The sequence below is a fragment of the Haliotis cracherodii genome, unplaced genomic scaffold, assembly GCF_022045235.1.
Source record: "Haliotis cracherodii isolate W230 unplaced genomic scaffold, xgHalCrac1.p SCAF_4, whole genome shotgun sequence".
In the NCBI taxonomy this organism is placed as follows: Eukaryota; Metazoa; Mollusca; class Gastropoda; order Lepetellida; family Haliotidae; genus Haliotis; species Haliotis cracherodii.
Window position 1 is genome coordinate 64,895,778 of NW_027266297.1, and position 144,179 is coordinate 65,039,956.

Genomic DNA, 144,179 nt, shown 5'->3' on the forward strand with positions numbered 1-144,179 from the left:
CGGAGTTGGCAAGAGCGGCAAATTTCCGATTCCTCGTCTGGAACGAAATACCGTGACCCGCGACCTTTGACATGCCACGTCACAGAGGTGACAGGTGCCCGAGTAAAACAAAACAAAGTTCGATGTTGTTATCACCAACAGTGTTAAATATGACATCCAATGTAAATAATTATACATTATATGCTTTAATCTTTATCATCGTGCTTTGTTTATCGAATCAGCGCGATGAACACAAATGAAATATGAAAAACGTTCGCTTCCCGCCGATAGCATGAATATTCATAGGGATAAAAATAGTCCCATGTGACAGACGTCAACATTGGAATCATGTCAACGGTGGGTCTAGAAGACGACGATGATATGGGGGAGTCGGACTTCGAGTTGGACATATCAGTCGATTCTCTCGATTCCGACTCCGAGTCCGACTCCCAGAAAGAGATAAGCGGCAAGTAACATTAATTCCTTTTCAGTAAATTGAGTATGTGTACAGTCAGTGACAAAGCAATGGCGGGAATATGAATTTGTTATGTTTTTGCAATTTTCGTAATTGTAGGCTAGATCTAGATCTACTCGTGACAGTTGTGATGTTTCAAATGTTAAAAATATCTACCATACCATGATAGTCATAGTAGAAACAGCCAACTTCCTTGTTTAGTATTTCATGAAATATGAAACTTAGAAATGATTTGAAAAAAAGGCTCTCAGGGTAGTGAAGTTTTAGCATGTCTACATGTGGCCTACACATGTTTTTGGTAAAGTGCAGTAAAATTAATGGAAAAATGTCTTTGTTAAAAAATAAAATTATCTTGAAGGCCACACTAGTTCACACTTTGGACCTGAAGCCATATTTTTAAATGAGTATAATGAGTCAGTCCTCATAAATCTAAAATGTCTAACTTATTTTGAAAAGTTAAAAATAAATGAATATGTTTCATAATTTTTAATGTTAAATGTTATTGATATATCATTAAGGATGCAGATTAACATTTATTATAACTTACTAAGGGGAAAGGGGAGTGGCATTGCACCAAGTGACTGTTGTCCTTGCGCCAAATGGGTTGGGGGGTCTGCGCACTGAACAAATGTTCCCTCACCGGGCAGGTAGCCCAAAGCCGCGAAAGCTATGGCCAATTTTTTTATGAAAATTTACCATCATTGTAAAGCTTTTGATTTTAGTTCTCACCCTGGAAATGTTTGCGTTATGATTACACAATTGCTTCCCTGTGACTACTCAAGGAAGCCCTTCAGTTTTCATTAATAAATTCAGGTGGAGCACATATATCCTAATCTTATCTTTATATAGTAGTAATGAATAATAAGTCTTTCAACATGTTCAATCTGTACCCAACTAAAAAGGTCACAGGTTATACATATTGATTACAAGCAAAATGTTAGTCTTGATGAAAATAAATTTGCCACATGAATATTGATACTGTGTTGTAAAATATTCACCAGATCTACAGGGTCTGAAATAGTTTCTTCAATAAACTAAATATATGTCTATAGGTCTATATGTATATATGTATATATATATGATATATTTATATTTTTATTTAAATTTAAGATTGATAACAAACATAACATACATTGGAGAAATGACAAACTTCCATGAAGCAATTTGCAAAAAGTGTGTATTAGGACATAAACAAATCACATTACAATTTTGATTATTCTTGGAACATTTCATGACAAAAATCACATATAAAATCAACTGACTCTAATAAATGTTAGCTAATACAGTTCCTTTCGGTTTGCGATCAGTGGTTCCATGTCTTTAATACTGCTTGATGGTCACTCAGTGGCTAATGATGTAAGCAGGGACGGAAATGGAAATCGGGAAAATATGACCAGAACGCAACGTTAGGACCTTTGATAAAACAATGCGTTTATCATCTACAAATTACGACAGATTTCAGGCCATCTCTAGAACACTAAGCTATGCTTACAGAATGATGTTCAAATATACTTACTATCTCGGTTGCTGTCAAAGATGTTATAGTAAATCCAAAATCCCAAACACCGCTGAACACGGTCGACGACATTTTGAAATATTCAAAACTAAAGCTGTCGACAACACAAAAGGCATTTTCGTATTGTTTCTGCTTCACGTGAATTTTTTATTGTTCTGTGTTTGTATAATCGTTATTAGTTAAAAATGAAAATAAAAAAACGTTATTTAGGATTCATAAAGATACGAGACTAACTCGTTCATTCGTCTGTATGCAAATTTCGGCGACGTGCGAATGGACATGTCCGCCATCGCCCGGTAGGAGTATTTTCAGTGAACTGATTTACATTAGCCGTGAGGAATACCTTTCGGTGCCAGATAAGTAAAAATATGCCATGCATAAGGGCATGTTCTTTGCAAATTACCTAGTATGATTTTCTTAGTAAAAAAATGAATAATGACTGAAAAGAATAATGATCTATTCCAATGAAGGAAAACACAACACCGCGTATAACTTTTACACTGAAATGCGGTTTCGTTCTCTTCTTTTTTAAAGTACGTAATTTTAAATTTCATAGTTAAAGATACACATAACAATTTATATGAGCATGTAGGTAATAAACCACAGTTTTTATGGATCAGATTTCATTCCTTTAATATGAGCATGTAGGTAATAAACCACAGGTTTTTTGGATCAGATTTCATTCCTTACTTATAAATAGTTTTTTCATTTATATGCATTTTCCGATATGATATGCAAACGATAACGTTACAATTTCACTAATTTACGGACAAAATGGCGTCACACATATTTCGTAATCGACGATTTCGCGGACGATTTTCCATGGAAATGTTTCATTTTCAACACGGTAATCGGGAAACTAACAGGCTTTCACATAATGTTTTTGGTTTTTACATTAGTGGATATTTACAACCTGACAAGACACACAAAGTATCCAGTGTGCAATGTCAACAAAACAGCCGCCATGGACATTTTGTAAAAAATCGCATATTCAATACGTTTGCCGAGCTATAAACTACTGGTAATCACGTTAATGCTTTACAATATTTACATAGACAGTTAGGGAAATGGTTGTACTGTTATAGTGTGAAATTTGAAAATTGTGGGTTTTACCGTTTTTACGTTACGTCGTTTTTAGACAAAGATGTGCAGTTTCCAGAACGTCACTCGCAAATAAACTCGGCACGGCGATAGTACACAGGCTATTTTAGGTGGCAGCCAGAGGGTTAAATGTACATCCATCCAGTTATTAACAGTGACCATGTTTTTTTCTATATTTAGTACTGTCTTTTCTAACATGATGACTTATGCTGAATATGACCACAGATGTTTTCAAGTTGGTGACATTTGGTGCGGAACTGGGGGTGGTGTACTCGGTAAAGGAACTGGCTAATATAGTCATATGCATTTTTTTGTTTTTATTGCTGCTCTAATAGCTGTGCACATACAGGTAATAGCAGTTGAATGGTTAACTATTTTAAAACAAAATATAACGTTACTATAGAAGTCTATGGGAAAACATTTGGTTGTGTATAGCCAAGATGGTTGCAGGGACAACAATATCGAGACACGCCTACCTTGGGGACTGGATGATGATAATGTAGTGAGGCTGGTAGAAACGTTTCTGTTCTTCTCAACACAACTTCAACACCGACACTGAAGCAGGTCAGGCCGACTCGGGCTATATATGGATAATGACTCTGCACAGGCACTGAAGCGGGAACACCTCACTGTGCCCTCACCTATCACTGGATTATAGGGGATTGACAGACACAGATCACTGAATCGCATGGTAAGGTCTGTGTGATTAAAGTGAACCCTCTTCTGAGGGTTAACTCTGTTCACTGTAACAACATTTGGGGTGAGGGCACAGTGATGTTAAACCACTGAATCTGTGCGATTGTGTACATGTTTTACTGACATGACGGTTCGGAAGGCAGGGTAACATGTTGTGACAAAAGTACAGTTGATTAAGTTTTGTGTACTCACTCATGCTTATCTTTATTTTCAAACATGAACGTTTTAGACTTTAACCCTTTGTACTCTGATGCTCATTGTCCCATACAATGTAACTTTAAATCTTCCACAATGAATCACACTGCAAACACGAAAACGTCGTTTTATTCCGTATATGGACATTGGACGGAAAAACGACTAAAAATTCATTAAAATTGATTAATTGGTGAGCGTCTAGAAAGTGTCCGGAAAAGGGTCGAGTTTTTCAAGCGTAAAAACGACGGGAAAACGATGCTTTTTGTTCCGCCTTGCACAACTGTTAACGGCCAATCGGATGGCGCTGGTCCCCCGACGCACGTGATGCCTAAGGCTTCCTTTCGGAAGCATTAGGTATCGTATTTCTGGCATGCCTTGCTCTGGTATCTGTCGCGCGCAGTGCAGCGAGATTTGCTGATAAGCCAGTTTAAGGATATGTAACATGTTAATGGAATTCAGACAAGCGCCAAGAAGTCAAACCAAACCATGTTACCAAGTTTATTGTGATAGCATATCCTTCCGTTATGCACAGTTACCTCTATCGGATAATGGGTTGTGTTTCTTTTGCTTATAACAGTAACTAATTTTGTTAATGTGAAGTTTACAAGATATGCGGCTTTTCCATTGGACGAGAGATCGGTCACATGACGTTTTTCACGTGACTGTATTATTCAAATGACGTTAACACAGACTACTTCCACATTCCTGGGGGGAAACCCTGCGAATTCCCTGGTACGAATTCATACAGAAGCGTTGTTTCTCATCATTTAGACCCTTTAATTTTGAACTTAGCGTCTTAGCTTACGCTGGGATAAGTCAGAGAGTTTGGTTGCATGCCCGTTCAAGGATATCCTCGCTGCAATCCATCCTAGAGAAAGAAACAACCCGAAATCCAAACCGTCGTAGTGACAATCGACAGCAATCTATGAATTTACCTTAGTATCTATTTGACACATCTTTACAATCACTTTTCAATGATCGGCCAACTGATCAGTGATGACAAAGGCTTGAAATAGCCACAGGTTAATTAACAACTTCGGAAATATCTCCCGTCACGTTTATCGTGTCGGCCATTTTTACGTATAATTGTACTTGATGTAAATGTATTACGACGCTCTGTTATTGTGATTGACTTACTGAGGTAATTCTTTAACTGATCTTCTCATCTAATGAGGATATTGTTTGGAATACATTTCTTGTAAACAAACTAAAACAGATGTTACTCGCTTTTGGGGAAACTATTTTATCCTGGGATGGCCTATTAAAGCTAGGAGTAAGTCAAAGCACCATGCGTGTATATGATCTGTTGTATGTGTTAAAATTACGGTTTTGGGCGTTAATAAAATACACTGACGCAAGTATATTCTAATCCAATCAATTGGATAATTGAATATGCTTTCTTTTACATATTACATAACATCACCACACAAAATTTGGACAGTTACAGTAACACACTTCGGTGATCGCATTAAACACCACTTTGAACAGTATTTCAGTTATATCACGGTGTATCAGACTGATGTGGGATAAAATCCGAAGTAGTTCAGGCCATACAACGGGAAAAGGTGAGCGTATCCTGCTACACAAGTGGCACCCGTCACAAACACATGCAAGGACAAGTCAATTGTTCACCTGAACAAAGCACGGAAACACACGATGATGCCGTCCTCACTTTTACCGAGCGTGTAAATTATATTGTCCGTCAAAAACATGGACGAGTATAAACAATATGTTCTTGCAGTTAATACATGTCATACATTTGACAAAATGTATTGACTCAGAGCATTATTGTTAATCGCAGCGTATAGACTCGGCATGCAGTTGAACTCATCACCCATCCCATTATTGATAATCCTTCTTGAAGATCTATGAAATCAGAAGCTGCAATAGCGCATTTTTACACTTTATCTTTTAACTGGCATGTTAGACTTCATAGAGTTTAGAGTTTCATAACTCAGTTTCATTTTCACGGATCACTGTGGAAGGGACATTGTCGCGTTGGCGTACAAAAACAAGAAAAAACGTGTCAAAATTAACAAAAGCGCAACAATTCGACAACACGACATTATGGCCATTTGTCGCATTGCCGCGTGATCGCATTGTCGCTCTTTGGATAATCTTTTTTCTTTATTTTACAAAAGGGCGACGATGCCGTAACGTGACGTTTTCAAGGTCAAAATATGTCTCGTTGTCGCAATGTCGCCCCATTACAAATGTGTATAAAAGGCATAAAGTTCAGTTAATGTTACAGTTAGGAAGCTGTAACCAAGTCATACCTGTCTTAGAAGTTCAACCTGATACATGTACGTCTTGAAATAATGAAAACACAAGTCCGTCCGCGAGTCCATGACGTTTTATTGTGAGCCCTTCTCTACAAGTGCTTAGTGTTCTACTCCCAGTTCCAAACACGTAGTACCTCATCAACAATCCACCTCTAGCGCAGTGACCGTATCAGACAACTGACGAGTGCACGCCTGACCTGTGACCTCGTTACAACCCCCAAGAGGTGTTCGCGGAAGGGAGAGGGGTAGGAAATGTGTGCTCCAGCCAAGCGCGGAGCTCGCGAAACACTGTATACTGCATGTTGTATACAGTATATTGCAGTTAATAAACTGTATACTGCATGTGATACTTATTTTAGGGAAAGTTACAACTTTTAAGATTCAAGATTCAATTTGCATTTATTTCTTATACAACAGACCGTCGTCATATATCACTGGAACACTGCTGAGAGCGACGTTAAAACAATTTGTTTTCATAATGGAGCGCTGTAATTTAAAATAGAACCGTATACATATGTAGTACCAACTCACTCACTCTGTTTCGAATATTCAGCAGAAAATATATTATTAACCAGGTCTTTGGGGAGAGATATCAGATTTTTATAAGCAGTCAAATAGGAATGATAAAGGACCCCTCGCTGATAAGGTTCTTGTTTACTTAAGAGCAGAGTTGAATTGAATAAACTGAAATATGATAGTAAAAACAAATTATTTTAATCTGTTCGTGTGAGTAGGTAACGAGAGATCTAGGCAACGTAACCATTTGTGAAAAATCAAATATTCAAAGTTTAGGGGTTTTAACATGTACATGGAATGACACACATGAAAACAACGCAATGATTAAATTATGAACAAATAATGTCAAATATATAGAAAATATAAGTTTACTTTCTCATTGTGTTTAATTATAGTTTTTATTTGATTGTTTGTTGTTAAACGCCGCACTCAGCAATATACTAGCTATATGACGGTGGTTCGTTAATAATCCAGTCTGGACCAGACAATCCAGTTATCATCATCAAGAGCACCGATCTACGCAATTGAGCCTGACCACCCGATTATGTTAGTCGCCTTCGTACAAGCATGGGTTGTTGAAGTCATATTCTAACCCGGATATTCACGGATATTTTCTTTAGTAATAAGGTACAATGGAATTCTGTATATGTCCAGAATAAGGGTGTATAAGTAGATGGATAATATGCCCATACACACCAATTGAATGTGTTAGACTGCACATGGTTCAATGATGAGTTCTTTTACAAGTCCATATTTCAAGACATGTATTTGATATTCCTAATAACTCCACAAAAGCTACACAATGGCTACAAAACGGTACCAGCATCATAGATACCAATAATACATTTTTGAGCATAAGTTACATATAATTACTTTAAAGTTAAAACATGTATCTAAATAGAAAATTAGAAGGATTAGAAATATACACTTCCGACATTTTTTGTATTTTTTTTCGTTTGGAGAGAGAAGCAGTGACTCGTATCTGATGGGTGCAAACAGGTTTTCCCTTGCGCCCAGGCCTTACTGCAATGCAATAGCCCCAAATAAAACAAGCCTAGATGTTCAACAGGTTCAGGCTGAAATTTCCATCCCACTGGAGTTCCTTTTAAATTGTAATATAGTTTCTCGTTTTAATCAAAATAATATATTTTCAGAGACTAAGCGTTAGTCTAACAGTGAAGTACAACTATCTAAAATATTCCATGCATGTGTATATTTCTTCAGACAGACTCTCCATGTTCCTATCAATACATATCAAAAGACAAATTATTTAAATATTACAGCACTTATGAATAGGTCATATGCACATGTCAGCGTCGATCCTACAATATCCTTTTGCGCAAAATGCAAATATATTGATGAATTAACGTAGTATTACTACGTAAATATATGTCCAGATGTATACATCAGTTTCATCTCGTTATCTTTATTTGTACCTTTAGCTCTATTTCTACAGGAGATTATGGGGTGTTACATCACACCGGAAGGCCAGGTCCAAATTCAAGTCATAATTTCATGGTCCGTCTTGTATGTTGGAAATATATATATATATATACACAACACATCATATCAACACATTTAAAAACAAAGCTAGATTGAGTCTTTGAAGGGCATTAAGAAGTGATACACATATGAGGCAGAGAACGTATATATGTACCTGTAAGAACAACAAAACTAAAAGATAGCAAAGAAAAAAACGAAACAAGGGAAGGCAACAGATAAAAGGCGCTGATTACCCCGCCCATTACTAATCATTCATAAGTTAAGTTTTGGCTTTAATTTGTTCATCCATGTCAACCATCAACGTCTATTATCTCTACCCTAAAAACTACGAGAATATGTAGTTTACTGAGAAAGTCTTATCCAAATATAATATGCGTTACAGTTGACCACTTTCTTTCGGCCATGGGACCCGCGCCATTTTTTACTTGTCAGAGGGGTACACAAAATACATGAGCTGTACTAACAGTTGTCGGACTATTATTTTTGGTTTGGTGGCTGGGTTAGATCGCTGACTTTGTGTGCTGGCGATTGGGTGCCTCAGTCACAGTGTAGGTTCAAACACCGGACGGGACTCAACCAAAAAACGTACAAGAATCTGTACTTTACTAAGAAAGTGTTATCTCAATTATAACATTTGTTGTCAAGAAAGCACAATCAATTCAGGAAATGGTAAATCAAAATGTGTGTGTGTGTAAATGTTGGCCTGTTGGATATTACATAAACATTCATCTTGGGCGGGATGGTAGTTCGAGTTGGATAAGCATGTCAACTATGATCTTCTTAAGGCACAGAATGCCGCGCATGAATGTATTAATGGGATTCCCAGGTACATGGGGCCTTTTCGTCACCAGGAATACCCACAGTGGAGACTTAAATGGGGACAGGGTGTACACAATGTGCTACCTGGTAGATTGTGTGTCATCAAACCGGACAACGCTGGTCTTTGACTTATTGTGGCGTAAAACACACTTATTCATTTATTTGTATCGGAAATTGAATGTCCATCTTAAGTGTTATTGGTGAATGATATATTTTTAAAGAAATAAAACAGTGACATAATAACTACAACTTTATGTGAGCACAAGTAGCTCTATTGGAATGAGATGAATAAGTGTTGAGATGCATTGAGTTTATTGGGTTATCAAAAAAGAGATAGCGACCCAAAATAGCCAAATGTCATACGATTTCACTTGTCCACCATCTTGGAAGCAAGGCTAAAACATTTCAGCGCGTCTGAAGCCACTGAGAATGTCCCCTGCAGAGTTGGACGAACATTCTGCGGTAGCGCGGCTGAGTTGACCAGAGGCTATCAGGAGTATTTCCTGTCCAGGTTATTTAGGTCCGTTGTGTGTATGTGTATATATGTGTGTGCGTGCGTGCGTGCGTGCGTGCGTGCGTGCGTGCGTGTGTGTTAATGTTGGCCTGTTGGAAATTACATAAAACATTCATCTTCAGCGGGATGGTAGTTCGAGTTGGATAAGCATGTTAACTATGATCTTCTTAAGGTGGAAAATGTAGCGCATGAATGTATTAATGAGATTCCCAGATACATGGGGCCTTTTCGTCACCAGGAATACCCACAGTGGAGACTTAAATGGGGACAGGGTGTACACAATGTGCTACCTGGTAGATTGTGCGTCATCAATCCGGACAACGCTGGTCTTTGGCTTTGATGCAAGGCGAAAACATTTCAGCGCGTCTGAAGCCACTGAGAATGTCCCCTGCAGAGTTGGACGAACATTCTGCGGTAGCGCGGCTGAGTTGACCAGAGGCTATCAGGAGTATTTCCTGTCCAGGTTAGTTAGGGCCGTTGTGTATGCGTGCGTGCGTGCTTGCGTACGTGCGTGAAAGTCAGTACAAGACTGACAAGTGCCCCATAATTATGTATGACAGGCTTGTCGGGTATTGCGACATGTATATGTGAAAACAAAGTTATTAAAATAAAGAGCAAAACTGATGAAAGTTACCAATAAACGTGTATACTTGTTATATAGTTACTCCAAAAATAATGAGTGTTTGTCTTTGCACGTTATATATATCTGTATTAGCGATATTGTCAACGTTCCACCGGTGAGTAAGTGTTAGCCTTACTATCTCGTAGTATAAATATTGAAAGAAATTGTAATTCTGATGATGTCTCGATACAGTTTTTACGATGCATCACGTCTGCACTAGCGTTTGATAACAGCCTGTGTTTGGGTGTTTCAGTAGTTTAAATCGCTGCTCTTGATATTGTTGATTAAACTTTGATACTATGAACAATATAATGTTATATGACTTTAGAACGGTAACATGCGTTAATGTATATCAATGAGTAGTACGTCCAGATTAAATTCAACAACTCCCCTTTTAAGTCTTTTTTGCTGACTTAAAGTAAATGCAAGAACACAATCGGCCGGAATACAATGTATAATTCTGGTCCACTTCCATATGACTATATAGCATACAATAAGCTTTATTTCGGGTCCCGTTTGGATCGGTTTGGGTGGCAGCCTAGATAGCCATAGAATAGGTTCATCTCGGAATCTCCCTTATCACTGGGGACCCTTAGGGATTTAAATGGAGTTACTTGTTTCTTTCAAAACTATAAGTTTTAGAGACTAAGCATTAGTCTGAACAGACATCACCAGTTTGGAATTGTACGATTCCGAACTTATCACGAGACTGTGTTTATGAATCATTGTCAAATAGTGGTGACATTAAATTTAGGAAACAATACGCGAAATCGCGCATGCACAGAACGGAAAATTTGGACAAGGCATTAAGTAATCCGCATGCGCGGAACGATTGATTTCAGTACTTCTGCTAAGCGCTTCGAGTGCAGCGTCAAACTCGGGACTGTAATCCACCACGCGAGAACTGACCAATGAAATCTGAGAAGTAGAAATACCGGTATACGCTGTTGCTTGATTGACAATGTCAATCAAGAAAGGGAGGAGCTTGATGATATCGTTCTCTCCCAGTAAATTCCGATGTCAAATAACGACGTTATTTGGACGGAAAAACGATGTTTTGAAAACGTCCAAATAACATTGTTTTTCCGTCCAATGACCATATACGGGAAAAAACGTTTTCGTGTTTGCAGTGTCACGAAACCCCAGTTAACGATAATCAACATTCGGATCAACTTACAAATGCCCCAAAACGTTATGATATTGACAAGAAAGATGATTTCATTCATAAAATGATATGCCCGAAATTGATAAAATAACAAAAAGGACTGAGTCAGCGCCAAAAGGTAACGGTGGCCCGGATAAGAATATTATCGACACTCTTGTCAAAGACACTGCGCATGTGCTTTGTGAGGCCGCACGCAATACTTTCGGTGTGAAATCTACCCGGCGTGTTAAGACAACTGGCTCTAAACGTAATAATAGACAACATAAACCGTGGTTTGGTTACGAATGCCGAGAAGTGCGCAAACAGTATCAGAAGTCAAGGAAACTATTTTTAAAGAAAAGAAACACCCAAACTGAATTTAGCTTAAGACAACATGCCAAATCATATAAGTAAATAATCAACAAATTCAGAAATAAATAGAAACATACATCAAGTCAGTTGTTACGTGATCGTTCTAAAGAGTTTGTTAAACCCAAAATCTAACGATGATACTGAATCACAACCTAATGCAGACATATTTTATGAATACTTTTTTAAAATTGAATACTGATGTAGATGATACACAAAATGACTTTGAAAATGAAAATAATGATCATTTTAAGAAGTATGATACAAATTATGTTGAATAATGAAATAACATTGCAAGAAATTAAATATTGCATTAAAAACCTAAAAAGGAATATAGCTACAGCTCTTGATTTCGGTGAAAACAACTATCTGATTGATACCATAGATTCTTTGAGTACTCTTTACGTTTTGATCTTTAACAATGTTCTCAATACAGGCCACATACCAGAGGCGTGGTCGACCGGCATATAAAACCTATATATAAGAAAACATTCTAAGTGAAGCACAAGTCGAATTTCGCAAGGACCACTCAACCATGGATAATGTATTCTTTTCACACATGCTGATCAATATACTTAAACAATCAAACAAAAAGGTGTTCTGCGCATTTATCGACTTCTCAAAAGCGTTTGCCAAAGTCTCGAGAGTCGGCCTATGTTTATTAAATGTGAGAATAGGGACATGTTTTACTAATGTGAGAATAGGGACAGTCATGTTTGGTGTATCTGAGAATATTTACACGTTTTACCTATGTGAGGACACGGACATGTTTCACTCTATGTTACAATATGAATATGTTTTACTGTCTATACGACAGTACCATAGAGCATTATCATAATTATGTAACAACCAAAACTACCAGTGATATGCTCCCTTTGACAAGAGTGCAATTACCAGGTAATAGCGTTCTGGTGCACACATGAGCGTTCTGGTTAATGTTTGATGGTAATAGCGTTCTTGTGCAAACATTAGTGTTCTGGGTAATGTTTGATGGTAATAGCGTTCTAGTGCATGCTTTATTGTGCTGGTTAATGTTTAATGGTAAGGGCTTTCTGGTAAATACATTAGTGTTCATGGTTAATGTTTGATGGTAATAACCTTTCTTGCGCATGCATTATTGTTGTCGTTAATGTTTGATGGTAATAGCGTTCTGGTGCATGCATTATTGTTCTGGTTAATGTTTGATGGTAATAGCGTTCTGGTGCATGCATTATTGTTCTGGTTAATGTTTGATGGTAATAGCGTTCTGGTGCATGCATTATTGTTCTGGTTAATGTTTGATGGTAAGGGCTTTCTGGTGCATGCATTATTGTTCTCGTTAATGTTTGATGGTAATAGCGTTCTGGTGCATGCATTAATGTTTGATGGTAAGGGCTTTCTTGCGCATACATTATTGTTCTGGTTAATGTTTGATGGTAATAGCGTTCTGGTGCATGCATTATTGTTCTCGTTGATGTTTGATGGTAATAGCGTTCTGATGCATACATTATTGTTCTGGTTAATGTTTGATGGTAATAGCGTTCTGGTGCATACATTAGTGTTCTGTTTAATGTTTGATGGTAATAGCGTTCTGGTGCATGCATTATTGTTCTCGTTAATGTTTGATGGTAATAGCGTTCTGGTGCATAAATTAGTCTTCATGGTTAATGTTTGATGGTAATAGTGTTCTGGTGCATACATAAGTCTTCATGGTTAATGTTTGATAGTAATAGCGTTCTTGTGCATACATGAGTGTTCTGGTTAATGTTTGATGGTAATAGCGTTCTTGTGCATACATGAGCGTTCTGGTTAATGTTTGATGGTAATGGCGTTCTGGTGCATGCATTATTGTTCTGGTTAATGTTTGATGGCAATAGCGTTCTGGTGCATGCATTATTGTTCTCGTTAATGTTTGATGGTAATAGTGTTCTTGTGCATGCATTATTGTTCTCGTTAATGTTTGATGGTAATAGCGTTCAGGTGCATACATTAGTGTTCTGTTTAATGTTTGATGGTAAGGGCTTTCTTGCGCATACATTATTGTTCTGGTTAATGTTTGATGCAAAAAGCGTTCTGGTGCATACTAGTACATGAGTGTTCTGGTTAATGTTTGATGGTAATAGCGTTCTAGTGCATACATAAGTCTTCATGGTTAATGTTTGATGGTAATGGCGTTCTTGTGCATACATGAGCGTTCTGGTTAATGTTTGATGGTAATGGCGTTCTGGTGCATACATGACTGTCCTGGTTAATGTTTGATGGTAATAGCGTTCTTGTGCATACATGAGCGTTCTGGTTAATGTTTGATTGTAAAAGCGTCCATGTGCATACATGAGTGTTTTTAGCAGTATTCCAGCAATATCACGGCGGCGGACACCAGAAATTCTGGTTAATGTTTGATGGTAAAAGCGTTCTTGTGCATACATTAGTGTTCTGGGTTATGTTTGGTGGTAATAGCGTTCTAGTGCATGCATTATTGTTCTGGTTAATGTTTGATGGTAAGGGATTTCTGGTACATACATTTGTGTTCTGGTTAATGTTTGATCTCTCATCTCTCGTCGTTTATCTAGGTGAACACTGTATTGTGTTAGTACTTACAATGATAGTGAAATACTGTTTGCACATTTATACCTAGACCTGTCGTTCAGTTCTGCGTTCCCTATTCGCATGTAATGATGTTGATAAATTCTTTCATTTGTATGAATGTGGACTATTAATCAAATAAACAATAATTATAAGAAATAATAGGATTGACGAGTCTCAGAATATTTAGATAATACGTTTCGAAATTAATTGTTGAAAGCAAAAATAGAAAAAAATGATTTATATAAACAGCACATCTCGGGGTTAATGATGATAAACATTGACCAGACCGCCAGATTGCACCATAACATGGGTTTGTTTTGTGTCCACAGACATAGTGTACATTCACATAATACACTATGGTATTAAGCGATGACGTGTCATACACCCCGAACACATCATTATCAACAAATGACTTAACAACTAATATCATGGGTATCTGTGTGAATAGCCCACCTTGCCACAGTGCTACACCAGTTGATAGAATCGAATAAATACCCCCCTTACCCCTGACACTTAAATCTAAACCCAACCAAAACAACTTTGCAAACAAACAAGACCAAGCTTTTTAAGGGAGCCTTTATTGTACATGAGTTCCTTTATGTACGTATATCGTACCGGGCCTTATTTTCAGAACAACCGTAGTTTGTTAGATTATTCTGTTGGTCTCAGATAACGTCCTCAACAATCCACCAATATATAATATAAAACGTCAAAGCCAGACAATAACCAGTCGCGACTATGACCCGAAACAGATTCCATTGGGAGTGAAAAGCAAAACAGCGCTGAAAATACCCCTACCACCCCTCAATGAAATAGGTCCATCCCAAATGAGGAGGCGTTCCAAGCAGATGTCTTCCTGCTTCAAGTACAGATGCTGGTGGTAGTATATGGAGAAGAAGTGGACGTATTGAACCAGACGATTCGGAAACTATTAACAATAATATAAAAGTAGTAATATCCACTGTAATACTTGATCTTTAAGCACATGAAGTAATACGGACATGACGTTCATGAGAAGGGCGTGGAGGGTAACATACGTTATAAAGAATGATGGAATTTGCGACCTTATATTAGTGGGAAATCCATGTCCTGCACAATGCAACATGTCGTGAGGAAACGAATGATGGAATGATAGTGGCAGAGGGAGTTGTGGTTAACGACTCTTTTCAACGGTACTTTATACATACCACGGTGTGTCGTTTTGAGAGGGTGGGAAGAAAGCCAGATGTGATGAAGGTCAGTGATTTGGTGACACACACACTCATGAGTCGGATACTGTAAATGCCAGAATTATTATCAGAGTTCGAACCAACGATCCCAGGTTATGGCACGCCTGAGGCTCGCAGATATGTACAGTAAATTACGGCGTCTCAGACGACTGGTCCATCCAATTCACGTGTGTATTGTACGAGGGCTGGTCAAAAAGACCAACCTTCAACTATAGGCCATAACAAAGTGAACTAGTCAATGTAGTACATTGTTTGAGTAGTTCATTGCAAGTGTATTTGGTCTGTTGAGGCCGTTTGTATATGTTATGTACCGAACAGTCATCAAGTTTTTTACTTAAGAGAAAAGTACTCTCTGAAACAATTCATGACCGCATATCACAAGTGTATGTGGATATGTGCCCTGACTATTCCACGGTTAAACGTTTGGCAGCTATGTTTTAGGCTGGGAGAACAAGCCTTGATGATGACCCTAGGTCTGGACGTCCCTCAACTTCCATCAATGAAGATTCAGTCAAAGAGATAGAAACAGTGAACTTGAGGTAGACACAGGTCTCAGCCAAGGATCCTTAAGTTTGAAACTATCATTCATTAACATTTACAGAAGAATAAGATAGCTGCTAGTTGTTTGCAAAAGTTTCCAAATTCTGATCCTCAGTTGAAAATAACTGACATTGTCAGAGAAAATTTAGAGCTAATTGAGGAGGAATTTGTCAAATTCAAAAAAGGGATTTGCAACGGGTGATGAAACATGGGTCTTCCTCTTTGATCCGGAGTCAAAACGTCAATCCATGGTATTGTACCATTCCACTTCTCTGGCATCAGAGAAATTTATGCCTTTAAGATCACTGAAGAAAGTTATGGCCAATGTATTCTGGGATGCAAATGGTGTGATCTTTGTTAATTACTTAGAAAATCAAAAGACGATTATCGGTGCCTACTATGCTGATTTCCTTTATCGCCTGAGAGATTCTATAAAAGAAAAGCGGCGAGGAAGGTTGACTGCTGGAGTTGTCTTTTTCATGCCAATGCCTCTTCTCACACCTCTCGACTTGAAGACCGTCTCCATGATCTAGTGGTAGAGCGTCATACCAAAAGACGTTAAAAGATGGTTCTTGTTGTTACCCTGCCTGACGCTCGGCATTAAGGGGCTAAAAGAAGGACTCGGTCGCTTCAGGGTCGGTGTGCTGTGTGTGAGTGGGGTATTCATGTTAAACTGCGACATGGTATCTCAGTGGGCTAGCACTAACAAATCGTCATTTGTCCGGACTAGTACAAGGTCACACACACACACACACACACACACGCTCACGCGCTCTCTCTCTCTCTCACACACACACACACACACACACACGTCGCTACATAAGTGCAATAATCATGGACGCGATGTTAAACCCCATTTCACCTCACCTCGCCCTTCGACTTGCAAAGGCTGCTGTGCGATAATGTTGGTTCGAAGAGCTTCCTCACCCTCCATACTCGCCAGACCTGTTTCCTAAACTGAAAGAACACCCACGTGGAAAGTGCTATGATGACAACGATGACCTTAAAGGTGCAGTGAATGGGTTTTTCAGGGTGGCTTCAGAAACATCTTCCTGGCTGGAATTAAAAAGCTTTACTATCGATATGATACGCTTTTAAATAAAAGTCACGTGACATAACATAAGTTAACAGCTCAGTCGATCAGCTGTTTTCTGTCAATTTTGAATTTGTTTTAGTACATTCACAAAAGCAGTAGGAACATGTTGGTAAGATAAATTCGTCGTTGCAGTTTCACTCGGGGTACTTGGGGTTCGGGGTACATGGGCCTCCGGTTCTTGGTATAAAACCTAACTTTGGACGCATAAACCCCATGAACCCCCGTGATCCTGCAACAACTTATAATATACATACATACACGTTATAAAACGAGCGATTTAATTATCGTCTAATTATGGCTTACTCCCTTGGACCTCGTACTAAGGACTGGTACTATTGTTGTGCTGTCTGACAGGCACATGTGTCAAGTTGGTCGAGTTCTATTTGTTATCACTGTTAATTGTTTTGAAGCAACAAATGTGATATTTCATGTAATAATTTCCAATAGTGTAATCTGCTTAGTTCGGTTAAAAGACACTGCTGTGTTTACACGATCAAAGAGAAATAAATTCCTTGAAATAATACAGACGTGTCATAATTTAAAAATAACATCTAATGGACAGAATAAATCGTTTGTGCATTCACAAGAAATAAACGTGACCGAACCATTTCCACAATCACACAAAATCTCATGAAAAGAATTACAGGAGGACAATGCACTGCCTCACGTTGTGTGTGTGGTCATATACTTCATTGGGCAACAGCACATCTCAACACACCCTTGGCCTGATGCTTGTGTGGGATGAAATGAAATGTTGTATACGCCGACTTTCAAAGCAACTAGTGCGACAGGCCTTGGTCAAGACCTGGAAACACGGCTTTGTCTCTTTAAATGGCGTCATATGTAATACTGACATGTGAATTGACAATTGACCCCACGCCACTACAGCCTGAGATAGTCACTTGTGTTGACACTGTCACGATCAATTCATGTTTCATAGACAAGAGTCAATATTATTTAGATGCAAAATCGTTCATTGTTTGCGTATATATATATATATATATATATATATATATATATATATATATATATATATATATATATATATGTATTAATAAACCTCTGGAATAGAACTTTATCACTGACAAGATCAAATGCTTTTGCAAAATCGATAGAAACTAAATAAAATCTTTTTCAGATAAATATTTTTGGATCATGGCCTGCAAATCTGGTCAACATTTTGTCCGAAACACGGGCTCGCATTTCAGATAACATGTTCTTTCTATCACACCACAACTCCCGTCTTTTCTTGAATACAACACAGAGTATTTTACAAAATGAGTCAATAAGGGATATTCCTCTATTATTATTAGGCTCTTTGACATTTCCTGCCTTGTGCAGTGGACAAATAATACTGTTTCCCCACTGGGGAGGGAATGTACCACGGTTAACCAGTTTATTGAGCAGTTTTCTTCGAGTTGGTGTACAGTTCTTTGTTACTTGGTCGAGGAGTCCTTTTTTATTTGAACACTTTTAAACAAGAATATATTTCTTCCTCTGTAAATGGTCTGTTAAGATAATTTACGTTTCTAAAATGTTCTGTCAGTTGGAGATACAAATTAATGTAAATTATAGTTGAATAATCAAAATACAGTGTCCCTGACATACAGAATAATATAAAAATGGTTACACCGCTGTTCAACTGATATATGGTGAATTTACGAATGCTTCTCCCTCTTTTAAGGATTCCAAATGCTGAGAAAAATAAAGTGAATGCGGATCCCGTGTCCTGTATGTGTAAATAATATGAAAACTAATTCCAATAATCATAAAACTCTGTTCGTGATGAACGATTCTGTTTGCTCCTCATCGTTTGAGCCACTTGATCCTTCCACCGGGGCATCTGATGTGTCAGCAAACCTTCTTGAAGTCTGCAACAAAAACAGAGAAGCACATGTTGAAGTCGAGGTTCATAGCTACGAGCCAACATAAAGTCCTTGGCATTAGGACAGGATGCAATGGTCACATGCTAGTCATTTATTTGTTTGTTATTGCTGCAGTGAGCAATATTGAAAAAAGCACTCGACATAATCGAATAAGAACCAGACGAACCAGTTACTGAAAGAATGTACAACGTCCCACGTCCCACGATGACACGTAGCAGAGCCTGAGTAAAGTATCCAATCCGTTACATTTCGTGGTTGACTGATGTCTGCCATAGACTTTAAATGGAATGACTTACCCAGGCCCCAGATGGTGAAGCCTTAATTGAGAAGTTTAGTCATGAAATACATGTTAAATGATTTAAAGTACCTAAACAGTTGAGAAATGAAGACGTCATAAGTTGGAACTAATGGTATATTTCATAGCATGACGACGAAATTCAAGATTAGAAAATCAAAATCATCTTGTTATCTAGCTTGGTACCATGAATTTCTTTGCACAGATCTGGATAATATGCTTAATACGGTTTCACAGTTGTTTCCTTGATTTTCATCTCTGAAGGATCAGATTAGGTGAATTGTACATTTATGTTTGAGTAGTTGGTACCCATTTCACAGTTATAATTCTGCAAGTAGCTACGACCTCCTTGGGTTCTGGTCCATGATACTGACCATCACATGTTCTTCTTCCGGTTCACTCCTCCAGCAGAAGAATTTTCTGACGTAGAGAGGGTTAACTCCATCCTTGTTTCCACCTGCAGTATTCAGTCAAAAAGTGTGTTTCATAGCGATGTTTTGATTCGTTTTCCACTCGAATATATATGGTGTTCAATTGAATATTTTCTACGAACGTACATAAAATGAAGCCTGAAAGGGTGAAGATAGTATATTAGTTGGTCATATTGGCATTTACCTGTGGCCAGACTGAGAACAACGCCCACCACCTGCACGATGAGGAATCCAAACACATGGTACATAATGTAGGAGAGGCTGTAAAAGGCGTCAAGACCAGACCTGGCAGGAAATCATACTTAGTTACCACACTGACAGAAAGAAAACATTGAGTAAGTCATGATTGGGGGCGAATTTCATGAGGTGTTGCCTCTCAGGGTGGAGACGTATTTGACTTCATCCTTCTTATTACCATAACAAACGTAATTTCTCTTTTCAAAACAAATATCAACAATTCAAGATACTCTTTAATGTAAGCCATAAGCAGCTGACGTATACAGTTTGAAGGATATTAACCATCATATACATTGTTTGTTTCTTTAACACAGCAAAGCGTCGCGAGTGTTACCCAGTATATTGGCATAGATCATCACTGGTTGAGAAAAATCCGTAAAGGTAGTAAAATCGTAAATATGTCACAGTGTTGCCGACATCCATACAAAATTATTACCAAAATGAATTGGTCATTTCTGCATGGACTGAGATTGATTTGTTTGGAAAGAATGAGATACTGCAGGAATGAGGTAAAACGATGGACAAATCGCAAAACCCAAACCAAATGACAGCCTGGCGCCGAAACACACCAACCTGATATGCAGGTTCAATATCACTTGTTGGGCAATAAAAATGTTGGGTTTTCATTTGCATGCTATCACAATTTTACAGTAAGTGAACAGCGAAAACATGCCACGACTGACGGAAGCCCAACACAACAACGTCATCGGCCGACTGCAAACAGGAGAATCATATTCAGCTGTGAGATTCTTTGGCCACACGTCCTTCCGAGCGAACGTCATTTGCGGGTCATGCCCTGCCATGACCCCCACGTCTCCAGCTTTAAACCCAATCGAACATTTATGTGATGAACTGGATCAACGACTGCGAGCACGCCAGAAAACAATTACAGAAACTCCAACAGTTGGCACAAGCATTGCCCGCAGTGTGGGTGAACATTCCTCAGGCCACAAGTCGGGATCTGATTGCTCCCATGGGACGACGATGCTAGTCAGTTTTGGACTCGAATGGTGTCCTTAAAAGATATTGAGAACAGATGACCTTCACCATGAAAATCTACAGTTCCATGTGTGCCATGTGGAACCTGGGTCGATGACAATGATGTGTGACATTTTTGCAGAGTATACATTGTTTGTTTCTTTGTTGAACATAGCAAAATGCGTTACCCCGTATATTGGTGTAGATCATCACTGGTTGAGTTCAGTGTCGTCATGGGGTATGGCAGAGTGAGGTTGACAATCGGGCAGTGATCAGTCGGGGCAGGTGGTAGAGGGGGCGTCTTCCTCACCCCTGGGGAAATATTAGCACCTACCACCAGCCACGTCAGGAAGCTGATCCCAACCAGCAGTGCAACAATAGCGCTCTAGGGAGAGAGAATGGATACTATATTAGTTATACAAGCTCGCCGATTTAATGGTGGAATATATTTTATGTTCAGTTTACTTTCAGTCTTCAGTGCAGCAATGACATTTGAAGAGACACATACTGTAAGATATTTAAGTCGAATTTACCCACTCAATTAGTCATTAGAAACAGAGGAACACATTAATATTTTAGTTACGTTCTAATTTTCTTCCACATATGCGATGCATGGACAGTATATATCTCATCTACAACAGGAACACAGAATACACCATAATGTGCCATGCTTATATATTTGTTGTATTCAGTTTCATAAAAGGGTACAGAAACAAGTATGGACAAGTTTGGACATGAGCTACAGACCTCGGAGACCACATTTAAGGTAAACAACTTTGAACCTTCTGTGATTGTGTGACCACACAGAGATGAATCGTATATGGGAGTAAATATGATAGTCCAGCAAGGAAGCGTGCCCTACTCGTGGCTGCCATACAAGGGTTATCAGAATACCAGACAGTAGAGGACGACAAAGGACTAATTAGGAGAAAGTCACGGTGCCACGTTCATGGGATATTTGGAGATGGATGTAGTATTAATTGATGACACAGTCTGGGTTACTTGCAATAATATGTAAAGAAGCGAAGTAGATGAGAAATAGTATGTCATAAGATATATAGAAACTAGGTTCTGCAAACACAGAACCAGTATTTCACCACCATATCCTAAAACATGCAAAGTCATAAAATTCCCTTCCAGTTCAAAATCAGTGTGTCCAGACCTTGACCTTAATCAAGGCAACTCCTTAAGATCCAACAATTGTCAATTATCAGGATTTCAAAGTATAAGTGAAACAGTAGCTGGCAATGAATGATACACCCGTCTTTCACAACAGTCTCAAGGGTGACAATGACCTTTGATAAGCATTGCACCAACATGATATATCTTAGGATTTGCAAATATACATGCAAACATAAAGTGTTATCTTTGTAGATGACACCCGTAAAGACCCGGGTTCAAATTGATCTCCAGAAACCCATACTTGTCGTAAGAGGAGACAAACGGGATCGTGTGGACAGGCTCGCTGACTTCGTTGAAGCATGTCATCGTATCTCAATTGCGTAGAATTGTCAATCACTGGAATTTTCTGGCCCAGACTCGATTATTTACAGACAAGAGTCATATAGCTGCAATATTGCGTTAAACAACAAGCAAAAAAGTATGTAGATGTAATCATGCATCAGAAACTAACAATGTTATAATTATGTTTTACAAGAACCTGAACACTGACCATTCATTACCTATGACTAATCTTGACTAAAGCTGTTTCAAAGCAGGGCTTCGTTATAATAAAGGTATATACCAAGTACAATTTTAAATCCATTCATGCTTTTTGAGAGAAAAAAGTGTAACAAGACAATTTTAGGTGGACATTTTCTACCTCGTGACCTTGAACTTTGACATTTTCATAACATATGTCAAGGGCATGACCAAGGGTTTGGGACATCACTATTCTATATATAGTAGCCATTAGAAAAATTCTGAGGCGGCCAACGAAACCTTAAAGCAGTCCCGTTTCATGGAAGTGTTTATGATCAAAACGATCATGACAATTGGATGAACGTCACCCTGCGATATTGCCGTGATAAAGCAAGCACATAGGTCTTTCAACTTAATTTGTTGACATTTTCTGGGGCGAAATGACGCCACAGTGTATTGCATGATATTTGCTTAGACGAGGTTGAAGCAATTTCATTAGGTTTGTTAATAATACGACTGTAGATACTTCGATTGGAAAAGAAGACGATGTATTATACTAATCTGTTGGTTGTTTTATGAAATTTGAAAATGATACATATAATTTACAAGCTTTCATGTTTATATGATACAAGGCAACTTTGTCTCTTCAATCGATATTTCTCAACAGTGGCGTTGCAAAATATAACTTTCCTGATAATTCCCATATGGGGACACCCGGGATGAATCATATATCTACAATTCCGGGGCAATTTAGCAATGTATACTTACTCTTGTATTGACAAACGGGAACATGGCACCGAGGTAGAATAGGCTGAACATTGGCCCAGCAATGATTGAGTTGGCGCTGTAATAGATCTGAAACAAAGTTCCTCCTAGAAAATATGTAAATGATTGAATCAAATATAATTCAACACGCTCAGACAGATAATTGTCCTGAAACCTTTTCACCTAGAGTAGGAAGATGAAAAAAGTGACGGACTAATTATCAATACACCATTTGACGATACCACTTCAATATCTCCAGAGACAAATAATGCGCTTTATCCTGTTATCACCTGAAGGAGGGGGATGGATTTCAAGGATGACACGCATATCGCCACGCAACAAATAGCAACACCCCACGCCACCACTGAAAAGAGAAGCAGACATAAGAGCGATCATAACATTTAGGCACATCAAAATATGCTACCGACAGAAATAAGGGTAATAATGACTTGACTGAAGCAACCGTTGAGGCGTACATTTACGATTGTGGTACGAGCTGGCGTTATGGGCTAATTCTGGTCCCGTCGTATGCGTCGCTCCATCTCATTTTAGACATGTTCTATGGGGGAGTGGTCATCCGGCAGTACAGTATTGATGTGCTGCCTCAAAAAAGTATGTTAATAGACCCGCAACGTGAGGGCGGGCATTATCGTGCTGCAACGTGACGCGACGTCCCTTCACTTGCACAAAAGTTAATAGATATAGACAACATAATCTCTAACGATGCCGCCCCGGAGGCGTACGCCATTCAAACTGCCATTAGTGATGAGGAGTTGTGTTCTCCTGTGAGTTGTGATGAACCACATGCCATTTAACTTCCACCCCAAACTCACGACGTTAAGTACTTGAATGTACTTGAATGTAAAATATAATTCAGAATCAATGACTCGTATTACTCTGTTATACCTGATACTTTGGCCACAGCCATTTGTTTGAACTCCGACATTGCAGAAACATGGGGTTTTACGAAATCCTCCCATGTTATATTCGCGAGGGCCGATAGTCCTGACGATAATGAGCTGAAAAATTAACAAGATGTCAAGTTAACGTGTTTGTGGTTGTACAGTTAACGTATACACTTTCCGACACTAATAGAAACCGCTGATAGATCGATAGATGCATGTTACATGGATATTGTTATTTATTTACAGATTAAGGGGAGGGGGGGGGGGGGGGATTGTTAGCACTATACCTGTGGTCGTGGGTTTCACTGAAGTGGTAAACGTCTGAGACCTGCATCACTTCGGGCTTTCCTTACACATTAAGCTCACAGGCCGTGATATAACTGGAATACTGTTAAAAGTGGCGTTAAACCCAACTCACTCACACTCACTCACAGGTTACAGGATACGCTCACCTTTCTGCGAACATCGGGTGGCATCACAATTTCATGAACAAAGCCCCTGATGTAATCGGAATCGTACAATGGACAATGAATAAGCAGATCGTTTTGTCACTTATATTTATTATTATCTTACTTGATATGCAATTCTTGAATTTTTATTTAACTGGAAATAACATACCTGGGCATTTTGGCTTCTCAATGTTCATTTAATTTCAAATTGTGAAAAGTGATAAGCATGGTGGTAAAATATATTCGTTGAAAGATTATCCATCTGTGAATATGACTTGATATACCCTCTGTGCGGCCGTGTAGCACGTCCCTTTGGTCCAAAAATTCATATGACCAAAACTGACCTGAGAGACGCACTGTAGAGTGCTGCAAGAAACAATCCTGGCATTCCTGGCAGGTTTCGGAAAATGTCGATTGTCATGAAAGGTAATACCTAGGGAAAAGAGAGAGGTTAGTGGAATGTGTTTTACTCAGCACTTTCTTTCCCAGTTCCAGATATTCGTTAACAGTTTCGGTTGAAAATATGTAAACAACATTGCCTGTATAAACATTGGCAACAACTTCCGAGTCTTAACAGGAACATAGATTTTTAAATATTTGCGAAAAGAACTACGTAGATGCATTCTTAAAGCTGTTCTTTTTTATTCAGCACACACACACACACACACACACACACACACACACACACACACACACACACACGCACACACACACACAGTATGCATATGCATAATGTAAAAGGTGGCATTACAAATATGCACAATGTTCATCTTATTAAGACTGGATGATGGAAAAAGACTCTGATAGTCTTCACTGATAAAATATCCATCCATGTAGAAGCATACATATGCCATCTGAATACTAATTTTATTAACACATGTTTTTATCTATAAAACTGAATTCTGAACGAGGGAATTATTTCAGTATTTTGTAATATTTTGCCTACAAACATGCGCAGCGATCACCCAAGTAAACAACACAGAAAATAGCAGTGATAGATAAGAAAGTAAATCACTTCTACTTCTACTTTACTATTACTGTTTATATATTATATATAAACAGAATTTCAGTATTTACAGCGCATGTATGATTGAATAAAAAACTTAAAAGTGCCGACCCACTGAACTGAAGCGATTAGAACTGTACTCTTTCATGTTAAACCTAAGGTGCTTAACTTTTGCTTTGACCAATACCTGATCACCTTTGTCGATCTGATTGGATGCTACAGGATCGCATCTCTTGAAGTCATAGTAACCATATGCCACAAGACCACCGATGACGCAAAGGGTTCCGAATAAGGGACTGCAGAGAAGGCCAACCATAATCGCCCTTTAACATAAACATACAGTACTGTTGTTATTGCACGTTCATCAACGTGAAGGAGCACAATGACTGTTTTTTTCATGGCAATTAATATTGCAAAAACATTAAAGAAACTGTAAGCTATGAATTAGTATGTTTTAAGGCGCTTTTATCATTACGCAGGATGTGTAAAGAACCCCTGTCTGAAGGCTGTAACCAACAGTCCACTCCAGTTATGATGCTATTACTTTACAATTATTAAATTATGAAAGCAAAAGAAATTGGAAACATGTGTTCATACCTTCTTGCGTCAGTGAGTGACTTCGTGGCGGCAATACGCTGAAGATAGGCAGGTCGGAATAGACCACCAAATGCATAAAATATACTGGCAAATCCTACCGTCCACACAGTGTGGCGGATAGTCGGGTCAAAGTCATATCTGAAAACACAAACAAAATGTGTGGGCATTACATGATGGACATGAACAGGGTATCTTTCACCAGTAAGTGGTATAGCTATGGATCACAATCCCACCTGATATGTAGGCTAACTCATTATTTCATGTGTGAGTAGGTTCAAACAATGGTATGAGCGGTACTAGTAACTGGGCGGTAACACCACAACACAGGATGGATGGTGTGTATGTATAATAACCATGATCATAATTCTGAGTAAATTAACCAGACAAATCAGCCGATATATATTTGTTGAGATTAGTTACATGGTGACATGACTCAAACCTTTAAAACACTATACCCTTCTGCAGACCTTCCTTGGATGTTTTTCAGGTTAACAATTGACTTACCTTTACCCTGTGTTTGTGATGGGTGCCACTTGAGGGGCAGGATACTCTCACCTTTTTTACGAACACCTGATATCATCACTATTTACACACACTCATGATATTGTCGGAATCGTACAATCGTTTGAATATGGAAAGAGTTTTGTCGCTTTTATTTATTATCCTCTAACGACTGAGGTCATATGAAGGATAATCTTCCACTGCCCATAACCCTGCTGCAGATCCACCCCAAACCTCTAGCCCTATATAAAGTGTTACGGGTGATTTCAACATTGAAACCCACAGGTTAACCCATAATTCAGTTCACACATAACAAAATTGTAAAAATCAGTAGATGACCATACAAGATCAATGATGAATCGTAGGATACATTCAAACACACCACTGTAAGTTTACAATCAAAACAGGCAAGACAACGAGTCAATAAGTCTCAGCAGCAATTAATAACAGGCCCTAGAAACAATGAAAATACACCCATGAATGTTCAGACTATGTAGGTTTGTCTCCATTCTTGAATGTAGGATAATGTTGGAAGCTGGCAGGAAAACGTTGTGTTCAGATAGATATCGAATGATCACTTGGCTTCGAAATAAGACGAAAATCATCTCATACCGATAACTCTCAAATGATCCTACCTGTCATGTTCATAAACAACCAGGGGAGGTTACTCTCAAGTCCACTCGCCACCAATGACAGTTATTAAAATCTGGTCACGACAGAAGTCGGCATTTTACCAGCACTTCAATTACTTGCTGCGACTTGAATACATGAACTGCAGTCCCTCTTGTAGAAGGCTTATCTCCCTCCAACAACCCTGCAACAGATTCACTTCAACCCTCCTTCTCTTTTCGCTTATGACAACACCAGTACTTACATGAAAGTAAGTCTTCCTCCAGACTCTACCCTGCTCCATATCTCCTGCACTCCCCCGACGTCAATAGTGCCCTGTTACATTTCATTTAACATCTGAATACTAAATACTGTCCAATCAATAAAGAAAATATTCCGGTAAAGCAATATTATGACTTGGGTTGGGATCAGGTGTAATGCAATGACCAGGAACCTACCCACCACCATAAACAACATCACAGTAGAATTTTAGGTATTTTAGGAACTAATTTGTCATAAATCTAACAATGACAATTGTGGACGATTACGTCCGTATTTCGTGACGTGATGTGACGTTATCCGTTATACGATGCTAGAAATATTTGATGTTATTATATGCCACTTATATATGAAGCAATACTTCTCACCTTTATTGTAACTGCTAGTATCCCAGTATACATTAGGGTGTACTGAAGAACATCTGTCCATATCACCGCTTTCAGGCCACCCTGGGAACATTATAAATATATTATTATAGATAACAATGTACGTGAAATGTAAAAATATCAGTTTTGATACTAAGCCTGCTATGTTTCACTCCATACATTTTGAGAACTATACGGTTATCATGTGAAAACGTTTCAGCAGATATTGAATCCATCTTGTACATTTATCGAAATGAGATTAATGTCATGTTCAGGTATTTGCAAAGATGCATCAAATTCGTAATACATAAAACTAGCGAATATGTGACGCTTAGAAACTCCACCAATGCCACGTCACTGCCATTATTATTTAGATTCAGAAAAGAAACGAGGAAGAGGTGCTAATAAAGTGTGACTTGATGGAATATGTTGCTCTTGAAAGTTATCCCGCATATGAAAGCCTAGGCCTGACTTGATTGTTTAGACTTTTTTAAAAATGAAAATAGTACATTTCGAAGTTACATTTCATTAACTAAACCAAACTATATTTATCAATTATGCAGGATTGCACAAGTAATAAACTATGAATGATACAGTCAAACCAATCGGGAAACGACCCTTTATAATATTCTGGGGGTGGAAGACCAAATTCATTTTTCAGACAGAGCTCCAAGACATACAATGGTTACCTCAGAAAGAAGATGCATAATATGAGTTCATTTTCGGAAACAATATTTATTGTCACAAAATAATCACAGATCCCCAAATACACTTTATGATTTGTGACTATGGCCAAAGAATAACTCACAATAGAAGTGTAGAGAACAGCCGCCGCTGACGTCACTAAGATTGAACCCAGCGTCGAGAACCCTGTCACTGAAAAATATACACAAGAAGTAAATTGTCTTGAGTCGCCACATTGTGGGAACCGGGATAAGAATATAGGCCCACATCAACCTATGCCTGTCGTAAAAGGTGACTAAATTACTTGGTGATGGTCAGACGTGGTGACTTGGTTCATTGGAACCTAGTGATGTCAATCCCTGGACATGCTTCAACAGTTTCGTGCTTCAACTTTAGTATAAAGTTCCAAGGATCGAGGAGTATCGCAGCCTCGACGTAACTCTATAAAAAGTGACTCCTCCCTGGATAAACATTTTCGGAAGTTTTGTTGAAACCCCAAGGTTCGACCAACATCCCAGGATCGGAATTCCACAGTGCATTTACAGAAATCCTTTGTGGCCAATAGTTACTCTAGAAGGGTAGCCAAAACTATTTCTGAGACTCATCTTCAACAAAGTCACTTTTCGATCATAAGTGGAAGGCTTTTGAAGCCTTCTGTCATGTGCGTGATATTATTTACACTTGCTATTGCATATCCACAAGACACAGCTGAATACCTTCACCTTCTTCGGTCACCACTTAAGCTTTGTCAACTTTGTACACCCATATCCAACATGACAAACTTAAGGAAAAACTTCACTCCTTGATCGGGGGCACAGGTGGCCCAGTCGTCTAAGGCGCCGCGATTCGCTGTGCAGAGTTGCGTCCCTTGGGCACGCCAGAAACCTATGATTGTGGATTCGAATCCCGGTTCGCCCCGATTATGTTTCTAGGTTTGTCAGCACCATACCCGTGCTCGTGGGTTTCACCGAAGTGGTAAACGTCTGAGACCTGCATCACTTCGGGCTTTCCTCCCACATTAAGCATACACGCCGTGATATAACTGGAATACTGTTAAAAGCGGCGTTAAACCCAACTCACTCACTCACTCACTCCTTGATCCTTGGGGCTTTTGTCACAAACCGTGGTGAAGAAAGATACAGTTACGTATCTATATTCTATATAATTTGTAAAAAATGAAAGCAAATGCTATCTGAAGTTTACAGAGAAAACACAATATGTGAAGTGGACTTCCTCATTGATGGACTTCCTCATTGATAGCATCGACGTAAAATGTAGGGGTTAGACATTAAGGTAAGAAGTTGGCATCCCATGGGCACCAAATGTGCTCCCTTTCTGGCGAATCTGTTACCTTATGCATATGAATCGGAAATTCACTTTGGATTGGCAAAGTCAAAACAAGGTAATTTGGTAACTTAAGCTCCAGGTGTATCGTAATCTGATATCGTTTAGTAACAATCTTATAACCAATTCCCTTCCACTGATTTACCCATCTGAACTTGAAATAAAGGAGACTAGTGAGTCGCCTCATCTGTTTCATATTGAGATCTTTCCATAAAGATTCAGAGTAACAAAACACTCTCCAAAAGAATGTATGACAAGAGGGATGACTTCAAATTTCCAACTGTCAACTTTCCATTCATGTCAAGTAATGCTCCAGAGCTCCAGCCTTTGGTGTTTACATTTCACAACTTGTAAGATACAAAATGTGACGGGTGCCACCAGGGGTCAGGATACGCTCACCTTTTCATGAACACCTGGGGGTATCATTACTAATTGATAGTGATTCATAAACACATGCTAGTGATATAGTTGGAATCGTACAATCGACTCTGTTTTATGCAGATATTTCTATTGGATAAGGAAAGGGTTTTGTTGCTTTCTTTACTTAAAGGTTCTACCTTAGGTACGTACTTGGCTGCGATCAACTACGTAGCTGCTACTACAACAGTCACAAATATCTCTACGATTGTGGCTAGCATTAATTTGTCTTACAAGTTGGCAGACAAGTCATCTCGGTTGCAACCACCGACCTGGGATCTTGGCATCACACTTCTTCATCTAACTTGGCTGATTACCTCTTGCAATGAAGGGTGTGTGAATGCATCACACTGATGACGATTTTTCTCGTAACTCTCGTAACTCTCGCAAGGGCTGCTTGAGTGAGATTTATCATCCAAAACTGGTTCCCACAGGAGATATTGCTTGGATGAGATCAAGCGATATCTACACTGTAGATATCGCTGCAATGAAATTACATCACAATGCTTTGCAGACCATTGTGACGTCACTGGTTACCATGACGTCACAATCAAATGACATCACTAATGGCTCTGCTACTGAAGCTGTTTGCAGTACTTTTTACACTGAAGACACTGCTAATTACTGTCTACAAATTGAAAAAGTTGGAAGAATGATGTTGGATGATAACAAGGCAAGCCTCGGAATTTTTCCACTTTTATCAACTTGTGTTGATATATATGATATCAAAAGACACTCTGGTGAGATTCTCTATGTGTACCCAAGTTTCCTTGTATTACGTTTTCTCTCTAGATATAATAAACCTTGGCATGATTGTCTGAGTATATCATAATTTGTTTCAGGTTTTCCCAGACTGAGTATCTGATTGGTGGATGCATTCGCCCGTCTGAAGAGACTTCGGTCTTCATCTGGAAGTCGCCGTCAGTGTCTTGATCCCATTCAATTCACCTCTGCTTTAGGCATCAGGCATGTGTTGTAGGGTAGTGGATCGACGATCCTTTTGTGAATATTGTTGAGGGTTTCAATAAAGCGTAAAAAGAGATGCCAAGCTGGTTGGTGCTATCGTCATGTGATCTTAAAGAATCATTTGGCTTGGTACATTCCGGATCGATAATAGGTCTACATTGTTTTGTTTAGCTATACAATTACCTTCAATCACGTTTGAACATGTTACACATATTTTCCTTAATTTGTTTTTCTCTGTTCACGTGTCAGGGGGTTGTCTTATGAAACTAGACGATATTACAGAATATGGCTTTGTTTCACTGATTAGCTCCAGTTTCCTCGTGTATATCCTTCGGTTGTTGTTTTCATAGACTAGGGAATTGTGCCCCACCTTCCAATCGTGGAATAAATGCATAAATTAGATAGGATAAGTTTACAGATATGTAAATACGCATCTCACACGCTATATGTCCAAACGTCCACCCCCACATGACAATTCCTCTAGCCTTTTAAGCTCAAGAAAGAGAATGAGTTGCCTGGGGAAACCACATGCTCAGCCCGTGTGGGAAGAACGGCAAGAAAATCATGCTCGACCCATACTGCTGGGAGGTGACCATCCTGAAGCTGGCTATGTTCGGGTGAATGTTTTTTTGAAGAAGCCAGAAACCTTTGTTTAGGCACGATTCCACTAATGATTGAAATAAGAAAGAGAAATGCATAGAGTTAAAGAGGATAATTATTATTAATATACAACTTAGTGTAACATTTACTATTACACTCACATGTGTGTCATACTGATTTCACGAACTCGTGTAAGAATTCATGTATCACCCTTGTGCTCTATTTAAATGCTGTTAGAGATACCTGCCTAAATTCATACAAACTGGACCAACTCACGACACCACTGAATATATACTTTCCATACTTTCTTTGGTAAATATACAACAAAGGATGTCTTAATCAATACCGTCTTTTTGTCTTACCGGCCTGCAGTGCCATTCCCTGTCCAAACAAGATTATGCTCATGTAGAACATCTGAAAAATAAACAATAAGGAGTAAGATTAAATATGTAAGGATATAAGGATATAACAAGACTCAGTTTAGGAAACCCACAAGTAGGAGGGATTGTATAAGTAAAACTCAGAATGAGGAGTGATTCTCCAACCTGTACACCTAACAATTTAATACTACAGAATATATTATTCCTGTTTAATAGCGCTAAACCTGTGTGTTTCACTGGATGGCGCCACGCAGTATTACACGTGCCTGTATACACGTAGTCACAGGCGTTGTCGACCGTTATCTGTGTGACCTTTTGGGAGTAAAATCGAATGTTATGAAACAATGCGATGATGATAAAAAAAAGTTTGCCTTTCTGAAAAGTAAAACATAAAAAACAATATGAAATGGTATTTTTTAACTGTCCACATAAATAAACCAATATAATTTCTTCAATTTGATACATGTGTGATGTAAACATGTTGCGTAGCCTGAACTGCCCTTTATTTGGTGGTCATGAGTTTTGCCAGTTATGAACGTTGAAGATTTGTTGGTTGGTTGGTTGGTTTAACGCCACCCTCAGCAATATTCCAGCTATATGACGGCGGTCTGTAAATAATCGGATCGATGCTCATCATATTAATCACTGGATTGTCTGGTCCAGACTCGATTATTTACAGACCGCCGTCATATAGCTGGAATATTGCTGAGTGCGGCGTTAAATAACAAACCAACCAACTGTAAATAATCGAGTCCCGACCAGACAATCCAGTGATCAATATCATGAGCATTGATCCGCGCAATTGGGATCGATGACATCCATCAACCAAATCCCCGAGCCTGACCACCCGATCCCGTTAGTCGCCTTTTACGACAAGCATAGTCACCTTTTACGTCAAGCATGGGTTGCTGAAGACCTATTCTACCCCAGAATCTTCACGGGTCCGAGCGTTGAAGAACCACACATGAATGTCACTCATATTGACAGTCTTCTGAACAAGGAATATTCATAACAAAAAGTGTTTGCTGGAGGTACAAAACACCATAAATTAAAACCGAAAGAAAGTAAGATCGTCCTGTGGGGGCAAATACGTTATTGCTACTCACACAAACTAAATGACACAAAATCGGAGGATGTACAATATTCACTGAGATGAAACCTGTTATCATTAGGGTAACATTAGTATCACTATTTGGCAAATAAGAAAGCAAAACTTCATCCAATAGAACTCATTGATTAACTGTACACAAACATGTCATGTTGAACAATTAAACTGCAGACGAATACATCTTTCAGAAAATCTTCAACTTATTTTTCTCATAGAAACATTGAGTATCACTTATGCTGCAGATTGTAAAGGATAAACATTCATGTGCTGTCATCGATTTACGTGACAAACCTTTCATCCAGTTGGTATGATTTAGATTTTCGATAAACTACAAAGTTCCTGTCAATCACATAACCTAAAACTTAATTCCTTATCCATCTCTGTAATGGCTCTCAAATGGTCAGCATCAGTATGCAAACTGTAAAGCAATTCATTGCCAAGTAAATTGTTTGAACAAAGTGAACCCAGGTAAGATGTTGGATGTGGGAAGTAACACACATGAACAGCACATGAGGGTTATAAAATAAACAAAACGCTTTCCATGTCCATGAGAAAAGTGTATTATGATCATGTGTTATGAATCACTATCAAATAGTTACGACACCAGGCTATGATATATCGCAAGCGAGACATCAGTAGACATGTGTCCAATATGAAGACATTGCTTTGAAAATGAAGACGATCAAGGTTATGGGAATTAGGGTCAACTACTGCCTGGCAACTCCTGCCCATGGACAAAAAGAGAGTACGGACAACACGTTGGGGGATGTTAGCCAAGCCGCCCTGTTGTGCATGTGCAAGCTGTTGCAATGTTTGTGGTTGAGGATTTCTATGTCGGACGCGGCGATCTAATCCTAAGGTGTTCAAATTTGTTTTTTTGAGGCCCATATAACTACGTGATCAGCGAGGTCCCATAGAAATTCAGTTGTTACATGTACTGTATGCCTTAGCATTGTTCTGTCGAAAGACGACGTGAGCATGGTTCGTAATGGGAACTACTTCGACTGTATGATTTCAATAGTGAGGGGCCCTTAATTAAGCTGCCTTGCAGTGGCACAAGGTGAGATTTCCGCCAAACGCCCAAGCTGTCGACCCTATACGTCGGTACACCCTGGCACGCCCATCAGCTTGATGCAGCATAATTCCTTATTAGTCGCTGAACCAAATAGTTTTCCATCGACGGTGGGGCCATAATCTGCATAATTGCAAAAGAATGACGTAGATGTCCATGTCTTTGCACCAAAACATTACCTCTGACTTGCGTCTTTGACCTGATTTACGAACGTGGTCTGCAATGCTCTGGGCAACCAATGTCAGTCTGACTTGGATCAGTCATATGATGTATCGTGCTGTTGCTAACGATAAAAAACTGTAAAGATAGTGCTCTGGTACAAATTGAATATACTAGCTGCTGTCGGCTGTGATTCAGCTACTTACAATCGTCTGACGACTTTGTTCTGTTGTACTTGATTTAGTCAAAACAGGGCAACCGAGGTATATATATATATATATATATATATATATATATATATATATATATATATAAATATATATATATATATATATATATATATATATATATATATATATGCACAATGTTCATCTTATAAAGACTGGATGATGGAAAAGGACTCGGATAGTCTTCACTGATACGATATCCTTCCATGTAGAAGCAAACATATACCATCTGAATACTAATTTCATTAAAACATGTTTTTATCCATAAAACTTTCAGCGATTTTGAACGAGGGAATTCTTTCAGTATTTTGTAATATTTTGCCTACAAACATGCGCAGCGATCACCCAAACACACAACACAGAAAATAGTAGCGATAGAAAGTAAATCACTTCTACTCATTTACTTTACTATTACTGTTTATAGTAAGCAGCAAGTTCAATACTGTACAACTTTGTGTTAGAGATAACATTGACGACCTTCCATCTAACCAGACCTACTTTCTGCACAAGGAAGTCAAGTGATACAAACATCCAAAGGGGGTGTATCTATAGAGATTACTACACGAGTGCTTGTGAGATACCATTTATCTTACGAGTTGTTTCAAAACGTATCTAACGAGCGATCTAATAAGGCTTTGTTGTCAAGCTTGTGTCTCTTTTAATGGTGTCATACGTAATACTGAGTTGTAAACTGACAATTGACCCCACGTCATTTCAGCTTGTGTTGACATCTCTCATAGACATGAGTCTATTGTTAAGATGCAAAATCGTTCATTGTTTGCGTCTATATTTGATTTCACATGCTCCTCATTGATGGCCAGGAAATTGTGCGTTTTGCATACGCGCAAGGCTGATTAACACGTATGACTCTACTAGAGGACCATCAATCTAGTGGAGGGTGGACTTATTTCATAACTATTTGAGTGTTTGGGAACAATATATAGACTATTGGAGGATTCCATAATGAATGTAAATAATTAACATTCATGAGACTTTGTTTTCGTGTGTTAAATAACAGGCTTCTTAACAAAAAATATATATCACTTGAATTTGTACTACAAATAAAACATGTTTGAATTCCAGGTTTCAATTTGAAGAATGTAAAATCATTTTCATCTGGCTCTCTAGTTATTCCTTATAAAGCAGTTATAAGCATGGTTTCCAGTCTTTGTAAAGAAAGTTGGTAATACGATTTATGATGATCATTAAACACCATACAACCAAACTGTCCTTAAATACATATGATACTAAGTCTAGACATAAAACGTATAAATTATTGTCACTGGCTTCACGAAATATATTTTACTCAGAGGTCGAACTGTTGATGTCAACAGGGGGCTTACATTCTTTAAACAAGACGCCACCGTCACCATGAGGGTGAGAAGTCTTGACTTGAAGCGACCCTCGATATACTGGAAAAGAGAAGAACAATGGAAATCTGTTTTCAAAATATATTTTGACGCATGTTTTTACTCATTGTTTACTCGATCTAAGACAATTAAATTCATTGAAATAATACAGGCGTGTCATTATTATGAAATAATATCTAATGGACAGAATATATCGTTTGTGCATTCACAAAAAAAAAAAGTTACGAAACCATTTAAACAATCCCAAAAAAATCTCTGCTAAAAGAATTATTATTTGTGCGGACAATATAAAGGAGTATGGTAGACCTCCAAATCTGAGGCAACGGTCACAAAAAATGATGTCTGATTATTTTCTTGTAATGTACGTTCCTGTGTTTGTTCAGGTGAACACTTGACTTTGTATATGTTTGTGACGGGTGGCACCAGTAGGGGAGGATACGCTTACCTTTTTGCGAGTACCTGGTATCATCACTGTGTTGTAGTTGTCCATACACATATGTTCATGATGTGGTAGGAATCGTGACATGGACTCTTGTTTTAGCAGAGATTTCTTATGATTATGGAAATGGTTTTCTTGATTTTATTTATAAATTACTATCCATCAGTCATGACAGGCTTTCGCGAAAACATAACCGTATCCTGCCTTTCCAGTGGCATCCGTCACAAGCACATGCCAAGTCAAGTAAAGTGTTCACCTGAACAAACACCAGGACGTATAGTTCAAGACAAAATAATCAATAACACTGAACATCATTTGTGTCACATTACACAGAACAAGTAATCTTGAACAAATAACGGTCAAATGCCCGTTCAAATTGAAATGATGAATAACAAATTATAAGTTCCGCCAAACTTTGAGAGGGGCAACTAACAACCATAATTGTGCTCTTACAGTAACAATATGTTGGGGATATGAAATGCGAATGCACTACACACTAAGCTACTCCCTGTCCACTGACTGTTCATGGTAATCGAGAATATGATACCAACACTACCTGAAATGGGCTTGATAAGTTCAGTCTCTTCAGAAGGGTCAGCAGGAGGCACATGTCTATAACGTTTCCCACAGAGTACGCTACTTCATTGAGAACCCACATGATGCCATTACTATACGCCTCTCCTGATACTCCAAGCATGGTAACGATCGACGTGAACGAGGCCTGCATCGACAATGCGATGGGGAAGAATGGCATTGCGCGTCCAGCCAGGAAGTACTCCTCCAGTTTACTATGTCTGCCGACTATGGCGTGGTATATACCAATACTAACCGAGACGGCCACCATGACACCAAACACTGTGTAATCCCATTTTCCAAACGCATGAGACTCCATTGGCGCTGTGAACAAAGTATTCATACAAAAATGCTACATTCGGATTTAAACTGTATGGTTTTCCAACAAATCAATACTTGAGCCCATATCAAGTATAGGTTCAATTTTTACCCTGTCATATCAAATATTGGTTTTATTTTACATAGCTTATACACATGTTTGTCAATATATGTATTCACGTCTCAAGCTTAAAAACGTGTAGAGAACATGTATGTAAAATTGTGGACAAGAAGTAGGCATCCTCGTGGGAACCAATTTTCCGCCCCTTCTTGGTGAGATTTTTCTTTATTCATATGAATCGAAATTGTTGCACGGATTCTGCTTTCTGATCAAAAGCAAGGCAATTTGGGCAAGAGGTTCAACTTAAGTTTCAGATATATCGATGATCTGATATTGTTCAATAATAGTCAAACAGCCAATTCCAAGATACTGATTTACCCACCTGAACTAGAAATAAGGAGACCAGTAAGACCGTTTCATATTAGATCTATGCATAGAACACCCTCCGCAAGACTGTATGACGAGAGGGATGACTTATACTTTCCATTAGTCAACTTCCCCTTTATATTGAGCATAATTCCTTATGTTCCAGCCCTCGGTGTCTACATTTAACAGGTTTTGAGGTACAATCGAGCATGATGTTTATACAAATTTTTCTCAGAAGATGATTGATCAAAGTTACCTGTACAACATGGAGGGTCTCAGTAAAACTTTCAAAAAGTTTTTATGGCACACATATGGAGGACATTCACAAATTTGACGCATCAGTGTCAAATATGATGTCCGATGCGATTCCCTATGTTGACTTGTACCATATCGCCCCCTTTATACATGTTTATATTACTGTTCTTGGCCCATTGAAAATATACTACTCAGTTTGCCAATAACCACGTGCACCCGTTCAACAAATTGTGTGCATCTGTTGAAATAGCCAAAGACAGTATTGCATGACGTTTAATGAGCAAACGTCAGCTGCCATGTGCCACTAAATGCCAACAGACAACATGTAACCAATAATCAGTAAAAGATCACCCGTCAAAATGAGAGAATCAGACCAAAACTAAAACGTCCAAAGATGCGCAGTAGCGCGTATGATACGCTTGATGCGACCACAATCTGGAAACGTGGCTTCATGCTTCCAATTATCGTCAGGAAGGTTGCCAAAGGACGATTCACCCACTCTTCAGTAAGAGCATTGCCGAGTTCCTGTAGTGTTGCCGTGGGAGGGAGATCTGCAGCTCGTTCCACATGCTTTCCCAAGGTTGAGGTCTGGTAACTGGGCTGGCCACTCCATGTGGGCAATGGTCTTCTGCTGTAAGTAGGCATCAACGCATTCCGCAGGTCATTTCTGGATGTGATGGCAGTTATAAAGTAAGGTCGTCTTGCTGCAGTCGGGAGAATGCTGTCGACCACCTGCATACCGCTGGGTAGCTGATCTCAATGTCTGGTATTCATTCCATGTCCTGCCCATGACAGCATGCCCCTGCCCGTTCATCATGAAATTGAGGTCCGATAGGAGTTACCCAATCATTGTGTACCGGGATATTTCAATCTTTATTTGTTTGATGTTTATTATATCATCAATACTTGATCCTTTCAAACTTTGCGCAGAGCACTTTATGCTGTACACTAGAGCATACTTTTTTCTGACAAATAGCAAATTTATTCAGATACAACCAAGACTTTGAAACACTGCTGTCCGAATGGCAAAACGCCCAGCTATCATTAGGCACTCATGGCCCAAAATATACCACGTGCGGTCACCCATGATGATTGGCAAAATTGAGGGCAGTGTCACCCATGTTAAAAGAAATGGTTTTTGACTTTTGAAGTGTACCCGTATGAAAATGTACAATAAAACTTAAATATACAAATACATTTATTTCTTTACACTACTCGCCTTGCATTTGTTTCTAGAGTAAAATCGCAAAAAAACATGTTATCTACATGTACCTTGTCTATCGTTATCATTCTATCGATCCTAATCAATGAAACCTTCCAATTATTTATTGCTATTAAATAACATCGACCGATAGCGGTAGACTCCATATGGGCACAAATGGCCGACATTAGACCCGTACAGAACGGGGGCGTGCCGGAAAGAAGCTCTCCTATTAGTCAATATATACATTACCTTCGTAATATTTTTTAATAATAATTTTGTTTTGTCGTTTTGTTGTTTTTACTTTAATTTGTACTCGATTAAAACTCTAAATAATGGGATGATTGTTCACAACGACAGGAATTACCCCTTGGAACCCCTATATGAAGAAACTGCAGTTTTATGTCAGTATTATGATATATGGTCTAAATGGTTGTCCAAATAGTTTCTGGGCAAAACTGACAGTTATGTATCTCCTCTTACTGTTGATGATGTTCATGGTATTTTATGTAGTTTCTAACTCTTTTGGGCCTTGAACTCGTCTATTACAGGTTGTGAGATGTAAGTGACAAGGCTCAAACTGACCAAATAATCACAGACATTTGTGAAACAAGTCTCCATATTATGATCTCTCAGCGTGATATTGATCGCTCGCATCTTATCGACAAGATCATTGATGGCCGAGCACAGGACCTTGTTAAGTTTGCTCACAATACCAAAACCAAGGTCCACATGGCAAAAAAGGAAACTAAAGGGTCACCCCTCCAGAATATTTGTAACGGTGGACCTAACAAAGTATCGCCATGACTTGGTGAGAAAACTTCTAAATCTAAACTAGGCCACTTCATTGTATTCATTTTGGATTTAATGAGAGAATCTTTGCTTGCAAATAAATATGTGGAAAACGATTCATGATAAAAAACACAACTGACATTGAAAAAATGTTAAATAATTAAAACTCAAATCGAGAACAAAACAAACTCTGAGATCTCACATCCATATACAATTAATTTTGCTTATGAAACTCGAAAGTTGCAATAGTATGTTTAACTATATATGAGATCAAGTTCTGTGCACTAATTATTAAATACAAGCTCTAAATCTTTCTTTCAAATTACTCATGTCATTTTTTCTAGCACATTCATATGTGTTGACCACAACACAAACTGCCAGTATCCATACAACATGGCTTGGTAGCACAGTGTACTGCACTCCACTACATCTGCTTGTATCTCGCACATCATTGCATTTAAACGCACGTTTAGTCCTAATGCTTACTATACTGAACAGCATTGAAAACGCACCAGCAATAAATCTTGAAATATTACGAAACCAACTTGCGCAATGACCGATTTTAATTAGAACAGACATAGACGGATTATTAAGAAAGACGACAAAGGAAACAGGAATACCACACAGTAATTACATTTACGTCATCAGTCTAAGGAAGACACATAGGGTTAAAATGAAAAGTCAATATCTGGTATGTCAGCCATTGGCAGCAACACAGGCCATGCAACGTCTTCTCATTGATCGAATAAGTCTGTGAAGAGTGTTCTGAGGCATTCCACTCTTGACGTAGTGTATCTTCAAGTTCTCTCAGGTTCTGTACTTGCGGACGACGTGAGAGGCGTTGACCCAGGTAATCCCATAGATGTTCAATTGGCGATAGATCGGGTGACAGGGCTGGCCATGGAAGCAGAGGCACATTATTGTTCGCTAGGTACTGTGTTGAAACACGTGCTTTGTGCGCTCTCGCATTATCTTGCTGGAAGGTGTGCATATCCTGGTGCTGATGAAAGAATGGGATGACATGATTTGCCAATATGTTATTCCTGTAGTAAAGGGCATTAACTCTTCCACGACAAACATGGAGCTCTGTTCGATGGTTATGACTGATGCCGCCCCACACCATGACACGTTTTCCGTAATGTGCACGCAATTTGTTGCGTTTTGGCGATGTCGCTCACAAAAAATTTTGGAATGTGTTTTGACGAGCTGTTCTTCTTCATGCTTCGTCCAGAACGTCGTATATTACTCATTCACTTGTATATTTTCATATGACTTAAGCCCGGATAAAAATACATCCATTTTCATGGTGATGCTTTTTTAATGCTGTTCAGTATATATGTATATGTTTATCACTGCACTTTATTTCATTTAGTTGCTAGTGTGCTACTGTATATTTCATCACACTCACCCTTGTACTGTATGCACACACAAGTAGTTCATTGCATGTAAATACCCTTCATTTACTCATGTGTTTAGTGGTACAATGGTGTTCTACTTTTACAAGTTTTAATTATAGAACTTTGAGATACTGTATCTGATGTAAGATTCATACTTGGAATAGAAAAATTAACTTCAATTCACATAACATAAACAATAGCCAAACCTATCGGTGCCCTTGCCTGGATAATACTATTTCCTGTTTTAGCCAATGACTGATTTGAGTGCGTACAGAACATCGATATGTTTGCATTACAACAAATGTTATTCAACTCGCCTAAAAAAGGGAAAATTCCGCATTATCAATCAATCATCCACTGCCTACTTTAGTTCTTTGTTCCATGGATGTTTTGAACACTTTTACTTATTCATAAGCTGTTGTCCGGGACAGTCTTTCACTAACTCCAATATTATACCAATCCTCATCTTACTTCTCATTATTGCTGGAGATGTCGAGCAAAATCCTGGCCCTGTTTCAGTAAATTCGGACAATAAGGAAATATCCATATTTCACTTAAATGTAAGAAGTCTCCGATAGAAACTACCTCGTATTTCTGAGCAAATCTCTGAATATGACATTGTTTGTTTTACAGAGACACACATTGATGATTCTGTAAACACAAATGACCTGAAAATAGACCTTTATCATTCTCCCTATAGGAGGGATAGGAATTGTTTTGGTGGTGGTATTATTGTATATTTCTCGGCATTGTTGTACGTTAAACGTGGGGCAGAGTTAGAATCATACAATTATGAAAATATGTGTTTCGAGGTTTTCTTGCCTCAGAATAGAATATTATAATGTGCGTGGTACAGACCACCTAACACCCCTGTGTTGTATTGGGATCAACTAAAACACTCTCTTGAAACTGCTCTAGCCTATACGCCTTTCGGTGTTCTACTCGGTGATTTTAACGAAGATTTACTCAACAGCAACCTTCACCATCTGCACGATATTTTAGTTGGGAAGAGTTTACGTAATGTAATTAGAGAGCCGACACGCGTCACTCAGCATTCACAAACTCTGCTTGACCCTGTTGTTATCAGTGACGATTGCAATTGTATGGAGTCGGGTGTTGTCGACTTCAGCACGGATATAAGTGACCACAAGGGAGTTGTTGTTTCGCTAACGAACTGCATTGACATGTAAAAATCCTATGTAAGAGAGGTTCTAATTTATAAAGATTGTGACTGTGCGAAGTTAACTGAATTGACTGAATCAGCTGATTGGATGTGCATGTTTAATAGCTGCGTGTCTATTGATGAAATATGTGATATTTTTCTGTCCACATTTAAAAACTATATAAGCTTATGCATACCAAGCCGTGCTGTTAAAATAAGGCCAAAGAATAAACCATGGTTTGATAGTGAACTACGTAGAGAAATAAGAATAAGAGATCGACTGTGAAAAAAAGCTAGACGAACATGCAATGAACACGATTGATCTATATATAGAAAACAAAGAAATAAAGTAAACAATTTGTAGAAAGCTGCCAAGGAAAACTTTTATCTTAACTTAGATGAATTATTATCTACACAAACTAGGAAAACAGTTCTTATTATTGGAAACATCTGCGTCACTTGATCAAAGAGTCTGGAGCCAGCACCGTGATCCCACCTCTGGTCAATAACAACACTGTACCTGAAGCATTTTCTGATCTTGATAAAGCTGAAGCTCTCAACGATTATTTTACGTCAGTTTCCAATGTTGGTGATGAAGGTGCCTCACTACCACAATTTGTTAAACTATGTGATCATAAATTGGATTATACCGTTATTGAAAGTCAAGAAATAACAGATCTCATAAAGTGGCTACCGGTAAATAAAGGAAGTGGTCCCGACAACCTGAATCACAGAGTACTAAAATATATATCACTATCCATAGCCAATCCTTTACGCTTGTTATTTAATTTGTCTCTTGAACAAAGCACATTCCCATCACTGTGGAATCTAGCTAATGTAATGCCTTTGTACAAAAAGGGAGATAAATCCAACCCTTCCAACTGCAGGCCTATTTCACTGTTATCTTGTCTTGGGAAATTATTTGAAAGACTTATTTTTAAAAGAATGTATAATTACTATCTTGAGAATAAACTACTTTCCAAATATCAATCGGGATTCGTGCCAAACAATTGTACTAAATATCAATTAATTGAAATTTACCATCACATTTGTAATTTGCTTGATGATCATAAATATTTTTGTATGATATTCTGTGATATTTATAAGGCATTCGACATGGTATGGCACAAAGGTATATTGCATAAACTTCAACAATATGGTATAACAGGTAAATCATTAGCTTGGTGTCGTGGTTATCTGTCAGCCCGTTGCCAAAGAGTATTTATTAATGGTAGTTTATCAAGTAAAAATTTCACTAAAGCAGGGGTCCAACAGGGTTCTGTACTGGGGTCGTTCCTATTTCTAGTTTACATAAATGATATTACTGATCAGCTTCAAAACATTACTAGGTTATTCGCCGACAATACATGTATTGGAACTTCATCTACTGATATGGTCGTAATTGAAGACTGACTAAATCAAGACCTTCTCTCTCTCCACCAGTGGGCAAGCACATGGCTTGTAAACGTTAATCCAACCAAGACAAAAGACATGCTTTTTAGTCACAAACAGGTACAGGATTATCCAAATATTTTCTATGCTAACAGTGCCATTGAACATGTAGAAACCCACAAGCATCTTGGGGTCACGTTATCTATAAGATACGAAATGGACTGCCCATGTTTCAACTATTGCTAAGTCAACAGCAAAAATGGTTTCAGCTATGCGTAAACTTAGATATAAATTAAATAGACATAATCTGTCAAAAATCTATCTTACATTTATAAGACCTATTCTGAAATACTCATCGGTAGTATGGGACAACTATTCTGCTTATAACGAAAATAAACTTGAATTAATACAACTTGACGCTGCCAGAATTGTGACAGGCTTGACTAAATTTGCCTCGAGAGAAAGTTTATATTTCGAAACCGGCTGGCTACAACTAAAAGAGAGACGAAAAATTAAAAAACTTACGACAGTGCACAAAAAAGTAATAAATGAATGTCCCTCTTATCTAAATGATTTGTTACCCAACAATAGATCAGGTGCTTCAAATTATAACCTACGTAACAAACAGAACATGACTGTACCTTTTGCCAGAACAAGTACATTTCAGAAATCATTTATTATAGACTCTTTAAAACAATGGAATTCACAAAATGAAAATATAAAAAATAATATCTCAAAGCGTCAAATGAATATCATCCACACAAGACTTAGACATAGATGAAGCAATCTAAATGATGATTTATTTAGGGTTAATTTGTCAGACATTCCCCGTGCGAAAATGCTTTTCACTATTTTCTTGAATGTAAAAAAATATTCTTTAATAAGACAATCTTTGTTTATCAACATTAGGAATATAGGGACTCAGCCAAATTTAGAAACAATTCTTAGAAGTAACAAAAATCTACCCGAAGAACAAAATAACTGAATTTTTAAATATGTGTTTGTGTGTAATCCTGTATATATATGAATATGTGTGTTATTATATTTCCTCATTACTTGTAATTCCTATGCACTGTACATTTATTCTGCATTATCATTTTTCACATACCACAATGTAATGAAATGTATATAGGAGAAGGCCTCCTAAGTGTGTCACTTGTGCCTAATCCATTTGATTTTCCGCAATAAAATATGTTTAAATCAAATGAGATGTAATATACTTAGTACTTCTCAGGTTGTAAATTAAGATGGAGGTTTGGGATACCAAAAATATTCTTCAGTCCATTTGTTTGAGAGGCGGGACTCAAGTACCATAAATCCTTGATGTATATCTGACCTGTGGTACTAACATGGGCATTAACTATGAACATAAATTTTAAAATAGTACTATATACTTAAAACTATAAAAAGCTGTTAGAAAACCTTTAATAGCAGTTATTCACAAAATATATATTAATACATAAAGTATTGAAATAAAATTTAATTACAACGTTCTAAATCACCTTAACATTAAACCTTAAATACTTTTCACATTAACCTAAACATTGAATAATTATTTCTTTTGAAACTATGTTTAATCTAAAGGCCATATAAGCCATGACTTATTTTGGGGTGTCTAAGTATCAATGATAACAAATCTTAATCCCCATAATCCCCTGTATTTGGAAGACTATGGAACAGGTACCAACATACTCAAAATGTTGAGGATCGACACCGTTCAGAGCGTCCAAAGTCAACGGCAAGAGTACAGGGTCGATTGATCCCAAACCAAGCTCAACCAAATAGAGCTCAAACGGCGAATCAAATTGCTGCAAACTTCCACCAGGCTACTGGAGTATGAGTTATGAGCCAGCCAGACGATTAGAAATTGTTTACATGCAGCTCATGTCCATGCCCGACTGACACGCGTTGTGCCGCCCTTCACAAATCGTCATATTGCCAACAAACGTCAATCATACACACGACGTCTGAATTTGGGTAATCGTCGCTTGTCACATTTCATGTTTTCACATTGTCCCGAGTCACTTTGCACTTCCTTGATAGGCGCTGTCGTTCCTGCCGACGTCGAAATGAACGGCAAGTCAATGACTACCTTTGACCTCATGACCAATTTGTCGGTGGATTGGTTGTATTATTTGGTGGAATTTTTATGACTGAGCGGAACACACAAAAAGGGTCACTGGACAGTTCTATCGGGACAACAGACTGTCCCCCTTTGCTGTCCGGTTTGGGTTGACGTTGAGGTATCAACTTATTGTTTTCGTTTGTAGCTTTCAAGCAATGTGAGTGTAAAATAGTACTTGCTGGCAATCCCATTCCCTCATCTGTCTGTCACTCACTGCCAAATTAATTAATTTACTACAGAGTTTAATGTCTCAACACAATTTCAGATTCTTTTCTAGAAAAAGCGATTGGTGATATTTCTGATATTTCTGAATCAAATAATACAGATAAATGAATATATGTGATCAGCATTAAATTCTGCCGAAATTGTTTTAAATGTATTTTCTCAGTCCATTTGTAGTAAATGAAATACTATTTTGGACATAAATCAGATCAATTAATCTAATCTAATAAATCTAATTCCCAAGGTTTTCCAAAGATATGAAGTTCGATTGATAGCTCGATCCCTTCTGTGTGATCTAGTTGGGACTTTCTGGCCATTCTTAAGTTGTCACGCCCTGCCTTAATCGAATTTCATCTTCGATCTGATGATGAGAAATATAGCATACGAGGCAATATTTGTCGTAATTTCATGTTCACAGCGTACATAGAAGCATTAGATCATCCAAGGTTCACATATGTTGCAGCTTTTGGAATGAGAAAGTATATTAATATATCATCGTGGTTAAGTATAAACTATAATACAAAACATTTATATGATGTGCAAAATCTACATTATGAATGAAACTGTAAATAAGAAGTTGGAATGATTGTATGCACTTATATTCGCCTGACCTTCACCTAAATGAAAATACCACATATGTACAGCAATGTTTAGGTATGACTTTACTTCCGGTGACCATCTTGGACAAAATGGCATGTTCACCGACAGTTCTAAGCGGGATGTTCAGAGATAGATTTTCGTTCATGCCGGGATCGTGTATAAATAATTAAAAAAACAATACGCATTAGTCATAATATTTGACATCGTTCTTGATGATTGTTGGATTGTGACCTTTGAAGCCCGGTGAAACCTTATAATTATTGTTATAATATTGAAGTCAAACAAAATGGCAAGCGTTTCTGACTCTTATTCAACGATTCAAACAGCTTCTGATGCATTAATTTGATCTATCGTTTCACTTTCAAAAGGGGACGGTTTTGTTCGGCAGGTGCTGGTGCTGGTGTGAAGTAAGACATCCAATTACTTATCCATAAAATATGGCAGTTATTTTGAATTCGGATCGGAAAAATTCAACGAGAACTTCTTCTGATCAGGCAATATATCGGATGCCATGTTGTATCACCATAAACTGGTACTTGATATCTTTTGCGTTGTGACAAGGGGGACAGTTAAATTGGCACCAATTACATCATAATCTAAGGGGGAGACTGCAGGCCTCATAACGGCATGACATTTTCACACTTATTGTGAGCTTCGTACTTTCACTGTCAGAAAAATGAGTGTATATTTTCAAACAATGATACTAACTAATTCCAAAATTGTTTTTTCGTTTAAAATAAGAAAGAAAGTGATTTTTGCGTGTAAACTTCCCCTTTAAGGGTTCGAAGATCATCTTTACGTCCAGCACAAAGGAACACATCTTTACGTCCAGCACAAAGGAACTCATCTTTACGTCCAGCACAAAGGAACACATCTTTACGTCCAGCACAAAGGAACTCATCTTTACGTCCAGCACAAAGGAACACATCTTTACGTCCAGCACAAAGGAACACATCTTTACGTCCAGCACAAAGGAACTCATCTTTACGTCAAGCACAAAGGAACACATCTTTACGTCAAGCACAAAGGAACACATCTTTACGTCAAGCACAAAGGAACACATCTTTACGTCAAGCACAAAGGAACACATCTTTACGTCAAGCACAAAGGAACACATCTTTACGTCAAGCACATTGAACATGTTATTATTTTTATAAGGGCTACCGTGTTGCAGTAATGAAATATTTCCTGTTTATACACATCTACGTAAATACGATGTTTATCTGATGACATATCGTGACACAATGCCGTGCATGTACCACAGAAAACAAAGCCTGAACATCACATAAACAACACCCCTTGACTGCATGACATCGCAAAAAAGTCGATCATCATACATTCTTTCACAAATCATACTTCTCCCCGATCCCGAGTGTAGCATAAGGAACATGGTTACACATCACCAACATGTGCACACGTCACCCTAACCCGATGTCTTCCTGAACATGGCTGCTGAAGACACTAATAGCGGTGAGTGTTTCAGGTTCTACTACACTAGAACCAGTTGGGACAGTGCGGTTTTCGTAGCCTTCAGTGCAGATCGAGAGATATCTGCAGGCTGTGATTGGATGATATTGTGTAAGATTGTGACTGGATGCCATTTGGACATATATGTCCCTACAGTTGCTGTGCCAGAGGGACATATATGTCCTTCTGAAACATCATGTTAAAAGAATTGAAATAAAATCAAATTCTGCAAAAACAGAAAAGGTACCGCAACTTCTTCACCGAAACTTTAAACAAAATGGCGACCGAAGTTGAAGGTCGCTTAGCGGTACTTTTCATGAGAGAAAAAAGTCGAAAGCATGTCTCCTAGAAGAAACGAAAACGCACATGATGAACTTCGACACACCCTTTTGGATTTGTGTTGTTCATATTTTGTGACTGATTATAATTAAGTCACGCTTTCGTATGTTTAATGAGGCGTTCCAATTTATTAAAAGACGTTGAAAAGTAGGTTGGTAACAACGGCATGCAGATTTTATGCAGTGCCGACTATATTTATAATTTATTGGTTATATGAATAAATAAACAAGATGAATTATGAACGTGTAAATGTCAGGGATATTTTCTTGAAAACCGGTTCCCGATTGAGCTATTTATTACCTCGGTCTAAACGCGTTCGCATGTCTAAATATAAATGGCTAGGTCTTTGACAGTAGAGTTCAAAACTAAATTATTAAATTGATAATCTATCGTTTAATTACAGTATGTAAATTTGGTATTCATGCGGTTTGTTATTGTTAAATACCTTATTGTTATTGCAAGAATACAAATGAAGCTGTTACGGTTATCGACATTATGGTTTCAATCATCCACCATTTCGGAGTTGGCAAGAGCGGCAAATTTCCGATTGTTCGTCTGGAACGAAAAACCGTGACCTTTGACATGCCACGTCACAGAGGTGACAGGTGCCCGAATAAAACAAAACAAAGTTCGATGTTGTAATCACCAACAGTGTTAAATATGACATCCAATGTAAATAATTATACATTATATGCTATTATCTTTATATTCGTGCTTTGTTTATCGAATCAGCGCGATGAACACAAATGAAATATGAAAAACGTTCGCTTCCCGGCGAGAGCATGAATATTCATAGGGATAAAAATAGCCCCATGTGACAGACGTCAACATTGCGATCGAAGCTGTCCATCAGGAATCATGTCAGCGGTGGGTCTAGGAGACGACGATGATATGGGGGAGTCGGACTTCGAGTCGGACATATCAGTCGATTCTCTCGATTCCGACTCCGAGTCCGACCCCCAGAAAGAGATAAGCGGCAAGTAACATTAATTCATTTTCAGTAAATTGAGTATGTGTACAGTCAGTGACAAAGCAATGGCGGGAATATGAATTTGTTATGTATTTGCAATTTTCGTAATTGTAGGCTAGATCTAGATCTACTCGTGACAGTTGTGATGTTTCAAATGTTAAAAATATCTACCATACCGTGATAGTCATAGTAGAAACAGCCAACTTCCTGGTTTAGTATTTCATGAAATATGAAACTTGAAATGATTTGAAAGAAAGGCTCGCATGGTAGTGAAGTTTTAACATGTCTATATGTGGCCTACACATGTTTTTGGTAAAGTGCAGTAATATTAAAATCATTTGAAAAGTTTTTAAATTTCTGGATATTTGAATTTTGATAATACAGTTATACTTTGTCTAGGATATGGTCTGTGAAGTGGAATGATTCATACATGCTTTTTCCATGCTCCTGTGTTATTTGAATGCAGGGACACACTACACATATCTATCTTTTAACAAGGAATCTTTTCCCTTAGCATTCTTATGTGTGATTGAAAGGACATTATTAATAAGAAGCATTATTTCAAATTTCAGATCACAATGAAAAAAACACTGATGAGAGCGAAGAAGAGGCAGGGCTTTTCAACCCACCAGGTAACAAGAATTGATAAATACAAATATCATTAAGTGCATGAATTCATAATCAACATAGACAATGCCTGTCATCCAAAACAAAGTAAGGAATTGTTTCATATTTGGTGTCTCGAACAAGGTTAATTACATGTTTAGGAATAAATGTGGATATATGTCAGCATGATTTATAATAATTCATGTGGTCATAAATTATGATATATGTTTCAGATTACCATGCCCCTCCTATATGCTATTTCGATCAGCAACTCAGAGGAGGGGATGGAGGTGTTGATTTGTTCGATCTGCTGGTCAGGGAGACAAATAGGTATGCTGAGTAGTACCTGCAGGGCCGCACTCTATCACCAAAGAGCAAGGCTCGGTCATGGAGACCTGTAGACCGGGAAGAAATGCGGGGATTTCTTGGACTCTTGTTGGCCATGGGTGTCGTCAAGAAGCCAACCATCGCTTCCTATTGGAATGAGGGGGACAAGAACTGGCTGGCGTCAACACCTTCCTTTGGGGGGATCATGCCGAGGAATCGCTTCCAAGTCATCATGCGGTTCCTCCACTATTTATTGTAAATGTAATTATTGTGTGTATGTGAGGATATGTTTGTGAGTAGGAATTCCAACTGCATCTGCAATATTCCAGCAACATCGCAATGAATCTTTGTAAATAGATAATAAACATATTGTATATATGTACTTATTGTACATTTTTCATATTTGTGTATATATATTAAAGGATGTTTTTGTGAGAGAGTATGACGTAACACCGTATTTGCAATATAACAGCAACATCATGGCGATTCATTGTAAATAGATCATTGTCTATTGTATATAATTATGTACTTATTGTAAATGAAGTGAGTTTGTTTTGTGCCTCTTTTAGCAATATTCCCGCAAAAATATGGCAGTTTAATGTACAAATGTTCATATTATGGTGTATATTTTATTGTACATGTAATGTATGTAAGGATCTGTTTGTGAGTAGGACTTATATATATATTGTATATATGTACTTACTGTAAATACTCATTGTGTGTGTGTGTGTGTGTGTGTGTGTGTGTGTGTGTGTGTGTGTATATAAAAGGATATATCTGTGAGAGAGTATGACTCAATACTGTATTTGCAATATAACAGCAACATCACAGCGATTCATTGTAAATAGAAAATGGATTTGTGTAAATGTTAAAGGACATGTTGGTGCGTGAGTATGATTCAACGCCACATTTGCAATATTCCAGTTGATTCGTGGCGATTCATTGTGTATGGATTATTGATCTTCTCTTCACAATTATGTACTTCATGTAAATAGAGAGAGTATGATTAACGCCGCTTTCAGCAGTATTCCAGCAAACATGCGGCACTTTTATTAACAAAATATTCAAACATGTTCACAGGTTATTCATGTATGCATTTGTTAGCATACCTTTTAATTATTAATTGATGTATAGAAATCGATTCTCCAATGTTATCATAACCAATGACGTGCATACATCTACACAACTATAGAAACTAAATGTTTTTTCTTCTAGTCCTTTTAATCATAAACCCTTAATTTCAAATTCTACTTGTGCGTATTATGCTTTAACTATTGGTCAGTTTGGCAAGGACTATTGGACAAGTGCCAATTTCAACAGCTGCAACACATGCAAGGCTTTGTCGTAACGTATTCTGATCAAGTTCGCTCAATTGACATAATGTAATCCATAAAATTTAGCGGTAAATGCCACGAGCAAGCGCGGACGTGAGAGAAGACAGCAAGCCGGGAACGTATTTGTTACGGATTGCGCAAATCTGAATTGTCCGTTTTTATCGGGCGGGTAACCCGTGCCTTCTTTTTTTCAAATACGTCAAAGATTACCCTTTTTTGTTCAAATTCGTCAAACATTACCAGTTATACATAGTTTTATTTGTATTACATGTCCGTGGAAATATACTTCGGATAATGGTATTCATGACAGCTAGTCTACCACATCGCCATTGAAATCATTGGTCAAAAAGTTCCCGACAGAAAGATTAATTATGGAGATCAATTTTGATTACACTTTGAACATTTCATGACAAAAATCACATATAAATGCAACTGACTCTAATAAATGTTAGCTAATACAGTTCTTTTGGGTTTGCGATCAGTGGTTCAATTTCTTTAAAACTGCTTGATGGTCACTCAGTGGCTAATGATGTAAGCAGGGACGGAAATGGAAATCGGGAAAATATGACCAGAACACAACGTTAGAATCTTTGATGAATCAATGCGTTTATCATCTACATATTACGACAGATTTCAGGCCATCACTAGAACACTAAGCTATGCTTACAGCATGATGTTCAAATGTACTTTACTATCGAGGTTGCTGTCAAAGATGTTATAGTAAATCCAAAATCCCAAACACCGCTGAACACAGTCGACGACATTTTGAAATATTCAAAACTAAAGCTGTTGACTACACAAAAGGCATTTACGTATTGTTTCTGCTTCATGTGAATTTTTGATTGTTCTGTGTTTGTATAATCGTTATTAGCTAAAAATGAAAATAAAACAACGTTATTTAGGATTCATAAAGATACGAGACTAACTCGTTCATTCGTCTGTATGCAAATTTCGTCGACGTGCAAATGGACATGTCCGCCATCGCCCGGTAGGAGTTTTTTCAGTGAACTGATTTACATGAGCCGTGAGGAATACCTTTCGGTGCCAGATAAGTACAAATATGCCATACATAAGGGCATGTTCTTTGCAGATTACCTAGTGTGATTTTGTTACTAAAAAATGAATAATAGCCGAAAAGAATAATGATTTATTCAAATGAAGAAAAACACAACACCGCGTATAACTTTTACACTGAAATGCGGTTTCGTTCTCTTCTTTCTAAAAGTACGTAATTTTAAATTTCATAGTTAAAGTTACACATAACAATTTATATGAGCATGTAGGTAATAAACCAAAGGTTTTATGGATCAGATTTCATTACTTACTTATAAATAGTTTTTTCATTAATATGCAAACGATAACGTTACAATTTCACTAATTTACCGACAAAATGGCGTCACACATATTTGAACAAATTCGTAATCGACGATTTCGCGGACGATTTTCCACGGAGATGTTTCATTTTCAACACGGTAATCGGGCTTTCGCATAATGTTTTTGGTTTTAACATTAGTGGAGATTTACAACCTGACAAGACGCACAAAGTACCCAATGCGCAATGTCAACAAAACAGCCGCCATGGACATTTTGTAAAAAATCGCATATTCAAAACGTTTGCCGAGCTATAAACTACTGGTAATCACGCTAACGCTTTACAATATTTACATAGACAGTTAGGGAAATGGTTGTACTGTTATAGTGTGAAATTTGAAAATTGTGGGTTTTACCGTTGTTACGTTACGTCGTTTTTAGACAAAGATGTGCAGTTTCCAGAACGTCACTCGCAAATAAACTCGTCACGGCGATAGTACATAGGCTATTTTAGGTGGCAGCCAGAGGGTTAAATGTACATCCATCCAGTTATTAACAGTGACCATGTTTTTTCTATATTTAGTACTGTCTTTTCTAACATGATGACTTATGCTGAATATGACCACAGATGTTTTCAAGTTGGTGACATTTGGTGAGGAACTGGGGGTGGTGTACTCGGAAAAGGAACTGGCTAAGATAGTCATATGTATTTTGTTTTGTTTTTATTGCTGCCCTAAGGCCAAACTGTACACACATACATGTAATAGCCGTTGAATGGTGAATTATTTTAAAACAAAATATAACGTTACTATAGAAGTCTATGGGAAAACATTTGGTTGTGTGTAACCAAGATGGCTGCAGGGACAACAATGTCGAGACACGCCTACCTTGGGGACTGGACATGATGATAATGTAGTGAGGCTGGTGGAAACGCTTCTGTTCTTCACAACACAACTTCAACACTGACACTGAAGCAGGTCAGGCCGACTCGGGCTATATATGGATAGTGACGCTGTACAGGCACTGAAGCGGGAACACCTCACCGTGCCTTCACCTATCGCTGTATTATAGGGGTTTGACAGACACAGATCACTGAATCGCTTGGTATAGTCTGTGTCATCAAAGTGAACCCTCTTCTGAGGGTGAACTCTGTTCACTGTAACGACATTTGGGGTGAGGGCACAGTGAGGTTAAACTACTGAAGCTTCTCCCGCCGCGCTCTCACGAGTTATGCATTACGCATTCGACCTTTATAATATGTGCATTGAGCGTGTAAATCGCTGATGTTGAATTTTGCGCTATAGAAAAGGCATTAATATTATTTTTAGTTAGTTTAATTAAAAACTTCCAAACAACTGAAAAATTGTAAAACGCAGTACATTTGTTGGTATCAGATAGGCGTGGTACGCACGTTCACTTCTGTGTGTACGGATGTGTAACTATCTATTCAAATGTGTAGATATATAGCTTTATTTACTGTATGTGAGGAAATGGCAATGTTTTGTTGTGTATGAACAATAAATATATAACATACTGAATGTGCAAGTATCTACCTATTTGACTATGCTAAAAACTAAACCAGTTTACTGAATGTGAAATAATTTGTAATATTTCAGTGTGCATACAATTATGGAAATGGTTTTGTCGCTATATTTATTAGACTACACAATGTGTTTCACAGTAGTATGGATACGTATTTGCCTTACAATAGGTGCGATTATGTTAGAGTTTTACTGAATGTGAGAATGTGCACTTTTACTGCATGTGCGATTGTGTACATGTTTTACTGACATGACGGTTCGGAAGGCAGGGTAACATGTTGTGACAAAAGTACAGTTGATTATGTTTTGTGTAGTCACTCATGCCTATCTTTATTTTCAAACATTTACGTTTTAGACTTTAACCCTTTGTACTCTGATGCTCATTGTCCCATACAATGTAACCTTAAATCTTCCACAATGAATCACGAAACCCCACTTAACGATAATCAACATTCGGATCAACTTACAAATGCCCCAAAACGTTATGATATTGACAAGAAAGATGATTTCATTCATAAAATTGATTTGACCGAAATTGATTAAATAACAAGAAGGACTGAGTCAGCGCCAAAAGGTAACGGTGGCCCGGATATGAATATTATCGACAGTCTTGTCAAAGACACTGCGCATGTGCTTTGCGAGGCCGCACGCAATACTTTCGGTGTTAAGACAACTGGCTCTAAATCGAGTAATGGACAACATAAACCGTGGTTTGCTTACGAATGCCGAGAAGCGCGCAAACAGTATCAGAAGTCAAGGAAACTATTTTTAAAGAAAAGAAACACCCAAACTGAATTTAGCTTAAGACAACATGCCAAATCATATAAGTAAATAATCAACAAATTCAGAAATAAACAGACACATACATCAAGTCAGTTGTTACGTGATCGTTCTAAAGAGTTTGTTAAACCCAAAATCTAACGATGATACTGAAACACAACCTAATGCAGGCGTATTTTATGAATATTTTTTTTAATTGAATACTGATGTAGGTGATACACAAAATGACTTTGAAAATGAAAATAATGAGGCATGATAGAAATTATGTTGAATAATGAAATAACATTGCAAGAAATTAAATATTGCATTACAAACCTAAAAAGTAATATAGCTACAGCTCTTGATTTCGTTGAAAACAACAATCTGATTGATACCATAGATTCTTTGGGTACTCTTTACGTTTTGATCTTTAACAATGTTCTCAATACAGGCCACATACCAGAGGCATGGTCGACCGGCATATGTAACCTATATGTAAGAACAAAAATGGATAATGTATTCTTTTCACACATGCTAATCAATATACTTAAACTGTGTTCATGGTTAATGTTTGATGGTAACAGCTTTCTCGTGTACACATTATTGTTCATGGTTAACGTTTAATGGTAAAGCGTTCTGCTGCATACATTAGTATTCTGGTTAATGTTTGATGGTAATAGCGTTCTGGTGCATGCATACGTGTACAGATTAATGATTGAAAACATCGTTCTTGTGCATACATCAGTGTGCACAGATTGTTGTTGATGTTTATAGCGTTCTGGTACATACAAGTGTGTTCGTATATATATTGTGTTTGGTGTTAAAAGTGTTTTGTTGATAGTTATTCATAAAGCGATGCTAATGATATAGTCGGAATAGTACATTTGACTCTCATGATTAGTGAAAGTTTTTTTCGCTTTGTTCTTTGGGTTGTGTGGTAATAGTAGGCTCGTGCATAGAGGTGATTTCAATGTGTATACGTATGAATGACAACTTGTTTATATGTATCAGTACTGTGGGCTGAGTTGTGTGCGTCAAACATAGTGAAAAAGTGGCTGACTAATTCCCGGGTCAGGGCGTGCGTCTCCTGTGAAAACATGCTAGATATTAGAACTTATAACGGAACATTGTGATGAATACAACTTGAGGCCAGATGTTTCATCTGCTAAACTGATCTCTAATGAGAGCTAATGAAACTTACTCCCTTGGACCTCGTACTAAGGACTGGTGCTATTGTTGTTCTGTCTGACAGGCACATGTGTCAAGTTGGTCGAGTTCTATTTGTTATCACTGTTAATTGTTTTGAAGCAACAAATGTGATATTTCAAATAATAATTTCCAATAGTGTAATCTGCTTAGTTCGCTTAAAAGACACTGCTGTGTTTACACGATCAAAGAGAAATAAATTCCTTGAAATAATACAGACGTGTCATCATTTAAAAAATAACATCCAATGGACAGAATAAATCGTTTGTGCATTCACAAGATATAAACGTTACCAAACCATTTCCACAATCACACAAAATCTCATGAAAAGAATTACAGGAGGACAATGCTCTGCCTCACGTTGTGTGTGTGGTCATATACTTCATATGTAATACTGACTAAGATGCAGAAACGTTCATAGTATATATATATATATATATATATATATATATATATATATATATATATATATATATACAGAAATATATACTTTGAAAGAAAACAGAGGTTTCTTTATTTTCAAATAACATCTAATGGACAGAATATACTTGAAGACCATCAGGTCCAGGAGTCCTTTTTTATTTCAACACTTTTAAACAGTGTCCCTGACATACAGAAAAATATAAAAATGGTTACACATCTGTTCAACTGTGACCGCCTCCGTGGTCTAGTGGTAGAGCGTCCGCCCGGAGAGCGGAAGGTCCGGGGTTCGATCCCCGACCGCGGCATACCAATAGACCTTAAAAGATGGTATTTGTTGTTACCCTGTCTGGCGCTCGGCATTAAGGGGTTAAAACAAGGACTGGTCGGCTCAGAGTCAGTATACTGTGTCTGAGTGGGGTATTCATGTTAAACTGCGGCATGGCATCTCAGTGAGCTAGCACTATAAATCGGCATCAGTCCGGACTAGTACAAGCAGCCACACAAACACGCACACGTACATGCACGTCGCTATATAAGTGCAATAATCTTGGACGCGACATTAAACCCCATTTCACCTCACCTCACCTCTGTTCAACTGATATATTCATGGTGAATTTACGAGTGCTTCTTCCCCCTCCTTCCCCTCCCCCAAACACACCAGGGATCCTTTCTTGAATTTATTAAACAGTTCTTAGTTGCTTAAAATAAACTTCATTTTCCTGAAAAATAGCTTCTTAAAATCATTTCGAAGCCTTCTGTAAGTATCAAAGCTAGTACCGATAGCTAATGATCTCAAACAGGATATCGCCGAGGTCTAACAAACAGGTTAAGGTATTGTGTTCAACAACATAATGACGTCATCAGAGGTTTTTCAGTGTGTTTATAGATGTTATACACCTACAGTCACTAATTTAGGCATAGGGGTTAAAATTGATACATTTACACATTTGCCTATTATGTAGCTTTATTTCTAGAGGCTCATCTAAATTTGTATCCACTTTGAGTGTTTTGTACACCGGTGTAACGATAGCATGCGATCTGTCAGTTTTTAAGGTCTGTCAATCTCCCAGACCAAGTATCATTTGATTTACTGTTAAAAAAGATTGCATTTCTACGTTTGTTTAACATGACACCTGCGTTGGCACTAAAACTTTGGATTTTTCCCGATTTTCTCCAGGCCTCAGGGGCTCTGCTCTGTCAAGCCATGACTTGACAAAATACGTATGGAAGCCGAAAATAAAAATTGTGATAACGTCTTGAAACTCGACAGGCGGGTCGGCCTGGACCCTCCCACCACGCTGGCACTAAAACTTTTGATTTTTCCCGATTTTCTCCAGGCCTCAGGGGCTCTGTTCTGTCAAGCCATGACTTGACAAAATACGCATGGAAGCTGAAAATCAAAAATTGTGATAACGTCTTGAAACTCGACAGGCTGGTCGGCCTGAACCCTCCTACCACGTTGGCACTAATACTTTGGATTTTTCCCGATTTATTCCAGGCCTCAGGGTCTCCGTTCTGTCAAGCCAATGTCGTCGGTGTCTTAGGTTTGGTACCCCAATCTGTTGACTGACATTGGGAGAATACCAGGGTTTGCTACAATGAATACATCCCTTCTGACAATCTGGGTAACGCAGAAGGCTGCAGAGTTGGGGAGTCTTCACATTCTACGAAAAGTTGTGGGTTGGTTTGATTAGGCCGCGCTTCCTGGGAGAAGTCCCATTCGCTGTTCGGGCTGCGTGTAGAGGGAGAAAGGGCCATGAACTGATGATGAGCCTAACCAGCCTGTCTGTGCCAGGATCAACCAAACCCTCTTTGCTGCATTTATTTTTATTTCAATCTGTACATACTACTACAACTAATAATATACGCTAAATATACGCAAAAGAAACCTTCTGTGAATACAGGTGAATTAAACATAATTGTGTTTGGAAAAGGATGTTAGAAAAGTAGAGTAACGACTACTATTGCCTTAATTACTTGAATGTGATGTACAAACGCCGAGAAAAGTAAAGTGAATGCGGATCCCGTGTCCTTAATGTGTAAATAATATGAAAATTAGTTCCAATAATCAAAAAACTCGGTTCGTGATGAACGATTCTGTTTGTCCCTCATCGTTTGAGCCACTTGGTCCTTCCACCGGGGCATCTGATGTGTCAGCAAACCTTCCTGAAGTCTGAAAGAAAAACAGAGAAGCACATGTTGAAGCCTAGGTTCATAGCTACGAGCCAACATAAAGTCCCTCGTATTGGGATAGGATGCACGGGTCACGTGCTTGTCATTTATTTGTTTGTTGTTGCTGCAGTGAGCAATATTAAAGTAAAGCCCTGGTAATATTCGAATAACCAGACGAACCAGTTACTGACAGAATGTACTACGCCCCAAGCCTCGGATACGATGAAACGTAGAAGAACCTGAGTAAAGTATCCAATCCGTTACGTTTAGTGTTTGATTGATGTCTACCATAGACATTATATGGAATGACTTAACCAGGCCCCAGATGATGAAGCTTTAATTAGAAAGTTTAGTCATAAGCGAAATGTGTCTTTCCATGAAATTTGAATACATGTTACATGATTTAAAGTACCTAAACAGTGAAATGAAGACGTCATAAGTTGGAACTAACGGTACATTTCATAACATGACGATGCAATTCACAATTAGAAATTTAAAATCATCCCGTTATCCAGCTTGGTATGTTGAGGTTCTTTGCACAGGTCTACATAAGAAGCTGAAAACGATTTCACAGAACTTTGTTTCCCTAATTGTCATCTCTGAAAGATCAGATTAGGTGTAATTGTACATAAAAGGTAGAGTAGTTGGTACCCATTTCACAAGGTTATCATTCTGCGACCTACGGTTCTGGCCCATGATACTGACCATCACATGTTCTTCTTCCGGCTCACTCCTCCAGAAGAAGAATTTTCTGACGTAGAGAGGGTTAACTCCATCCTTGTTTCCACCTGCAGTATTCAGTCAAAAAGTGTGTTATATAGCGATGTTTTGATTCGTTTTCCCTTCGAATATATATGGTGTTCAATTGAATATGTTCTACGAACATATGTAAAATGAAACATATCAGTATAGGACTAGAATGATATTCAGTCTGGAAGGGTGAAGATAGTATATTAGTTGGTCATATTGGCATTTACCTGTGGCCAGACTGAGAACAACGCCCACCACCTGCACGATGAGGAATCCAAACACATGGTACAGAATATAAGAGATGCTGTAGAAGGCGTCAAGACCTGACCTGGTAGGAAATCATACATTACTTAATAACCAGACTGGCAGAAAGAAAACATTGAATATGTAATCATTAGGGTTGAATTTCATGAGGTGATACCTCTCAGGGTGGAGACGTATTTGACATCATCCTCCTTATTATCGTAACAAACGTAATTCCTCTTTTCAAAACAAATATCACAAATTCAACATACTTTTTTATGTATTGACAATGGTGTGTGACATTTTTGCAGAGTATACATTCTTTGTTTCTTTGTTTAACATAGCAAAATATGTTACCCCGTATATTGGCGTAGATCATCTCTGGTTGAGTTCAGTGTCACCATGTTGTATGGCAGAGTGAGGTTGACATTCGGGCAGTGATCAGTCGGGGCAGGTGGTAGAGGGGGCGTCTTCCTCACCCCTGGGGAAATACTAGCACCTACCACCAGCCACGTCAGGAAGCTGATCCCAACCAGCAGTGCAACAAAAGCGCTCTAGGGAGAGAGGATGGATACTATATATATTAATACAAGCTAAGCTAGCCAATTAAATCTGCCAGTTGTTACAATTGAAGATAGTAAACTGAACATAACGAACATAAACTATCAGCCTTCTGCCAAGCCATCAGTGCAGCAATTACAGTCGAAGAGAGGATAGACACATGCTGTAACACAAACTCAGTAGTTCAAATAGTCTCTGATCGTCACGACATCAAGTCCCACAGGGTTTACTTGGAGGGTATACTTTGGATTGAAGGTTGTGTTTTGCTGAGATCGAAAATTCCGAAGCGAGGCAGTTGAGACATGAGGTTGATTTTTTTAAGAAGTCTGACCTCTGATTGGCCGAAGAACCGATGCTTCCTTCATTTTGTTTGGGTGGTCAAAGTTTGCTCACTGTTCACTTAACGCGACCTTCTGTGAATGTGTGACTACACAGAGAGGAATCGGAGTAATTATGATAGTCCAGCAAGGAAGCGTGTCCTACTCGCGGCTGTCAATACAAGGGTTATCGGAATACCAGACTGCCAAAAAGTTCCATATCCCGAGATGGATGAAGTGTTAATTGATGATACAGTCTAGTTTACTTTCATAATATGTAAAGAAGCGAAGTAGATGAGAAATAGTGTGTCATAAGATATATAGAAACTAGGTCTTGCAAACACAGAACCAGCATTTCACCACCATATCCTAAAACATGCAAAGTCATAAAATACTACAATTACGTTCAAAATCATTTTGTCCAGACCTTGACCTGAATCAAGGCAATTCCTTAAGATTCAACAACTGCCAATTCTCAGGATTGTAAAGTAAAAGTGAAACAATAGCTGGCAATGAATGATACACCCGTCTTTCACAATAGTCTCAAAGGTCAAAATGACCTTTGATAAACATGGCATCAACATTATATATGTTAGGATTTGTAAATATATATGCAAACATAAATTGTTATCTCGTAGGTGTAGATGAAACCCGTGAAGATCCGGGTTAAAATTGGTCTTCAGAGTCATATAGGTAGAATATTGCGTTAAACAACAAACAAGAAACTGTGTAGATCGTAAACTAATCAGAAACTAACAATGTTATAATCATGTTTTACTAGAACCTGTACGCTGACCACATATTTACAGTTTCGGTGCATTGATGTGGGTAAATCAGCAATGTATACATACTCTTGTATTGACAAACGGGAACATGGCACCGAGGTAGAATAGGCTGAACATTGGCCCAGCAATGATTGAGTTGGCGCTGTAATAGATCTGAAACAAAGTTCCTCCTTGTCTTTATTTAAAGCAAAACCTTAAAAAATGATAATATGTAAATGATTAAATCACATATAATTCAACCCTCTCAGACAGATAATTGTCCTGAAACCTTTTCACCTAGAGTAGGAAGATGAAAAAAGTGACGGACTAATTATCAATACACTATTTAACAATATTACTTCAATATGTTGAGAGACAAATAATGCGCTTTATCCTGTTATCACCTGAAGTAGGGGGATGGATTTCATGGATGACACGCATATCGCCACGCAACAAATAGCAATTCCCCACGCCACCACTGAAAAGAGAAGCAGACATAAGAGCGATCATAACATTTAGGCATATCAAAATATGCTACCGACAGAAATAAGGGAAATAATGACTTGACTGAAGCAACCGTTGAGGTGTACATTTACAATTGTGGTACGATAGAGGTGGGAAACGTCTATATCCCAAGTTGCCCGAACGTAAGGAACATGTGTTTGTTTTCAGGTGAACATTTGACTTGTCTTTACTAGTGTTTGCAACGGGTGCCAGGATACTCTCACCTTTTAGTTAATGGAAGTGATTCATAAATATATGCTAATGATATGTACTGATGGAAAAAGTAACCGTGCTTGATAAAAAAGAAGGAAAAGCTTTGTTATTGAAAAAAACAACATAATATTTGGTTATTCGTCTGATCAATGTTTCCTCATAACAAATTCATTGACAAACCCATACCAGGTAACAGGCGACAGAGCGACACGCCCTAAAAGATGGGCACTGTAACCACTCTATTAACAATGTCAACATGGAGTGTGACCACTATTTGCGTTCATATAGGCGAGGCAGTGGCGGCGCACTAAACACACAAGATGATTGAAAACAGCCTGGGGATGTTAATCCAAATATCAACCAAAGATCTGCACAAATGAGCTGGCGTTATGAGCTAGTTCTGGTCCCGCTGTAAGCGTCGTTCCATCTCATTTTAGACATGTTCTATGGGGGAGTGGTCATCCGGCAGTATAGCAGTGATATGCTGCCTCAAAAAGTATGTTAATACACCCGCAACGTGAGGGCGGGCATTATCGTGCTGCAACGTGACGCTACGTCCCTTTATTTGCACAATCTAACGATGCCGTCCTGGAGGCATACGTCATTCAAATTGCCATTAACGATGATGAGCTGTGTTCTCCTGTGAGTTGTGATGAACCCCATACCATTTAACTTCCACCCCCAAAATCACGACGTTGAGTAATGCAAGCTACGCAAAAAACGTTATCCTGGACACCGATAGATCCTTGCACAACCACCATTGCTGTCCAAATCAAACATAGACTCGTCTGTGAACAGTATACTGTCCCAGTCTTGTATTCTGTACCTCCGATGCTGTCTACAACAAGCTAAGTGTGCCTGACGGTGACATTGAAACATTGGGCGTGTCGCAGGTCATAGAGGCCGGATGTTGAGCTCCCTCAATCAACTGAGTCCTACCACTGATTGGTCTCAACCAAGAAATTGTCCGATAATGTGGAGGTTTGGTATCAATTCCTGGGATGCACCATCCGAATATGGTTGTCTTGTTGAAATGATGACACCTGTGGGCGACCGGCCGTGACAAGTCATAAATGATACCCTGCTGTACATAACGTCTCAAAAGAGACAATATGTGTTTCAATGAACATTTACATGTCCGGCAACATGTATCTCCTACAGCAGATCATAACATCCAACTCGGACTGTGTGTCCTTGAATGCAAAATATAATTCAGAAGCAATAACTGGTTTTACTGTTATACCTGAGATTTTGGCAACAGCCATTTGTTTGAAATCTGACATCGCAGAAACACGGGGTTTTACGAAATCCTCCCATGTAATATTCGCAAGGGCCGACAGTCCTGATGATAACGAGCTGAAAAATAACAGTATTTAAGTTTATTAATTCCAGGTCAAGTAAACGTGTAGGTGGTTGTATAGTTAAGGTATGCACATTCCGACAGCCATAGATATGGCTGATAGACAGATGCAGGTTACATGGATGTGGTTACTTATTTATAGGTTACAGGATACGCACACCTTTCTGCGAACATCGGGTATCATGACTATTTCCTAAACACATACCTATGCTTTTATTTATTACTATCTTACTTTATATGCAATACTTGAATTTTAAATAAAGGAAATAACATACCAAGGCATTTAGGCATCTCAATATCCATTTGTTTTCAAATTATGAAAAGTGATAAGCAAAGTGGTAAAATAAATTCGTTGTAAGCTTATCCATCTGTGAATACGACGTCATACACCCTCTGTGTGGCCGTGTAGCAGGTCCCTATGATCCTATAACCCTTGTGACCAGAACTGACCTGAGAGACGCACTGTAGAGTGCTGCAAGAAACAGTCCTGGCATTCCTGGCATGTTTCGGAAAATGTCGATCGTCATGAAAGGTAATACCTGGGGAAGAGCGAGAGAGAGAGTGAATGGAAGAGAAAAAGGGCAAGTCAAATGTGTTTCACTCAGCACTTTCCTTCTCAGTTTTAAATATATCGTCACAGTTTCGGTGAACATTGGCAACAATTTTCATACGTCGAGAACCCTTTCCAACAAGTACTCGTCTGAAACAGATGTAAACCACCCTCTTGCAACTCGACCTCAGTACATGGATGGCAATGCCAGGCCTCATCGTTCGCATGCAGTCGTATATTACATGAGGGCCAATGCAATAACGACTCTACCTTGGCCAGCAGTGAGCCCTGATTTGAACCCCCTTGAACATGTTTGGGGTTATTCTGGGGCGGTGCATACAGGCACGAGATCTTCCTGTACAAGATTTCCGCCAATTGGAAGCAGCATTGCATTAGAAGTGGTTATTGTTGACCCATCATCAGATCCAAATCTGACTGGAGGCATGAGACGTAGGGTGAAATGCGTCATCCGGGCACGTGGCGGTTATACTCGCTACAGATCTCTTTGCGTGTCATGTCAAGAAGAATCTTTAAGGAACATTTTAACATGAAACATCTAACGTAACTCCTTTACTTAATCCTTCAGCTCCATACATTTTTAAGATATTGTCTGAGGTCAAAAACAGTACCTGTGTTACCATGATGGTTTTGTCAGTAAATTTCAATCACAACTCACCAATATCTTTTTTATTTGTTGTCAAATGTTCGTTCTATCCGAAGACATTAGTATCGCCCAGCTTCTGTGATCAGTCATCCCATGACATGATTTTTGCCATTTGTCATGGTTCAGAAATAGGGGTGTTCTTAAATTTTTTCGTTATGTATATATAAAAGGGTTTTCAGTATTTTCAGTGCATGTATGACTGAATAAAAATTCGATAGTGCCGACCCACTGAACTGACGCTGTTGTGCCTGTACTCGTTCATGTTAAACTCTAAGATGCTTAACCTTTGCTTTTACCAATACCTGATCACTTTTGTCGATCTGATTGGATGCTACAGGGTCACATCTCTTGTAGTCATAGTAACCATATGCCACAAGGCCACTGATGACGCAAAGGATTCCGAATAAGGGACTGCAGAGAAGGCCAATCATCATCGCCCTTTAACATAAACATTCGGTACTGTTGTTATGGCACGTTCATCAACGTGAAGGAAGGTAGACAAATCAACCTGATCATAACATGAGGCTGTCTTCGTACATGTCCATCAGTCAAAATAATATACATTCCGGATATAACTGGATACTAGCATGATATAAGTGTATAAGTGTATGGATGTATGTATAAATGGTATAATACCCCTGCATGAATGAATGAATTAAAATGTAACGTCGCACCACCACTGTTGTTTTAATGGCACTTAATATTGCAAAAACATTAAGAAACTGTAAGCTATGAGTTGGTATGTTTTAACGCGCCTGTAACCAGACGTCCACTCCAGTTATGATGCTGTTAGTATACAATTATCAAATAATGAAAGCAAAAGAAATTGGAAACATGTGTTCATACCTTCTTGCGTCGGTGAGTGATTTCGTGGCGGCAATACGCTGAAGATAGGCAGGTCGGAAAAGAATACCAAGTGGATTAAATATTCTGGCAATTCCTACGGTCCACACAGTGTGGCGGATAGTCGGGTCAAAGTCATATCTGAAAACACAAACAAAATGTGTGGGCATTACATGATGGACATCAACCAGACATCTTTCACCAGTAAGTGGTATAGCTATGGATCACAATCCCACCTGATATGTAGGCTAAAAAATGGTATCAGCGGTACTAGTAACTGGGCGGTAACACCACAACACAGGATGGATGGTGTGTATGTATAATAACCATGATCATAATGCTGAGTAAATTAACCAGACAAATCAGCCGATATATATTTGTTGAGATTAGTTACATGGTGACATGACAAAAACTTTTAAAACACTATACCCTCCTGCAGACCTTCCTTGGATGTTTTTCAGGTTAACAATTGACTTACCTTTACCCTGGGTTTGTGACGGGTGCCACTGGAGGGGCAGGATACTCTCACCTTTTCGTGTACACCTGATATCATCACTATTCACACACACTCATGATATTGTCGGAATCGTACAATCGTATGAATATGGAATGGGTTTTGTTGCTTTTATTTATTATCCTCTAGCCACTGAGGTCATATGAAGGATAATCTCCCTCTGTCCATAACCCTGCTGCAGATCCACCCCAAACCTCAAGCCCTGTACTCATGTGAAGTGTTACTAGGTGATTTCAACATTGAAACCCTCAGGTTAACCCACAATTAAGTTTGCACAGAACAATATTGTAAAATCAGTAGATGACCATACAAGATCAAAGATGAATCATTGGATATATTCAAACACGCCACTGTAAGTTTACAATCAAAACAGGCAAGACAACAGGTCAAATAAGTGTCAGCAGCAATTAATAACAGGCCCTAGAAACAATGAAAGTACACCCATGAATGTTCAGACTATGTGGGTTTGACTCCATTCTTGAATGTAGGATAATGTTGGAAGCTGGCAGGAAAACGGCGTGTTCAGATATATATCGAATGATCACTTGGCTACGAGATAGGTCGCAAATCATGTGGGAAAAGGCCTCAAACCACCGCTCTAACATTGGTAAAGACAGCCTTCAAGAAACTGTACCATCCCGAAACTTCTCAATCGATTAAACCTGTCCTGTTCATAAACAACCTAGTCACGATCCTACCTGTCATGTTCATTACCAACCAGGGGAGGTTACTCTTAAGTCCACTCGCCACCAATGACAGTTATTAAAATCTGGTCCCGACAGTAGTCGACATTTTACTTGCACTTCAATTACTTGCTGCTACTGAATACATGAACTGAACAGTCCCTGTAATAGAAGGCTTATCTCCTTCCAACAACCCTGCAACAGATTCACTCCAACCCTCCTCCTCTTTTTGCTTATGACAACACCAGTACTCACATGAAAGTAAGTCTTCCTCCAGACTTTACCCTGCTCCATATCTCCTGCACTCCTCCGACGTCAATGGTGCCCTGTTTCATTTCATTTAAGATTTGAATACAATTCAAATCAATAAAGGAAATATTCCAGTAAAGCAATATTATGACTTGGGTTGGGTTTGGGGGGCACCCGAGCCTTTAGTGTCACTCGCCAATGCAATAACCACGAACCTATCCCACCACCCTAAACAACATCACAGTAGAATTTTGGATATTGTAGGGACTTATTTGTTATACATCTAACAATGACAGACTTTATGGATGTCTACGTCCGTATTTCGTGACGTGATGTGACGTTATCCCTTATATGATTCTAGAAATATTTGATGTTATCATTTGCTATTTGTGAAATTTCTACTTATATGTGAATACTTCTCACCTTTATTGTGACTGCTAGTATCCCAGTAAACATTAGGGTGTACTGGAGAACATCTGTCCATATCACCGCTTTCAGGCCACCCTGGGAACGTAATTATTATATTATTATAGATAACAATGTAAGTGAAATGTGTTCGCGATACATGAAACCAGTGAATATGCGATGTTTAAAAACTCCACCAATTCCACGTCACTGCCATTATCTGACAAGAAATGAGGAAACGGTGCTAATAAAATGTGACCTGTTGGAATGGATCGTTGCTCTTGAAAGTTATCCAGTAAATGAATGCCTAGGCCTGACTTATTCATTTATACTGACGTGACATTGCTTGAAATTGAGTGTTAGATTGAGAGCTCTTTTATAAATGAAAATAGTGCATTTCCAAGTCACATTTCACTAAATCAAAATATATTTATCAATTAAGCAGCATTGCTCAAGTAATAAACAATGAATGACACAGTCAAACCAATCGGGAAACAACAAATTTGATATTCTGGGGCTGGGGGGACTGAATTGATTGTCAGTCAGAGCTCGAAGACTTACTAGGTTTCCTCGGAAAGAGGATTCAAAATATATATTCATTTCAGAAACAATAGTTTTAAAATAATCACAAATACACTTTATGATCAGTGACCATGGCCAAAGAATAACTCACAATAGAAGTGTAGAGAACAGCTGCCGCTGACGTCACTAAGATTGATGCCACTGTGGACAACCCTGTCACTGGAAGATGTACATAAGGTGTAAATTGTCTTGAGTCGTCACAGTTGTGGGAAGAATATAGCCCCACATACCCTATGCAGGTCGTAAACGGTGACTAAATGACTTGGTGATGGTCAGACTTCGTGATGGTCAGACTGGAACATAACCTAGACTCGATTATGTGCAGACTGCTGTCATATATATGGAATGTTGCTAAGAGAACAGTTAAACAACTGACAAACAACTTGAGTCTTCAACCGTAACTTTGCGGTTGTTGCAATGTTGGGTGTGAATTGGGGGTTGGTGTTGCAAAAATAATTTGCATAGTAGATAAAAAATTTCGCCGACCCACAAAATATAATTTCTGTTAGAAGGACAAAAGACTGCTTTATTACCCATTTGGTAGAAAATAACCACCACAAGGGCAAATATCACTTGTGTATTGTTTATTTCATCCGAGCTTCAATGTTGACGTCGTTCGAATTTTGCTGATTCATAAATTTTGGATGATGTCACACAAGAAACAACGTAATAGCTGAAGATTGTTGACGTCATTAAACAATTGAGGTTTTCTACGACAGCGGTCATGATCAGTGCATTTTCTAAAGTGGAGTTAAAAAGGATTAAGAAATAATTTATGGACATTAAAAAAATAATCTTTAAACTTATCCTATCTCACACTATGTATTTCTCTTTCTTCTTTCGATACTATGTGGAAACAAGTGTTTCCAGCTACTTAAAAAAACAAATTAGCTCGAACACTGATCACTATGGTCATGCTTTTCTTGCCGTTGACCCACACGCGCTGGAGACGTGGTTTCCCGAGCCAACTCATTCTCTTTCTAACCGCCATCTTGTGGTTATGTGTTTATACACCAAGAGGATTCATTTGATTTTTACTTTTTTTTTCATTTTCCCTCTTTGACTGGACCTCATTGTTCCAATTTTATGGATCGAAGACAATGGCAACTCTGATAACTTTTTTGACATGTGGAGGACACATCCAGTGTTTTTTTCTAGTGGACAAATGACTTGCCTTTGCATTGCTTGCGATGGGTGCCACCAGGGGTAGTATTACCAATTGATAGTGATTCATAAACACATGCTCATGGTAAAGTCAGAATCGTACAATCGGCTCTGCTTTCTGCAGAGATTTCTATATGATATGGAAAGGGTTTTGTCGCTTTCTTTACTTAAGGTTCTACTTAAGCTACATCCTTGGCTGCAATCAACTATGTAGTCGCTACTACAACGGTCACAAAGATCCAGTCGCATCTAACCTAAACACAGTACTCTGGCTGCACTTATAGAAGGACGTTTCGGAAAATTTGAAATTTCGCATACCAATACCACCGAGACATCTCTGTGACTGACGTCCAAGGTCTGCATCATTTTGGGCAATTTGTTCTTGCACAAGTCTCCAAGACACATTTATGCAGATAGATTGAGATGTTCACCCAATCCAGTTTCGTTGTATTACGTTTTCTCTCTAGATATAATAAACCTTGGCATGATTGTTTGAGTTTAACATACTTTGTTTCATGTTTTCCCAGACTGAGTATCTGATCGGTGGATGCATTCACTTCGGTCCTCAGCTGTAAGTCGCCATCAGTGTCCCGATCCCAATTACCCTTGCTTTCTATTAAAACGCTATAAGAGATGCATACAAATTGGACCAACTCACGGCATCACTGAATATATACTTTCCATCATAGATGGAGATGATTTACTACAGGTAGGTTATGAACTGGTAGGGTTGTGGCCCTTAAATGTAGAAATGTGGTGGTCAGTTTGTGTGGCAGGATAGCTAGCGTAGCTGTAGGTGTACAGGTAAGGCGTTTAGGCTAGAACGTTTCAACTGTGCACACCTTCGTTGTTTGGTAAATATACAACAAAGGATGTCTTAATCAATGTCGTCCTTTAGTCTTACCGGCCTGCAATGCCATTCCCTGTCCAAACAAGATTACACTCATGTAGAACATCTGAAAAATAAGCAATCACGAGTAAGATTAAAGCATGTAAGGGTAAAACAAGACTCGGTTTTGTAAACCCTGATGTAGGAGAGATTGGATGAGTAAAACTGAGGGCGAGGAGTGATTCTCCAACCTACAAACCTAACAATTTAATACTACAGAATATTTCATTGCTGTATAATAGCACTAAATCTGTGTTTCACTGGATGGCACCGGCATTATTGCACCGGCATTATTGCACGTGCATGTATACGCATGGTCAAAGGCGTTGTCGACCGTTATCTGTAGAGTATTCACTGAGATGAAACATGTTTCAATTCAAAATAAAGGCCAAGGACTGGAGTCAAGGTAACATTTGTATCACTATTTGGCAAATAGGAAAGCAACACTTCATCCAATAGAACTCATTGATTAATTGTACACAAACATGTCATGTTGAAATTAAACTGCAGACAGATGCACCTTTCAGAAAAGAACAAAACCCTTAAAATTGATCTCCTCATGGAAACGGTGAGTATCACTTATTCTGCAGATTGTAAAGGATAAACATTCACGTACTGTCATCGATTTACCTGACAAAACTTTCATCCAGTTCCATAATCTACAAAGTTCCTGTCATTCACATAACCTAAAACTTAGTTCTTTATTCATCTCTCTAATGTCTCTTAATTGGTCAGCATATGTATGCAAACTGCAAAGCAATTCATTGCCCAGTATATCTTTTTAATAAAGTGTACTGCAGGTAAGATGTTGGATGTGGGAAGTAACACGCATTTACAGCACACGAGGGTTATAAAAGAAACAAAACGCTTTCCAGAAGTATTATGATCATGTGTTTATGAATCACTATCAAATAGTTATGATACCAGGCTATGATATATTGCAAGCGAGACATCAGTAGACATGTGTCCAATACAAAGACGGAAAATGGAAAATGGAAAATGACAAAGATGCAGGTTATGAGAATTAGGGTCACTCTACTGCCTGGCACCTCCTGCCCATGAACGAAGAGAGAGTACGGACAACACGTTGGGGAATGTTAGCCAACTCGTCCTGTTGTGCATGTGCAAGCTGTTGCTCTTGCTGGTTAAGGATTTCTCTGTCGGACACAGCGATCTGATCCTAAGGTGTTCAAATTTGGCCGTTTAGAGGCCCACGTAACCACCTGATCAGTGTGGTCCCATAGGAAATCATTTGTTGCATGAGCTGTATGCCTCAGCATTGTTCTGTCAAAAGACGCCGTGAGCTGAATCAAATAGTGCTCTATTGATGGTTAGGCCATAATCTGCATAATTGAAAAGAATGACGTTGTAGATGTCCATGTCTTTGCACCAAAACATTACCTCTGACTTGTGTCTTTGACCTGATTTATGAACGTGGTCTGCAATGCTCTGGGCAACCAATGTCAGTCTGATTTGGATCAGTCATATGATGTATCATGCTGTTGCTAACGATACAAAACTCTAGAGATGGTACTCTTGGACACATTGAATATACCAGCTACTGTCCACTGCAATTCTGCTACTTACAATCTTCCGATGTCCTTGATTTAGTCCTAACAGGGCAACCAAGAAACTCTCACATATTAACATTTAGCAGTAATTCGCTAGATGGGTTTATAGGCAGCATTTATCTTACATTCTACCATTTATTCCCCCTATAAGTAAGCCTACTTTTAACAGACAAAATTCACCTCAAACATGTAATCCCCCATTTACTTCCGTTTTTATCAGCAATGGCAATTACGTCACTTCCCTACATTCAAGTGGCCTACGTCACGTTCTCTACCCTTCGTCACTTCCTTTTACCAAAGCGTCTTGCTGTGCTTACTGTCACTTCTGGCATTCTCATTTTTATCGCTGAAATTCTATCGCTCGCGGCATTGTTTACTAATGTGTTTAATTGCAGGGGTGACAACAATCAAGGTATGTACCCGTATGTACACTTTAACCAAATACCTATCGCCGACCCTATCACACAATTCAACACGGCTTATCAAAATGCCAATCAACCAATGCTTAACGCACAATCCATTAGTCAAGGGCACCAAAATGTGGCCACGTTGCAGCAGCCTCACTGAACCATCACAGCTTCTCAAACTGCTAATCAGCCAATTATCAACGCCGCAACCTAGTTAGCCAGTAATCAACAGCTAAATTTCAACGCCAAAACCATTGGGTTTCACGTCAAACAGGCAATTAGGGAAAAAATACACTGGGGAGACCTCATTGACATGATAACACTGTAACCTCTAAATAGACAGCCAACACAGGAAGGATCAAACTTTATCATGGAACTGGATTCGCCAGGCCAGGTAACCTTCAAACCCAGGCAACAGCCATCCAAGCCTCCTAATATCGTGTCTTGGACTTACATCAGCATTATCACAGAGCGAAGCACACACATCAACAAAATGCAGGAGCTGCTCACCTACATCGAGACGATCCGCGGTGCTGCTGCACGCTTTGGGGGCGACTGTTGAGCACAATACGACATACAGTTTCGATCGATGGGCAGCTATGGCTGCAGCTGATACTACCCAACCAGAGGCAGGACAAAATAACACCCTCAAGGTTTTCTAACCAGGTACAGCGCCCGTCAACACCAGCCGAAATTTGTAGGAACTTCAATCGCAAAGGATGGGACAGGGGGCAGTCATGCCATTACGCGCACAAATGCCTGTCATGCAACATCGGCGGCCATGTAGGTTCATCTTGTTTTCATGGAAAAAAGACCAAGCCAATGTAAGCACCAGCACCAAAGCAACCAGCAAAACTTCCCATCAAAAACACATTGTAAGGCACCAATCCCAATTAATATTTCGCGGTTAGAACAATGGCTACAACGTTACCAGTTTATCAGTCCAGCAGCGGCCTCATTACTAAAACTAGGTTTCAGTGATGGTTTTAGCTTACAGTATCAGGATCCCCGGGAACCACGCGATGCTATGAACCTTAACTCCGCTATCTCTCTCCCACAAGTTGTCAAGGAAAAGCTACAAAAAGAAATTGAACGAGAATGCAGAGCAGGTCCATTCTCTCACAAACCTTTTTCATAACCTTATAGTTTCCCCAATTGGCTCTGTGCCAAAGAAATCTGAGGCTGTCGTACCTGCCATACCTGTTAGGGGTACCTGTTGCTCACCTTAAAACTGTACCTCCCACAACCTGCCTTAGATTTCTCGGCCTCACCATAGATACGCTGAAAGGTGAAGTCAGGCTACCAAGGGACAAGGTGCTTCAATGGGCGATCTTTTTCAATTTATCTTCCCTTCACTAACCCGCTAGGTGCGCTGACCCGGACGGTCCAACCTTAAACTGACGGTGCATGTGGTATGCGCGATACGAGCCGTACATGTTACTATGACGCCTATAGACAGTTAACTAGTATAACCTTCACTTTGTCGGCAACGATCACGCTTGTGTGTGGACAGCATATCTTTTCGCCTAAACAATGATTTATCTATTGCCATATCCGGAAATAAATGTTCCTTGATTTAATGATACATCAGGGATGACCACGACTGATTATATTGTATAGTTATCCACTAGATAGGCGTTCGAAGCCATGCGGTGAGATCGGCTGATCGTTCATCCCATGTCGCTTTGTTGACGTTTTGCAATCGGTACTGAAAGTGTTGCCCTTGATGTATGAATATGAAAATTAAGTAGATTTTGTATACGTTCCTATATCTATGTTGTAGCATCGCCGAGCAAGCTACATCATATGCATGCATTTCAGTATGTACAACGGTGAGGCGATAAGGTAGACGAAATGTGAAGGTCTCTTGCGACGTTGCCCGTAGCCTCAATGTTGTGAATATTGACAGCAACACATGCAAGTATTTGTCAGATATATAACAGAGAGCAATGAGGAATGTTCTCAAGAAAGAGTAACAGGCACTGTAAAATTACGCCATAAACTAGATATCATGTTACAATGTTCAAAATAAAAGAAATGGAAATCAGTGAAATTTGTTTTGATAATTAAGGGTTAATTGGTGCATGTTGTATACAAGGATTTTATGTATATGAATTGTAGCTGTTTGTTGCCAAATACTACCATCATTATATTTCAATATGATCAATGAAAGATATATATTATGTTGGCCTTAAAAAATTCAGACACAGAGGAGCCTACATGTTAGTTAAAATACATATTCAAGAGTATTTGTACAAACTACATTTTTTTAAATAAAAAAATATATTCATACTAATTGCCAATCTCTAAAATGTTGATTGTATTATCAATGCAGTGTCTGGATTGACAATAATCATATGATTGTGACACAGATAAAGCTGATTCTAAACTTCATTAGGCCTTGCTTTTTATGTTTCCTTGTTCTGAACTGATGTTTCAAATTCCAACATAAACAAATTATTAATGTTTTTCTTTTTTCTCTTCACACCAAAAGATATCTTCATTGCACAATGACACAATGACACTTATTATTTTATTTAATATCTTGGCACACTTGTGCATGTCTACTAGTATTTGGTTACACATGCATGACTTTTTAGCTGTCATCTGTTTCTGAACTGAATTTTATGCTAATAAAGATAAGTAACATAAAAAAGGGACTCTGGTATTCTTTCAGGTTTGCAGAATCAATCAATTCATTGTGAAAACATTTTTAATTTCTTACATAAATTACTTTGATCTTGATTAGATCAAAATTGATACAAATTAAATTGAGGACATTAAATTATGCAGTCTTATTCATTTCAGCCAGTCTGTCTAAAATCCGGTCCTATTTTTCAGGCAATAATAATTGAATGAAAATGTAAGAAAAAATATACCTTACCGGAGTGAATCAGTCAATATGCATATTGACTGAAATGTTGAGTCAGAATACATATTGGGCCTGATTATAGACACTGACTGTAACATATGTAAGTATAATCTGGTATATGCAAAAACAAAAAACATAAATATATCCATGTATCTACATGGAATGACTGTGGGGTTCAATTTGCATTTATTTAACCATCAGAAGATTTGATGATAAACTTTCATATTCATATTTTCATATAAAATTCATATTTGCTATATGATAATAATATCTACAAAATATACTTTATACTACAGGTGTCTTGAAGTACTGTTGAATGAAAATCAGGATACTTAGATACAGCAGGATAGTGTGTTGGTTTGTATGGGAAATAATTTGTCAACATTAAAATAAATATAATGTGACTAAAACAAGAAGATAAAACTATGATTTAGTTCTATTTATGCATCATACACATTTTGTGGGGTAGTCAGTATGATTTGTTGTTTGTTGGGACACATCTCTGTAATTAACTACTATTTTAAGAGCACGAGTGTCAGAATTCTGTAAGAAATGATGGATCAACTAATTAACACCTGTGATGACTCAGAGCACTTAATGGTGGGACACATGTTATCAGGGGCAGAATAATATGGGTAAATCTCTTATTTCAATGTATGATGACTGGTATGTATATTGCAACAGGGTAACTGAGTGCTTAGATATAATAGATGCATGGTAGATGTTCATTTGGCCTATTTCTAAAAAAATAATATAAATTCAAATATTCAGATGCAACTTTAATTTTGATAAAAAAAAGTAACATTTAAATCAGTTGTTTTATTATTTTTAACGTTATTTCTTCTTAAAGTATTTGTAAAGGCGCGGATGAATACTTATTATACAGATCATTGGTCAAGGCCTGTCAAAGTTGTCTGTGTGCTGCAAATGTTTGCGTATCACTAATTTTATTAAATTGAAGTCCATGGTTGTATTTGTTGAGATTTGAATGCTTGAATTGTTGTGGGAAATAACACAAAGGCTGATAAATAAAATGAGTTTGCATTATTTCATCGATGCAATATGTTAGCCCTGACTGACAGAATGCCTCGCTGTTTTCTGACGTAGAAAATACGGTGGCAATATACCATTTTTTATGACGTTTTTCCCGCTTTATTCCAAAGTGACAATTCGTCTTGTAGATGAAAACTCAACAAATGTTGATATTATAAGCTAATAATCATTACAAAATATGTGCTAGTTAAAAATATTCAGTTGTAAACGACCGTTTTTGAACGAAGGTGCAACAGGATAACTCTTTAGCTTGGCTCCGTCTCTACATGTCAGTAGTTGTCGCAGCGCGCATTGATCCGGGAACCAGACCGGAAGCAACAGTTTGGACCGTCGCTTATATCATTTCAAAAGGAGAGTTATTGCCCTTTGGAACAAAAAGATCGCCCATTGGTCCAGCAACTGTCACAAATACGAGAAGGAACCAGCAGGGAGGTTACACTGAATACACTGCAATCTATAGTAGGTAAGCTAAATTTTGTATGCAGGGCAATCCCCATGGGCCGCCCATTCCTACGGCGTCTCATAGATGCTCAAAAAGGGGCACGCAAGCCTCATCATCAAATAAGCACTTCAGCAGGCATCCAGGACGTCCTCAACCTCTGGCTACAATTCCTCATCAATCACAACGACACAACATTATTTCTGGAACAGGAGTGGCTCACCACCCCACACCTTCAACTATATACAGATGCAGCGGGCAGCCAAGGCTTCAGAGCTACATTTGCTTCATTTGGCTCGTCTGACTACGGAAGTAAGCAATTTAGTGGCCGGCTCAGTGGCTGGCTCAGTGGCCGGCTCAGTGGCCGGCTCAGTGACCCCTAATACATGGAGGACTAATGATGTAATGGTTAAATCGCTACAACTCTTCAGGGCAGTGTACCCCCTGCCCGACATCTGGCTGGTACAGTTAGACCACTTACTCCATTTCATTGCATACCTCCCCATGTCAGGTAGGTCACCCAGTACAGCGCGCTCTTATGTCTCAGCCTTGGCATCCATGCAGAGGCCAAGTTCTTTGCAGGGCATGTGTAACCATTTTCTAGTGCAGAAGGCCATTGCCGGAATGTCCAGGCTCTCTCTTCGCGCTGACGCAAGACAACCTATCACAGTGGAATATTACTCCGCATCACGCAGCTCCTCCCTGCGGTAAGTAGCAATCTTATGAAGCATCACCTTTCTCGTCGGCATACCTGTTAACCTTCTTTGGCTTTTGCAGGGTAAGCAAAGTAGTGGCTGACTCAGCAACAGACACAACACAAAGGGCATTTTTGTTATCTGACCTGTCCTTTGCCAGCGATCTATCTTACATGGAGATTGTCCTAAGATCATTGAAGACAGACCAGCAAGGCCGCGGCACTCGCATTTCTATACAGGCCACTCCTCAGTCCACACTATGCCCTGGCATCTTTCTTGACAGTTCGGCCAGGAAAAAGTGGATATTTATTCTTAAATGTAAACTCTTCACCTTTAACAAAATTTCAATTTCAGACCTTGCTGAGAAAGACATTAATGCCACCATTAATGCCAAGGGAGGCCTTAGATGGCAGGACCTTAAGGGTCGGATTGAGAAGCTGATCGAGGAGAGGAGCCCATGCAGGTTGTATATAATATTGCACCTCGGCTCCATCGACCTGTGTCGGGTCCCCTCCAAGGACTTTCGATAGTGTGTATCAGGACCTCTTATACATCCCCCTGAGCTGCCCAGCTGCCGCCGTGGCTCGAATGGCACGGAGCCAACAACATTCGCGCCATCAAGACCAAGTGCATGTAACCGCATCTCCAACATAGTCAAGGGGCAGCTGTGATAAGGGGCAACAATGATAAGTATATCAAAAAGGTATTTCTGTAGCCTCTTCCTCCCCCAAAAGTCTGCATATAAACAGTATGAGCCGATAGATCAGATGTATTAAGATTAAATGTTCAGTTTACGGTGAAATGAGTTTTCATTGTTTTCTTTTGTTAATAACACTGGTAATAGACAGGTAGAAAAATCAGCATGTTCATGGTTATATACTGTAATCAGGTATTTTAAGAGCATTGTGCTCAGTATTTTCGTGTTGATAGTAAAATCAATCATGCGTGATGTAAAGGATTGCATTACAAATATGCACATTGTGAGACAGGATGATGGAAAAATATTCTTCAGTGATACAATATCCTTCCATGCAGAAGCAAACATATATCATCTGAATACTAGTTGAAACATGTATTTATCTATAAAACTTTCAGCGATTTCTAACGAGGGAATCCTTTCAGTAGTTTGCAATATTTGCCTCCAAACATGCACAACGATTACCCAAATACACAACACAGTAGTAGTGAAAAAAAGTAGTGATGAATAAGAAAGTAATTCACTTCTACTATAAACTTTATTAACTGTTTATAGTAAGCAACGAGTTCAATACTGTACAACTTTGTGTTAGAGATAACACTGACGACCTTCCAACTGACCAACCCTACAACACAGACCTACCCTACAACACAGACCTACTTTCTGAACAAGGAAGTCTAGTGATACAAACATCAAAAGGGGATGTATCTATAAAATGTACTCATGACCATACATTATGGTGAATGAATGTCTCATTCAGGACAGCGACAGTTAGTATACAGTTATATTTCTAGTGGAATAAACCATTATCACCTGCCAGTTTCATGTCGTTTTTACCTGTAACCAAACAACAAGTGATCGATGGACCAGACAATCGAGTCACATGATAGCACCTTCATTGTGTTTGGTGTAACTAATAAGTCGGATAAGAACTTCGTCCAGTGTGTACAAGTGCAGATATTCTGCTGCATATAAATAGAGGATACCCCTTGCTTGTCTTGACTTATCCTGTTATTAATTGTATTTGTATATTTCATAACTAGCTACATACATTTGGACTCTTCTTTCTCTTCACTGTGTGCTGATTCCATCATCGACATACACGTAGACACAAGATTGGAGCCGCGATGTCAATACAGAGCGGCATTGTATAGTACATGTGTACACTGTGTACCTTAATGCGAAGCCTCGCAAATCTTGCCACGTGGCTTTCCATTTATGACACGGTTATGCAACGGACCCAGACTGGCTAGAATAATATAAGTTGTAGCAGGATCACAAGGAGTACCATTTTTGTGGAAGCCTCGGTGGCTGAGTGGGTTAGATCGCTGACTTCATGTGCTGGCGATTAGGGGCCTCACTCTGGCAAGTGTGGGTTCGAATCCCGGACGGGACTCAACCCATAAAAAGGTATGAGAATCTGTACTTTACTAAGAAAGTGTTCTCCCAAATATAACATTTGTTACATTTGACCATTTTCTAAATGGCATTGTGTATTCACAAACTGTCCTTAAATACATATGATACTATGTTTAGACATTAACGTATAAATAACTGTCCTTGGCTTCACGAAGTTGATTTTAGTCAGAGGTCAAACTGTTGATCTCCACAGGTGTCTTACATTGTGTACACAAGACGCCACCGTCACAATGAGTGTGAGAAGTCTGGACTTGAAGCGACCCTCGATATACTGGAAAAGACAAGAACAATGAAAATATAATTTGTATATCCTTCTAAGTACTGAAAAGATTAAGATTCTTAGTCTAAAAATGATTATTCTCGAGACCAAAAAACATCACCTGTGTATCACATGACATGTACTAGGGTACGCTTGTTATAATTATTCACCTGATACAGGGGTTTGGCAGACCGATAGATAGAGTATTAGTCTGGCGTTTTGTTTTCATAATAAGAAATTATTAATAATTAAACAACTTATTGAAAGTGTGATCATTTCATTTGACAACATGTACAATGTATTACTACTTTTACCATAATTTTTATATTTTGACACATGTTTTTATTGATTGTTCACTCGATCTCAGAGAAATAAATGCAATCAAATAATACAGACGTGACTTTATTTTAAAATAACATCTAATGGACAGAATATAACATTTGTGTATTCACCGAAAATAAAAGTGAAGAAATCATTTCTACAAAAATATCTGCTAAAAGCTGTGTCAGTTGTGCAGTTAAGATAATATAAAGATGTTTGGTAGACATCCATATTCGACGAAACGGTGAACAAACAAGAGGACATATAGTGCAAGTCAAAATTAGGAATAGTACTGAATATAATTTGTGTCACTGATGCATCATATTTTGAAATGTGTGATACAGTCGGAAGCGTATAATGGGCTTGGCTTTTGGCAGAGATTCAAACACAACACAAGTAATCTTGAACAAATAACGGTCAAATGCCAGTACAAATAGAACTGATGAATAACCAATTATAATTTCAGACAAACTTTGAGAGGAGCAACTAACACCCATAGTTTTGCTGTTACAGTAACAATATGGTGGGGATATGAAATGGAAATATAACCTCCCCTTTGCCAGACAAATGCATGCACTACACACGACGCTTCCCCCTGTCGACTGACTGTTCATGGTCATTGAGAAAATGAAACCAACACTACCTGAAATGGGCTTGATAAGTTCAGTCTCTTCAGAAGGGTCAGCAGGAGGCACATGTCTATAACTTTTCCCACAGAGTGCGCTATTTCATTGAGAACCCACATGATGCCATTACGATACGCCTCTCCTGATGCTCCAAGCATGGTAATGATGGACGTGAACGAAGCCAGCATCGACAACGCTATGGGGAAGAAGGGCATAGCTCGCCCAGCCAGGAAGTACTCCTCCAGTCTACCATGTCTGCCGACTATGGCGTGGTATATGCCAGTACTCACCGAGACGGCCACCATGACACCAAACACTGTGTAATCCCATTTTCCAAACATGTGAGACTCCATTGGCGCTGTGAACAAAGTATTCATATCAAAAAGCTACATTCGGACTTAAACTGTATGGTTTTCCAACATATCAATACTTGAGCACATATCTTCAATTTTACGCTGTCATATCAAATACAGATTCAGTTTTACACATCATTTCGGTTTGAAACAGATAAAAGACTCCTGTAATTGTTCAAATGGCTTAATTTGCCATAGTGACTTCAGAGAATGCGTGATTTCATAAAAAAAACATGAACATGTCAATTTGTCAATTTACAAATCAATAATCCGGCTGGGGTCCATGCAGGTAGCAAAAATACTGTAAGTCCCCATGGACCCTAGCATGGTGATCTACCTTCAGCTGCTGACGATCTGTAGCCCATTTTTATATTGTATCGTCATGTATTGTGCTATGCTTTTTCATAATTCCTTACTAGTTTTATATTTTTTTTCTGTGATAAATCTAGTGATTTTACTGTCCTTCGTTGACAGGTTTTTAAATCAGTTTAAATATATGTACAATGTTTAACTATTGATAGTCACGACATGGCTGAAATATTGCCGATGTGACTTAAAATTTAACTCAATCACTCACTACAAATCAATAGCGTGTGTGTCATCTCTGGTTGCGATGCATGCAACACATCTTCGCCTCATAGGATGGACCAGGCGTCACACAAAGTCCTGTGGGATATCTGTCCATATCTGCTGGAGCCTGTTTCGAAGTTCCTGGAGTGTCTGTGGAGCACATGGTTGACGTCGAAGGCGCCGATCCATCTCATCTCACATGTGCTCGTTTGGTGAGAGATCAGGGGAGCAAGCCGGCCAGGTAATGACATTCACGTTGTTTTGTTGAAGAGAATCCTGAACGTCGAGCAATATGAGGCCGGGCGTTGTCATGTTGAAACAGGGCTGATGATCTTGTCGCGGTAGCGCTGTCCATAGAGATTTCCCTCTACCACTATCAAACGGGTCCTTTGTTTTGCTGTAATCCCACCCCATACCATAACGCAGCCGCCCCCGATCCGATCTTCTTCCTTGACACAATGATTGACGTAACGTTCACCTCGACGTCGGTACACTCGAATCCGTCCATCGCTATAGCTGAGGTGAAAACGAGACCCGTCAGTTAATAGACTTGTCCCCACTGCATGGCCGTCCAGCGTAGACGCTGTCTGCACCACTGTAGACGAGCTTGACGGTGGTTTCCTGCCAAAATGGGACGTCTGGCGACAATCCCTGCACATCTGACGTACGGTTTGTAGAGATATTCGTCGAAGGCCAGGGATGCTTTTTGCAGTCACTGTTGGTGGCTGGAATCGATTTCCTAGGTGTGCTGTTCGAATCCAGTTGTCTTGTGGATTATTGGTTTCGCGTGGCCTGCCACTCCGGGGATGATCTCTGACTGCATTCGTCTGTTGCCAACGTTGTCATAAACACCAAATGGTGTTTCTGTGTCTTGCAACATCACGTTTACTAGATCCTGCTTCAAGCATACCAATGTCTCGCAGACGCTCATTTTCGGACAGGCGTGGCATTTCGTTGTGTTGAATAATTGCGTATTTTGTTGTTTTTCTGAGTTGTTGATGCTAAACAACGCATATGGAATCCCGTTAACGCACATGTTTTAATCCATTCTTGGGTGGTTAAATGCATGGGGCTTGCATAAAAGTCAACTTTTGCATGGAATACATGCTTTCCTGTAGCAGTTGCGTTTTTGTGACTTGATTCCATACATGTACTACAATATTGAAAACCAAACTTTATTTGTTTGAAAAATACACTAAAATATTGGTGTCACAGGAACTTTTGTTGTTTAGTACCTTCAAGTGACTGGCTGATTTACTTTAGAGATCTTTTTAATCCCTTACAAGGAAGTGATAATAATGAGTTTGATTGTGTTGTGGAGGAGTTTCTGCTCTCTCATACATGTGATAACTGCAATGATTTACCCTTTTCGGATGAGCTCCTGTCAGGTGAGATCACTGAAAGAGAGGTCACGGACGCCATCGATAACCTGAATACGGGCAAGTCCGCAGGTGAATTCTTTAAACTACCATGGAATCTCTTTGCACCATACTTAGACATGGGAGTATTTCCATAATCTTGGAATATAAGTGTGATTATTTCATTATATAAATCTGGGTCAGTTGGTGAACCAAGTAATTATAGAGGCATTTAACTACTAAATGTTATGGGGAAAATCTTCACGTCAATCATAGAAAAACGTTTGAGAATATGGATGGAAATAAAAGATTTACTGTCCGAGTCTCAAGCATGGTTCCGACCAAAATACTCTACTGTTGATAACTCGTTTGTTTTACAAGCTCTTTGTTCTAAATGTTTGTGCAAAACCAGAGGTCGTCTTTATTGTGCATTTATTGACTTTAAAAAGCTTTTGACTATGTAAATAGGAAAAAGATGATGTATTTACTTATTACTAAGGGATGTCATGGTTAAATGTCTGTAAAAAACACGTATGCATCAGTCAGCGGATGTATAAAGGTCAATAATGAATGTACGGACTGCTTTACAACATCCTCCGGTGTACAACAAGGTTGTGTTTTAAGTCCGTTGTTGTTTATATTTTTCATAAATGAACTTTATGAGTGAGCTGCAAAATAGTTGTCAACATTGGATATTTGTAACACAAGATAATGGACATAATGCTCCTTCTCTTTGCGTATGATATTGTATTTTTTCCTATTCTGTAAACAGCGTACATAGAAACATTAGAAGGTTCATATAATGTGTTGCGTTTGGTATGAGAAAGTATAGTAATATATCATTATTGTTAAGTATGAACTATGATACAAAACATTTATATGATGTGCAAAATCTACATTATGAATGAAACTGTAAATAACAAGTTAGAATGAGTGTGTGCACTTATATTCACTGGACCTTCACCAATTGAACATACCAAATATGTACAGCAATGTTTACGCATGACTTTACTTCCGGTTACATCTTGAACAAAATGGCATGTTCACTGACAGTTCTAAGCAGGATGTTCACGAAACAATACAATAAAAATATCAAAATCACACAATATGCAAGTCTGAAGTTTTATAACTAAGATAATTATTCATAGATGGTTTCGGAATGCTAAACAACTGTTAATACAGGTTGCTAATTGTACACCACGTCCCTGGTACTCTATGAATAAATGCAGTATTCCACTCCAAAATGTATGTTAAGAGAGATCATTAATAGCACTATTTTCTATATTTTATAATTTTATTTTGTGAACGATTTTATATGGAATGACAAATACCTTCAGTGCAATGAGGTCAATTTACTTTTGAATGCACACTGTCATTCGCCAAATGCAAGTTGCGTCTTATCACAGAGTTTGATTTACAGGGGCGTCTATGCTCCCTGCTAGTAGACACTCTTCAAAAAATGAAACGCACAGGTAGATTTTTAGTAAATGTATTGTGTACCTAATAAAGTCGATATATTTAATTTAATATAATAGCTACAAATATGAAAGGCATTGAAAACTGTTCATTGTCATGTCACATGAGGCCACATAAGGTTGCGCTGAACTCCCCGGGCAGCAATCACGGCTCTGCATCTCCTCGGTACTGACTGGATAAGTGTTCAAATTCTGTCCTGCGGAATTCTGCGCCTTTCTGCTTGTAACGCGTCGGCCAGTTGTGGGAGTGTCTGCGACGTGTTCTGGCGTTGACGTACACGTTGATCGAGTTCATCCCAGAGAGGTCCGATTGGGTTGAGATCTGGAGATCTCGACGGCCAGGGCAAGACGTTGATGTTGGCATAATAAAGGTAGTCTACCGTGACACGTGCTGTGTGCGGTGGAGCGTTGTCCTGTTGAAATAACTCCCTCTGGCGGTGAATGATTGGAAGAAGTTGAGGTTGAGGAATTTGATTCATGTAGTGATTTGCCGTCAAATTTCCCTGAACCACAACCAAGTCAGATCTCGGGGTGTCGGATATGGCCCTCCACACCATGACACAACCGCCACCGAATTTGTCGAATTCACGTACACAATGTCGGGACAAAACGCTCATTTCGACGACGATAAACACATTGTCTTCCATCTCGCCGGTGAAGAAGAAATCGTGATTTATCGCCAAACCACAGTCGTCTCCAGTTTCTCAAATTCCAAGGCTGTAAGGTATGGCACCAACGCCAGCGTCGCTGTTGATAGATCTGTTGCAAAACAGGGACGATAACTGATCTTCTGGGTCGGATTCCAGCTTCGCAAAGATGGTTCCTGACAGTCTGGTCCGATATCCTCCTCAAAACTGGGATGTGGCCCCCTGCAGTGTCTGTAGCTGTGGCATTGCGATGACGTAGGTGGAACAGGCGAATGTAGCGATCCTGTGGTCGGCCGGTTCTCGGACGGTCTGCAGTGGAATTGAACTGTGTGTATTGGTCCCAAAGGCGGCAAATGGCGCTGTGGTGGACGTTGAAGTGGCGTGCAATAGAAGACTGCGATTCCCCTCTTTGGATACGTCCTATGGTGATGTTCCAATCGGCAGCGCTGAGTCTCGGCATTTTCGAACTTGAAAAATGTTGACAATTGAATGACAAATTATTGGCTTATGCTTGCCTATTTGTAGCCACTTTTCTCCATGACATTTCTGAACAAGTGTGAAAACAATGCAGTTTAAGACATTGCAAATCGACAATGGCTGCATTTTGACGCACCGTTTGTCGAATATCAGGCCATGAACATTTTCCAATAGTATATATACTACGTTTTGTGTAGTCAGGTTCAATGAACAACATACTACCTGTGCGTTTCTTTTTCTTTTTTTTTGGAAGAGTGTACTTATTGTTATTGAACTTAAAAGGGATCGCATGGATTCAAAAATAGATACCCTTGTCAAGATAGGGTACTGACCAAGACACCGACTGGCTCTTCGACCATAAGTAGCTGCGGAGATACCGAATACCGTATCCCCTTGTCGGTGCAGTATCGATTATCATCTTTTCTCTATCCCACTACGGGGTACACATCCATTCGTTACAAAACCAGAGCCAACGTGAGCCAAAGCATTTGTAGCGAATGCCACTCTCCCCCGTGATATTCTGGGATGGGCGTAGGTACTACTCAGCATAGTGACTGTAATGTATATTCTTGATCTGTTTGTGTTTTAAAAGTGAACTATATGTAGCAACATGGATTATACCAATGACAATTAATCCTCGCACATATCTACAAGAATATATATCCCACTTGATAATTGTTGGTTTGTGACCGTTGAAGCCAAGCTTATTATTTTTCACAATTTTGAAGCCAAACAAAATGGATGAATTTTCAGATTCTTATTCATATAGTTTCTGATGCATTATAAACAAAGAGTGGTTTCCCATTCAAACATCTAGTGGTACCTTTAACACAAGTGAGCTTACCTGTACCAAAAGTCCTGTCAGGAGGTATTCCACTTACAAAAGGTAGGACAGATAATCCGCCACGTCTGCAGCACACACAGACCAGGTACTGCTGCTTTGTAAATGTTATGCACATTAAATTTTTGTCACGTGTCATCAGGAATTTAAACTTTATCTTTATTAAAAAATGAGGGAATGGTGTGTGATGTTGCAGTCTGCGGTATTCAACACATGTCTGAAAGGCCTCAAAACATTCGTGTCTGGAAAAAAACTGAAGTTGAGATTATGAGCAATATATCCATTTTAACTTAGGCAATCAAATAAAACCGACAAACGCATGCCCATAATCATATGACATCTCCACTTAACTACAGTCCGTTTGACTCCAAATGAGAACGATGAATTGCAAAATAACTCGAAATCCAGAAAAGTGTATGAAACATCAATATGGTACTTGACGATGAATACCCTGTACCAACAAAATCTGAATTTTGTTTATTTTAAGACCCATGACGGATGAAGTTCTTTCAGAAACTATCATGTAATTTTGTATAGAAATGTGTACATGACACGTAGGGGGGGAGACAAACCGAGGACGGTACAGCGCAAGCACGCATGCACTGCACGTTCTGTGGTAGGGGAAATGCGTTAGAGGGGCCGTCTCATGATAATTTCAGTCGCAATCTGACTTGCTCATGCCATAGATCTCGTCGTCGGAACTGCTGGTGCCTGAACCGACTGCCACTATTATAGGTTGGACTGTTGCTGGCCGTAGTCCATCTCGTGACCAATAACGTGGCTCTATCTCGTCAACGACTGTGGTCACACAACGCCTCCGTGTTTCTACTGTTACCCAACCAAGGGATTCATTTACGATTTGTTCAACGTCTCGTAATTTGAACGTTGTGTTCCATCGTCCAACGTCACCCTTGACGATGCCCCATACCTACTCGATTGGATTCAGGTCGCAGTGACAAGGTGGCAGTCGTACGACAACGTGACCCTGACCCTTGATGTAACTGTCAACTTTATACACGGGGTCAGGTTTCATAGTTTTGATGATTTCATAGAGCTGTGGTTTCGTCGCTCGAGAAGGAAAGGTAATGTTCCTCCGTTGCAGCCAAGTAACCATGTCTCCTTTGCGGTTATTAGAGGATGGAGTCTTGCTTTCTGGATCCTGCACACTATCATACGGTGCATTGTCCATGACAATGAGAGACTTCGTAGGCAAAGCAGGGACTAATTTATCTTTCACTCACTCCAGAAATACATTGCAGTTTATTTCTGTGTGGTAGTCCCTGTTGTCTTTGGCCTTGGCTCTAAAGACGAGGTCACAGTCTGGGAGGAAACCCTGACTAGCAGAACCAGCATGGAGAACTATGAGTCTTTCACCCTTTCCCATTGGTAACTTTCTACCAGACTTCTTACAGTCACCACTGGGTACTCACTGTCTGCTGGTGTTTCTTCAAAATTCTTAGGGACAGGTACTTATTTTCTGAGTGCAGTTTAACAATTGCACGTCTGACTTGATCCCTCTGAAATTTATCAACCTTGCGTGGTTTTGACATGTTCCCTACCTCCTTGGCCTGACTATTTGTATCTCGTCGACTAACAAACATTTTTCAGTTTCTGAAGGGACATACCAAGAGCTTTTGAAGCTCGTTTCAAGAATTTATTAATTGCATAAAAAGGCTTCGCTCTTTCTGCTTCACTTCTAAAGAAATCATACACATTCAACATCAACTGTTTAACATCTGCTGAGTAGCGCATCCTGTCATTGAATGAACACGGCCACTGTGTAGCACGTGCAGACCGTGCTTGCGCTGTTCCTTCCACGGTTTGTCCCCCTACGTGTCATGTACACATTTCTCTACAAAATTACATGATAGTTTCTGAAAGAACTTCATCCGTCATGGGTCTTAAAATAAACAAAATTCAGATTTTGTTGGGTACAGGGTATTCATGGTCAAGTACCGTATTGATGTTTCATACACTTTTCTGGATTTTGAGTTATGTTGCAATTCATCGTTCTCATTTGGAGTCAAACGGACTGTATGTAACGCCAGAGAACAGTCATTCATCAAAACAGATTCCATTGTGTGTAAAAGGCAAAACATCTGTGACAATTATATATATTATCACTGAATATCAGATGTTGGCTAAAAAGGTGAGCATGTCCTGCCCTACTGGTAGGGTCCGCCCTTCGCACGACTTGAATAATTATTCAACAGTCAAGTGATCGATGGACCAGAAAATGCAGTGACATGATAGTGCTGTTACTGATATTGTTGAAACATAAAAACCATCATAAAAATGATATAGTGGGGGCAGTTTCCTGCCGTGTCGAGTGTACGATTCAAACTAAATCATGTGTTAATGAATCGCTATCCGATAGTAATATTATTCCAGGTATTCGCTAAAAGGTGAACGTATCCAGCCTTACCAGTGGTATCCATCACAAACACATTCAAAGGCAAATCAATTGTGTACCTGCAAAAAACATGGGGACACATAGTACAAGTTAAAATAGGGCATGGCATCGGACGTATTTTTTTATAAAACATTTCTGAAAGCTTTACTTTGACCTCAATTGTTGTAACCTTGAACAAACAACTTCTGAGCAAGAGTCGTAAGTCGTGAACTTAAATTAAGACAATCCACTCATTCAAAGAGCGCAAGGTCTCAAATGGAATGTCTCTGATGACTACTTTGCCTTTGGCCCCATCCACAAAGATGGCTTATCTACGAAAATAGAAGTTGTGAGCACAATCAGTTCAGTCTTCAACCCTTGTGGATTTCTCACTCAATTCATAGTTAGGGCGAGGTTATTTTGGGATGACCCGCTTCCTAAATTTTTTACAAAGAAATGGGAAGAATGTCTCTAGAAAGTTGTCCTCTGACTTCATTGAAATGGTTTGAACTTCACTTGTTTCCTGAGGCGTCCGAAAAGGGATTATTCTCTTGTGGCGACTAAAACGCATGTTGCTTCATTGCAGCCATCCTTGACTACTTCTAAATTTCGACTACAAGGAACAGTCTTGGCAGTGTGTCTGTCTCCCTAAGGGTGAACTGACTATACCTGTTGAAAGGGTACAGCTCTGGACAGAGTCGACAAAATGTCTGTTGGAAACCCGACTGACCACTGTTCACACGGATAATCACGTAAACACCTGATGGCTCCTCATTCTTGGTTTCAAGCACCTGATTTCTTAAAAAGAGAAGCAAACACATGGCCTTCGGAAACACTTGATTCTTAAAATCAACTTTGTGAAGTATGCACTACATATATCAACAAACATTTGCGAAACTTAGGACTCAGAGAAACGTTTCTTTTGTGATTTGAAAATATTAAACTTGTTCAATCCTGCTGGCTTTTCCTGCTGGCACAGATTATGTCGTCATACTGCCTGGATAGTTCGTGCTGTACATCATTTCTGTCATCGGTGAAGCGCCTGCATGATAATCTTTTCTTGGTTGTCGGAAAAAGAAGGTCAAACCACGAGTACTCAGAATGGCTGATCTACCTCCGTGTCGTCTTAGTGCACTTTATTGGCCCTTTGTGTAAACTAGGGGTTACCACTTTGGCATTTTAACCCACCTGAAGGTCCACACGTTTGTGGGGCATGGGAAAGACTAGTCTACAAAGACGGCTCTCAATGCAATGCAACTCTTGGTAACACCTTTGTATCTGAATCAGTGCCTCGCTCTGCGCTGATTGAAGTTGAGCCTGTTTTGAACAGTCGCCCATTGACTCACACATCCATCGCCTGAGGACTATTCCCTGCTGACACCCCACCCCTTTCAGCTTGGCGGAGTTGATGCCTTTCTCCCCAAAGACATGTGCACAGATCAGAAAATAGATAGTAGGAGGCAGGAGAGACACAAATCATTGCTGACCTCGAAAGTCAACAATGGCTTAAAGAGTTCAACATAGATGGAGCCGTGACAGTCCAGCAATATCGGAAGGTGGTCTGGTTCTTATTGTTGTCAACAACCAGCCGCGGGCACACTGGGATGTTGGAAGGGTGTGTGATGTTTTCGCTGGTGCTGATGGACACACAATGTCAAGATCCCAAAAGTATCTGAGACCATCAACGAACTTTGGTGTGCTGGATGAACATGACTCCTATACACAAGTTGTGTAATTCATGCATTGTTTCTCAGACAAGAAACTGGACTTGACTCTGTCAGGGGTTGGGGGATAATGTTCGCCAATGACAGTTGATCATTAGCGGTATGCAGTGTGTTTTGGTGTCATGGATTGTCTCCTTGACGTACAAACTCGATTAGACATACGTACAAAAGACACAGTAATGAACACAGAGCACATGATGAACGCACATGTTGCAAATCCACGTTGCTGCACATGAAAAAACGCATTGTGACGTAAAATAATCATTAGAGGAATTTCCGACAGTAAAACAGATTGAAAAGAAACGCTTAATCTGTATATTCTTTCAACAACAATACGATTATGGCATTCCTAACGAAATAAATCTTTATGACAAGATATAGATTTTAATAAACATAGATGTTCTGTCATGTTGGACTGATGTGTCATATAATACTTTAATAATTGTTCTTAAGTGCATAGGGTTGACTATTTGCAGAGTTGTGTTCCTTGGGCAGAAATCTTTGATTGTGGGTTCGAATCCCGGTTCGTCCCGATTATGGTTCACCAAAGTGGTAAACGCTTGAGACCTGCCTCACTTCGGACTATCCTCCCAGATGACGCTGACACGATGTGATATAACTAGAATACTGTTAAACCGAACTCAAATCCCTCAAACTGTCTAAATTAATGATACGATGGAAAGCAATATTATTTCGTTCATTCATTCATTTTTCATAAACATGATATCGTTTCCATATACTTAATTTGACCAAATAACATATTATTCACTATATAATCAGATACATTCCCACATTTTTTTTTTTTTTTCTTTCTTTCTTTATTTTGTTTGTTTCTTGTTTTACACCGCATTCGGCAAAATTCCAGCCATATGAAGGCGGACTGTAAATAATCGAATCTGGACCAGACAATCCAGTGATCGACATCAAGAGCATAGATCCATGCAATTGGAATACAATGACCTGCATCAACCAAGTCAGCGAGCCTGACCACCCGATTCCCTTAGTCTACTCTTACGACAAGCATAGTCGCCTTTTACGGCAAGCATGGGTTGCTGAAGACCTATTCTAACCCGGATCTTCACGGGTCATAACATTGATCTCAGAAGATATTTCATATCAGTTCCCCAGTAGTACTGCTGTTTGTGATCATATTGTGTCGTATGTTTCCAGGATGGCTGGAGTACTGTTTAGGTCGGATGCAACTGCTGCGGTACTCCTACTTGAACTACGTGGCTGCCGTGTGTGACGGCACGACCAACGTCATCCATGAAGGACTCCTCACACGCGAATGTGGAGCAAGATTACTCTGTTAACTGAAAAGCAAAAGGAACCAGAAGTCTATTTCCGTTGTGGGTATTAGTACACACGGGACCTGTTATGAACATTTGATGTGGAAAGACGTTTTACCCCATCATTCAACTCTCTTTACGAAAAGGCAAAAAGTAACATGTGATTGTTGTGTCTGCCCACGCACCGGAACACTGAAAACCCCGCGGGTGTCAAGCGAGAGGTTGAGGTGTTGTCAGATATAATGCCTCCAACAACAGTCATCTAAGAGCGGCGTGGATACTGAAACATGATCGATGGCATCATGAGATACGATTGGGTTTCGGAGTTAACACGATTTCAGATACATTTTACAAAATGTATGTGTGTGTGTGTGTGTGTGTGTGTGTGTGTGTGTGTGTGTGTGTGTGTGTGTGTGTGTGTGATATACATTAGCAGCTGTAAAATTAAGTAAAGTTGGTAACACATAGTTGGTATCGGGTTTACCGATAACCAGCTAGTGGAATTTTTCATGTTTACATGATTTTAAAAGTGTTTATGAATATTTCTGCGAATAATAAGTGCGTTTTGAAGTATATTCATCGTAATAGTTATAATATGTATGTATTCCTTTGTAAATGATTAATTAGATTAATGATTAAATGATTGGATTAGTTTTATTAGTAAAGTCACATGACAACACTAAGGAAAAGCTGATTAATGAATTATGACTAAAGCTATGTGACGCCCTGTAAGTGTATTCAGCATTGGTGCCATTTTGATCAAACTAAATTGTATCACGACTTAGTGATAAGACCCTGGGTATTCTGTCAAGGTTGTCGTCTGTCTCCGCCACGACTCATGGCTGCCATGTTGCTTCCTCTTCTCGTCTGTGTGTTTGGTGGCACACACGGTGAGCATTATAGCAAATCGTGGACAGGTTCCAGTTTCATCAAAAGGTGTAACTGTTCTCTGATTGTAGAGTAGCTCACACCGTAATCTTTACCCAAATACATGAACAGGTGTAGCACCGACGCGGTGATCTATATTCCAAGATATGGACACTTTGTAGCGCTGACATAGTGTTGGATACGTTTCGTAATATTAGCAATTCACTGGTTCTTAAGTTTGAACCTTGTTGGTACATGAGTGCGTGAGTTGGGTTTAACGCCGCTATTAACAGTATTCCAGTTATACTGGCGTGTCAGGTTAATGTGGGAGGAAAGCCAGAAGTGATGTAGGTCTCAGACGTTTACCACTTCGGGGCGAACTGGGATTCGAACCCTCGATCATAGGTTTCTGGCGTGCCCAAGGGACGCAACTCTGCACAGCGAATCGCGGCGCCTTAGACGACTGGGCCACCCGTGCTCCCTTGTTGGTACATGAGTATCAGTGGATGCTGTGCACGTATTTATGTAAACCTAATATGTCCTGTCAGAACTAACGAGAAGGCAGTGATTAAAGAACAATAGTTAATAATGCTATGCAATTTTTCTTCGTCGATTTAAACAAAGGCACGTGAAGAGGCTTACATGTAGATCAGTTGATACTCATTCAGTTGACATTGAAAAAGGTAGACATTAGAAAATTACGGTATCTAATTTGTCCACAAATATCTCAACTTCTCCTTAACTAAGCGAAAACCCTCACGACCCTGTGAGTTGCCTAGTCATACCTAAAACAACTGACCACGGCGATACCGAACGGCAATACGCTGCCGGATCCCTTGACACCCCAAAAACAGTTACGCCATTGTGGAGATGGGACCGTAAACAGTTGCGACGCTATCCCGTTGGTCTAAGTCATTCACGATCAAGACCCCTGATCTATGACAACTGCTGTATGTATCAATACAATTTGTTACAGCCATCGTTTTCCCCAAGTTAACTGGAACTATTTGATAGAAGAATGTTTGAAATAATGGCGGCAATTTATGATTGCAGGTCTTATCTTTACTAATTCCAAGTGCTACGGAAAGTATGGTTGCTTCAGTAACGCAAGCCCGTACAACAATGCCAAACGCTTCCTCCCAGAATCCCCGGAATCTCAGGGCATACAATTCCTGCTGTATACAAGGACGAACAGAGCACAAGCCCAAATCCTGAAAGAAGCCGATTCCAACAGCGTACATCAGTCGCACTACAACCACGCACATCCCACCAAGATGATCACACATGGATATACAGACAATGGACGCGCTCAGTGGATCAAGCAAATGACGCAAGAATTACTGACAAACGTATGGTATTTAGACAATATATAATAAAGTAATGATGAGGTGAAGTCGGGTTAAAGATTATTGGACTAAAATAGCCACGTGTATTAATGGCTGCTTGCATAAGCCTGGGTTAATGCCAGTTATACAGTTTACAGTTTTTACTGAGATACCATGCCGCAGCTTAACATGGACACTCCACTCAGACACAGCATCCTGACTACGAGCCAACCAGTTCTTGTTTTATCACCTTAATGCCGAGTGCCAGGCCGTGTAAACATTGTACAATCTTTTGGTGTGACGCGGCCGGAATCGAACCATTGACCTACCACTCTCTATCCACGGAGGCGATCCAAAAAAACTAAAGAACCACTACGAATTTTTTATAATCAGCTATTAAATGAATCTATTATATTTTCTTCGATTTATCAAATATTCTTTTTACAGTCAAATCCAATATACATCGTTTATTATGATGATCTTATTACAAGTAATCACACTGAAAGGAATACCACATATGGAAATCGTGAAACCTTGAAAAACAGACACTTGTTCATGGAGAAGAAAAAATAGTATAATTGAAAGTGTTCATTCGTCACGAAAAGAACAAGGGTGTGAATACCCGCATGTACTAAAGACAACCCTTAACTGAGTGTCCCAAACAGTGATTATACTGTAGTTACCAATTAACCATTGCATTCTGTACAGGCAGACTGTAACGTCATCGCCGTAAACTGGGAGAAGGGGGCTGCTAAAACCAACTACCTTCAGGCTGCTGCCAACACCAGGGTCGTCGGCGCCGTCATTGCCGACATGATCAAGACCCTTCATTCTGCAGGCGCTGCCTACTCCAGCTTCCACCTCATCGGTCACAGCCTCGGCTCCCACATCAGCGGCTACGCCGGCGAGATCGTTCATGGTGTTGGCAGGATCACAGGTTCTTTTACTGACATGACTCGTTGATATATGGAAACTAGCAGGGTAAATAAAGTGAAACAAATGATAGCGATTGTTTTGCGTGTATCAATTTTCCTTGATACATCAATGTCCGAGAGAGACAAATTCATAATATTAGTAGAAAGTAAGTAATGAAAGTGAAAACGCTGATATCACACGCTCCGTAATCGGCTTACAAAACGACCTATATGAAGGCGTGGCTTAAAGCGACCGGCGCAGCCATGACAACTGTTTTCATTGGCTAATACGTTTGTCCCGTTTACCAATCATGTGATTCTTAACCGTTTTATATATACTTTTTCTGCTATTTCTGTTAATCCTACAAAAATAACAACATTGCATACATTGTTGAATGTGTGAAACGACACTTAATCTTGATATTATGAACAATTACAATAACAATAAACAGTCGGTGACTAGCGTTTTATTACTGACACCCTTTTGGGGTAATAAAACACCAGCCGCCCTCGGCGCTATTCCACGGAGTAAATGCCTCTCAGGGATTAATCCTCTGAGTAAACAACTGAAGGCATTTTTTATGTAAGTAAGGTTACATAAGTTGAGGACATGGTGAGCAAACTGAAAAAAAGACGTAATGCTATTTAAACATCTGAGGCAGAAACGGGCAGACTGGGCGACGGACCTATCGTTATGAGCGTTAAATTGCACAGCGTTTCAAACCCCGGAACCTGTTTTAAAATAAGGGGGACCTCCTCAGTGCCGGAAGTATTCGTTTCGAGGACGATTTCGCTTGTTTCTTATCACCTTTTTCTATTTCATTTTTTTTTTCAAATTTAATTTTGGTGACGCATTTGTGATTAATCAGCCCTCAAGTATCAAAATCTGTAACGTTGCTTTGTTGAGTTTATTTCCCCTTTAAGAGATGTCTCCAAATGTACACATTGAGGGCAAAAGTCACCAAATTGGAGGTACAGGTCACACTCCTGCTTACCCCCACTCCTGCTTATCCGCGAGTCCTGTCCTTATTCTCAGGTTTTGGTAAGCTTTCCTCAACGGGTCACTCAAGGTTAACTACTCACTTACTTGCTATTGAACGGGACAAGAATAACAAAAGAACATCTGTCGTCGAGGTACTCGACAGATGCGGTGGTTATTAAAACACTTGTTATAGGTTTGGATCCGGCTGGGCCCTCCTTTGAGAACTATGACCCTCGCACCCGCCTCGATCCATCAGACGCCAACTTTGTTGACGCCATTCACACAGATGGAGAGTCGTTGTTGAAACTTGGTGAGAGTTTTTCCATTGCTGACCATGCTATCTATACAAATGTCTCGAGGGTCCGAGTATATGTTGTTTTAATAGGTTCATAGAAACTAAATACTTTCAGACAAATGATCAAACTTCGTTTACACACTATCAATATTTGAACAAGCGTGTTACACAGAGCTTGATAATTTCTTATTTTTTAAAGTCTTTGGAAAGTGGTCGTGGCAAATCATCATTCGTATGTCAGTATCGGAGTAACTGTGCAAGTATGACTTTGCTGTAAAATACATAAGAGAATATCAAGATTGCTGTAAAATACATATGAGAATATCAAGGTTGCTGTAAAATACATATGAGAATACCAAGGTTGCTGTAAAATACATATGAGAATTATCAAGGTTGCTATTAAATGCATTTGGGAATATCAAGGTTGCTGTAAAATACGTTTGGGAATATCAAGGTTGCTGAAAAATACATATGAGAATATCAATGTTGCTGTAAAATACATGTGAGAATATCAAGGTTGCTGTTAAATACATATGAGAATATCAAGGTTGCTGTTAAATACATATGAGAATATCAAGGTTGCTGTAAAATACATATGGGAATATCAAGGTTGCTGTAAAATACATATGAGAATACCAAGGTTGTTGAACCACCAGGTTTCGGCCTCATGAAGGCAATTGGAGATGCTGACTTCTACCCCAATGGCGGACTGAACCAGCCCGGCTGCCCCGCCAACACCGGTAACCACATCTTCAGCTTCGTCACGGGGGGCATGTCAAGTAAGTCCCAAGTCCTCGGTGCTATTACAAAATGATATAACACAACAGCACTTTTGACTTCAACTTTCCCATATTCATCTTTCCCTTTATGTCAAGCAATAGTCTAGCAGCTTAAGCCTTCAGTGTCTACATTTCACAACCTTTGATTACAATTGAGCATGTTTGTTTTTTACGACAATTTCAACGAGTGTCCAAGGCCTTAGTGAAGCTTTCGGAACGATCTATGGTATGATGTTTGTTGCATGGTGTTTAATCCCATATGTTCCCTTACCTTTTTTCAGTGAAAAGTTGATTTGCCTTTGCATGTGTTTGTGACAGGTGATACCGGTGGTGCAGGATGCGTTCACTGTTTTGCGCACGTCTTGTGTCATTATTTTAATTGACAGTGATTCATACTCTATGATCTAGTCGAAATCGTACAATGGAGATTTCTCATAACTATAGAAAGGGCCTTTTTCGTTTTTATTTTCATAGTGTACAGCAGACGTCTTGCGGTTCTGGAAGTATCAGTGATACTACAGAAAAGACGACGTCATGATACATTGTTTTTTTCGACGTTCATTGCTATTAGATGCACGTTATCTATCGTACAAATTTGATGACATATATTTCGAGCAGCAATGCTATGATTATAAGATTGGAACAATGTTTACAAAAAACATCTCGTTGGCATCCCACGTTAGAATCGGACCCAAGCAAACAATGCTGGTCGCAAAAGGCGGCTCTATAGACCGGATGGTCAGTGAGTGAGTTGGATTTAACATCGCTTTTAACACTTTTCCAGTTATATCACGGCGTGTCAGCTTAATGTGGGTCTTAGACGTTTACCACTTCGGTGAAACCCACGAGTACGGGTATGGTTCTGACAAACCTAGAAACATAATCGGGGCGAACCGGGACTCGAACCCACAATCATAGGTTTCTGGCGTGTCAAAGGGACGCAACTCTGCACAGCGAATCGCGGCGCCTTAGACGACTGGGCCACCCGTGGTCAGTCTCGTTTATTACGTGTCATCGTTTGCGGAGGGCGTGGATTGATACTCGACTCAATGATACTCGACACTATGCTCGATTGTATTTTTCAATTTCATATCCATGTAACTGTAATGTTACCAAATGTGGCGTTAAACACGACGTTAAAACGTTTTGTGGCAAGACCACAAACACGAATTATTACTTTGTTACAGAGATGAAAGATGGCGTCGCCTGCAGTCACAGCCGTGTGCTTGACTTCTTCACATCCTCCATCAATAACCACTGCAGCTACAACGCATTCCCCTGCACACAACACAACTACAAACAAGGCCACTGCACGTCATGCGGCAGCCATGGCTGTAGTCACATGGGGTACCACGCCTCACCGTCAAAAAACGGCTCCTTCTTTCTGAAGACGTCAGCCAATGGACCCAACTATTGCTGAACATTAGAGATGTAAAACTGTTTAGAAAAAATGTCGAATAAAATATACCTCGGTATTGATTTTTGTTATGGTATTCTCAAGTGTGCAGGTACAGGAGCAGTATCGACTAGGGCTGATCAGAAGACCGTTTAAATAATTATTATTCTGGAACATCAGTAATTGTTTGCTAGTTTATTTTGCTAATTTCAAAGACAAAGTACATGCATGTATGAGAGGGATGTAATTTATGTAAGAGATTCCCTGAAGACCCAGGGACATACTAAACATGTGTTCTCTGTGTGAGATAAACACAGTGTATTTGTCTATTCATATTCGACATAAATAACTATAGGTGACACATATTTTCAAAAAAGCACTAAGGTGTGTCAAGATAAAGTGGGAATGAGCACGTGGTGTGCCTACTGCTATAGATAGTGCAGCCAGCTATCGCCCCGAGTCCGTCCAGCACCATGACGATGACTACATTGTGCGTCCTTCTGGGGGTTTTCGTTCTAGGAACGGAAGGTAGGATGCAAGACTTTTACAAGTACACTTTGAGTGAAACATCGTCGATCCGGAGTCCGTTTAATCAGAAACCCTCACGTCCCAGGCGTTTGATTTTAGGAACGTATTCATATTTACAAAGGACAGTACCCCGTGATAATTCTGGGTTCGAATTAATGCCCAGTAACCCATTGTGGTCGTAAGAGAAGGATTAAGGGATCGGGTGGTGACTTTGTTGTGTGTGTGTGAACGTTCCCCGACGGTGTGGATGGTATATCAGTCTCTGGATTGTCTGGTCCAGGCGCGATTACTTGCAGACCGCCGTCTTCAAGCTGGAATCTGCCGAGTACGGCGTTAAACAACAACAGAAAAAAAGCTAGGATATTGCTGAGCACCGCGTCACATCGCAAGAACACATGGATATATAGGTCCGCTATCTTAGAACATAACGAAAAGGGGTCACGTATATTTATAGATATAACAAATTTTACTTAAGTTCAAGATTAATATACATAGTTGTTCAGGCTACTGATCACCATAATTTGGACATGGGGACTAACGGTCCCTCTGGGGACTAACGGTTCCTGCATGGTACCCAAGCATTATGTACACCTTGCCGCTGGCGATTATTTTCAGGTTAAGCCGAAAATTAAAATAAACACATTTATTATATAATTTATAGTGTGAAAGGCTGAGTTTTCCGAAATTGAGAAAAGGGATGTTTTCATCGCAGTGAACATAAAACTTGATATTTCTCTGCTGTGAACATATCACTTTGACGGAACTTTTGACATACAAGAGTGAATTCCCTGGAATTGTCTCCCTTTATCGTAAGTGTCTGGCACGTTCACAAACTGTTGACTTCAATTTTAAGTTAGATCCACATAGACAACGCAAAATAATGACAAATGGTCATTTATGGAGTTAATATCGCTTCTTGGCGTTTGGTATTCTCTTGAAAAGGTTCCGTTATAAACTGTAAATTTCTCACTTAACTCTTCAATCGAGACCGTTGAACTTCGTTTCGCAAAGCGCCATTTTTGTTACTTGACCAGCGTGTATTCTTTAACTTGCAACAGCGGTCTCGAAGTTTTCAAGAATATATAAAAGTTGATTTGTATATAATCATATCTATATGTATGATACAGAATTTTCATGCCACAAAATATTTTGTGTTACTTTTATTTATATATTATTTAATGTTTTTTGCAAACACGAAACTACTTTTTAGTCGCAAATACAAGGGGTTGGGACCCGTTACTGTGTGTTACATAGGGAAAATGTACATTTCAAGGTTTGTAATGAAATACTTTAACTATCCGGTAACTACACAAAAAGTATATAATAAATAGGATTTTCCATGTGTCTGGTGAAAATATCTTCCCCTTTCACTCGATGAGAGAAACATGATATTTCACTCGACATGGGAAATATCCTGTATGTATTGCCTACGAGGGCAGACATATCGGGGTTCATACACATCATATGTGCCCTCGGGTCATATCACGTCACGAAACAACAGTGTATTGTTTCCGCTTTCTGGACGGCATTGTTGACGTCATTGGAATGTTATTGTGACGTGAGGTCGGAATGGCGTCACGCAAGAAACGACGTCATAGCTGTTGACGTCATTCGACAAATTGCGGTTCCGCTGTTGTTGGGACTTACTGTCCTTACAGGTTAACACTAAAATACGTTCTGTATATAGACATCTTCTTCCGTAAAAAATAAAACAATTATATTCGTGTTCATCTCACACTATGTTTACGACACGAGTGCCAAAATTCCGGTCAGGCACTCGTGTCGTAATTATAGTATGGCATAAACACTCATATAATATCCTCTATATTCTACGATTAAAAATGGTGGCAGATTTCAACATTTTAATGACATGGTTGATAACGCAGCAGCAATCGTCTCTGTCAACACTGATTGAACAGCTAGATACATCACTGCCTTCATTGATAACACGGCTGCAACCAGCACTGTCTGCATTGATAATACAGCAGCAACCATCACTGCCAACCATTGATAAAAAAGCTGCAACCATCACTGCCATTACTGATAACACAGCAGCAACCATTACTGCCAACCACTGACAACACAGCTGCAACCAGCACTGCCTTTACTGATAACACAGCAGCAACCATCAATGCCAACCATTGACAACACAGCTGCAACCAGCACTGCCTACATTGATAACACAGCTGGTACCAGCACTGCCTTCACCGATAACACAGCAGCAACCATCACTGCCTATAGTGATAACACAGCTGCAGCCAGCAAACACTGCTGCAACCAGCACTGCCCACATTGATAACACAGCACCAGCACTGCCTTCATTGATGACACAGCTGCAACCAGCACTGCCTACACTGATAACACAGCTGCAACCAGCACCGCCTACACTGATAACACAGCTGCAACCAGCACTGCCTTCGTGGATAACACAGCTGCAACCAGCACTGCCCACATTGATAACACAGCTGCAACCAGCACAGCCCACATTGATAACACAGCACCAGCACTGCCTACATTGATAACACAGCTGCAACCAGCACTGCCTACATTGATAACACAGCTGCAACCAGCACTGCCTACATTGATAACACAGCTGCAACTAGCACTGCCTACACTGATAACACAGCTGCAACCAGCACTGCCTACACTGATAACACAGCTGCAACCAGCACTGCCTACACTGATAACACAGCTGCAACCAGCACTGCCTACACTGATAACACAGCTGCAACCAGCACTGCCTACACTGATAACACAGCTGCAACCAGCACTGCCATTACTGATAACACAGCTGCAACCAGCACTGCCCACATTGATAACACAGCTGCAACCAGCACAGCCCACATTGATAACACAGCACCAGCACTGCCTACATTGGTAACACAGCTGCAACCAGCACTGCCTACATTGATAACACAGCTGCAACCAGCACTGCCTACATTGATAACACAGCTGCAACCAGCACTGCCTACACTGATAACACAGCACCATCATTGCCTTCATTGATAACACAGCACCAGCACTGCCTACATTGATAACACAGCTGCAACTAGCACTGCCTTCGTTGATAACACAGCACCATCACTGCCTACATTGATAACACAGCTGCAACCATCACTGCCTTCATTGATAACACAGCTGCAAACAGCACTGCCTACATTGATAACACAGCACCATCACTGCCTACATTGATAACAGCAGCAACTATCAGAGCTTACACCGATAACAGTATCTAGCATCAGTGCTTACATTGATAACAGCGGCTAGCATCAGTGCTTTTATTGATAACAGTGGCTAACAGTTCTTTCATTGATAACAATATCTAGCATCAGTACTTTCATTGATAACAGTATCAAGCATCAGTGCTTTCATTGATAACAGTGGTTAACATTAGTGCTTTCATTGATAACAGTGGCTAGCATCAGTGCGTTTATTAATAACACAGCAGTAAGCATCACTACCTTTGTTGATCATGCATATTGTTAGGCCCTGTTGAAAATTCTTTAGAGTTGAAAATGCTTCAACTAATTTCTTAACTGATGCTTCAACTAATTTCTTAACTGAACCATTTCACATTTAAAACAAACATTTGCTTAAAGACACAGGACTACTTAATATCAAGTACGTTCACCAAATGTAGTTGCATGTTCCATAATCATTTCAAACTTTATTATTTTCAGCTTTATTGTTTGGAAAAACATCAGTTTGTTATGGTGACTTGGGATGTTTCTCCGAGGACAATGGTTTCGACAACACGTTTGGAGAGCTACCGGATTCGCCTGATGAAGTGAAAGTTACTCTGACCTTGTACACAAGAAAAAGTAAAGGTCAAGGCCAAATATTAGACTACAAAAATGTATCCAGTTTTATCAACAGTCTATTTGATGTTAAAGAGAAAACAAAAATAATTGTACATGGATATCTCAGCGAGGCAGATGAGCCTTGGGTAACAAATTCCACAAAGTACCTTCTTCGCCTGGTAAGTTGTCTCGCGTTAATCACAACCATTAATGGACCCGATTGATCATTTTAAATCATATCTATACATGTATTAAAACAACCCTCTTTCACAAGTAACATGCAACATAGTTTTCACACAAAATCAACGTTATCGGAGACAAGCGGTAACTTCCTGTCCTATCAACTAAAACAGTGAGTGAGTGAGTTGGGTTTAACGCCGATGTTAACAGTATTCCAGTTACATCACGGCGTGTCAGGTTAATATGGGAGGAAAGCCCGAAGTGATGCAGGCCTCGGACGTTTACGACTTCGGTGAAACCAACGAGCACGGGTATGGTGCTGACAAAGCTAGAAACATAATCGGGGCGAACCGGGATTCGAACCCACAATCATAGGTTTCTGGCGTGCCCAAGGGACGCAACTCTGTACAGTGAATCGCGGCGCCATAGAAGACTGGGCCACTCGTGCCCCCCCCCCCCCCCCCCCCCCCCCCCCCCAACTAAAACAGAACTGTACTATTTAAGTAGAATGGCATTGCGTGGCGCTTTCAACCACTTTATTACGCATACCCCCTTCACTGGCGTATGTAATGTTCACAGAAAGTTTCTCAGGGACTTTAATAACCACTTTAACATGTAATTTTCCCGCAGGACAACTTCAATGTAATCACAGTAGACTGGAAGTCAGGAGCTCATAAGTTCTATCCCAAATCAGTGGCGAACACTCGACTTGTGGGTGCCATAATTGCAAAGGCAGTCGAAATTGCACGTGACATGATGGGAGCCAAGATGGCGGACGTGCATCTGATGGGGCACAGTCTTGGTTCTCACATCAGCGGCTACGTCGGGTCACGTGTCGAGGGCATTGGAAGAATCTCAGGTTCGGATTTGGTTCACACAGTTTACATGATTGCTGGGGACACCCTACCATTTTATTGCCATTAAAAAGCATACAAGTTATGATATGGACATTAATATAGCTCTTATCTGCAAACCCGTGAGGATCCGGGGTAGAATAGGTCTTCAGCATGCTGGCCCTGAAAGGCGACTATGCTTGTCGTAAGAGGCGACTAACGAGATCAGGTGGTCAGCCTCGCTGACTTGGTTGATGCATGTCATCGTATCCCAATTGCGTAGATCGATGTTCATGATGTCAATCACTGGATTGTCTGGTCCAGACTCGATTATTTACAGACCGCCATCATATAGCTGGAATATTGCTGAGTGCGGCGTTAAACAACAAACAATCAAATCTTATCTGCAAACACAGTTTCAATATTTTCTTCAATCTGTCAGTAGGTGGGCTTAGCTTGCAAATTTAATACATGTGAATTAAATCGAACCTTCCAACTTACTTTTCAAGGCAAGTCGCCTTGTTCATTTCCTATTTAGACGGTAGAAAACGTTGGCTGACAATGTGTCTCTGTACTGGAATGGTCATCATTGATACTTGCCAGTAATTCCCACGCTGATATCGTCATCTAAGATCGATTTTCTCCAGGACTGGACCCTGCCGGACCATTATTTCAAGGAACTGATCCTGCGGTTCGTCTGGACCCGACTGATGCCATCTATGTTGACAACATTCACACCGATGGCGCACCACTCTATGACGCAGGTAACTGTGATTGCTGAAACGACTGTGTTAGTTATTCGAATTGTGCTGCCGGTGTCATGATATGGCTTAGTCTTTTTTATGGTGAAGAACCTCACCAATGCATTCGGTCGACATGTTGGTGCAAAACGATTTATCATACATTATGCAACATATTTACATTGGCGCAGTAAACAAATGCTTAATATAACACACATCTATATCTTTCATTTCTGAATAATGTTTCCCTTATGTAAAGGTGTATGTATCATAACAATACTATATGGCTCCAGGATTGGGAACAATGTCGGCCTGGGGTCACGTGGACTTCTACCCTAATGGCGGAGGGCACCAACCCGGATGTCCCCCTGCGGTCTCGCATGGACTACTGGACGCTGTAGAGTTCAAGTTCAAGAGTAAGATCTGCATATCTGACTTTCTATAGAGGCATGTTTGTTGTTTGAAGCTGCAGTCAACAATATATGACGGCTGTCTGTAAATAATCCAGTCATCGAGACAATCCATTGAGTGACATCATGAACACAAATCCACGTAACTGGGTTACGATGACATGCATCAACCAAGACAGCGAGCCTGACAATCAGATCCCTTTGGCTACCTCATACTACAAGCATAGCATGGTATATTAGGACATATAAACCTGCCCGGAATCCGTACGGGCGGTTCCATTTGTAGGTACAATGAGTTAACTGTTACAGTGCTGTTTGTTAAACGACTGAAGGTGTCTACCGTTATCTACATCTGATTGTTTGAAAACGTTAACTACGTTATTAAATTCAAAATCATCCAAACTTTGAACAACCTATAAACTTTCCTTGATTAGTATCATTAGTCAAGCAATATCCTTGTAATCGGCAAAGTGACATCCTACAACTGACTTAATATTGCCTGTGGATAATATTTATTAGACAAAAATCTATGTATTCCCTTTTCTCTACATTCTGCTAAGTACCTGTGTCATGCTGGGTGTGAGATCATGTATGCATATGAATACTTGGTGTACCAGTCCTTTTACCGGTTGTATGCTATTTTATACTAACGTCTTTCCAGAAGTCGTCCCTTGGTCATGCTAGAAACCTATGATTGTGGGTTCGAATCCCGGTTCGCCCTGATTATGTTTCCAGGTTTGTCAGCACCATACCCGTGCTCGTGGGTTTCTACGAAGTGGTAAACGTCTGAGACCTGCATCACTTCGGGCTTTCCTGCAACATTAAGCTGACACGCCGTGATGTAACTGGAATACCGTTAAAATCGGCGTTAAACCCAACTAACTCACTCATTCACTCACTCACTCAATTTCCAGAAGTGCCTGAAGCTGTTTCCTGCAGCCACCTTCAGTCACACGAATACTGGGTTGCCTCCCTTGCCGACACAAAGTGCGACTTCACTGCGCATCCATGTGCGTCATACAAGGACTTCACGGAGGGCTCGTGCAGCACCTGTGGTTCCGGCACGTGCCCACAGATGGGCTATTTCTCCGACAGGGCCAACAGACAGGGCAAGTTCTACCTCACAACAGAGAGCGCATACCCCTATTGCCGTAAGTGCTTTTTTTCGTTCGGGGGTTGGTGATGTTGGTTAGGACAACGACGACGTTTATGATGATTGTTGGTTAATAAAGTTTGAAATGTTGCAAATTAAATATATATTAATGCTTTATTAAACGGTATTATAGCTAGATCTTGAGTAACAATACTTCTTGTGTCCATTAATAGAATAAATCATGTGGCTATTAATAATAAAATGTATTCTTAGGATATAAAATGCATGTTTATATTTTGTACGTAACTGTATATATGCAGCGCAAATTAGTACGAAGTTATATTCATCCTCAATATAACCATAATAACATTTACATAATTAATCACTTTGTGATATTTTAACATATTCTCCGGTTAATAATAATTGATGTGAAAAACATCGAAATTGTGCGAGGCTACTTCAAATGTCGTGACAAATATGCAATTCAGGTAAATAACTTAAACATTGAATATGATAATGTTTCAGCACCGTTAATTAAAGCATGCTGTGCCAAGTCTGTTCGGGGATATAATTTAGGTGTTATGCAGTATCTTTAAAATCAGATCTCAGTCCTCGCTACCGCTGAACAAAGATCCGAGGACATCCCATTAAGGATCACGTCAGAAGGACCTTACATCAGACCAATCAGAGCGTCGCTTACCAGATCATGAAAGTGACAGTCGGAATGTGATTTCTAATTATGCAACCTCGAAAACTTTAACACGGGGTATAACGATAGTTACGGGCATAACGACTGAATCCATACAATCTAGATCATCTATTAGCCATTTCAGAATGTTCTTTTGTTCAGGTTTCAAATTTTAAATCGAGAATTTGTCAAAATATGTTTCGAAGCGTAGTCGCCAATTTGACATTAGTGCCGTAAAGCACGAGAAAACTCCCTTCTGATTGGCTAATGTCGACTTCTTTTCAGTCATTCCATTGGTGGGTCAAAGTTCGCGCAAGGTCGGTCTGACGTGACCCGTTATGGGGTGTCTTCAGATCTTTGTTTAACGGTAGCGAGAACTAAGATTTGATTTTAATGAGATTGGGTGTAATGTGAATTCAGATAAGGAAAACTTTTCATGGGCTTTATACCGCTAAGCTAAGCAGGATGTGTTTGCATTTGGTAAAACTAATTGCGATTGCCTTTATTCGCTTTATCACGTTCTACTTTATTTTGTTGGCAGATTCGTCATAGACAGTTGCAGTAATCCGCCGTTTAAAAATACTTTTGCAGCATTATGGAACGTGATAACAAGACAACCAAATCTTGCTTGTGGATTACGAGAAATCTCTATACATGCTTGCCCTGTATTGAATTTGAATGAAACTGGCTTTGTAGTGCACCATCTTTTGTGGTTATGTCAAATGGTCATACGCGTACGGGAATGTAGACTTACTTATGTACAATGCGGTTGTCCGTCACGACAGGGAAGTTACAAGCGAGTCACGACAGAAGTGTGTGAGAGCTCAGTTGTATGTCATGACAAGACAGTTAGTCACTAACTGGTCACGGAAGAGGTGTGTTAGAGCTCGGTTATACATCATGACAAGACAGTTAGTCACCAGCTAGTCACGGAAAGGGTGTGTGAGAGCTCGGTTGTATATCATGGCAAGACAGTTAGTCACTAACTGGACACGAAAGAGGTGTGTGAGAGCTCGGTTATACATCATGACAAGACAGTTAGTAACCAGGTGGTCACGGAAGGGATGTGTTAGAGCTCGGTTAAACATCATGACAAGACAGTTAGTCACCAGCTAGTCACGGAAAGGGTGTGTTAGAGCTCGGTTGTATGTCATGACAAATCAGTCATTTACTGGTCACGGAAAAGGTGTGTGAGAGATCGGTTATACATCATGACAAGACAGTTAGTCACCAGCTAGTCCCGGAAAGGGTGTGTTAGAGCTCGGTTGTATGTCATTACAAGACAGTTAGTCACTAACTGGTCACGGAAGGGGTGTGTTAGAGCTCGGTTAAACATCATGACAAGACAGTTAGTCACCAGCTAGTCACGACAGAGGGGTGCGAGAGTTCGGTGATACATCATGACAAGACAGTTAGTCACCAGCTAGTCACGATCGGGGTGCTGAGACCTCGGTTATACATCATGACAAGACAGTTAGCCACTAACTGGTCACGACAGAGGTGTGTGAGAGCTCAGTTGTGTGCCATGACAAAACAGTTATTCACCAGCTGGTCACGACAGAGGTGTGTGAGAGCTCGGTTGTATGTCATGACTAGACAGTTAGTCACTAACTGGTCAAAGCAGAGGTTTTTGAGAGCTCGGTTGTGTGTCATGACAAAACAGTTAGTCACCAGCTGGTCACGACAAAGGTGTGCGAGAGCTCGGTTATACATAATGACAAGACAGTTAGTCACCAGCTGGTCACGACAGAGGTGTGTGAGAGCTCGGTTGTATGTCATGACTAGACAGTTAGTCACTAACTGGTCAAAGAAGAGGTTTTTGAGAGCTCGGTTGTGTGTCATGACAAAGCAGTTAGTCACCAGCTGGTCACAGCAGGGGTGTGTGAAAGCTCGATTGTATGGCATGACAAGACAGTTAGTCATCAGCTAGTCACGACAAAGGTGTGCGAGACCTCGATTATACATCATTACAAGACAGTTAGTCACCAGCTGGTCACGATCGGGGTGCAGAGACTTCGGTTATACATCATGACAAGACAGTTAGTCACCAGCTGGTCACGACAGAGGTGTGCATAAGTGCGAGTGTACATCATGACAGAAACTGGTTCATAAAGCAGCAAATTTTTTAATAGTGTAATGTTGCATGTGCGCTTTTATTCTTGTCTACGAAAACTATTGTTATTTTTACCATAGCGGCAGTAAAAGAAAAGCACAATTAAATCCTTCTGAAAATAACTCTTCATCACACAAAATGTTCAATGTTTTTGGTCCACTTGGTTTTCGAACTGGTATGTATGAAATGTACGTGCGTGTCTTTCAATGAGCAATCGGAGCTCGCTTGTGTGAATGCAGATGCCCACTAACAGCATCATACTGGCTATGAGCGTCATCTGTTGCGATCAGCCACAAATAAATGTACCAGGATGGGATGTTACAGCTTCAAATGCAGATGCTCCTGATAATTTATGAGAGTCAAACCAGTTAACTCCACACGCTCCACATCGGCAAATTTAGGTAATCCATGCACATCCAGGATTTTAAAATGGCCAGGCGGTATTCATATTATGATTTTGAAACCGGTGAGGTGTGAGCGTGTTCGGAAAACAGATATTCCGACAAGGATGGCGGAGAATACTGTTGACTATAAAGCATAAGCGATTATTTTATCAGCAGTTAAGAGAACGTACATGTGTAAGTTCTCTCGCCTTGCTCCAAGGCTGTACTGAAAGAAAAGTCGATGAATGTGTAGTAATTCTATTCTCCTTGGAGGCAAGTCTACGATATGTTGACAGTACTGTAAGGATTCCAGTCTCTTATAGGGACAACTTGTTCTTATTATTTGCATAATCTAGAAATTATGATTTAAACTAATAAGTATTGCCTTAGAGACTTGTGCAAGTCTAAAGCTCTTTTAACATCTGGGTTTCCAATTCGATTGTCATTTCACTGACAATATACCTCTGCCAATGATATTGAATGGAGATCAAAGTATTTGAAAACTATTGTTATTAATCATACTGGGTGATGCTGGTTAATATTGTTCTGTAACCTCCCATGGTTTGAGGTTCGAGGTCAGTTCCTCCACACAGAAAGATGACTTATGAGGGTGTTACAGTGAAACGTTATTCCGAGGATCATGAGAATCTTGAGGATGGGGAACTGCAAACCCAAAGACCGAACCCGGTGTCGACCCCACGGGTGTTAGTGCAGTCACGCCGACAGCCTTGGTCCAACCCTGTGATCTTGCATGTCGCCGGTCACTGTGAACAAGTTGTATCGAGACTGGAGACCAAGCATTTTTTTCTGGTAATGATGATCCGTTTTAACAGCAGAGGGTGTCCCAAATCTGGAGCCTGTGGGCTCTTTTCCTCATTTTCAGTCCAATTTACGGCGGTGTATTCAGAATAAACATTTGTCTGCCCAGTCACTCCTTCCAAACATCATATAGCTTGAATATTGCTGAGAGCAGCGTTAAACAGTAAACAAACAAATAATGCAAAAGGAAGTATACCCTTTAAAAAAGGATTTGATAAAAAGTTAATTACTAAAGTTATCAAAACGTTACTAGGCTTAAAATTTTGCTTCTTAGCTTCTCGACAAGCCTCGTCATTTACACAGTTATTTTCACTCAGAACAGATAATCCATCATTCCTCGTCAATCGTATATTTTTGTCTGTATGCTTTATGAACGCGGTATATATTTTACGTCCGTTTCAGATAATCCTATCGTATGAACATGTTGTCACTCCACTTTGTGTGAGTGTGTGAGTGAGTGAGTGAGTGAGTGAGTGAGTGAGTGAGTGACTGAGTTACTGAGTATGATCGGACACAGCTTTAGCCATAATTCCAGGAATTTCACGGTCAGAAAATGGGCTTCAAACATTGTTCCATTAGTTACATATCCAGTGTAAGTAAAGATTATGTGTGCATGTGTGCATGTGTGCATGTGTGCATGTGTGTGTGCATGTTTTCTGATTATGATTTCATGACTTAATAGCCCGGGGAGGGGATATGTATGTGTGTTCCAAATCACATATTCACACAAGAGTGGCGGGAGATATTGATGACTCGAAGAATACACCACTCATTATCCTCCGTCAACAAAGTCATGTTCCCGAGGCAAGAGATTTAACTGACTGTAAAAGTCCACTTTCCACCCCTGACACACTGTGCCGGAATTTCTGGGTTCGATCGTAGATAATCAAGATCTATATTGTAATAAAACGGTCTTACTTAGCGAAGTGCATCAAATCACGTGAGCACCTTGCTAAAAAAAACGTCAACAAGATTTGGAAAATATCTATTGACGGTACATATGTTTTGCATATCTTGCAATCGATCGAAATCTGGACGGCATTTGATTTCGTTACGCGATTTTGATTGGACTTTGCAAAGACTCGTTTGTCCAGCCAAAATGTAACCCCATAATTCCAGCCTTGGTCGGCAAGGGTGGAAACTGGACTTTTATAATCATGATCAGTTAACTCCCTTGCCTCGACAAGTTTACCAAAGCGTGTAAGCCTGTCTGTTTGTTTATTTGTGTATTTGTTTATTTGTTGTTTAACGCCGCACCCAGCAATATTCCAGCTATATGACGGCGGTCTGTAAATAATCGAGTCTGGACTAGACAATCTAGTGACTGACATCATGAGCATCGATCCACGCATTTGGGACCAATGACATGCATCAACCAAGTCAGCGACCCTGAGCACCTGATCCCGTTCTTATGACAAGCGAACCGGGATGCGAACCCACAATCATAGGTTTCTGGCGTACCCAAGGGACGCAACTCTGCACAGCAAATCGCGACGCCTTAGACGACTGGGCCACCCGTGCCCCCTAACTTAATATGACTAAAGACACCATTACGAATTTATTATGCAAAAAGTTTACACTTTCTGGGTTCCATGTGTCATGTCAAAATACAAACTTGACACTTTTTGACACGTATTACTGTACGTTGACTTTAAGGGTCAAAGGGAGACTACTCTTCAAACCTTAGAGGCCAAACCTTGTTGACAGTTTTAACTATAATCTTTATCAATAGTCACGAACGTGATTTAAAAAACAGATTACTTTCCTTGCACATCACAATTAATGATAATAAAACACAATACAGTGTCAAATAACGAATTTCGGTACCAGAATTTTCATGTGAAATATGTGAGGTGGGTGTTGGAAAATCCAAGATGGCTGTTACTGACTGTATTCGGTCTCGTATTAGGTCAGTATCAACCATCATGGATTTTACTGACGGTATACGGGCTCATGTGGGGTCAGTAGCTCTGCTTTCTGATTGGTCAATCTCACTTTGAGGTATAATAATGGCCAATACATTACGAGTTTTGTTCACAGGCCCTACTGGACTAACGCTGTATCTTGGCAACGGTCCCACAACATACCTCATAAATGGGTATTACACCTGGAAAACACGGTATTGATGATGCACGTGAATACGAAAGACAGGCACTGGGGGAGTCCTCCTTTTGAATTTTGTTTGTTGTTTAACGTCGCACTCTGCAATATTTCAGCTATATGACGGCGGTCTGTATATAATCGAATCTGGACAAGACAATCCAGTGATGGACATCATGAGCATTAATACACGCAATTAGGATAGGATGACATGCATCAAAACCAAATGTAGTATGTTGTAGGCAGTAATATCATCTGAGAGAGGGTTTTGATATTTTGGACCCCTTCCGTAGAGTGAGTGAGTGAGTGAGTTGGGTTTAACGCCGCTTTTAACATTATTCCAGTTATATCGTGGCGTGTCAGCTTAATGAGGGAGGAAAGCCCGAAGTGATGCAGGTCTCAGACGTTTACCACTTCGGTGAAACCCACGAGCACGGGTATGGTGCTGACAAACCTAGAAACATAATCGGGGCGAACCGGGATTCGAACCCACAATCATAGGTTTCTGGCGTGTCCAAGGGACGCAACTCTGCACAGCGAATCGCGGCGCCTTAGACGACTGGGCCACCCGTGCCCCCCCCCCCCCCCCCCCCTCCCCCCCCCCCCCCCCCCCTTCCGTAGAAAAATGATTGATCCGCCCTTAGTAGGTGCCAGTTGTGTACTGCGCACGTGCCCTGCATGCAAATAATCGGCCTGTAAACAATCGATTCTGAACCAGACAAACCAGTGATTGAGATTACGAGCAACCTCCCTCCCACGTCGTCGGGAAAGACAAACACACAATTTATTTACCGAGGCTGGCCACATGATCAGTAGTTTCCTGGTATGGCAAGCGTAGGTTGCTGGGGCATCCACAGGGGCCGTATCTCATGACTACATAAAGGGTTTTGTCCCTCTTATCTATAAAACGTCTTATCTGCATTAATTTAAATCACTTGCAATTCACATGTAATAGTTGTAGGTATGGAAGAAAAATTATACGTGGTTATCTGTCTTTTGTATTTCGTGCATTTAATTTTTGTGTGGACCGCACGTGCAGACGGAGTGATTTGGGTTTAACGCCGCTTTTTGAAAGCATTCCCGTCATATCACGGCGTGTCAGCTTAATGTGGGAGGAAAGCCCGAAGTGATGCAGGTCTCAGACGTTTACCACTTCAGTGAAACCCAAGAGCACGGGTATGGTGCTGACAAACCTAGAAACATAATCGGGGCGAACCGGGATTCGAACCCACAATCATAGGTTTCTGGCGTGCCTAAGGGACGCAACTCTATACAGCGAATCGCGGCGCTTTAGACGACTGGGCCACCCGTGCCCCCTCGTCGAACAGGACTGTACAAGGAAGGTTTCGTGTGTAATTACGTGCCGACAGATAATGTTTGTGTAATTGATATATGTGCTCTGGTGACCTATGACTACACTCGTGTTGTGTTGGGAAAGTTATTTCTGTTTCGCATTCCGCAAGCGGTTGTGAAATCGTCTCTGTTATAGTCAACAACCAACAGGACATTGTTGTCAATACTGGGAACCTCAATTATGATCCCTCACCTTAAATTGATGTTGTTTGTTGTTAAATGGCATAGATGCGGCCGGTGTAACATTATTAGTCAGTTAGGACTATTAATTACTAGGTAGAGTCTACCACTGAGGCGTGGGCATGCCATGCAACATGTCAGAGGAATATTAAATGTAGAGACCTGTGAAGATCCGGGGTAGAATAAGTCTTCAGCAACCCATGCTTGCCGTAAAAGGCGACTATGCTTGTCGTAAAAGGCGACTAACGGGATCGGATTGTCAGGCTCGCAGACATGGTTGATACATGTCATCGTATCCCAATTGATGGGATCGATGCTCATGATGTCAATCACTGAAATGTCTGTTCCACGTTCGATTATTTGCAGACCGTTGAATATTGCTGAGTGTGGCGTTAAACAACAAACAAACAGACAAACAAACAAACGAATAATTAAAAGGAGTACGACCATTACATGAAATAGCTCTGGTTTCTGACAAAGAGTGTGCGAGCTCAGTCCATTATACGGGGTCACGGGTGGCCCAGTCGTCTAAGGCGCCGCGATTCGCTGTGCAGAGTTGTGTCCCTTGGGCATGCCAGAAACCTACGATTGTTGGTTCGAATCCCGGTTCGCCCCGATTATGTTTCTAGGTTTGTCAGCACCTTACCCGTGCTCGTGGGTTTCACCGAAGTGGTAAAAGTCATAGACTCGCATCACTTCGGGCTTTCCTCCCACATTAAGCTGACACGCCGTGTCATAACTGGAATACTGTTAAAAGTGGCGTTAAACCCAACTCACTCACTCACTCACTCAGTCCATTATACCGCTTATAGATGGAAAGAAGGCCTCGGTTCAACACAGGTTATAAATAGATTCAATGCTTAAAAGTCTCATAGTGACGTCACAACCACTGCCACGAAGTGACACATCCTGTGCTGTACACCTCATATTACAAATCCTACACACACATGTTATACTTTCATATATTTCCCATGTCCACATATGTATATTTAACAAAATAGAATTGGAATACAGACGTTATCAGCGAAACTCGTGAATGGGAATTTGGCCTACATACAACACACACCCATCCCATTTTATATCACGTGACACGCGTCATATGCTTTCAAAGTGAGGCTCTTGAGGATCCACCTGTTTTGTCTCAATGTCAACCAAGTTATCTTGGCCTTTCTCTATTCTCACACAGAATGTATCGTGGGACACAAACTGACGGTTACGGCAGGTGTTTCTGAAATAAGGATTGCAAGTGCACCCCCCCCCCCCCCCACCCCACCCCACCCCACCCCACCCCCACCCCTGCCAAGGTGTTCAGCTTGCCTGGATTACAAACATGTTTTTTAGCGTTAAGTATGTTAACAGAGAGGAAAGTTTGTTTAAGCTTCGATATTAAGATAACATTACATTACATTTATATAAGAATTAAAAATTGTTAAAAAAACAAAGACCTAACCATGAGGCTCATAAGGGGTGGGGACTCCTGTTTCTTCTTTATATTGTTTGAATGTGGCTCTGGTAATTGGCACGAGCCAGAAGAATAGTTCATTGTAGATCACACATGATCCTTGATAAAGCCAGCTTATCGAAAGCCCGTGTGCAATTGAGACTCTCAATAGTAATAATTAGTAAAGTTGTGAACCCAACTGGTAGGAGGTTGCTCACGATATTTTGTACCATATCTAAATAACTGACGAAGGCTGTTATCGTCAAAAATAGAGAAGTCGCCTTTGATTATAGGACCTACCGCTGAAGCAGTATGATCAATCTTGGAAGCTACAAGCAGTGGGATCTACGTCATGAACTGCTATGTTCACATTCTGTACTGATTGAGTCCTGCATTAATTTGTCTTTCCTCCAAGGCACACATTTAGCTGATGCCTTTTGGAGAGCCTAGTGATTTAAGCATTCGTTAGTCACGCCGAAGGTCGGTTCGATTCACCACATGGGTACAATATGTAAAGCACATTTTTTGTGTCCCCCACAGTGATATTGCTGGAATATTTTCAAAAGCGGCGTAACCCAATTCTCATTCATTCATATTAAGCTGACAAACCGAGCGATTACATATGTTCAGTGCGGCGTATTACCAATTTATTCAGACGCATTCATATTCAGAATGCAAATTTATTCATAACAAGTCACAGTGAACATCAAACGTGATATAACTAACAACAACACATGGCTTGATATATGCTGGAGTTCACATTTCACATAAACTACACAGACACTGTTCTCTTCCATACATTAAATGGTGCCATGGGTAGCCGAGTCGTCTGAGGCGTAGAAATTCGCTGTGCAGGGTCGCGCATGCGTGCCAGAAACCTATCACTATGGGTCGAATGTCCCCGATGATGTTCCTAGGTTTGTCAGCGCCAAACCCGTGCTCGTAGACATGTATCACATCGGGCTTTCCTCCCACTAAAGGTTGGATATTAACCCAATGCACTCACTCATACATTAACCCGGGGTGTCAATCACTCACACATTAACCTGATATATCACTCACACATTACCCGAGATATGAATCACTCACGCATTACTCCGAGATATCAATCACTTACAGCTTATTACGAGAAATCACTCACTCACACCAGAGACCATATACCGACTTACATGAGTATGGGGGGCTTCCGAGGTCATGTTACCGTGAAACACAACAGATCAGATATTAAAGGTGAGTTCTGTTTATTCAATCTACGTACATACACATGCATAAATATATGTTAATTATTTGCAATGGTCATATATCTTTAAAATTAACGAAAACAATGATTATTACATTTTATTCAACAATACAATTTATCAGAAATTTACACAATCTTTTTACATTGTCTGTAAAACCGTTTTATGATGGTGGTCAGCATTAACATGTTGGTTTGCAAATGTACGCAACACATGCTATTCAAATACTTTTTCCTTATTGTAGACATCCAAGATCAGTCTTGTCATATTTTAATGTGTTACAGGCAATAATTACAGGATACAAGGCAAAATTTACCTTATTGGAGTTGTTTGCCCAGTACCAAGACGAAGGCTAACTATTGAAATAATTGCACTATTTCTGTCAATGTGTTCTGTTTGGTTTGAACAAATATATATTAGGTCACCAGTTCATAATTACCTACTTGTCAATACATATCTTAGTAATTATCATCTACCAATGTTTGTCACTTGAATATGTCATAAATCAATACCATTTTCATTTTAGGACACGAACATCGACTAGACTCTCCTGGTGGAAGCAACCCTCCAGCTTCAACCTGCACAGCAAACCCACTAGTTTCCATGTCAACGAAAGCAGATATGCAGGATGCTCTGAAAGCTGTTTTGTTGAAGGCAATATCTACAGTTATCTTGGATCCAATGAATGACTCTTCGTGTTCCTGTGAATGGTCCACATCTAGTTACCATAGCAAAAGAATGTATTGACAATCAAACAGTTCAGAAAAAACTGATTTCAATCCTTACCCCAAAATGGCAAGAAGTTTTTAACAAGTTTGGACACGGCTGTTCTCTTTCTGCTGATAGAGAACAACTGTGGATGAAATTTCATCAAATGAGACTCAAAAATGATTTGCAGTCTGACCTGCACAGCATTTTGGTCAAAGTGACAAGCGAGTCGCCGAGGATTATTCACATCTTTTCCCAGTGTCTAATGGACCGCATCATGCGAAATATTCTTAAATATATCTCAGAAGCACAAGAGAAAGATTCTGCACAAACAGCATCCACAATCAGAGACAATGGCCAAGCAGTGTTGTTGTATGTATCAGGTTACTTTTTGCACGCTGTTTTAAAGAAGAAGGTGATCTTTGGTACAAACATAGACATGCACGTGGGAGAATAAACTTTCATCAGAAGATGCAAACGAAAGAGGGTGTATATTGAGAAATTTAGCATGTGGACAGATTAAGTGAGCAGAGGAGGTCTGAAATTCCCCAGTAACAATTTCTACCTACTCGTAAGATCATTTGAGATCGAGATGAGGAAAAAGGTTGAACTTCCTCAGTTGTGTGCCTCGTCACTCCTATGTGACAAACTTAAAGAAACACTAATGACAAATTACATGGTTTCGTACTATTGGAACCAATTAATCTCCTGTGGTGATTCATTGAAACTGAAAATGGTAGAGTTTGTTGTGGACTTGTTCCTACGTGTACGTGGGGGAGCTGTTGCTAAATACTCTAGACGTCAGCTACAGAAGGATATGAGGGATGGCAGGAAACACAAGGACATTAAATGGAGCCGATCTCTCAGGGGTTTGTTGAAGGAATCCGGCAACTAAAATAGAAGTGAACAAATAAAGACATGTTATTGTTTTAATACAAGCGCTTTTGTTTCTCTCTTGGCATATGTGAATCATCCACAGTTACCCTGGCTACTGCTGCACCTCTCTTCTGAGAGATATTGCCTCTGAAAGGTTGAGGGGCGGTCGGGTAGCCTAAAGGTTAAAGCGTTCGCTCTTCACGCCAAAGACACGGGTTCGATTCCCGACATGGGTACAATGTGTGAAGCCCATTTCTGGTGTCCCCCGCCTTGATATTGCTGGAATATTGCTAAAAGCAGCGTAAAACCATATTAACTAACTCACTCTGATAGGTTGAAGGGCAGATGAACCTATAACTTTCATCTCTGAAAACATGTGCTTAATGGCATACACTGATGGGTTGTCATTTGCTCCTCCCTTTTGTCTACATTGTCCAAACTGCTCCTAAAGTGGGTCCTGATTAAATCTATGAGTCAACACATATTGAGCACCATTAGTCAACAGGAACCTCACACATTCTACTATTGACTGAACAGATATTTGTAGTCCTTTCTATGTCTGATGACTGAGCATCATACGTCTCCTTTGCTCTAATGAAATGTCACCTGGACGCCTCATGACACTCTCCTCCCACGATTTAAAAAAGTTCAAGAAATCATTCAATAAATAATCCAAACGAGGATCACTAATATCCCGGTACTCCTTCTTGTTTTGATTTCTGGAGAGGATTCCTTCTGTTATGCTTCTTGTATTTAGACAGTCAAAAAAATTGTCCATATGTCTGAAGAATTTAACTGTTTCTGTCACCTCGTCTCCGTACTGATCCTCAAGAGCATTAGCTACGGTTGAACTGAAAACCTCTGCAGTTAGGTGAATTTTCATTGTTGACAAGGATGTCTAATCAATGTGGTCCCTTGTAAATTTTGTATGTTTTACAATAGAGAGAGTTCTCAACAAATTCTTCATACAGTCTCACAATATGGAGCCAACTTATTGTATGGTTATCTTTCCATAACGTTCTGGACATCTTGCGAGAGCCTGATTTGGCAAAACAATTCCTTGTTGTTTTGAGCAGATGAGGCACATCAGAAATAAAATATAATTACCTCTTTGGAAATGAATATGGATTCCATGTCCAGTAGGTATTACCCAATTGTGGCACAAAATGAAAATTGAAAGGTTTGCTATTGGGGTAGCACCATCACATGTAATGAATGTAGGCTTTAATCCAGTGTTTTCCAAGGTCAAAACAGTTTCCACAATATGGAGTATAGATATGCCGATTCAATATTTCTTGTGGCAAAAGCAAGGTCCACATAGCCAACCAATTCACCCGATGACCTGTCATAAATGAGTCCTTTGGATACCTTAACTTCATCCTGCAATATACCGACAAAGGATTTGGCGTCATTTTTTCAGCATGCCTAAAGACTTGGCTTCGGTCTTCAGGTGCTTAGCATACCGAGGATGGAATCCAAGAATGCTGGGCAAGGAATGAGAATTGTCAAAGAGGGTTCTCCTGCTTGGCAACTTAATGAAACCTGTATTCCGTGCAACATCATAGGCTTTTCTGCTTTTGCTCTGCAAATATAGACACCATTTAATGACCATAGGATGATGCCATCTCATCGACCGTTTGTCATTTAACTTGACATACTTCACTTGCGGTTCCCAGAATAATCTTTGCAGAGAATGTTCATCAGGATAGCTTTTCTGTGTCTCTTAAGTCTGCATCACTAGTGTCATTTAGCATGAGTCATTTACTTCTAATCGTATCAGACACTTTCCTTTCCAGTTGATCTAACTCGCTCTGAAGTGACTGATTTTGACTTTAAATAGTTTGAAATTTGTGCACAAGTTATAATTTTGTCATGTGTTTATGTGTCTTAAGAGACAGTTTAAGAGGCTGTGACTCACATAAACTATCCCTGGACAGATGTTTCCTGAGGGTAGACCGATACCTACAACAATGTCTACACCTCCCGTTCCCAAATACCAACAGGGAACAACTTGTTGACCGGATGGTTGAGCTGATTTCAATGCCATTGGTGTTTATTCCAAAGTCACCTTCTCTGTAGGCTGAGATGCCAGAAGTAACAGCCTGGCTCAACCCAACACCATTGGGACCAGATGGCTGAATTTGTCTTCGTAATTTCCGAGGCAGACATTGTAAGAGGACAACTTTGATAAAAGTTTCTTGACATCTGGGAGGGTCGAAAAGAAATGAGGCAAGCCAATCCAAAAATCATTGTCATGTCCGATATACTGTCTGTGGACTGAGACAGATGCAAGTAGGGATGGTGTTACTGACACTGACAGTTTCACAGCTAACTGTGAACCGTCATAGAATTGGACCAGGTTAATTGCATCCTCCTTTGTTCGAACGACTGTAAAGTCTCCAAGTTGGTGACACTCCTCAAGCAAAGTATTTTTCAAACATGAGTACTGTTTGTACCTTCTATGATGAAGAATTCCCCTGACAACATCATCAAGATTGTCTTCAGGGCTGTACTGGTGCATCTCATCCACGAGAACATAAAACGCATCTGCCCAACAGTTGTCAGAATCCTTGGATCCATGACTGTGGGGTTCTCTCGCTTCTGGCTCTTGATAATACCCAGCTGGGCCGATGTAAAATGCTGCCCAAGCCTCAGCCCACTGCAGTTGTCTTACACGGGAAGAAAAATACAATATACAGATATGTCTTCAAAAACTAAAGTGACAGTACACATTGATGTTTTGTCTCTTCATCACTATACAGTTTATGTGTAATGCATACTATAAACTATTAAATTAATGAGACACATTAGAGTGACTCTTGTCAGCATTGAGCAAAGTTATGCATTGTTAATGGACAGAATGAAGATTGTTGTCATGTTAGAGTCACTGAACCATGTGCACATGGGCAGAAACAATGGCATAAAATTAACAAAGCTCTCAATAAACAATGTAATTGTGTGCTAGATTTAGACAGTACTTCAAACACACATCCCGCGTTAAGTGTTGTCAACTTGTTTACACAAGTTAATTAAGCAGTTGTGACAGTCACCAACCATGTATGAAGCTTGTCATAATCTTGTAATAGAATATCAGAATTACAATACAAACGCTGTCCATCTACAATGTGAAAGTATCCAGTACAGTGTTGATGTTGAATACATACTATTGCTCATTTACTATCATCGATATAGGCTCTCTGCCATACAGTATTATGAAATATTAAGTCTAAAGTCATGGGATATCCATTTAATGAAAGTTTATTATTTTCTTTACACAGTACTTATTACAAGGCTACATTTTGGGTCCAAAAAATTGATGAGTTTTACATGGTCGGAATTCACAAACAGGTCTTATAGCATTATTTTCATGATGCTCTTGAGGCCAGGGTTCATTTACTCACGTATTCATTTACAATACACAATATTACTTATATGATAGTCGCATAGTACTTACATGTTGTCATTTAATTCAGTTTCATCCTTTATGGTTGACTGCTGATCTTGGCTTGTAGACTTCTTGCCAGAATGCTTAAATCGCCTTCCAATGCGCCCTTTTTTGTAACGTGGCATCTGGATAATAAAAAAATCAAATGAAAAAAGACAAATATGCACCTGTAATTCTGAGCAAGTATTTGAATGTCTATATTGCAAAATTATCTGAAGTAACCATAGAATGGTAAGTGGGTTTGGCTTTATCCAGAAGGACAGTGAAATATTGAGTTTATAAAACATCTGATCTACAAGATGTGACAGAGGAGAAATAGCACGAAAATTACATTATAAAACAAAATAAATATTCACTACAGTTCCGTCAGATACTTTACATTACTGCGTTTTCTTAGCACAAGAACTTTGCTAACTGGCGTTCAAAATCGTGTTTGGCCACTGCTCTGATTTATGGTGCTTTTCAAAACATCGTAAAAAATCTTAGATTGAAAAATATTATATTTTATTATATTACATGCCATGCACAAAATAGTGTTCAATGCAAAAATGAAAGTGAAATCTTCTTGTAGCAATTAATTACTGAAATAAGTGTACCATAAGATGTAGCACAACGAAGAGTTGTCAATATGATGAAATAACAGAATTGCAATTACTGATGTATTTTAATAGCCGTTTACACAACTACTGAGAAGAAACACAGATCGTTTAATACACCATACTTTAAGGACTTTAATTACATTTCACTTGACTAATATGCACTCGGAAAATGACTATTTTCCAGATTTCGAGGGGGCCGCCATTTTCTATGTGTACAATGAGGAGCATGGGGACAGTGCGTGATTAGGTTCCCTTAGAAGATATTATCAGCAACATAGAGTTTGACAGATGACTGATATATGATTGTCGTCCTTTACAAAATCAAGAAAAGTAACATAACTTACCATGGATGAAATAGATGAATGAAATCAAGTCCGTAAACACTCGCACGTGAGCCTTCAAATCTCGCAGATCTCGCAAAGTCACGCGATAATCATCGCTTTGTCTCGCGCGGCGGTGATCAGTTACTAATTAACCCTGAGGCCTGTCCCTCGGTATATGGTTTCTGCTCACACATCTACCCGATATATCACTCACTCACGTATTACTCCAAGATATCACTGACACATTAACCCGAGATATCACTCACTCACATTAACCCGAGAAATAACTCACTCACACATTAATTCGTGATATAACTCACTCACAGTTTTTTCAGAGATATAACTCACTCACACATTAACCCGATATATCACTCACTCACATTAATCCGAGATATCACTCACTCACAGTTTATTCCGAGGTATAACTCACACATTAACCCGAGATATAACTCACTCACACATTAACCCGATATATCACTCACTCACATTAATCCGAGATATCACTCACTCATAGTTTATTCCGAGATATCACTCACACATAACCCGAGATATCACTCACTCACACATTAACCCGAGATATCGCGGCAGAGAGATCACGTGGACACTCAATGCCAGTCTCTGTCATCCATTTCAGTGTACATAATCTCTCTCACTGCTGTTCAGGATTAATGTAGCCTCGACTTAATCATCAAGTTACGTCACATATATGGATAATCCTTATAAAGTTATATAGAAGCGGTCCTCCCTGCTGACATTCAGTGGTGATTTCTGATAGCTGTCATAAATTTAACGTAATACACACAGCCACCCCAAATACAATACCATCGACATTGTAAAATACTGTCTGTATAGTGGTGATGTAGCTACATGTATATTAATCAGAGCATTCTCGGAGAATTAGCGGAGGCACATTCCCCTTGAACAAACCCTGGTATTTAATTCAAATAATATTTATTTCCTCAAAACAATGAATTGGGTGGCGAACAGGCAAAGCCTATTTAACACCTCTTGATACAAAGGACATTCAACAATTGATACGAGTAACTGTACGAAAAATAATAAATTACATTAATTGTACCTACTGTTGCAAATTATGATCCGAACATACAAGTCACACACAAATATTAATTTACAAATACACACACATATATCGGCACATAACCAAACTGATGCATCCATGCACATGTATACACATATATGCGTGTACAACTATACCTCTACATACCAGTATTTCACACATACAAACAACTATTAATTTGACTGATGTAATCGCAAAAAGCAACATATTTAGTTTTAAATCTTTTAGATTTTGCAATAAACAAATGAACAGATTGTACAATAGCAAGGTTAGTATCAGTAGATGTTTGAGCATTTCCATATAATACTGACTCCAAGTCAGAGCCTTTTATGACCCGTGAAGATCCGGAATAGAATAGGTGTTCAGCAAGGCATGCTTGCCGTGAAAGGCGACGATGCTTGTCGTAAGAGGCGATTAACACGATTGTGTGGTCAGGCTCGCTGACTTGGTTGGTGTATGTCATCGTATCCCAACTGCTTGGATCGATGCTCATGATCCCAATCACTCGATTATTTACTGACCGCCGTCAGAAAGCTGGAATATTGCTGAGTGCGGCGTTAAACAACAAAGAAACAAACAAAGAAACAAACATGGACTTTTAAGTAGTAGTACATATGGTTCCGAAGATTTGCAGTAGTTACAACATGAAAGGAAGTACCCTGGTATTTAAAGGCTAGTTTGGCCACCGTCTGCATCCATCCTTTTGCACAAGCCTGAACCGATAAGAATGGGCACGCAACTCCTTCAATCTGATTCACTATTAAGGGGTGATTGGTATGGCGTGGGGGGGGGGGGGGGGGGGGTTTGTTAGGGTAGCGAACGGAAGTAAATACCATACATGCCTTACATTGGGTAACAACTGCCACACACTCTATCAATTTCAATTCAAGAGGGACGTGCGTGATCATCTCATACCCATATCATTATGTTAAGAGATAAGACTTGAACCATATCTCCAAAGCCTTACACACATCACTGTCAGTGTAGACTTGGTGATTGCTCATACCCATGTCATTATGTTAAGAGATAAGACTTGAACCATATCTCCCAAGCCTTACACACATCACTGTCAGTGTAGACTTGGTGATTGCTCATACCCATGTCATTATGTTAAGAGATAAGACTTGAACCATATCTCCCAAGCCTTACACACATCACTGTCAGTGTAGACTTGGTGATTGCTCATACCCATGTCATTATGTTAAGAGATAAGACTTGAACCATATCTCCCAAGCCTTACACACATCACTGTCAGTGTAGACTTGGTGATTGCTCATACCCATGTCATTATGTTAAGAGATAAGACTTGAACCATATCTCCCAAGCCTTACACACATCACTGTCAGAGTAGACTTGGTGATTGCTCATACCCATGTCATTATGTTAAGAGATAAGACTTGAACCATATCTCCCAAGCCTTACACACATCACTGTCAGTGTAGACTTGGTGATTGCTCATACCCATGTCATTATGTTAAGAGATAAGACTTGAACCATATCTCCCAAGCCTTACACACATCACTGTCAGTGTAGACTTGGTGATTGCTCATACCCATGTCATTATGTTAAGAGATAAGACTTGAACCATATCTCCCAAGCCTTACACACATCACTGTCAGAGTAGACTTGGTGATTGCTCATACCCATGTCATTATGTTAAGAGATTAAACTTGAACCATATCTCCCAAGCCTTACACACATCACTGTCAGCGTAGACTTGGTGATTGCTCATACCCATGTCATTATGTTAAGAGATAAGACTTGAACCATATCTCCAAAGCCTTACACACATCTCTGTCAGTGTAGACTTGGTGATTGCTCATACCCATGTCATTATGTTAAGAGATAAGACTTGAACCATATCTCCCAAGCCTTACACACATCACTGTCAGTGTAGACTTGGTGATTGCTCATACCCATGTCATTATGTTAAGAGATTAAACTTGAACCATATCTCCCAAGTCTTACACACATCACTGTCAGTGTAGACTTGGTGATTGCTCATACCCATGTCATTATGTTAAGAGATAGACTTGAACTATAGCTCCCACCACTATACATACTTCACTGTCAGGACAAACATGATGCCTGACGCATTGTAAACTGTACTAGGAATGCGGAAACATGTATTCTGAAATTACATTCAGAATTTGCGATATTTCTTCTACTATTCATATGACTTGCTTTACCAATACTGAAATTGTTTCACAAATTCCCAAGACGATTCATCATGACTTTAATTAAAACAGGATGAATAATTATTCAACATTACGTATCTTGAGTATGCGAGTTATCGAGGAGTTGATAACATCTGGCTGTAGGCCAATATTTCACCTACTCTCTGTGCCATTTGATTTGAAATGAATTCTTATTAACACGTACTGTTATAGTCCTACAATATGACAGTGGAATGATTGTATCTCTCTTGCACAAGTCGTGAACGTCAAATTGGGCCAGATTGGTAAAAATAAAAACGTCAACGCCAGAGAATAACCAGTTTCGAGCATCCGACGAAACATATTCCACTTGGTGTAAAAGGCAAAATAGCCGTGGATCTGTTATGAATATATGTAAATGAACGTTCATTGTATTTGAAACAGAAGAATGTACAAAGAGTTTACTATTTCATTGATTATATTTCCCGGAAACAGTTGTATGGGATGATTATATTCAGTATTTATAAAATGGGAATTCTTAGAGAATTAAAAAATCGCAGACAAGATGTAAAGGGAAAGACTTACTTAAGACGTTTTTATTTTAAAAACATGAATTAATAGAGGTGAGGTGAGGTGAAATGGGGTTTGACGTCGCGTCCAAGATTATTGCACTTCTATAGGGATGTGCATGCACGTGTGTGGCTCCTTGTACTAGCCCACTGATATACCATTCCGCAGTTTAACATGAATACCCCACTAAGACAGAGTATACTGGCTCCGAGCCGACCATTCCTTGTTTTAGCAACTTAATTCCGAGCGCCAGACAGGGTAACAACAAGTACCATCTTTCAACGTCCTTTGGTATGACGCGGCCGGGGATCCTACCCGGGGCCTTCCGCTCTCCGGGTGTTGAATTAATAGAGAATAGACTATAACAATGTTAGTCTAACAATATCAACTAGTGACCATTGACAGTGAGTCATAATTCCCCGGGACGTGTGTAATAGGTCATCAGTTCACGACGATGATTGCTAACAATCAACAATTATTCGTTAAAATAACTTAGGGCTATGTTGTGACAAGTTTTACTTGACAAGTAGCGATGTCGCGATTTAAATTTTCAAAAGACTTATTAATTACACCTCGTTCACAAGATAAGATAACCGACTTGTAGAGAGACAGACACGCAATCTTACACACAATGTACCAGGTTCTCATCTAGCTCACAAGCTTGCCTTTGTTGTCAACAACATCATCCGGCATCTCTCTTTCAGCCATGGGTTTCACACCGCTCCGAACTGTATTTCAGTTACAGCAGGCCAACCTTATCAGCTGAAACCCAGGAGGTGAGGTGAAGCGAAATGGGGTTTAATGTCGCGTCCAAGATTATTGCACTTGTATAGTGACGTGCATGCACGTGTGTGTGCGTGGCTGCTTGTACTAGTCCGGACTGATGTCGATTTCTGCAAGCTCACTGAGATGCCATGTCGCAGTTAAACATGAACACCCCACTCAGACACAGTATACTGACCCCGAGCCGACCATTCCTTGTTTTAGCCCCTTAATGCCGAGCGCCAGACAGGGTAACAACAAGTGCCATCTTTTAAAGCGTTTTGGTATGACGCGGCCGGGGATCAAACCCCGGACCTTCCACACTCCCAACGGACGCTCTAGACCACGGAGGCGGTCCTGACACCTACGAACATGTATAAAGTGGTGACAGACAATATAATGCACCTTGACCAAGGTGACTCTGGGATTCGAACCCACGCCCTGTGGTTACTTGAACAGTAAAACAATGCTGCTCAGCGTATTACAGCGACTTAGCCACATGGCTACCCGCGTCCTCTCTCAAGCCGAAGCATCTGCACTGATGCACATTTGTTAAATGCTCCTATATGAGACGCCATTTGTGTGTTCTCAGGTATTGTTGGCATGGACAATTCTATACTTGATATCAAATATCAGCACGGGTATTGTTTTAGGGTAATATGGATGTTGTTACATAACAGTGTAATTTATTGTTAAACAATGATTGTAACTGCATAACATTGTTTCTGTTGAGATTCAGTAGAAGTTAATTGCATTGCATTTGGGCAATGATTTAGTTGTCAGTAATGTAGTTCTATTTAATCTAAGCAGTGCTCAAATTATCTGTAAACTTCCGAAATAGCATCGATGGATGTCAAAACGTATAGAAACACTAGTGACACTAGACTGGTGTAACACTGTGTGGAAAATGCTAGAAGCTAGTTAGACTTTATAAGTTGAGCGGACGCGTGCCTGTCTCATCTCACATTTCATCTGACATTACATCAAGACCAGCTTTCGTGTGAAGATCACTTATCACCCCGGTATCCCATCGAAGGCCTATCCCATAAGCTTGACCACTGTTGCTGCGAGGTGATTATTATTCTTATCATTGTCATTTCCACTCACATTTTATTACTACTATTGAATACTGTACTACCACTTTATTGTCAACTGCCATTGTAATTGTTGTGCAGTAATTTGTATTGATTCGTTAACCTAGTTAACCTAGTAATACAATTTTTGATTGTATGTCATTTGTTGTTTGTTTGTTGGTTTCACACTGAATTCTTATACGCACAGATTGTTTCAATTTGGGAATCCACACGTAACAATGTTCATACTTTGATAAAGAATATTATACTTGATATCAACTATCAGGACGGGTATTGTTTAATGGTAATGTATTTTGACACTTTTGATAACTGAGTCTACTAACGGATGCTTGAACACATGCAGATCTGACAACAAGCTGGGTAATCACCGACTACCAGATCCTCTTTTGCCTTCTGTTATTATAGCATACCAAAAGTTCGGAAAATATATGTTTAAAGCTTTTGTTATCAGTAAGCAACATGTAATCTAATATTGAAAAAAGTATCTAATTGCAACGGTCTGAAGTATTTCTGCTTTAAATCTATACAAAGGATATTATTCCGTACCATTGATCCGATAACCCGGAAATGCGATTTTAACTCAACAAGACATAATACCCATCAAAGTGGCACGTGGTCCTGTGCACAGCGCACAGATCATATACGAGGTGAAGTAATGCAACGTCGGGCTCGGAGAGTGGTTGGATGAGAGTTTATTGGGCTTCGGTTCTGCCACACACATTTTCATCAGACAAGTGACTTTGTTCGAAATGTGAGTGTCACAGCAGTGAATGGGTACCAGGTAGGATGAGATGGTAGTGTTACTGATACCCCTTACCCGACAGGGACGCAAACGTATGACATAATTAATGGAAACAACAACAACAACAAGACAGCAGTGTCTCTTAACTGAACTAAGCAGATTACACTATTGGAAATTATGACATGAAAAAACACATTTGTTGCTTCAAAACAATTAACAGTGATGACAAATAGAACTCTACCAACTTGACACATGCGCCTGTCAGACAGCACAACAATAGTACAAGTCCTTAGTACGAGGTCCAAGGGAGTAAGCCATATTTACACGATAATTAAATCACTCGCTTTATAACGTGTATATATGTTCGACTGAGCTGTTAACTTGTGTTATGTCACCTGACTTATGTTGATTCGGAAAAAAGCGTGCGGCATTTTGTATCGAAGCGGGGAATAAGGGATTTATTCTCCCGCTGAGAAATCCACATGACAGCCTGTTCTTCATGGCGGGGTACAAGGGACTTCCTCTCCCTCTCAAATGTATTTCCCAAGCAGGGATACATAGCATCTTATCAAGATCACGTGGATCAATCAGATCTCGTCATTCTGACATGGAGGTATGATAAATGTTTATGTGTACTATGTCCTGGATTATACTAATGACTTCAGTTATCAAATACATAGTTACGAAGTGTACAATATTTCTCAATGCGGCGTTAAGCAACAAACACACGTATTAATTAAAACGTCAAAGGCCGTGTTGATGCCAGGTGCTATCTGTACATGCACAAAAACAATTGCGGTAATCATGAGTGAGCGACGAAATGCAGGTCAGTAGGAGCACCGGCGTCTAATACGCATGACATAAGTTATCTTTAGGCGCCGAATGTGACATTACATACGTCCCAATCATCTCCGTCGTCTTATTGGGCGTAGTGGGACAAATACTTACATGAAACTGGTCTAAATAACAAAACCAGCAATTGTGTTTTGCTCGTTTCTTCATTGGACGTATTCATGCAGACGTGAGTGAAACCGATATAAGAGACTATCTTGCTAGTCGTGATATTAATGTGACCTTTATCAGACTGATCAACAATCGCAGTAGATATACAGTGTCAGCTCAAATTAATGTCCAATCATCACAAAGACATTTAGTTGAAGATCCAAGTTTCTGGCCAGCAGGAATAACGGTACGAAAATGGATACCAAGATCACAACTTCAGTCTAACCAACTATGATTGATAAACTAAGACTGATGAGCTGGAATTGCAGAGGCATATCCTCTAGTGGACCATACCTTCGCGGTTGCTTGTCTGATAACGATATAGATATATGTGGACTCAGTGAACACCAGTTAGGCCACCATAACCTGCAGTTGTTGAACCAAATTGCTGAACCATTCACAGTGTTTGCAAGGTGTTTTGGAGACGGAGCTCTGCTGAATGAAGGCATATTCGCATCCCGAGGGGGAGTTGCCCTACTGATATCAAAGAAACTAAGTTCTTTCTGTCATGAAATTGACACGGATTATGACTTTCTGATTGGGGTGGAGTTACATGTTCCAGGTTGCAAGCCGATGTATGTCTTCAGTGTATATCTCCCAGCAGTAACGAGATCAAATGAACTTTTCTTCTGGTGCCTGGACGTTTTGGACGATCTCTACGCTTCATACTCCGATCTAGGCGAGGTGATAATAATGGGTGATATGAATACCAAGATAAGGAGTTCTAGATCCATGTTCAAGGAAGATACCCGCTCAAGGCGCATGAGTGACCTTTTGAAAAGGACAGGTCTTACATCAGTGAATACCCTTGAATCATGTGCTGGTCCACAATGGACATTTTGCTCACATCAAGGCGGACCAAAAACCATGATCGATCATATCTTGATCCCAGAATCTTTAATGTGTGACGTCATCTCTCCCATCGTTCTTGATGACGCATGCTTCAATGCATCTGACCATAACCCTGTTCTCTGCACACTAGAGTTAGCAGCACCCATACCAGAGTGGTATGTGCAGACTCAGCCACCTGTCTCCTGGGAAAAAGCGAGAAAGCATGGGAAGATAATTGACTATACCTATGCTGTGTCACATCTTCTTTGGGCTGTTCGACCTCCGACAACAATTGAGAATATCGTCATTGTAGAAGAGTACTACACACAAATAGTTGACGCTATATTGCGCGCAAGCAAGGACACCCTGCCAACAAAATCATTCAAATCATACCTTAAGCCCTACTGGAATGATGTACTGGATGATCTTCACGCCGCAATGTCAATTAAGCGCTATCTATGGCTAGAAGCTGGTCGACCAAGAGGTAATGATCATCCAACGTATAGAGAATATAAAGCTTCAAAATCAGAGTTCCGGGCACAGATGCGAATAGCTAGTAAACAGCACGTAACACAGACATTCCATGACCTGGAACAGTTTCATGAAATGAATATAAAAACATTCTGGAACAGAGTGCGATCATCAACGAGTACATCAAAATCAAAACTCAGCCCCATTATATCTAACGGAACTGTACAATGTGAACCTGAATCAATACTAGACGCTTGGGCAAATCACTTTGAACACGTATACTCTTCTGTTGGCAACGAAAACTACAACGCATCATTCTGTGAGAAAATAGAGTCTATCGTGAATGAGGTCAGGAATCAGTGTAAAACAGAATTCGAGATATCGCCACCAACGATAACCTTATTAGAAGTTACAACGTGCTGTGCGAAATTGGAGAACAATAAAGCCGGTGGAGCCGACTCTATTGTGTACGAACATATCAAATATGGTGGGAAGACCCTGATGTTTCATTTATCATCCTTGTTCAACATCATCCTAGAAACTGGATATATCCCTGCAGCCTGGCGGGAAAGCATAATCGTCCCTCTGTTCAAAGGTGGGAATAAATCAAAGAAGGATCCGAACTCCTATCGGGGTATATCCCTGTCGTCTGTACTGAGCAAGGTCTTTGAAATGCTGCTATTACCAAGGTTGAAAGGGTTAGATCAATCTGACAAATTTCCCGACCCTCAACAAATGGCGTACCAGATCGGATTGTCTGCCCTTCACACATCATTCAACTTACAAGAGACCATCCACCACTATCATGAGCAGAATGAAGATGTCCATGTTGCCTTCTTAGATACGTGTAAGGCATTTGACACGGTGTGGCATGGTGGTCTTAAGTACAAGATATTCGAGTTCGGAATCAAGGGGTCTCTATGGCTAGTGCTTGACAACATGTACACAGAGATGGTTAGCCGTGTGTGTGTGGACTCAATGTGCTCTAGACCCGTATTCATGAAACAGAGAATAAGACAAGGTGCTGTGTTGTCGGGGAAGTTGTACCTCTTGTACATTGACGCCCTCCTCCAGAAACTATCGAAGTCGAGACTTGGTGCTGTGGTTATGGATTTGAATACCTGTTCTCCGACGCAAGCCGATGATGTAGCCCTTGTTTCATCGAGAGTGTCAGCATTGAAATTAATGTTGAAAACGGCTGAGGACTACAGCTGTGACTGGCGATACATATTGTCATCTTCCAAAAGTGAGATTGTATCATTCCCCTGCCGCAAGGGGACTCAACACATATCTGAACTGAAGCTGTACAGTGAACCCATTCCATGGACGAACACCATCAGACATGTTGGTTTGGTACTCTCTGGCAACATGTCATCCCTTGAACATGTTACTCAAGCTTCAGTCAACCTGAGGTCAGGGGTAAGAACGCTGATTTCACGAGGTTTTCATCCTAGGTTCCTGAATCCTATAACCAGCTTGATTGTGGTAAATAATATGTACCTCCCAAAGACTCTGTATGGATCAGAACTGTGGTCAAATCTATCGAAGGTAGAATTGCTGATGCTGGAGAGGTCGTTCAGATATGTCATAAAATCTATCCAAGACCTGCCGCGACTGACCCGTACTGATGTCTGCTTGAGTCTTCTTGGTGTTCTACCCATTGAATACCATATAGATCAAAGAAAGTTGTATTTCCTGGAGCGCATCATCAACATGAACCCGAAGTTCCTGCCTCATCAGCTGTTCATGACCAGACTGATGTGTTACATTCACCAACTGACAACCTCATCATCAGGATTTGTTCCAGATGTCATCAGATTGTTATCCAAATACTATCTCATGGATCCTCTGCTGTCGTTCCTGCGGAATGGTATCTTCATAGGGAAACAGAGATGGAAACGATTAGTGAGTAAAGCACTAAAATCTCACCACGTCTCAGCCTGGAGGCAGAGACTTGCTGCTGATCCAGAACTCCAGATGTTTAGTCGAATCCATCGACTATATGATGTCCATCCAGCCTGGCAGATCTCCTTAGACGACCCAACTCTGAGACTGAACTCTAACTTTGTGATAAGGACGTGTGCCACCGCAAAGGACATGTGTGATACAGGACTGTGCCACAAATGTGGTCTTGTGTATCGTGATCCAGTGACACATGCAGTTGTTGAGTGCGAATGTACGTGTGATATTCGGGATCAGCTCTGGATGGAGTTGATCAATATCGGTGATGTCGACTTTAGCTGCTACCTGCATGGTATGGACTCAGCAAAGCTCACTGAATGCATGTTGTCTTGTAGAACAGATTACAGACTATGTGACAAAGATGCTGATGACTTTGCACGAGTGTGTGTTAAATATGTCAAGCCAATGTTTAAAATGGTGTTCAACTAACTCTCAATACATCAGCATTACCATTCTGCATATTTAATGCCAAATAATATGTTGTTCTGATAAATGTTCATCTATTAGTTTCTGCTTTTTTTGTACTCTTCTTTATGGAGGAATAAAAGGTTATATATATAAGTTATCTATAGGCGCCGAATGTGACATTACATACGTCCCAATCATCTCCGTCGTCTTATTGGGCGTAGTGGGACAAATACTTACATGCAGAGGAAAACGTGTATGAAACTGGTCAAAATGTTATAAGTTTAAATAACAAAACCAGCAATTGTGAAAGTGTTTTTAATTATATTTTTCAATATAATCTCCCTTCTTTTCCATACACTTCTCATATCGATAGTAAAGCTTATCGAAGATGTTTTCTGAAGCCACTCTGACAAAACATATTCACTGCATATTGAGGTCATCCTTGTCGTCATAACGCTTTCCACGAAGGTGTTCTTTCAGTTTAGGAAACAGGTGGAAATCACTTGGTAGCAGGTCTGGCGAGTATGCAGAGTGAGGAAGCTCTTCGAACCCATATTGTCGCACAGCAGCCTTCGCAAGTCGAGAGGTGAGGTGAGGTGAAATGGTGTTTAACATCGCTCCCAAGTTTATTGCACTTATGTAGCGACGTGCATGCACGCGCGTGCGTGCGTGTGCGTGTGCGTGTGCGTGTGCGTGTGCGTGTGCGTGTGTGTGGCTGCTTGTACTAGTCCGGACTAATGCCGATTTTACAGTGCTAGCCCACTGAGACACCATGTCGCAGTTTAACATGAATACCCCACTCAGACACAGTACCCTGACTCAGAGCCGACCAGGCCTTGTTTTAGCCCCTTAATGCAGAGCGTCAGGCAGGGTAACAACAAGTACCATCTTTTAACGTCTTTTAGCATGACGCGGGCGGGGATCTAACCCCGGACCTTCCGCTCTCCGGGCGGACGCTCTACCACTAGACCACGGAGGCGGTCTGCAAGTCGGGGGTTCTGATAATAAGGCCCGGTACGATATACATCCACAAAGGAACTCATGTGCAAAAACGGCTCCCTTGGTCCTGGTTGTTTGCAAAGTTGTTTTCGTTGGGTTTAGATTTAAGTGTCAGGAGTAAGGGAGGTATTTATTCGATTCTCTCAACTGGTGTAGCACTGTGGCAAGGCGGGCTATTCAAACAGATACCAATGATATTAGTTGTTTAGTCATTTGCTGATAATGTGTTGGGGGTGTATGACACGTTATCGCTTAATATCACAGTATACTACGTGAATGTACACTATGTCTGTGGACACAAAACAAGCCCATGTTATGGTGCAATCTGGCGGTCTGGTCAATGTTTATCATCATTAACCCCGAGATGTGTTGTTTATATTAATCAGTTTTTCTCTTTTTCCTTTCAACAATGTATTTCGAAACGTATTATCTTAATATTCTGAGACTCGACAGTCATATTATTTCTTATAATTATTGTGTATACTAGTATGTTTAATTGTCCACATTCATACAAATGAAAGAATTTATCAACACCATTATAAACGAATACAATGAAGAACGCAGAACTGATCGACAGGTCTTGGTATCACTGTGCAAAGGTGGAGTCTACTATCGCCTACAGTACACTTTGCCTACAGTAACTTTGCCTACAGAAATTGTAGCATTGTGTGGTAGTTTGCCTACACTAAGAATAATACATCCCTAACTGACAAATGGATTAGTCCACTCACAGTCTCGTTACAGGTTAAACATATAAAAAAACAAAGATAGTGTAACAACATATCAATTTAAAACTTGTAACTGTCTCATCTTGTTATGTTAAATTGTTTGACAGGCATTACTAAGAAGTTGACAGATGACACGGTAGACACAATTTTATGGATAACAACTTCTTTAATACTGTAAAAGTAAGACTTGCTTGACAACGGTATAAGGATCTTTACCGAAACGTCGCTTTTTACAGTATTAAAGAAGTTGTTATCCATAAAATTGTGTCTACCTTGTCTTGTTATGTTGTTACAATGTATTTACCTATGTATCTCTCATGAGAAGATTGAAGCCAGCATATAATTAACAACAAAGTATAATATCAGTAACAACATTTAATCAAGTATGACGGCTCAGCCATACAAGATGATACTGGTTGGTCCAAACATGCAGCTACAGTGAGTAATAGGGATTAAGGACTCAAACTGGAGTTTAGCTACAGTGAGTAATAGGGATTAAGGACTCAAACTGGAGTTTAGCTACAGTAAGTAACAGGGACTAAGGACTCAAACTGGAGTTTAGCTGCAGTGAGTAATCGGGACTGAGGACTCAAACTGGAGTTTAGCTACATGCAGTGAGTAATAGGGACTGAGGACTCAAACTGGAGTTTAGCTACATGCAGTGAGTAATAGGGACTAAGGACTCAAACTGGAGTTTAGCTAGATTGAGTAATAGGGACTAAGGACTCAAACTAGAGTTTGAGGTGAGGTGAAATGGTGTTTAACATCGCTTCCAATTATTGCACTTATGTACCGACGTGCATGCACGCGCGTGCGTGTGTGTGCATGTGCGTGTGCGTGCTCGTGCGCGCGCGCGTGTGTGTGTGGGGGGCTGCTTGTACTAGTCCGGACTAATGCCGATTTTACAGTGCTAGCCCACTGAGATACCATGTCGCAGTTTAACATGAATACCCCACTCAGACACAGTATACTGACTCAGAGCCGACCAGGCCTTGTTTTAGCCCCTTAATGCAGAGCGTCAGGCAGGGTAACAACAAGTACCATCTTTTGACGTCTTTTAGCATGACGCGGGCGGGGATCGAACCCCGGACCTTCCGCTCTCCGGGCGGACGCTCTACCACTAGACCACGGAGGCGGTCTGCAAGTCGGGGGTTCTGATAATAAGGCCCGGTACGATATACATCCACAAAGGAACTCATGTGCAATAACGGCTCCCTTGGTCTTGGTTGTTTGCAAAGTTGTTTTCGTTGGGTTTAGATTTAAGTGTCAGGAGTAAGGGAGGTATTTATTCGATTCTCTCAACTGGTGTAGCACTGTGGCAAGGCGGGCTATTTAAACAGATACCAATGATATTAGTTGTTTAGTCATTTGCTGATAATGTGTTGGGGGTGTATGACACGTTATCGCTTAATATCACAGTATACTACGTGAATGTACACTATGTCTGTGGACACAAAACAAGCCCATGTTACGGCGCAATCTGGCGGTCTGGTCAATGTTTATCACCATTAACCCCGAGACGTGTTGTTTATATCAATCAGTTTTTCTCTTTTTGCTTTTAACAATTTATTTCGAAACGTATTATCTTAATATTCTGAGACTCGACAGTCATATTATTTCTTATAATTATTGTGTATACTTGTATGTTTAATTGTCCACATTCATACAAATGAAAGAATTTATCAACACCATTATAAACGAATACAATGAAGAACGCAGAACTGATCGACAGGGTTTGGTATCACTGTGCAAAGGTGGAGTCTACTATCGCCTACAGTGCACTTTGCCTACAGAAATTGTAGCATGGTGTGGTAGTTTGCCTACACTAAGAATAATACATCCCTAACTGACAAATGGATTAGTCCACTCACAATCTCGTTACAGGTTAAACATATAAAAAAAACAAAGATAGTGTAACAACATATCAAGATAATACTTGTAAACTCTCTCATATTCTTATGTTAAATTGTTTGACAGGCATTACTAAGAAGTTGACAGATGACACGGTAGACACAATTTTATGGATAACAACTTCTTTAATACTGTAAAAGTAAGACTTGCTTGACAACGGTATAAGGATCTTTACCGAAACGTCGCTTTTTACAGTATTAAAGAAGTTGTTATCCATAAAATTGTGTCTACCTTGTCTTGTTATGTTGTTACAATGTATTTACCTATGTATCTCTCATGAGAAGATTGAAGCCAGCATATAATTAACAACAAAGTATAATATCAGTAACAACATTTAATCAAGTATGAAGGCTCAACCATACAAGATGATACTGGTTGGTCCAAACATGCAGCTACAGTGAGTAATAGGGATTAATGACTCAAACTGGAGTTTAGCTGCAGTGAGTAATAGGGATTAATGACTCAAACTGGAGTTTAGCTACAGTGAGTAATAGGAATTAATGACTCAAACTGGAGTTTAGCTACAGTGAGTAATAGGGATTAATGACTCAAACTGGAGTTTAGCTACAGTGAGTAATAGGGATTAATGACTCAAACTGTAGTTTAGCTACAGTGAGTAATAGGGATTAATGACTCAAACTGTAGTTTAGCTACAGTGAGTAATAGGGATTAATGACTCAAACTGGAGTTTAGCTGCAGTGAGTAATAGGGATTAATGACTCAAACTGGAGTTTAGCTACAGTGAGTAATAGGAATTAATGACTCAAACTGGAGTTTAGCTACAGTGAGTAATAGGGATTAATGACTCAAACTGGAGTTTAGCTACAGTGAGTAATAGGGATTAATGACTCAAACTGGAGTTTAGCTACAGTGAGTAATAGGGATTAATGACTCAAACTGTAGTTTAGCTACAGTGAGTAATAGGGATTAATGACTCAAACTGGAGTTTAGCTACAGTGAGTAATAGGGATTAATGACTCAAACTGGAGTTTAGCTACAGTGAGTAATAGGGATTAATGACTCAAACTGTAGTTTAGCTAGATTGAGTAATAGGGATTAATGACTCAAACTGGAGTTTAGCTACAGTGAGTAATAGGGATTAATGACTCAAACTGTAGTTTAGCTACAGTGAGTAATAGGGATTAATGACTCAAACTGGAGTTTAGCTACAGTGAGTAATAGGGATTAATGACTCAAACTGGAGTTTAGCTACAGTGAGTAATAGGGATTAATGACTCAAACTGGAGTTTAGCTACAGTGAGTAATAGGGATTAATGACTCAAACTGGAGTTTAGCTACAGTGAGTAATAGGGATTAATGACTCAAACTGGAGTTTAGCTACATGCAGTGATTAATAGGGATTAATGACTCAAACTGTAGTTTAGCTAGATTGAGTAATAGGGACTAAGGACTCAAACTGGAGTTTAGCTACATGCAGTGAGTAATAGGGACTAAGGACTCAAACTGGAGTTTAGCTACATGCCATGAGTAATAGGGACTGAGGACTCAAACTGGAGTTTAGCTACATGCAGTGAGTAATAGGGACTGAGGACTCAAACTGGAGTTTAGCTAGAGTGAGTAATAGGGACTAAGGACTCAAACTGGAGTTTAGCTACATGCAGTGAGTAATAGGGACTGAGGACTCAAACTGGAGTTTAGCTAGAGTGAGTAATAGGGACTAAGGACTCAAACTGGAGTTTAGCTACATGCAGTGAGTAATAGGGACTAAGGACTCAAACTGGAGTTTAGCTATATGCAGTGAGTAATAGGGACTGAGGACTCAAACTGGAGTTTAGCTATATGCAGTGAGTAATAGGGACTGAGGACTCAAACTGGAGTTTAGCTACATGCAGTGAATAATAGGGACTGAGGACTCAAACTGGAGTTTAGCTACAGTAAGTAACAGGGACTAAGGACTCAAACTGGAGTTTAGCTGCAGTGAGTAATAGGGACTGAGGACTCAAACTGGAGTTTAGCTACATGCAGTGAGTAATAGGGACTAAGGACTCAAACTGGAGTTTAGCTACATGCAATGAGTAATAGGGACTAAGGACTCAAACTGGAGTTTAGCTACATGCAATGAGTAATAGGGACTAAGGACTCAAACTGGAAAACAACCATCTGTTGAATTCGAAAAACATAACAGGAGAAACGAGGATTGGCTCAATGATGAACTGCGTTGATGGAGTTGGCTGCCGAAATTATTTTGATTAATACAGGCACCAATTGTTGAGGGTTTACTCTAAAATACTTCGTAGGTAGGCTCAGCCACCCCTCGAATGTCACAAATATGATGAAAACCATCACAGTGCATCCTGGGTTTTATAATTTTAATAGGTATTGTAGAAGTGAGGTAAGGAAATAATGAGAGAGATGTGTCCAAGATAATACTGATCATGTTGCAGAGTTCGGCACCGGTGCCACGGGAGGCCGACGCCTAAAGTTTCAATATTCATGCCAGACCGACATGCGATATTTTTGACATAGTTCTTAACTGTCGTTACGCGACGCTGATCTGCTAATCGAGCAATCAGCCTACATTTAACACAGTTCGCTTAGAAATAGAACTACTAACACAGTGACAAGTTTCATGTACAAGAAATGATGAGCGTTAACGCATTTTGGCGATTGTTGCATGTTTCATCAGTTGTCATCAGAGATCAATTGCGCAGATGAAACATCTGGCCCCAAGTTGTATTCTATTATAAGCTCCAATATCTAGCATGTTTTCACAGGAGAGGCACGCCCTGACCCGGGAATTAATCTGCCACATTTTCATCTTGTTTGCCGTACACAACTCACATGCTTGATAAAGATGGTAGCATCAGCCCATAGTACCGATACAGATAAACAAGTTGTCATTCACACGTATACACGTTGAAATCACCTCTGTGCACGAGCCTACTATTACGACAAAACCCAAAGAACAAATCGATAAAAACCTTTCGATAATCATAATAATCAATTGTAGCATTCTGCCTATATCATGAGCATGTTTTCATGAATAACCGATATACAAGGGATGGCACCAGATGTTGTACGAGATCGCTTTTACCACCAAACACAATCTACGAACACACTTGTATCCACGAAAACGCTTTAAACATCAAATACAATCTATGCACACTAATGTATGCACAAGACTGTCATTATCATCAAACATTAATGATGACGACTAATGCATGTACCAGAACGCTATTACCATCAAACATTAATGATGACGACTAATGCATGTACCAGAACGCTATTACCATCAAACATTAACCAGAACACTAATGCATGCACCAGAACGCTATTACCATCAAACATTAACCAGAATACCAATGTATGCACCAGAACGCTATTACCAGCAAACATTAATGATGACGACTAATGCATGTACCAGAACGCTATTACCATCATACATTAATGATGACGACTAATGCATGTACCAGAACGCTATTATCATCAAACATTAACCAGAACACTAATGCATGCACCAGAACGCTGTTACCATCAAACATTAATGATGACGACTAATGTATGCACCAGAACGCTGTTACCATCAAATATTAACCAGAATACTAATGTATGCACCAGAACGCTATTACCATCAAACATTAATGATGACGACTAATGCATGTACCAGAACGCTATTACCATCAAACATTAATGATGACGACTAATGCATGTACCAGAACGCTATTACCATCAAACATTAACCAGAACACTAATGTATGCACCAGAACGCTATTACCATCAAATATTAACCATGAACACTAATGTATGCACCAGAACGCTATTACCATCAAATATTAACCAGAACACTTATGTATGCACCAGAACGCTATTACCATCAAATATTAACCATGAACACTAATGTATACACCAGAACGCTATTACCATCAAACATTAACCAGAACACTAATGTATGCACCAGAACGCTATTACCATCAAACATTAACCAGAACACTAATGTATGCACCAGAACGCTATTACCATCAAATATTAACCAGAACACTAATGTATGCACCAGAACGCTATTACCATCAAACATTAACCAGAACACTAATGTATGCACCAGAACGCTATTACCATCAAATATTAACCAGAACACTTATGTATGCACCAGAACGCTATTACCATCAAATATTAACCATGAACACAAATGTATGCACCAGAACGCTATTACCATCAAACATTAACCATGAACACAAATGTATGCACCAGAACGCTATTACCATCAAACATTAACATGAACACTTATGTATGCACCAGAACGCTATTGACATAACAAATTATGAGAACGCATGAGATAAATACTTCTGGATGAGGAAAATATAGTTTATTCTCTCTTAATTACATGGGTGATGCGTTTCACTGATTCTTTTAGCGTCCATGTTTTACGAAATAACGAAAGCAGTCACATTCGTATATTTGTTATAGAAAACCTAATCTGTACAACTCATTAATTCCAACAAGACATGATTCCCAAGGGAACTTGCTTAATATGCAGTTTAAACCATGTTAATATACTCTTTACTAATGTTTATAAATATGTGTTCAATTGTACATAATATCTTTTATACGTTATGTAAATAATGCACCTCTGCTGCCGAAGATTACGGTATTGATCTTGTAAATCTTAGCTCATAGATGCAAGAAACTTGACATCCAATCTACCTTCAGAAAGACATGGCCATGTGTCACGTGACGTGGCGTATTGGCGGGGGAAGTAAAGATTGTTTGTTTGTTTGTTTGTTGTTTAACGCCGCACTCAGCAATATTCCGGCTATATGACGGCGGTCTGTAAATAATCGAGTCTGGACCAGACAATCCAGTGATTGACATCATGAGCATCGATCCACGCAATTTGGATAGATGACATGTATCAACCAAGTCAGCTTGCCTGACTACCCGATCCCGTTAGTCGCCTTTTACAACAAGCATAGTCACCTTTTACGGCAAGCAAGGGTTGCTGAAGACCTATTCTACCCCGGAATCTTCACGGGTCGGGAAGTAAAGAATAGATAACGTCTCCCGGTACAGCGTACTTAAGCTTTGCTCCAGATTATGGCCCACTCTGCGACACAGATCAAGATGAACCATGTGTAATAACATCCTGTGCCTCGAGTTGTTACGCTGCTTGTGATTGGGTGACTTTTAGGTCAGATTACAACAATCATTATCAACTAAACTTGCGCGACCACCATCCATTACCAGCATGTCGAGATAGCATAACTCTTAGGGTTATCACAAGAGCACAGAGACTGCACTATTGTCAAAGGGAGCATATCAGTGGAAGTCTTGGTTGTTACATAATTATGATCTGGATCTGGATCTGTCGTATAGACTAGGGCTGCAACGGTTCGGTTCGGTGCACCGAGAACCGGTACTTGTCTTCTCGATTCGATCTTCGATCTACAATGTCTGGAGTTCGATTCGGTTCATTCCAAATTTTGTAAAATTAAAAATTAACAAAAATAACCTTCCTCGTTGACGAAAATTTAAAGACTTGCGTTCATATATCGACGAAGTGAAAATGTCCAAAAATGCATTTGTTTGAAACTTTTGACGACTGTCACTTGAAAACGAAAATAGATTAGAGTGACCTCCCTTTGAAAGCATGGCAGACGACGTGCTGCCACCAGCCTCAAGTCATCTAAAATCTTAGGTTTGGGCTCATTTCGGGGTTAGGCAACAGTCGAAAGATGCTGCAACTTGTAAAGTTTGTTACATGGCCATTACGTACAATGCCGGAAACACGACTAATCTTTCAAACCAATGAAAGGAAAGCATGGACTCGATGTCAACGCGAAGACTATTGTTTATTATTAGACTAATGAATCGAATCGAAAATAATCGAATCGAATGGAAATAATCGAGCATCGAACCGAATCGAAGTATTGGTGAACCGTTGCAGCCCTACTATAGACAGAAAGGTATGTGGTTCTTCACACATGTAAAACATCCATATTCAGTAAAACATGTTAATATTGTAACATACAGTGTAATGTCCTTGTTCTCACATAAGAAAAAAGACCCGAGAAGATCTGGGATAGAATGGGTCTTCAACAACCCATGCGGGCCGTAAAAAGCTACTATGGTTGTCTTAAGAGGCGACCCCAGGGATCGGGTGGTCAGGCTCGCTGACTTGCTTGATGCATGTCATCGTATCCCAATTGTGTGGATCGATGCTCATCATGTCAATCACTGGATTGTCTGGTCCAGACTCGATTATTTACAGACCGCCGTCACATAGCTGGAATATTGCTGAGTGCGGCGTTAAACAACAAACAAACAAAACATAAGTAAAAAGTGTAAATATTCTCAGATACACCAAATTGTCCATATTGTCACATTAGTAAAACATGTCCCTATTCTAGATCTCACGTTTAGTAAAACATTTCCATTTTCTCTTGATCAGTAAAACATGTACATTTTCACAAACAGTAAAACGTACACATTCTCACATTCAGTAAAACACTAACATATTCGACACAGTGTAATTTTAAGGCAAAAACGTATCCATACTACTGTAAAACATT

General features: G+C 39.7%; 4 protein-coding genes across 4 annotated transcripts; 2 read left to right on the plus strand and 2 right to left on the minus strand.

The window, feature by feature from the left end:
* Positions 1-18,543: 18,543 nt before the first annotated feature.
* Positions 18,544-37,772, minus strand: LOC139480148 (sodium-coupled monocarboxylate transporter 1-like). Its single transcript, XM_071263182.1, has 16 exons — positions 37,428-37,772; positions 36,406-36,474; positions 32,479-32,530; positions 28,914-28,981; positions 28,109-28,189; positions 27,727-27,797; positions 26,352-26,489; positions 25,942-26,077; positions 25,093-25,181; positions 24,301-24,413; positions 23,685-23,758; positions 23,398-23,484; positions 21,177-21,373; positions 19,958-20,058; positions 19,717-19,799; positions 18,544-19,032 (listed from the first exon to the last, which is right to left on the minus strand). Exons 1-16 carry the CDS (start codon positions 37,761-37,763, stop codon positions 18,928-18,930), a joined length of 1,800 nt encoding a protein of 599 aa, XP_071119283.1. The 5' UTR covers positions 37,764-37,772; the 3' UTR covers positions 18,544-18,927.
* A 21,914-nt stretch (positions 37,773-59,686) lies between these two features.
* Positions 59,687-81,766, minus strand: LOC139479601 (sodium-coupled monocarboxylate transporter 2-like). Its single transcript, XM_071262442.1, has 16 exons — positions 81,422-81,766; positions 80,401-80,469; positions 71,061-71,112; positions 69,084-69,151; positions 68,429-68,509; positions 68,012-68,082; positions 66,563-66,700; positions 66,019-66,154; positions 64,953-65,041; positions 64,386-64,498; positions 62,830-62,903; positions 62,513-62,599; positions 61,141-61,337; positions 60,768-60,868; positions 60,496-60,578; positions 59,687-59,791 (listed from the first exon to the last, which is right to left on the minus strand). Exons 1-16 carry the CDS (start codon positions 81,755-81,757, stop codon positions 59,687-59,689), a joined length of 1,800 nt encoding a protein of 599 aa, XP_071118543.1. The 5' UTR covers positions 81,758-81,766.
* An 11,562-nt stretch (positions 81,767-93,328) lies between these two features.
* Positions 93,329-99,159, plus strand: LOC139479218 (inactive pancreatic lipase-related protein 1-like). The gene is made up of 6 exons (XM_071262069.1): positions 93,329-93,420; positions 94,451-94,746; positions 95,431-95,659; positions 96,812-96,928; positions 97,570-97,692; positions 98,880-99,159. The coding sequence occupies exons 1-6, from the start codon at positions 93,369-93,371 to the stop codon at positions 99,110-99,112; spliced, it is 1,050 nt and encodes a 349-aa protein (XP_071118170.1). The 5' UTR covers positions 93,329-93,368; the 3' UTR covers positions 99,113-99,159.
* Positions 99,160-99,514: 355 nt separating this feature from the next.
* Positions 99,515-108,058, plus strand: LOC139479024 (pancreatic triacylglycerol lipase-like). Its single transcript, XM_071261759.1, has 7 exons — positions 99,515-99,616; positions 103,297-103,595; positions 104,227-104,455; positions 105,077-105,193; positions 105,463-105,585; positions 106,494-106,730; positions 107,902-108,058. Exons 1-7 carry the CDS (start codon positions 99,562-99,564, stop codon positions 107,910-107,912), a joined length of 1,071 nt encoding a protein of 356 aa, XP_071117860.1. The 5' UTR covers positions 99,515-99,561; the 3' UTR covers positions 107,913-108,058.
* Positions 108,059-144,179: the final 36,121 nt, after the last annotated feature.

What these genes read in the sequence shown, in the direction of transcription:
- LOC139479024 (XM_071261759.1), top strand. Translation starts at nt 99,562, where the DNA reads ATGACGATGACTACATTGTGCGTCCTTCTGGGGGTTTTCGTTCTAGGA. An exon ending in TTTCGTTCTAGGAACGGAAG is followed by an intron (nt 99,617 to 103,296) that starts GTAGGATGCAAG and finishes TATTATTTTCAG; the next exon opens with CTTTATTGTTTGGAAAAACA. An exon ending in TGTAGAGTTCAAGTTCAAGA is followed by an intron (nt 105,586 to 106,493) that starts GTAAGATCTGCA and finishes CTCAATTTCCAG; the next exon opens with AAGTGCCTGAAGCTGTTTCC.
- LOC139479218 (XM_071262069.1), top strand. Translation starts at nt 93,369, where the DNA reads ATGGCTGCCATGTTGCTTCCTCTTCTCGTCTGTGTGTTTGGTGGCACA. An exon ending in TGTGTTTGGTGGCACACACG is followed by an intron (nt 93,421 to 94,450) that starts GTGAGCATTATA and finishes TTATGATTGCAG; the next exon opens with GTCTTATCTTTACTAATTCC. An exon ending in AGAGTCGTTGTTGAAACTTG is followed by an intron (nt 96,929 to 97,569) that starts GTGAGAGTTTTT and finishes TTGAACCACCAG; the next exon opens with GTTTCGGCCTCATGAAGGCA.
- LOC139479601 (XM_071262442.1), bottom strand. Translation starts at nt 81,757, where the DNA reads ATGGAGTCTCACATGTTTGGAAAATGGGATTACACAGTGTTTGGTGTC. An exon ending in TACTAGCAGTCACAATAAAG is followed by an intron (nt 68,083 to 68,428) that starts GTGAGAAGTATT and finishes GAAATGAAACAG; the next exon opens with GGCACCATTGACGTCGGAGG. An exon ending in TGTTCTCAGTCTGGCCACAG is followed by an intron (nt 60,579 to 60,767) that starts GTAAATGCCAAT and finishes TGAATACTGCAG; the next exon opens with GTGGAAACAAGGATGGAGTT.
- LOC139480148 (XM_071263182.1), bottom strand. Translation starts at nt 37,763, where the DNA reads ATGGAGTCTCATGCGTTTGGAAAATGGGATTACACAGTGTTTGGTGTC. An exon ending in ACTTATCAAGCCCATTTCAG is followed by an intron (nt 36,475 to 37,427) that starts GTAGTGTTGGTA and finishes TCTCTTTTCCAG; the next exon opens with TATATCGAGGGTCGCTTCAA. An exon ending in GGAGGAAGACTTACTTTCAT is followed by an intron (nt 26,490 to 27,726) that starts GTAAGTACTGGT and finishes TTGTGTTTTCAG; the next exon opens with ATATGACTTTGACCCGACTA.